This window comes from Diadema antillarum, unplaced genomic scaffold (assembly GCF_040938485.1).
Source record: "Diadema antillarum isolate AM-2024a unplaced genomic scaffold, OU_Dant_1.0 seq00001334_RagTag, whole genome shotgun sequence".
NCBI classification, from domain to species: domain Eukaryota; kingdom Metazoa; phylum Echinodermata; class Echinoidea; order Diadematoida; family Diadematidae; genus Diadema; species Diadema antillarum.
The window spans coordinates 356,923-501,101 of record NW_027272104.1 but is presented as its reverse complement, the minus strand read 5'-3'; the positions used below and the strand labels follow the sequence as shown (position 1 = coordinate 501,101).

At 36.5% G+C, this 144,179-nt stretch overlaps 3 protein-coding genes and 2 long non-coding RNA genes across 5 annotated transcripts; all 5 read left to right on the top strand.

Annotated features, from left to right (window-relative positions):
• The first annotated feature begins 4,394 nt into the window (after window positions 1-4,394).
• On the top strand, window positions 4,395-12,185 carry LOC139708422 (techylectin-5B-like). Its single transcript, XM_071620373.1, has 4 exons — window positions 4,395-4,467; window positions 8,436-8,567; window positions 10,710-10,875; window positions 11,885-12,185. The coding sequence occupies exons 1-4, from the start codon at window positions 4,395-4,397 to the stop codon at window positions 12,183-12,185; spliced, it is 672 nt and encodes a 223-aa protein (XP_071476474.1).
• Window positions 12,186-17,349: 5,164 nt separating this feature from the next.
• Window positions 17,350-29,954, top strand: LOC139708431 (lysosomal aspartic protease-like). The gene is made up of 9 exons (XM_071620382.1): window positions 17,350-17,575; window positions 18,853-18,991; window positions 21,463-21,586; window positions 22,496-22,614; window positions 22,962-23,161; window positions 25,873-25,995; window positions 27,042-27,180; window positions 28,004-28,102; window positions 29,136-29,954. The coding sequence occupies exons 1-9, from the start codon at window positions 17,517-17,519 to the stop codon at window positions 29,295-29,297; spliced, it is 1,164 nt and encodes a 387-aa protein (XP_071476483.1). The 5' UTR covers window positions 17,350-17,516; the 3' UTR covers window positions 29,298-29,954.
• Window positions 29,955-54,851: 24,897 nt separating this feature from the next.
• Window positions 54,852-57,989, top strand: LOC139708407 (uncharacterized). The gene is made up of 3 exons (XR_011709354.1): window positions 54,852-55,280; window positions 56,001-56,324; window positions 57,798-57,989. It is a non-coding gene; the product is annotated as an uncharacterized lncRNA (long non-coding RNA).
• Window positions 57,990-59,132: 1,143 nt separating this feature from the next.
• On the top strand, window positions 59,133-95,607 carry LOC139708421 (uncharacterized). Its single transcript, XM_071620372.1, has 10 exons — window positions 59,133-59,329; window positions 60,104-60,325; window positions 61,106-61,168; window positions 61,499-61,561; window positions 64,313-64,358; window positions 65,378-65,409; window positions 67,998-68,060; window positions 68,454-68,565; window positions 69,219-69,435; window positions 94,759-95,607. The coding sequence occupies exons 1-10, from the start codon at window positions 59,203-59,205 to the stop codon at window positions 95,605-95,607; spliced, it is 1,794 nt and encodes a 597-aa protein (XP_071476473.1). The 5' UTR covers window positions 59,133-59,202.
• A 7,222-nt stretch (window positions 95,608-102,829) lies between these two features.
• On the top strand, window positions 102,830-111,082 carry LOC139708406 (uncharacterized). Its single transcript, XR_011709353.1, has 3 exons — window positions 102,830-103,028; window positions 110,337-110,414; window positions 110,848-111,082. It is a non-coding gene; the product is annotated as an uncharacterized lncRNA (long non-coding RNA).
• The last annotated feature ends 33,097 nt before the right edge of the window (window positions 111,083-144,179 follow it).

Sequence of the window (144,179 nt, the reverse complement as noted above, 5' to 3'; positions counted from 1 at the left end):
ATGACTATCGATCGTCTTTTTTTTTGTATCCACTGCACGTAACTCTCATAATTATACAATTCGTGAATTTTTATTCTCTATTGATTTCTGTATAGTGATGCATATCCTCATTAAAATTTGTCAAACTTGTTATGGGTTGTTTATAATCTTCGTCCAAGAGTGATTGTGCAAGCTCTTTACAAGAAACGTTATGCATCTTTACTTTGTTCTTGCGAGAATCACCGTACGATGGGTTTGTCATTTTGTGCAAAGCGGAAGGTTTACGACGGTATGCTATATATGCATTCATTTCGTTTCGTTTTATTTCATTTCCAACACATGGTGGTTACAACATTTGAATACACATATACTAATGATACAACAATGTAATGAAAAACAAACTATGAAAAATGAAAAAAAATTGTAATTTCATGACAAATACAAAAAAAAGTGGTTGAAAATGGAGGGGACTGCTAAAAAGTAGAGCCTGTAGTCTGCAGTCCCCTCATAAAAATCAGTAGTTACAAAACTGATAAAACGAGGGAAATAAAGTAAGGCAGAGACTAAGCACGCACATACAAACACACAAACACGAGACAGCTCTCTTGTAAAGAGGGAAAGAAGTATAAGGATGGAATGGATGACAGGAAAAGACTACCCTCACAGTGGACAGAGATTATCATACAAGAAATTCTTCTGATTATCATCTCCCGTCCGTACGTACCTCTATGCTCAAAAATTGTATAGAGGTCCTTTGGAATGGAATGATTTACCATATAAAATAAGAACTATCTCTTCACTAAATCAATTCAAGAAGAGATATAAGTTGTATTCATTAGAGTTACATATAACTTGCAATGATCTTGCCACGTATAAAGCGATGTGTCACCTCATAATGTATGTGTGTATGTGTGTATTTGTGTGTGTGTGTGTGTGTGTGTGTTTATTAACAACTGATGGGGTAACACCCTGCCGGAGATGGCAACCTTTTCCATCTCTCATATCTTCGTATGCTATTATCAGGACACCCTATACAATTTATTGGTCTATAGGTGGCGCTGTTCATCCTGTCGGTCTCGTGGGCCTTCTTTGCTTAGTGTCGGTCTCGTGAACCTCTTTTGCGTAATGTCGGTCTCGTGAGCCTTGTATGCGTAGCGTCGGTCTCGTGGACCTTTTAAGTGTAGTGTCGGTCTCGTGGGCTTTGTTTGCTTACTGTCGGTCTCATGAGCCTTTTGTGCGTAGTGTCGGTCTCGTGAGCCGTATAACTCCTGGGCTCATTTTACTTGATGTCGAACTCGTGGGCGTTATTTACTCAGTGTCGAACTCGTGGGCTGTATAACTGGTGAGCTGTATGATTTGTGAGCTGTATGACTCGTGGGCTGTATGACTTGTGAGCTGTATAACTTGTGGGCTGTATGACTCGTGGGTGTCGGTCTCGTGACGTGCACCCGGGATGACGAACCATGAAAGCAATGCTACTTCCATGATCTAGCACAACGGCTTTACCAAGTAAACCATTGTCCACACACTGTGTCTTCACGTACAACAGTGCGCGGTGCACAGTATGTTAACAATGATAGTAACTTCATGGATTAAAGATCCCAACAATAGGGCCGAAAAGGACTAATAGAGTGGTAAATTCTTACACACTCTCGTTAGAACGCCTTTTAAATGCAACCGTACGTGGGAACCACGGATGAATTCCAATCGAGCCATCACCATACAGCAATGTAGACACTGCACAGCGAGTGGCGTCTGTCAATCTCTTTTATTACGTTTACCCACCTCTTTATGCCTCCACGCTCCACCATAATAATGTCCACGTTGTCTTCGATAAAAAGAGTACAGTCAACTGAATATTATAATGTTAAAAGTTTCGTTAAATCGGAAGACCTAACAAAGAATTAAAAACACAATGCATCGAGCCCTTAAGCCTATTAAAAGTAAAATGAGAGATGTCATCTTCAATATATACCTTCATTGCAGCAAAAGCTTCCAGAATACATTCCACAATGTAGACTTTACATCGAGAATCAGAGTTACCTATCACAGAGCTACCTGTACATCGAACTCAAGTTTCAGATTCTTCCATCCTCCAAGAAAGCTAATCCTCAACAACTCGAAGCAAAAGATCCTAAAGAGAAAAGTTCATTCCCCTACGGTTAATCCCCACTATATATGTACAGAGCTGATTACATTCAGGGTAACCATTCAATTCCAAACAATGCAATCCCTATAGGCTGTGCACAACATGATAACTTTTGTGGCCGGCCACATTATACAAAAGAGCTGTAGATCAGATCCCTCTTAACGCATGCAAGAGCTATTCAATTCCTCTGGGAACACGAATTTATTGCCTATCCTGAGAAATCCAAGAAATAGTACAAACCCAGAGTCACCGCAATCACTGATACACGCAATAAAGGTACTATCTCATTTTCTCATTTTCTGTATAGGAAGCTTACCCACTCAAAAAACCAGTGTACAGACAGACAACTTTAAAACCTGCTGTTCTCTTCTGTACAATATTGTGACTTTTACTTACCGTATGATGGGTGCATTGGTGTATAGCGTTAGAACTATATATAGAGCAATTTGAAATGAACAGCAAATCCTAACTTTATTATAGAAAAAGTTTATAATTGTATGCAAGGTTTGATCAAACCAAAACAGGATCCGACAAAAATAGGAGCTCACCCGAGTGTTATTATGATACAGTACATGTACTAGTATTTGCAATGTTTTTGAAAATGGTTGACGAAAAACGAATTAGAATGTCAATTGAGCGTAAATTGAAGTTAGGATTTGCATGTTGTGTGCTTCTGGGGACGAATTTGAATAACAAATTTTTGAAATTGAATTTTTAAAAGTGCAAAAATGGACAGGAAAACCTATATTACTCTTAGTAGTACGCTGTAAAAACATCGGTGTTAGATTTAACACCACGGGTGTTAAATCTAACACCGATCAAACTTCAATAAAGGACCACACCTACAGGTGTTAAAAATGCACTGTGATGGTGTTGAAAAGTGTTCACCTGACACTTCGTGGTGTTAATTTGACACTGTACCTGGTGTTATTTTGACACTGTACTGGTGTTAATTCAAAAATGACACCACATGGTGTTGATTTGATATTTGTTGGTGTTAATATCAATGGTTTAACACCCGTCCAGCTTCAATAAGAGACCACACCAGCTAGTGTTACTTTGGTGTAAATTTATTTTCACATTTTTTTCAAAAATCTAGTATTTTAATGTAAAATTCTTGATCGTCTTGTTTAAATTAAAAATCAACAAGAAGTGCAGTTACTAAGAAACTCTTCAAAAAACAGTTTAAAATTTGGAAATGACACCCGGAGGTGTTAATTTAACACCATAAATGAGCACCGAAAATTTAACACCAGCTCGGTGTTCACTATTTAACACCGGACTTTTTGCAGTGTAGTATGTAGTACATGTATTACTATTATTGTTATATCTATTATCATTATTATTATTATTATTATTATTATTATTATTATTATTATTATTATTATCATCATCATCATCATCATCATCATCATTATCATTATGGTTATTGTTATCATATTGCCCTGTGAATGGAAATACGACGCTATTTGATTCATTTGAGAACAGCTTATTCTGTGTTTGTATATAGGCTTTGCATCTGATGTTTGATTTTCCATTAATCTCCATCCTCTGATCAATTTGTCACTATGATACTTGCTTGTATGATCCCCTTCTAAAATATAATGTACCGCCCTATTTATTGATTACTTTGTCACTATAATGTTTATTTGTATGATCCTTCAGGGGCGTCACCAGCTTTTTTTCAAGGGGGGTGCGTTTTGACACTAAATGTAACGAGATTTTTTGGACAGACATTTGGAATTCAGGAAGCTCTCAATCCCCAGCCCAGACTTTAAGGGTTTTTTTTTGGGAAACCAAGCGTGGAAAGGGCGCCGGTGTAGCTAGGATTTCATCATCTTTTTTTATTATTATCATTATTATTTTTCTTTTCTTTTTTTAAATTTTTTTTTAATTTTATTTATTTATTTATTTTTATCTATATATATATATATATATATTTTTTTTTTTTTTTTTTTTTTTTTGGGGGGGGGGGGGGGCTGTTAGTATGCGAGGGAGCAAAGCGACCGAGCCCGATCGAACGGAGCGAGCAAGGAAGGGGGGGGGGGGGGAGGGTGTTGTCCCCACTCCCACGGTGAGAACCTTTTGCATTTCGATGTTGTAAAAGGTGCAATTTGATGCATGTTTTTACTTGTTTTATCGACTTGAAACAGTCGCACTTGTTTAAGGTAGCAGTATATTTTGATGTCGATTATCATTGAACATTTTGCCTATAAAATAGTATCATCCAAATAAACTTCCTGTTGTAATATTTACACTGAATATCATGAACGCGACCAAGCAAGAGCGAGCAGAGGGAGCAAGGGGGAGGGTGTGGGAGTGGGTGTCCCCCTCCCACGGTGAAGTTTTTGTATATTAGTGTTGTAAATGGTGCAATTTGATGCATGTTTTTGCTTGTTTTATCGACTTGAAACAGTCCCACTTGTTTAAGGTAGCAGTATATTTTGATGTAGATCTAGATTATTATTGAACAATTTGCATATAAAAAAGTATCATCCAAATAAACTTTCTGTTTTGATATTTTGATGTCATGAACGCGACCAGGCAAGAGAGAGCGGAGGGAGCGAGGGGGGAGGGTGCGGGAGGGGGTTGTTCCCCTTGCCACGGTGAGAACTTTTTTTTCATTTTGATGTTGTGAATGGTGCAATTTGATGCAGGTTTTTGCGTGTTTTATCGACTTGAAACAGTCCCACTTGTTTAAGGTAGCAGTATATTTTGATGTAGATTATTGTTGAACAATTTGCCTATAAAATAGTATCATCCAAATGAACTTCCTGTTTTAAAATTTACACTGAATATTATGAACGCGACGAAACAAGAGCGAGCGGAGTGAGCGAGGGGGAGGGTGTGTCCCCCTCCCACGGTGAGAACTTTTTGCATTTTGATTTTGTAAATGGTGCAATTTGATGCAGATTTTTGCGTGTTTTATCGACTTGAAACAGTCGCACTAAGGTAGCAGTACATTTTGATGTAAATCATTATCAAACGATTTGCCTATAAAAATTCAATGGTGCAATTTAAATAAACTTCTTGCATTAATTCTTACAGTGAATATTATGAATGCTGTCTGCTAAGCAATCAAACAGAAAAAAGCATGCGCACGAGGGTCAACATAAGGGGCATTTCACCTCCCAAACGAAGATGATTTTGTATTTTCAGACCTGAAATTCAGCGATCTGTTGCAAACTTTTGGTGCAATACAAATGTACTGGAATTTTTTTTGCAGCCCCCTCCAAAAAATAATAATCTAAACAAATGTTCGGTTTTTTTTTCCCGGTGAAATGTTAATGGCTCTTATTCCGATTGTGCATCATCTCTGTGTATGTACAAAGAATAGTGAGGTATAGAGCTTAGGGGGAGGATGTGGGGGGGGGGGGGGTATCCCCCTCCCGCTCGACGGAGCTTTTGAGTTTTTAGAATTGAAATAAAGCGATCTGAAGCACACTTTTTGTGGAAAATCCGGAAATTGTCATTCCCCATAGTGTACTAAGTCCATAGAAGGGACAAGGCAATGGGAGGGTGGTAAGAAGATACCTCTCCCATATTCGATTATATTTTTCCGCCTTCCAAATCCCCGGTTAAAATCTTTGGAGGGGGGGGGGGGGGGCGACTGCCCCATCGCCCCTCCCCCTCCCCATTGGCTACGCCATTGGGTAGGGGTTGATTGTTGATTGAAAGGAGATAATATCCCCTCCCCCACGACGGAACTTTGGCATTTTTTTCTTATTAAGTAAAGTGACAGATTTGGTGCACACTTTCGATGAAAATTTGTAAATCTGTCAATCTATAGTTGTATTTTAAGTCCATTGAAAATAGATCGAACGGGGGAAGGTGTTGGAAGAGGTATCCCCCTCCCACATGAGAGATCTGAGACTTTGCTTTTTCAGGATTGAAATTCAGTAACCTGCCGTCTTGTGCACACTTTGGGTGAAATAATGGGACAAATTTCTAACAAAAAAGTAAGAAAATCTTTTAATCTCGGGGTGGGCAGATATGGTGCACTTACCCCTCGAACATTTTATGGAGGCAACTTTTTTTCTGTCAAAAAGCAAGAAAATCTTCTCATCTCACTAATCATCAATTATGGGGGTGGGGGGGGGGCAGAATTATCATATGCTTGCCCTTCCAATGTTTTTATGGGGGTAAACTTTTTTTGTCGGGCAAAAAAAAAGCAAGAAAATCTTCTTGGGGGGGGGGGGTGGGCAAAATCATATACTTTTTTTCGTACTTGGGCTCGCATTCTCAATATGGATTGGTCAGAAGTATAACGTGCTGGTACACAGACCCTACACGCACATGCAAACGTGTACGTGATCCGTACGGTGCGGATGTACAGTACGGTCGATAAATAGTAAACACTGTAGAATACTCGTAGATTTGTATAAAATCAGTGCCGACAGGTAGGATGAGAATTGTTTTTGCCCACGATTTTGTTGTCTCTGGTGCAAAAAAAGTAAAAAAAAAAAAAAAAAGAAGAATAACTATTTAGCGTCTGGCGTTGAGGTCGCTCGCAGACTGAAGTGGGGATTTTTTTTCTTTTTTTCTTTGTCTGAAGGGGGGTGCGTCCGCACCCAACGCCCCCCCCCCCCCCCCTGGTGACGCCCATGTCCCTATTTTTTATTACTTATTCTAAATTCTTTACTTTCACATACACTGTGCATATGTTATTGTTCATGTTGCGATGGAGAAAAATAAAATGAACTGAACTGAACTGACACGAATTCCGATGTACAGACTTTCACGCGTGGTTCTGGTAAATAGTTTACAGTCACCTTCTTGTCTCTCAGTATCATGCAATATACAATTCTCTTTTATTCCGCTAAAGAAAAGAAAAGTGAAAAACTATAATCCACCGGGCATATAATAGAACTAAGCTATTTCCGAGGGAGCACGCCAGCAATTATGCATACACAATAAATGTCATGTACAACGACATGGACACACTCTTATACACACATCCAGGAGAGAGAGAGAAAGAGAGGGAGAGAGACAGAAAGAGAGAGGGAGAGAGAGAGGGGGGGGGGGGACGGGGGCAGATAGATAGATACATGTAGATAGATAGAGGGAGGAAGAGACAACAACGGCACCAAAATACACATTATACACACGTGCCAAAACTCGTTAGTGTAACAGCATCTGATTCATGTAAAGACCAGTTTTGATGTTTGCCGAGTATGAGTATTGGTCGGGGAGCTCGAAAAGCGTGAGTTCACCGAATACGTTGACGGTAAATCGTATGCCATAACTCTTCTGACTTGACTGCGATTTGTTGAACACTTTCCTGTCACTAAAGTGTGCTACAGACGTGGATTTCATCGTTGAAATGGATCAGATCCCTCTGTACGCTGTAACAATGGTGAGTTGTTGTTTTTTTCAACAATATACGATAGACTGTCATTGTGCGTCACAGAGACTAACATTTACGCTACTATGATATAACCGTTCTTTTTGGTTTCGTCACCTCTAACTTTTTTAAAGGATAAACTGTTTGAGCTCTCTTTAATATCGGTTTCTATTTTATGTACAGGTTCGTTGCTGGGTTGCACTCATTGTTCTCAATGCGATGACCGTGACGGGAGGCACGCTACACACCTGTTCGTCAAATATCGTTTATACATTTTGACAATTAAGATTAGGCCTATAAAACACGCCGTTTTACAAAGATTTTTCGCTTTCCTTGGACTAAAGAATATAAATTTTCTCACGACAATTAAAGGAACAGTCATTTGCATTGTGCTACTATTAAGTGTTCCTAACTTCGCATTACAGACACGAATTGGAGTAATGCAGAAGACGCATAATTTGTCATAAATTTCTTAAAGTAAATTTTTTAAAGTTATTTTTTAAAGTTATTATATGGCATTGTGTCAGATGATAGAGACTGTCAAATGCGAGATTTTGGAGCAGCAAAGGCAGAGGCCTGCAAGTCGATGCTTTTGGGAAGTTACAAATGTTGTTAAAGTAATGTGTTATCTTGAAAGCTTGGGATCAATTTAAAACAAAGATCAATACAAAATAAAGGGAATGGTTTGATAGAAATAATAAATAATGTGACGAGAAACTTAAATAATTAATAATAATAAAAGATGCTGCAGTGTAGAAAGTTAAGCATTTTCTGATGAAGGTATCCAAACTTGTGTACCCATAAGATAATTCTTAACATGAGAACTCTGATAAGAGAAAACATGAGCACTTTCGGACTTGAAATTACCTATACATCTACCTAATAACCATTTGTACCATTTAATTCCCGGGCGCAATGGTGGTGTTTTCCATATTTTTTTTAAATCCTCGTCGACAATCTCAGTCAACAGCCAATGTCGCACAATCCCACAAGGAAATGCCAAGCTGCCGACATTTCAAAGACGGATACCAACGCATTTGCAAAAGGCTCTGGGCAACGTGGCGCCGCAGCTGGAAAGCGCCATTTGTGTGCCGGGTGAGTATATACCCATTGCATATAGCACTCAATAGAATCATGGCGAGTTCTTCACTATTGCTTCAAAAATGATATTGCTCGTCATAAAAAACCTATAAACAAACAAATAAACAAAATATGATGACGGTGCATTCAAACAATATTAAATCAAATGAATAATTATTCTATCACGCGTAATTGATATGACATTTACGTCTCCTCGATGTAGACAAAAAAAAAAAAAATTAGAGTTAAGAAATGAAAGCCCTTTACCCGACAACATCGACGGAAATGTAGGCCCATACAATTTTACTTTCAAAACTTACCCACTGCCAAATATTATTATGACGTTATAGTATGAAATAATTATGTACATGCAAATCGTTATATTTTTGAACATTATCATGTACTAAAGTGTGACGCATTAACTTTTTCTGCTTTAGGAAAACTTGATTAGTAATTAGGCTGAATTCAAAGCTTTAATTCCACATACAGAATATTATGCTATACGAGCACCTGTAATTGTTAACGGATTGATGTAATAATCTTCACACCCATGCACCCCACACAAAGGAAATCAAATTGAGTAGAATATGCCCGAATATATACAATTATTTGTAGCAGGACACCAAATGAATTATAATGTACATGTACAAACAATGCCACTTTTTGTGTGATTTTTCTCAGTCGCCCAAACATGTGCAGATTATGCAGACATGGGTGATATGGCTAGCGGAGTTTTTCCAATCGACCCTCCGGGCGATGGACCCTTTTTTGTCTACTGTGACATGGAAACCGACGGGGGAGGATGGACATTGTTTCAGGTAGAGCGAAATGGGGCATTGTAATAATTCTCACTTTCATTAGCCTGTCTCGAGAAAAATTTCCGTTGTTGTGTACGTGGTTGATGTGCAATTACAATATATTTCTATAACGCTCTTTCTCTCAACTTTATAATGCTGTTTCACACCGCTTTACATCATACCATCATCTAATTGTTGCATTGAAGCAACAGCCATTTAGTTTGTATTATACAATGTTTGCATATGCACGTGTGTGCATACAGGGGTTTCAATCTCACTGAAGTAATTCATTATTCTTAATAAGATTCAAGAAAAGACTTATGAAAATCTAACTGTAAAGGTTAAGCATCACATAAAATATTTGCTCTGTACATGCGCTATATCAATCACGAGGGAATTCATATCTTTGTTTTGGTATTTAGTTAATATGCATGATATAGCTCATAAAAGATAGATGAACGTCGGCTTAATGTATGGAATGTTGGAAGCTTTCTTGGGGCTTCTAAAATTTCTCTCGAATTTTCTCTTTCAAAGCACACATAATCATGATGGAATACGGTGCTGAAAGAAAAACCTTAAATGTTTAAGTAGCAGCGAAAAAACCAAAACAAACGTTCTTGTGATATCAGTTCATTACCACCCAATTAAATCCAACAAAAATCAAACTTCACTGAAAGAGCAAGCATCCTCTCGAAAAAGAGTGTTGTAAAATGGATACTGTAACCTTGATTGTCAAATTAAGTCCTTTAATAAGTAATGCAATACTCTAGATATCTCCAAGGGTACGCCAATACCTAAAGCCTTTGTGCATATATGATTTACATACCTTGTATGTCTCGGTATGATTGAGGAAAAATTGATCAATGAAAGCGTAAAAGAGAGATAAAGAGAACGAAGAACTGCCCTAATTTTGGATATGTTCAAATTTGATATGACTTCAACTGTGTTGTTTCGTTACCATTGTTCCAGAGCGCGGACAACGTTGTGGAGTATTTTCGTGTTTATGTCATCATTTCCAGGTCAGAATTGGGAGGAATAAACAAAGTCAATTGGAGGTGACTTGGAAATAGATGTAGATGCATAAAATAGCTTTTGTTCGAGAGAAGTGATTTGTAGATTTATTCAGCAATAAAGACTATAATTTGGCGACACGACCGTCCCTTTATGTAAAAGTGAGACCGTCATTTCAAGGCAAACTCTTAGTTTTGTCGAATGAAACTGTGTTCCAGATTTGATAATTAATCATTTGTCCATTGTGACCGTGAAGAGTCCGCTTAAAAAAAGACAAAGGCAAATCGGTATGATTTATCTTGACAGCGGCGCTTCAGTGCTGCATTGTCATTCAATGCTTCTTGGACAGACTACGTAAGAGGATTTGGTGACGTGGCGGGAGACCATTGGCTGGGGCTGGAGAAGCTTTATCGTCTGGCCAAGCAGTCCGTCCGTCTCCGCGTGGATATGAAACGATTAGATGATGAGTCCCTCTACGCAGAATATGATTTCGTGCTGTCAGATGCGTCCGAATTGTGAGTTAATTGGATTAAGATTTGTTTACTGTAGTAATGACAGGGATCGAATTGGAATCGAGGCTAGTTTCAGCGATCTTGATGGAAAAAAGGCATTTCTACTCAAATTGTTTGCTCGAAGTTCATCATATTTACAAAAGCAAGAATCCAAATTTGATCCCACAGTTGTCTTTTTCAAAAGATTAACAAAAATTATAACATGTTTTTCTTTGCACAATATTGCATAGCTTTCGCTGGAGATCCAGTCGTGTAAATGTATTATTTTTGTCATCCTTCTTTTTTGTTTTGCTGAATTGTTGTTTTTCAGCTCTGAAAGACTGTAGTCAGTACTTTGATTCCTTCGTAAACTCCTTGTAGGTTTGAGGTATAAGCATACAAAAATCCCCATATACCACCCAAACGACTTTGATGTCAAGTCTTATGGATTGTTATTGAGCAATTTGAGCCGCAATGTTGATTGACTATAGAATTACGATCGAATGTCGAAGAAAGAAAAATATCTAAATATCGAATGTCTGAAGTTCGGGGGAAAAAAATGCTGCTTCATTGTCGGTGTAAGCATACGAAACTGTAGAATTTGTATTGTGCGAGCAATGATATTGAATAAACAATAGTGATTTGATTCCATTCAATCGACACGGTTTTTCTTCGAGCAGACAGCATTAGCAATAGTTATTAACAACACTGATATATCATTCTAAATAATAAACAATAAATAAATGATAATAATGAAATGGATTTTCGTTAATATTGTGACTGTTGCCATCAATACCAAAATTGTATTTCACTAATTCTTCTTGTTCTAACCACACTTGTCACGATAATTCTACAGTTACGCCTTTTTCAAACATGCCTTATCTTACCTTTGAAGTTATTGTATTGTCAGAATAATTATGAAATGAAAGCCCGACTTAAAAACAGCATTAAAAGCAAACATAACCACCATCTTATTATTCACGTTAAGCACCATTTCCTATGATACCCATCGTATTGTTTTATTTCTCCACAGGTATCGCTTGCGACTGGCTAACTACCGAGGGAACGCGACTGACTCGTTGAAAACTCAGAATAAAATGTTTTTCACCACTTACGACTCGGATAACGACAAATTTAAAAACGGAAACTGCGCCATCGCCCGATACGGTGGATGGTGGTACAAAAGATGCAGCACAGCCAACCTCAACGGACGACATTGGACGGAATCCCCCGATGATCAGTCTGGGATGCGATGGAACAATGATAGTATTAAGACTACGGACAAACGAGTCCAAGTCAAAGACAGCGTTATGATGATCCGTCCACTCAAATAAGCAATGGCAAAGTGTATACAGTTGACGAGAGCGAAACTGGACAGCATAATGTCAGGTATAGTGTAAAGAAATACGTATTAAAGTAATGAAAAGCTAACATAGTGATGACTGAATGGTCAAAATGTTATGGTTAAAACAGGTTACAAGCGTGTAAATTAAATCTGGTCGACTGGACTTACTTGTTAAAGCAGGTTAATAACACAAAATTTTTAGGGCTTTGGGGACAAACCAAGAATTATCCTGGAAAACTCCCATTAATTTTATAAGTATAAAATCTTGTCCTGAAATATCGGAATTTTTAATAAGTTTAAACATTTCTTTCCTGTTTATATTTTGCAGAATACATATTTTATTTAATATCTCCACACTTTAATTATGGAATTTTGGTGTGGGGAACTGCAAATCACTCATTATTAGAGTCCCTTCAACAGCGTGCAATAAGAATCATAAACCACGCCGAATATTTTGCTCATACCAACTTTATAAAAAAAATCAAAACAGAATTCTGAAAATTCCAGACCTATTTTATTTAAATCTCGGAATTTTCATGTATAAACTAGCAACTAGTTAATTACCATCTGTTTTTATCCACATGTTCAAAAAGGAATCGCTCTATCCACTGTTATCCCACTCGCCAGAGTGACGCCTGTCACCTTCCCCGTACTCGTACTATTTTTGCAAAGAAAACAATTATATTTACTGGACCAAGATATTGGAATGACCTCCCTCATGATATTACTTCTTCCTTATCTTTATTCACCTTCAAACGAAAATTAAAACAGCTATTACTTAGTGGATACATACTACAAAGTTTTTAGCATTTTTTTATACTCCCAGTGTTTTGTCCTTGCCCGCAACACCAAGTTATTTAATGGTACCGATACATCTTTTAATATATATCATTCTTTTTCAAACACCGCGAGATTATACAGTCTGGTTTGTGCGATATCTATGTGGTTCATTAGTTTATTCTTTTTTTTTATTGGTATAATTTCAATTGGTCAAGACAAACATATCCGTTCTCCGTATAATTAAATGCCTACTACGAATTCGGGAACCTATCATTTTAAAAGCGTTAAAGCTTTTATGTAGGCCCCATCATATTTCTGATACTTACTTGTGACATCTTGATATGATATGACCATATACATTTGTGTTAAGTATGTTATTTTTTTCTTCTTCAATCAAAAGACATGATTGTATATATTTTGTATTCTTGTTCTATTGTCAATAATTTTGTAATCTCGTCATTGAGAAAGTAGAAATATGAAATAAATTTGAACTGAAATTTGAACTGAACATAAATTAGACGCAACCATTGCAAATTAGATGTATACGGTGATAATGTTATTGGCGCAGAACTATACTATTAACCTATAACACGCTATACAAAGTAGCTGGTATTTCAAAGCTTGCCGTGTGCCATTTTTCTGTTGTGAAACAATACTCCACATACAGCAGTAATGAATTTTACGGGACCCATATCAAATAAATTGCTTATCATGTTTGTAACAGATTGTTGAAATTATAATGGAAGGTGATTTGACTCGGTTGTTCGTCTGCCTCCAGATCCAATAATGACTCGGGTTCGAATCCCGAGTCCATGCGTGTGTAATCATGATGTCTCTTAATTTCTGGTCGGTAGGTAAAGCACTCTATCTTGGGATAGGACATAAGATAGAGTTCCCGTAATTTACAAGAAGCTCCATGGTTTTAAAGAGTCACAACTAGCGCACGCAAAAAATCCCGCTTCATTTATTAATCGGAAAAAAAAAAATAGCTATACCCCGGTAAAGTGGTCCTTCCTCACATCCAACTGGACTCCACGGATGATCAGCTATAGAGGAACTGTCCAGCCATCTTCTCAGATGGAAAACGAAACAAGCAAACGAACAAACACACAAACAATAACGAGCTAACAGGAGAGTTGTTGTGAGATGATGATGATGTAGGCCTAACACCTTAACTAAATTACACATTTCGTAGATGCTATTTGACACCAAAGTCAAACGCTTTGAAACTATAAGACTCTTCGTTTTTCTTACTGTATATAATATAGAACCAGCTTTGATATCATTGTTCTCTCCAAACTCTCAGAACTCTATAGGTTACGAACGGTCTGAGAAAACGAAAATAGGAGAACGCTTTTTCAGCTCTTACAATGTTAACTGATTTTACTATAATTAGTTGGTGAGTCGAAAGTGGTGTAGAATCTTTTCATCCGATGACAGCTTCACTGTATGGTATAATTCAATTCAATAAAGTAAGGAAAATCATATTCTTGATGAAAAGACTAATTTGATCGTGTAAGTCCTGACAATAACGTCATTAATATTATGAAAAATGTCATTGAAATAGTGTAGCTCATGCTTTCACTTTACCATGCCCACAACAATAAAAGTGGAGCCACTCCGTGCACTGACAAAAACTGGCAAAGGTTTGTAATTAGCTATACCACTTGTCATTTTTGCTTCCATTCATTCTTGTGCAGACACCATGTCTAATAAGAAGCGTCTTTCAACAGATAATCGTTATAATAGGCCTGTGCAGTAATTTAGTGAAGCTTAAGTGCCGAGTCCAAAAGAAGATGCTAAAATTCCTCGCATTTTCGACATTTTCGGGTCCAAAAAAGCAAGTTAAGGAGCGAATATGAGAACTTGCCTTCTCGCCTTCTCGGACCCGTGATGTCAAGAGGAATAGATCTCACAACACACCTTCTCACCTCCTCGTACCTGAGACGTCGAGATATACAGTGCGTATCAATAACAACAACAAAAAAAAAAGAAAAGAAAAGAAGAAAGAAAAAACGGTCATCCAAATTTGAAGGGCTATTATTTTAATTGTCAGTTATGGAGAGGGCAATGTTAGTTGTGACGAATGGGGACTCTTCCTCTTTCCATTGTTATGTAATTATGTTGACAAATGTCATGCATGACTGAGCACATAAACTTTAAAGACAACAATGACATTTTGCACATTTTCCAAGTTTGCGTTTTATTGTGAAGGAACAATGCATGTCTCACTGCATGGATGAGATTTGTCAATGAAAGTGGTCAAATTATCAGGCCAGTCTGCACGACTGCAGATTCGTGTTAAGGGTTCTCTTCTAACGTTTAATGGCTCATCCCCTTCAACATTGGTTCTTCCTATAAAGGCGAAACTATTAAACGTTTTATATACTTTCTTCATATTCAAGACATGGTTTGTCACTGGAACCTATGTGTTGAATATTGTTTATAAAGTTTTTTATATTGTATTTAAAAAATTCCCCCCAAAACCCTTTATCAGACGAACGAAAGACAAATTGAAAATTTGTACCACTTTGGGTCATGTTCCCTTTTACTTTTGATAATGAAAATAAATAAACAAACTATTGAATTGAATGGAATTAAATTGAATTGACTTGAATTGAACTGAATTGAATTGAATTGAATTGAATATGAACAGCCGGAAAAATGGGCTGTGTGGGTTGGCCTCAGTGGGAGCGACCAAGTTATCGTACAAAAGGCTATAGTACAGGTTATGGACAATAAATGCTAGGAGAAACCCTAAAGACAAACCCGAAACACAAACCTGCATTCTCGTACAGGCTGGCCTATTTTGCCACTTTCAGTGACAATGGCAATGATCACTGCTAGGCCCATATCCCGTTGAGCAGGCCTGAACTTTGTTGGTCGTTTGCCTCTGGAACATTTCGTCCTTTGTTATTCCTTTAAAATGATGTGAACCAATGTTGCCATTCACTCTATGAAATGACCAAGAAACCAAAACAAACAAACAAACAAACAAACAAACAAACAAACAAACAAACAAACAAACAAACAAAACAAAACACTAATCCCATCAGTTTTTGAAAGTTTGTGCATTTAAATGAACATCATTATAGAATAGCCGTGTGTGCTTAATGTGTATGGGCGGATCCGTATACTGTTCTTTTATACATCTAGATCGCAGTGCGGATGAGAATGTACACATTCCCACAGTGTTGCTGATTTTCTCCTGACAGTATTGCTGGTTTATTTGTGATGAGCTGTTTCAATGCTTGGTGAAAAACAAAATAGGTTGAATTACCTCATGGCGAGATCGCCTTTGGCTTCTACGAAATGCCGCCCCATTCTCAAGTAAAATCTTACGAAGAGAATGATGACGTTGATGATGATGATGATGATGATGATGACGATGATAATGATAATGATAATACATAATGATAATAATGATAATAATGATAATAAAAGTGTCAGTAAAAATGATAATAACAAAAATAATAGTAATGAAAATATACAAATTGATGTCTCCTTGAGGTCTAGTGTTTCCTTAATAGCATCAATTATGACCATGACAGGGAAGAATCCAGGAATTTCGAAAGGGGGGGGGGGAGCGGGGGAAGGGGGAGGGCGCCAAAATATTTCTGTTCCACTTCCGGGTTTCATCGGCTGACAACCACCCCCTCCCTCCCCCCCCCCCCCCCCCCCCAAAAAAAACAAAAACCAACAACAACAACAACAACGAAGGAACAGCGCGCAATTTTTCTACTTCCGGGATTCATCGGCTGACAAGAAATTTTCTGCTGCCACTACAATCGGCTGACAAAGATGGTTTCTTATTTTTTTTTTTTAAAAAAAAAGAAAATTAAAGGGGCGCCGGCGCCTCCCCTTTCCGGAACTCCTGATCAGCCCCTGGAGACGATTCTATTCTTCTTAGTTTTTCAAAGGAACTTCATGGTTTGTCTCTCTTTTTGGAGATCCCATGTTAGTTTCCTTCTCTCATCCTCAACTTCCGCTTTTGCTATAACTTCGCAGTGTGATGAGAATGCATTTATGATTCTTATAGAGAAAATAAATCCTAAAAAGACACTTAGTGCATCGAAGATCATGCGTTGGGAAAGCGTTTATTGGTATGACAATTTGAAAGGGCCTGTCTAAAGTCAGGGGCTGTAAACTTGTGGTACCGCTTCCGCTGTTGATCAGCAGCTCAGTTCGTCGTACAAAAGTCACGTGACCTAAACCATTCGCGAATCGATTGTCACTGTTCAACCTATTTCTAGCTGTATTGCGTGAATATCAGAATGATCGATAGTGAACGATGAAATCACATGACGATGATCATGTGAAGCATGCAGCTCGTAACGCCAACGCAAGCGCTGAATGAAGAAAAGCGCTGGAAGCGAACAACAAAGCTCAGACACCACAATCACACGCCGGGTCGTCGGGACAGAGCGGTAGACCTCGCTGTTTTACGTTTGGTCTCGCATTAGTCGCAGCAGTAGGCGTAGCCAGGCCTAAATTTCCTTCTTCCGATTTCCATTTTGATTCTGAAACGCATCGTTTCAAAATGAAGTCCATTGTGGCTGTCCTGATGCTTATTGTGGCTGTCAATGCGGGAACACTCAGGTAACTTTCCCTTATTATTTCCCCCCTCATGTAAGCTTGTCCTTAAAGCTTAGTTCCATCATCGTTAGCAGTTTGCAGTAAATTACATAGGCCCTATCATATCACTAACAAACGTTACACTACAGACTACAGTTCGTGAGTTCACTCAGGTCTCAGCTGACAGTTGTTCACAATTGATCAATTAATTATCAAGCCAGCTGCAAAATAAGAATAGTACAAGATTTTAAATAGTCGATTGGTAGCATGTATTGTTAGCATGTTAACTTGCTAGGCCTATTTGTCCAATTGTATTTTTCTTTCTAACGTTTTATTCTAATATAATAATTTCTAAACAATAAACACTGGCAACACCTGTTGTTACTATAGTACTATAGACATAGTACTAACTAGTTAGTACTTTGTCAGTTTGTGTATGATGAAGTAGACAGAAATATCCGTGATCCGTCTGTCCGGAGGAGTCTTTTATTTATTTATTTTGTTGACGTTGTCGCTCTCCTTGGGGATCCGTGAAGCCAGACGCAGTCTCCGCGGAACATTTTTCTGATGATCAGATACAGACTAATCTTTCGGTCAAATGATAAGGTTGTGCGAAAGATCGGTCTGTATCTGGTCGTCGGGGAAATGCTCCGCGGAAACTGCGTCTGGCTTCACGGATCCCCTCCTGATACAACGGAGGAGAGCGATAACGTTAAAAAAATAAATTAAATACTCATCCGGACAGACGGATCTTTCTGTCTAATGATAAAGGTGCAAGGTGCTGACCGTGGATGATCATCCATGTGACCATACTTGTGTACAAATGTAGACCATAGATCAGGGGCGGATCCAGGAGTTCTGTAAGGGGGAGGTCGACGCAACTAATATTTCTGGTGCCGCATCCAGGGTTTCATTTCATTTTTTTTTCCTTATCATTTCTTTTGTATTTTAAGGAAACATAAAGGGGGGGGGGATGCGCCAATTGTGCCCTCATCTGGATCCGCCACTGCAGATACAAAAACATGTACACTGTAGAGGTGCTGCCGTACTAAAGATCGGTCGCAATCTTGACACAGTTTACGCATTTATATGCAATTTTGTTCTTTCACAAGCACACACAAAAATACACTACCGGTAATTATTTTCACATGCATGTACTTCCAATTCATGTACAGGTACAACTCGCCATTATAGAGTATAGCCACGACAAGAAATGTGTATCTTACCCATTAATGCAGTATGATACATTCATATACCATGCCATGTCTAACATTACCTGGTTTGTCACTTTCACATGCCAGGATTCCTCTCTACAAGATGGACACCATACGTCATCGAATGGTCTACTCAAAGATTCCTATACTTGGGCTGTCTCCGATGACCCATAAGTACAATGCAGGCAACACTCCCGTTCCTGTCAATATGACAGATTATCTTGATGTGAGTTCCAGTTCCAGTCTTCCTGACAAAAAATAATTATGATGGGTACCGTACATGAAATATGTAAAGAGACTTAAATTATAATCACATAATGCTTTGTGTCCTTTTTGGGTCATAATGATTGACAGCTGTTTAAAACCCTATAGAACCATCCAAATATCAAAGAATCAGTTGCAAAGTTTGTTTTGTTTGTGTGTGTGTGTTTGTGTGTTTTTCTGTTTTCTATCAGGAGAAAATGGTTGGATACTGTACATAGCACATGAAATTCAGGTGCACTAGCTTGCCTTCCATGGTGTCCAGGTGGACAGGAGGCAGGACCATTTCAAAGGTTTTAACCTGCTCTTTATGATAAGTGTATGAAGCGGGATCTTTTACATACATACTGTACATGAGTTGTGACTTTCACACACACAGGACCTCCATTATACATAAAAAAATGCAATCGACAATATCAGAAGACTTCCACTGAAAATGATATCATGGGTTTATTATGGATTCTAGTAACTCTGTCAGTTGTTTTGACATTGTAATTTGTATTTTCATTTGCAGACATAATTCTGAGTACCTACATTTAGATTGTAGGTCTTGTCGTTCCTTATTCCTGACAAGCATTTAAATCTCTGTTGGCACTGTTAGTTATACAGGTTTGTAGAATGTTTTTATGGCATATTGACATTCAAAGTGAAAGGAGCAAAATGTTCAGTTCATTACCATAAACATGCATGCATTGTGCTGTACCAAGCATGAATATAAAATGAAAATGTTACTCCCAGATACACACGTATGGCTGTGATATATATTCCCCCCCCCAAAAAAAAAAAACAACAACAAAAAAACAAACCAGCAAAAACAAACAAAAACAAACAAAAAAATCAGAAAGGCAGCTATCATAGGCCATCTTGTATAAAGTTTTAACAAGCACTGAAGCACTTGTCCTCATAATTGTATCAGCTGGTTAAGGCCAGTTAGGTTTATTTACTCCTGAAATCTGGTCATGGTAACCCAAACATGCCTTTGTCTAAAGCACAGGTCTGCAACTCTGTAGAACCACTTGAAGAGTACATACATGTAGAAACCTCTGTCACGGCCATATGATGGATTAACATTGTTTGTAGGTTCTAGGGCAATTACCCCCTGGACAATTACTCCAGACCTTTTCCCTGACCCTAACCCTAATCCTAATCCTGAATCTAATGATAACCTTAACCCAAACTCTAACCCTAAACCTAACCCTAATCTTTACTCTAACTTTATTATATTTCATGTATGCTGTACATGAAATTTGAAAAAAAAAAGTATTTTTCAGCTGCAGTGTAATACAAATAAAAGCATGTTCACATTCCAAGGATCACAGTTAACTTGTTTTGTGTGTTTTTTTTCGTTATTTTTGGTGGTTTTATGACAAGTTTTATATTCATATAGCTGAAATAGGAGATTTTTGTCATTTCTGTAACATGAATTTTATGAAATTGTTAGGGCATGACATCGTCAACTTGCTGATTTGAATATTCATAGGGACTGGCCAATAATTTTTTTTCCAAAAAAATGTGAGATTTCAAAATGTCATATCTTTCTTTGAATATTTCTTATCCATTTTTTGTATCTTTGTGTAGGATATATGCGGGAATACAGGTACTGTGGTCCAATTGAATTGATTTTTATCCGCTGCTCACTAGGGCACATTAAACAATCACAAAGAGCACCCATCAGCCATGTGTCAGTGAATATATGTGTACATTGAAGCATACGCTAACTGGTAGCATTCGACTTCAGTTGAGATTCTTTGGCGTCACAATGTTTGCTTACAGTTCTACTGTACATACAATATGTACATTAGAACAGTATACAGTTTAGCTTGATCAGTGATAAAGCTGTGTCACACAATTTGCTGCAGGGATTCTCGAATATTACGTGTATATGCGAACTGGGCCAACCTTCCCACTCCAAGGTATCCCCATTCCAGCGGGTCCAGTGTTGAGGTATAATTTAAGCATATCAAAGCTTGTTTTAAAGGGGATGGCTAGTAACTGATCATTGGGAATTAGTGGGAATGCTAGGGGATTCTTGTGGGATTCATTTAAGAGAACGTTATATATCTATTGTTGTGTGAAAATTATTTGCTTCAGAATGGTCTCATATTCAAGTAATGTGCAGTTTAATGTTAATGATTGCCCCATCACTGTACAGGCATGTTAACCTGGAAACATTAAACTGCACATTACTTGAATATGAGACCATTCTGAAGCAAATAATTTTCACACAACAATAGATATACGTGTATAATGTACTCTTAAATGAATCCCACAATGATTAGAACAATCATCCCCCAGCATTCCCACTGATTCACACTGATCAGTTACTACATTTTTGTAGCCATCCCCTTTAAAAGTAATCCATGTCTATCTTCCCACATGAGCCTGCCTAAATGTCACATGATTCATTGTTCTCATTGTCACATGATCCCTTGTCAGGCCCAGTACTATGGACCCATCTCACTTGGCACACCGGAGCAGACCTTTAAAGTTGTGTTTGACACCGGAAGTTCAGATCTCTGGGTCCCAGCCTCCAATTGCTCCCTGTTAGACATCGCCTGTCGTAAGTTATCCTCATGTTATGAATAGACTAGTGTTTTGACACTTGATGAGTGTTTAGCACTACTGTTTTACCAGAGGGCCTTGCCATCATTTTCTACTTGTTATTAATTCATACAGTGTACAAACTTTCAACTAAAATGAGAATATTGCATGTATACCCTCATATGGTAATTTTATTATTAATTGATTATACAATAAAAATGAAAATAGTAAGTATGATATCCCTGTAGGGATAAGTACCGTAAACAGTTTTCATGGCAGCCTCAGGGCTAGAACCACTCCTGAAGATGTACTCTTCGACACTGGGAATGCAGTGCTATCCTAAAAGAGCATGGTGTCCTTATTAAGGCCACGGGGAAAGCTAATGGGGCAAATTAAAGCATGTTCCAGTTAGGATTTTTATGTCATAGTAGAACAGATACATACAGTGTACTAGTACACTATATGGGGTGTTTTTATAGGTAAAGAGGTAATAATTTGCAATTTAAAGTATACACGGGAGGTAGTTGGTTATACATGTAATTCCTTTTGTGACATACCGTCATCAAGGGGCACCATACAAATGTACAACGTAGTATGAAGATGGAGTGAAGGTGGAGTTTTTTCTTGAAGTTTAGGTGCACATCAAGGCCCCCGCCTCCCCCTTCGTGCTTAAGTTCGTTCTTAATGTCAGTTTTGTTTTACCAAATTTGATTTGGTTCTCTGTGTCCCTTGTTCAAGATTGGAAAAATCATCTAAAGAATCAAAAACACTATGGAATCTATACATTCTGTTCCATACATGTACATGATTGCCCTTCATTGTGGGGAGAGTTGTCTATACCTTTTGTAGAAGTAATCTGGATATTTTGCGATGTGTTTTATGATACAGTCTTTCTTCTTTCCATTCCGTTGTATCATTGTCTCTACAGAAGTACATAATAAATATTACAGATCCAAATCATCCACTTACGTGGCCAATGGCACCGAATGGTCCATCGAGTATGGTTCAGGCTCATGTTCAGGGATCGTGAGTCAAGACACAGCCACGGTGAGCAGATGATCTATACCTGGTTTAAAACAAGGAACACATGTGATTATTGTGGTCATTACTATTAATGCTGGTGTTGAAGCCATGTCAAATTAAAAATCAGCGTACAGTACCTGAACATACAAGATGTGGGGAAACATTGAAAAAATCTGTACATGCCAGAACAAATCCAGGAGGTAGATTCATAATGGGTGCCTCAGAAATAAAACTTACTTTTGTGATGTCTCAGAATGCTAAGAAACCTTTGAAGAATTTTGATAATTGATTTTGTTGGTGTTGTAAGTGTGAAGAGTGTTTGATTTGTATATTGTTTCATCTTTTACTACCATTGCCAATGCTCACTGTAGTTGGGTGGATTGGCTGCCAAGAATCAGCGGTTCGGAGAGGCAACTTCGGAACCGGGGCTTACTTTTGTGGCTGCCAAGTTCGATGGCATCATGGGACTCGGCTACCCAACCATCACCAGGATCAGCAATGTGCCGGTCTTTGACAATATCATGAAGCAGGGACTTGTAGCAGAACCTGTCTTCTCTGTGTACCTAGCAAAGTAAGTCATGTGTTCTAAGTTTATTTTGACCTCATCATCATCGTCATCATCCTCATCATCATCATCATACCAGTTTTATAAGGCACTCTACAATTTGCAGATATATATCTGTAAACAAAAACCCCCAATTTGAGTGTTTTGAAGTACTGTAGTTGCAAACTGTGAGTAAGGGTTAAAAACAACCAATGTAGAAATGAAGGGTTTGTTTGCAAAAACCGATAAGTCCATTTTTGAAGATTTTGAAGTACAGGCTCTGTCAAAAAGTACAAAATAATACCTTTTAAATGATATATTAGTCACTACATATAAAGGTAGATTTTTGAAGTTATGGTCAAAAGAAGCAACAATTTTCTTATTATTCTCTTTATTTTTCTTGACCTTTAATCGCAAATATCTCCATTTGGCAAATATGGACTTATCGGTTTTTGCAAACAAACTCTTCAAATGTTCATCGGTACATTCAATGTTGAGTATTGTTTCTAACATAAACAATCTACAGTAATACAGTTATGGTATTTAACCCTAACTAGGCCGGGCTATTTAGGTAGTTGACAGAGCCGGGGGGGCCTCCCAGGCCCCCCCTCCAGATCTCGGCCGTCGACCGCGCGATCGCGACGAAAATTGGCACACACATTGCCTATGATGTAATCTAAAATACCTTGAAGTCAATTTCTCAAAAAATTATCATCTATGCTAAATTATGCTAATTTATGCATAATGATGCATGAAATCAGACTATGTGGTATAAATCCCAAAGTGAAGCTCAGAACAGGCACGTTTTTTGTGTAAATATTCTTTTTAGTGTCCTTAGCAAATGTAATAAAAAAAATTGTGATGTCAGAAAAAATTCTTCAGTATTTTTTTTTTTTTTGAATTTCTTATGTATTTCTTTGTTTTTTCGACTTTATGTATTTCATTGTTTTTTCGAAGAAATTTGTCCGCGACATCGCTCCGAGCAAGAAAATATGTTATTCATTGATTTTAATCAATAAAACACCCAAATAATCACGCTTTTCTGAAATTTGCCTGAAAGCACAGTTTGCATTGAAATTGTACACAAATTCACGTTTTTGAGCAATTTTTGGTCTGACATGCATGTATATAGTATATTTATGTGTAACTTCGGAGCCGCGCGCCCAGGCGTCGCAAATTTGGTGTCAAAAGATGCGCGAGACTCGAAAGAAAAAAGTCATGAAACGTCGCGGTGATAGCTTTTTGCAATTGCGATACATCGCGCGGAACGTCGAGGGGGGGGGGCCCCGGCCTAGATAGGGTTAAGAAAAATAGTGATATCTCCTCATATTGTAGGCTTTATTGCAAAATGTTTATGTGGTACGTAGGATGTTTTGCGATACAAGTGACATGCATATTCACATCAAATGTGATAACTCAAACAATTTTTTAATCACTTGAGATGAGGTTTGAGCTTGTAACTTTTTGTGAGATATTAAAGAAACTACTGATGAAACATAAAAGAGCAAACTATTCTAAGAGTACTTCAAAGTTCATTTAATAAAAAGCAGTATTGAAATGATGAAATATCAAGAAAAAAAGTAAAACAGAGTGATCCTAATGAAAGGTGAGTCCCACCTTTTATTAGGATTCTTTTGTTTTGAATATCTAAACCATTTCAAAACCGAATTTAGTCAAATATTAGAACTTTGGATCTCTCGTAGAATTACATGTTCGTTCATATTTTGTAACAAGGTTTCTCATTATCTCATTAAAAAGTTGGAAACCTGATACCCCAGCTCAACCAAAACTTTACCATCCCTAACCTTTGGGAGTTGTCAGGATGAAATCATTGTGAATATCAAATTGCAGAGCTTTCTGTTGACAATAGGAAATGAAGAAATGAAGGCATGTGCCACATTTGACATTCCATTTAGTAGGCTGTTTTCATTTTGCTCTTTGTCTCCTTTGTAATCAAATGAAAGCCTGTGAATAATTTAGGACAATCACATCATAATACATGTACATAACAAGGTTTCTCATTATCTCATAAGAAAGTTGGAAACCTGATACCCCATCTCAACCAAAACTTTACAATCCCTAACCTTTGGAAGTTGTCAGGATCAGATCGTTGTGAATAGCAAAGAGCTTTCTGTTATGACAATAAGAAATGGAAGATATAATGTATGTACCATATTAGACACCTTTGTGAGACATTCCATTTAGTATGCTGTTTTTTATTTTACTCTTTATATCCCTTATGATCAACTGAAAGCCTTTGAATAGTTTATGACAACCACTAGAAAACTGTTGCAAATCCCATTATTTCTATAACAGAGTAGCTGCAGGGATTTCAGAATTCAAAGTTAAAACATCAAAGACCATGTGATAGCATGTAATTATTATAAAGTTGTGGTATAACTAGCCAGGATGTAGAATTTTAAATCAAATGAAGCAGATTAGGCACAGGTATTTTAAGAGGAATTGTGATGTTGCATTGCTGTTATATATTTTCTGTTATGTTTTTGTTTTTTTCCTTTGGACTTTGAAAATTATAATAAATAAAGGAATGCCTTCTGTATATTGACGTGAAAATGTACATTCAAATGATTTTCCGTTAGTGGGGATGCTGGTAGAGCTATCAGAGAATTTAAAAAACTTGACATTGATAAAGGGTTAGACATGAGGCACCACATCAAATGCGACAGGTCACTGCTTGTGCTGTCAAATAACATGTGACTCTTCCCTGTGGAATGTAGGAATGCATCAGAAGTGCCTGGAGGTGAGATTGTATTTGGTGGGGCTGACCAAAAGCGTTACACAGGGGACTTCACCTATGTGAATGTCACACGGCAGGGGTACTGGCAGATTGAAATGGAGAGGTAAGATGTTTTTGAAGAGTCCCTTTAGTGAGGCTGTATTTGTCATCGTCACATATAATGTGATCATGTGTTACCCAAGCCTTCATGTTGCATTTACATAACACTCAACTGTGCAAAAGCCAAAGTCAAATGAGCTGACCATCTCTATGAATGGAATTTGATTGCCATGCTAAAATATTAAACCTTCATGTTACATCTTGGAAGATTTGATATTCCACAAATCAAAGCTTTGTCTTTATTTTCAGTGGATTAGATTTATGTGGACTTCTTTGGGATTACTTTTACAATATACTGCACTGTGTGTTTATCTGCAACTTATCATTGGCCTCAGTCATTGTTTGTTTTTTTAAAACCCATCATATTATAATCATTTATGTTTTGCTACTTAATCACAGTGGAAGTGACCTCTTCAGCAAAGAGTTATTTATCATAAAAACAGCAGAATAGTGAAGAGGGTGAATGGAACTTTGATCTTGGATAGTGGATGTGATTCAAATACAAGTACATTTGGGATGTCATTATGCATCTAAATTAACATCATGTAGTTTGGAATATTGTTTACTTTGTTATGTGACTATGATGTCATCATTATGTACATGACCCACTTCAAAGTAAATAGCAGATCGAAAACACCTTTGCAGTCTTGTGTTTATGTATCAGACTCACTGTTTGTTGCAATATTTGTAAGACTGTAGTGTCTTTGGTGTCAGTTGAAAACCTCCTCACATGGAAAGACAATAGGGAAAGAATAAAGAAAAAGCATCCTATCAGGATGTTGACTGTAGTCCTCTGTCATTCTTGCATGTTCAGTCATCCGCCCATATCATTCAAGGCTCAGCCAACCTGGCCATGGTTGAATACAAAGGGACCAGACAGAATCCTTTAACTTACATGAATTTCAAATTACATGGCATGATTAACAAATGTTTACATCCATCTGAGTAGAATTTTTCTTTGACTAGGCCAATTTTTCAACTTGGGCAAGGTCAGCTAAGACGAGGATTATTTAATCTAGCTTGTACCGCTGTCTGTGTCTTACCTTATAGTCTTGCCGTTGGCTCAACCTCATACTGCACCAAGTGTGTTGCCATCGCCGATACTGGGACGTCTCTCCTTGCCGGACCCTCTGCCACAATCAAGCAACTGGTGGAGCAGATTGGTGGAGCGCCATTTACATCTGGAGAGGTACAATCAGATAATCTCTTCTTTATCAATCTCCTTTGCTCATTGAGGAGTAGTCATATCTGCACCAAATTAGTACACATGTCTCTGTATAGAAATGTTCGGTTTTGACCCGTTGAGGACAAGTCCCGAGTATACTTTGGCAGGTGTGTATGGGAAATGTGTGTTGTAGCAAAATTAGTCCGTCCGCAACAGGGTAAAATACTCTAACTTGTGTTAGCCTTAATGGAAGGGGGGAGGGGTTCGAAAATAAGAATAAGAGATGATTCAATGAGTTATGCAGTGAGTCAGGTGCATTGCTATGTCAGTGCATGCATCAACTATCAACCGTCGCTGGGGCAACAAGACCTCGTATCTGAAATTTTTGTGAAAATGACTTTTCTGGATTAATGGTTAGATAATCAATTTAGTGATGTCCTGTCCAAATCCTAGCTGTCTTACCCTCAAAATAAAGCCACCACGGCATGTCAAAGGAAAGACTCTCCTATTTGATGCAGTGCTTTAGCTGCCATATTTTTGTGCTCTTTTGAACATTTGACATTTTGTAGATATGAGGTCTTGTCGACCCAGCAACATAATGTCAGGCATACTTACATAAATGTAAGCCCTCAGTTATGGCTGAAATAGGCACTAACATAAAGAAGGCACCAAAACCAAGCAGGTATATATACATGTATATAGGTTAAATGCTAACAAAATGGATTAGTTGTGGATTTTGTTTTGCAGGTTTGGTGAGAGGGATACAGCTCTCAATGATTTGGACTGCTTGAAGTTGTCATGCCTGGATATTTCTATCACTTATTTTTGGATTTTCTAATCTTTTCAGTACCTGATTGACTGCAACAAGATTGACACTGTTCCAGATGTCACAATCACACTGAATAAACAGAAATTTGTTCTGACTGGTCGAGACTATATCCTGGAGGTAAGTCAAAAGTAATTGTTTGGGTTTTTTATCATAATCTAGCACAAACTGGATAATGGATACTCTTGGCCCATGGAAAAAGTGATCCTTAGAATCGTCAATTTGTTGTTGCTGGTCAGAGTGTCCTGTCTTTTATTCATAGATTTGCTGTCGTTGTTGGAATGGATGTGACCCATATCTTCATAATTAGAGTCTTTACACAATGAAAGAGTATTTCATGTTGCCCTGCGCAGTATGTTGAATTTATTTTGGCAGCACATTTTTGTGCATCAGAGTAACTAGAATTATACCTTTGCAGCAGTTAGAATGGAATGCTGCCTGCATGGTTATAGGTGCAGACATGTTCTTTGGAAAGCCAAGAATGCTGCTAGTTTGAGGCCCTGTCACTTTGAGTAAATTTTTAGTCCTGACACAGAAACAGGTAGTCAGTGTGTGTCACTTTTATGTGCTGTCCAAAACAGCAACATCAATCATATTTTTACTATCAGTGCTCAAACTGGGTAAAACTATATCCATCAGGCACATTGTGGCAGATATGAAGAAGCCTGATCCAAACAGTATGTAAGTATAATGTGTTTATGCCTGAAGTCACCCCCAAATACAATAGATCAGACTATTTGTAATCTTCTGAGCAATGAATTATACCTTAACTGTATGCAAATTCTGTTGTAGTGAGGGTCAGATGTTTCCACACGAAGCTCCATGTGGAACAGGATATCAAAAAAACTGGGTCAAAGGTGCTTCTTCCTCTGTTGTTTCGGATTTATATGATTTATTGCACATATGGAATTGAGGAAGGAAGAAATGCTAAAAAATCCGGTTGGACTGGCCTCAGATAAGAAACTTCCTGATAGGCCTTTTGTAATTAATATAGGTACATGTTCCCATGTGTATGTGTAAATGGCAACTATGTGAATGTTTGTGAAAGTAAACTGAAACTGAAAGTGATCTGTAGACTATTCATGTGTTGACAGCGTGAAATTTATGCAGCAGTCTCTTAAACCTGTCCCCTCTGTCTCTGGTTTGTGTGTAGGTCCAGCAGTCATCAGTCACAATGTGCATTGTGGGATTCATCGGCCTGGATGTCCCACCCCCAGCTGGTCCCCTCTGGATCTTGGGAGACCCTTTCCTCCGCACCTACTACACCAAGTTTGACCGTGGCAACAACCGACTTGGATTCGCCACCGCCGTCTAGATGACTCTCCTTTCTGTTTCTCCTCACCATGCTTTCAAAATGAAGAGATCCATTGTCCTTGTATTTTATGTTATCTTTTTCACTCTTATTTGAAATTCAGGGAATGTTATTTCAAACAAAATTTGTCTCTTTCCTTCCCCCTCCCCCATGAGATCACTGTGTCTTTATCAAGATAGTGGTTTCTCCCTTTTAGTTGAAATGAGTTGAAAAGAATCTTGCAGCAGTCTGAACTCAATACTTAGGATTTATTTCAGAGCATTCTGTCTCTGTGAGCCTCTTCTATTTGTTTTTGTTTAATTCCAAACATTGCAGAAAGAGCAAGAGTAGCACTTCAGCACATTTGTTCCATGAAGTGTGATGCTGACTGGATCAGTGATTTAAAGTGCTTCAATGTTTGAGACGAGAGCGACAGAGGTTTCTGGGAGGTGTATTTTATGTTAAAACAAGTTGAATCTGTCCTCTGCCTTGCCCAAATATTGCATATGGGGTCCATTAAGGTGTGAGTGATTTATATTCTCTCACTTGCTCTTAATTCTTTCCTGTGTTCATAATTGCAGAGCTACAGTGTAGTTCACACTGGCAATATGAGAAAGATTACCCTCATTACTGGCACTCTAGTAGTAGTGTTAGGATGCAACTTAACCAGGAAATGCTCTTCTACAATTGTATAAGCACTTGGACAGATCACACACCGGAATTCTTACTGCACAGCATGCTTGTATTTGCACAATCTAGAATTGATCCTACACACAAACTTTCAGACATCAAGCATGTTGCATGTCTGAAGACCAAGAAATAAGAGGTCTATATTCATATGAGTGTGAGTGGGTGTATCTGTAAAGTGATATAGGACTTCCTTATAGAGTGAAGCTCTACTCACGGTATCAACTGCAGTCTAAATTACCTCAGAAACAATAGATGATTTATGTTACACATGCACTCCCACTTTGTTACAATGGGGAAGGTTTTTGTTTTGTTTTGTTTTGTTTTGTTTTTAAACTGATGATGTTATTTTCATCTATGTTTTTTATTCTTCATCTTCTTGAAACGGTATGTTCCATAGGCAGAGAGTCAAGAGAGACTTTCTCAGGGAATAAGTTTCCTGGTATTGCATAGCAATTTGCTATGCATTTTGTTATGACTGTTATACAAAATGTCATTTGCATAGCAGTTTTATTACATAGACTTGTACACCATTTTGCTGAAAATGTATGTTCATCAACAAAAATTGCTATTCAATTTCGAGAAGGAAAATTATTCCCTGCTTTCTTCTGTTGATAAGTTTATTGGGTTAGCTTCTTTCCATTTCTTAAGAAACAATACATGTATAACATAATAATGGACAAAACAGCTAACCGTGGAATGATCAGCCTCTGTTATCTCTAATCAGCTTCATTAAAGTGTAGCACAGGGCTGTCATGTTCTACAATATAAAGATTAAGGCGTGTTCTTTCTTATCAGTTTTGTCAGGGAATACTTTGTAATGCTATATTTTCAGTGTGGAAATAGTAAAGTGCAAATAGTTACAGGTACTTCATTTGTTTATATAATGTATGTGAATTCATAGTGTTACTTGTTTACCCGACAGAATGCATAATGAAAAGAATTTTTGCTGTGATAGATGAAAGAAAAAATATATATCATGATAAAATTTTTAGTCTGACAGCAATGTGCCATGGGAGAGTTTAGTAGTAGAAGAAAATATATGTTTGTTTAGTATCATTTTTTTGCACATCAACCATCAGAGCGCTCAATTATGCCATTATTTTGAAAAAGAAAAATGTTTGATTGATTTGTCATGTAGTTGTATGCCTTTAACTGAATTGTTTTTATCATTTTGATTTTGCTTGATGATTCAATTTTGTTGCTGGCACAAGTTAAACAAAAATGTCATTTCGATGTAAAGATGAAGTACAGTTCCAGAAATAGAAAGTTGCTCATGGTTAACTTTTCAGAACCAATCTAAGTGGGTGAGATATGCATGTACAACACAAAATACACATATTTGCATATTTGGAAAAGACAAAAATAAACCATTCTAAGTCAATCATAATCATGCATTATAACACAGAGTAGCTGTAAATTTAATGCATGTAGTCATACATGACTTGAGGTTATACAGTGTTACACACGTAGGTGAAATCATAGTTTATCACGTGATAGAGAGATGTATGTGTACATGTGTATGTACGACATTGTATCTCTTTCAAATGAAAAGATACAGCCTCAGCATTAAAATTGTTATGATTGACTAGGTTAGAGAATAGTGATATTTTTCAGTGATTGTAGAGAAAGAAGTATCTGTAAAAGAATTTGAATACTTCAGCAGTTGAGAGGTTGTAATTTTGTGCAAAGTGACAATTTTAAGACTCCTGTACATGGATGCAATTGTTGGTGTGAATAATTGTGAATGCATGCAGTCATTTTTCATACATATATTTTCTCACAGTCATAGATGTTGCAATAAAGTGTTAACTCACATACAGCATACAGAAAGTCGGCTCCATTTGCCTATTTGTCTGGTTGTGTTTTAAAGCAGTGTACTCTTCACTCAGTTAGGCAAGCTTTTTGTATGGCAATACAATTAAGTACAGTATATCCCTAAGTAGGTTGTGTTAGGAGAGAGAAGTGGGAAAGGGGGGGGGGGGGGAGAGAAGGGAGAGAAAAGAAAGGAAAAGTAAAATAAAACTGCTCACTTCCTGTCACGTACATTGTACATAAAAACCACAGAACTCTCTCTACACAAATGCCTCGAAGTCATGATACAAACGTACCATGATATCGATGGCCACTGTTTCTATACAAACTAACCCCAACCTCGATAAACTCATTCAGGCGGTCTGCTTGTATTATACTGACAAATACAGTCTGACCATTCATTTCCCCCTTTCTCCTGGTAGACGTTTGCGTTTTCTTATACAGTACATGTACATTTAGTATGCTGCATAGGTGACAAGTCATATTGTCTCTCGATGTTCCCAGAACTTACAAAATCTAGAGTTGACTTTATATGGTACGTTTAAAGGACATATGCAGTGTAGATACATGTTAACTTGTGTTTTTTCGGGATTATTATGTGGCGAAACGAATAGGCCTATTCAATTATATTTTCCATATACAGCTGTATTTCATAATACAGTAATTCTTCAACTACACATTGCATTTTTCCTCGGATTACTTGTATATGCCCCCTAGAAAAACGAAGAAGAAGAAGAAAAAAAAGCATACATACATACAACAAAACATTCCAAACCAAAATTCTGCCTGTGGCCTCGTCTGTCCATCATTGCCGAAATATTAATATGATTATTAACAAAAGACATAAGAATGTCCGACTATGTACCTTTCTCTAGATTGAACATGACTTCCATGTTACCCACATGACTAACGAAAGGCATTTCAGGGAAACATGCGATAGGTAGGCCCTATACCGATACATTCATAAAATATTTCCGTTATGGACTTTTCTAAAAGCACTCGTGTCTACGGCACAACTCATTCGATTAGTCGATTAATTTTGAAAATGAACAACATTTCGTTAAATTACGACAGGATAAATTGTGCCATTTTCCTATTCGCTTAGTCCCAGACCCTTCGAGGGGCTGCTCGAATTTCTGATACCTGACTCGATTGACATCAAGGTGCACAACTTGTGATGATTAAACTGAAAATTTTCGCGGTGGTTTTATTTCGCGAATTTCGGGTATTGCATTCAATCGCGAAAATATTGACAAAAATGAAAACACCTCATTCACGCTCTGTCCCAGGCCAGCACACTAGCGTTTCAAACGAAGTGATTTTGACTTGACGGTTCATCACTCAGAAGTTTCGTTGTTCCATTGAAGGTGCGTTAATCCGAAAACGAAATATGGTTGTTTGTTATTCCTATGGTTCATTATTCCGGAAACGAATAGAACAGGTTCGTCAGTGCGAAAATGATACAAGCTTCTTAAATCCAGGAAGGTGTGACTCTCAGCTTCCTGTTTAATCTGAAAATGAAACAGGATTCCTTCTTCCGGAGGTCCCGGTTTATAGTCTGAGAGTAACGGGGATTTCCCTCCCTTTCACACGAGACCTGGAACTTCTGATTTTTTTTTTTTTTTTTTTTTTTGGGGGGGGGATTTGAAATAGAGCGATATGGTGCACATATTTGTGTGTGTGTGTGTGTGTGTGTGTGTGTGTGTGGAGTATTTGGATGTTTTTCAGTCCGCAAAGTGTAAGTTTTGAACGTGGGCTGATCGGAGAGAGAGAGAGAGCGAGAGAGGGGGGGGGGCAGGGTTAGAGGCAGTAGCCCTGCATACTCGAGGAATCTTTTGCATTTCTAGCATTGAGATTCGACAATCTGGTGTACACTTTTCAATTTCAAGTTTCAATCAAAAAGAGTAAGAAAAATACACATTCAGGGAAAGTGTGACTTGTTAAATAATGGTATGTGTCACCTCCTGCATATTATCATGTTTCGCGTGTTGCGTCACTGTGTACTATATTGGAGGTAAACGGGACAGAGAAAGAGGGTATCAATATCCCCCATTCACTTTTTGACAGAATATTTGGAAAATTTTCCGCCCCAAGTGTCTATGGCCAATGTGATGGAGGTGAATTGATTGGGGGAGGGTGTGCACACACACACACACACACACACACACACACACACACACACTTCCTCAAAAGGTAACTTTTTTGGGGGGTGGGGGGGTGGGGGGGGGGGGGTGGGGAGGGGGATTGGGGGATTTGGTGGACCCGAGCTACCGGGCCGTCGCTGATGTGGAGCCCTGCATTACACACACACACACACACACACACACACACACACACACACACACACACACACACACACACACACACACACACACACACACAGAATGAGAGAGAGAGAGGGATGTCCAGGATTCGTGATATAGGAAATTCTTTCACAAGCGGCTATAAACGTATTATCGTAATCTTTTGACACTAATTGACACATTCTGTCATTATTATCGCTACTACAATCAAAGGCCCTGTCACACCTTTCCAGCAAGCCTTGCGTGCGACTTGCGAAGAACAATTTTTACTACCCGGAGGTCCCCGCAGATGACCCGCACATGACATTACCTGGCACGTATCTCACCCGTAGTTATCCGGAGTTGCGCACGCAAGTCCAATTCACCCGCAACCAAGTTTACGGCCCTGTCACACCTTTCCGTGCAAGCTACGCGGGCTTATTGCGAGTGGGAATTTTCCAGCACGCAGGACAATTTTTGCAGGCGGACAAGGATTTGGGCGAGTTTCGCATGCGTTTTACGGAACATCCGTGTGACGCAGGTCACACGGAATACACGCAAGTAGAACGTAAGTAGCACGGGTCCAGCACACACACACACACACACCACACACACACATACACAAAGCACCATAATACATAATCACAGAAATGAACTTGACAAACTCGGAACTCGAAAACAGACAACCGCAACTCTAATATACTTTATGTCGACAGTACTGTTCGGCAAAGATGACACCATACAAGAAGCTGTAATTAGGCCTCAATAAAATAGTCTATTTACAATTCATTTGGCGTAAGTGTCAAGGCTAGACCCAAGATGAATCAAAGGCATGCAAGTTTTTAATCACACTGAAATTAAACTTTAAGTTGTGTAGTCCAAGGGTACACACATCACCCTGTTCACGACTGTCCGTCTTGCTCTCTGCTGACTTGGATTTCGCTGTGAAAATAATTATGAAACAAGCCTTAGATATAAATCAAAATCGATCTTTCAATGATGCAAATGGAGCTTTCTACGATATTCTAAATTCCCGCATGGAATGTGTTAAATACAGTAAATTACTTTGATTCTGTGTTCGAAATCGAAAACGCTTGGTAATGATATCATCTTACCCACTTGATAAAAAAAAATGGTTGTAAGATTTCAACAATAGATTAGAAACATGTCTTTCATTTACAATAATGTACGAAAGGCAAACTTCTGGATTAAGTTTCAATTGGTGGTAAGATTTCGACAATAGATAAGAAACATATCTTTCATTTACGATAATGTACGAAAGGCCAACGTCTGAATTAAGTTTCATTTGGTTGTGAGATTGTGACAACAGATAAGAATCATATCTTTCATTTACAATAATGTACGAAAGGCCAACGTCTGAATTAAGTTTCATTTTGTCCGAAAGTCATTATCGATCACAAAAAGAGTCATTTGATTCCTACGAAGATAAGTTATAAACAGGCTCAAGTGGTTTATGAAGCACTCATTCTCCGTTTCTGAAAAAAAAATGAAATGATAATGATAAGAGGTCTCAATAAAGTTTCAATATGACAAAAGAATATTATTGTACCCTTCACGCTCACGCAGGGAGTTGGCATAATGGTTACGCATCCTCATCACGCGCAGTAAGACCCTTTTCGTCCACGACATGCTGGACCAGAACGAATTCATCAACAATAATGATTGGTTGATGGTCATTTCTCTACAGCTCATAAAGCAGCACTAACCTTTAATAATTGATAAGTATCGCAGACCTCTCTTCTGCCTTTACAGGAATTCATATTTGTTTGCAGTTAGCAGGGATATTCTGCATCGAACTTGAAGAATACCAGTGCTTTGGTTTCATATCCTAATTTTTTTCTTTTTTTACTTACCTCAACGCTACACTGTACTACACTATCTTTTGCGTGAGGAGCATGCTGTGTATCAGACTTGAATTTTGTCTTCAGTTTCTGCAGCAAGACAACGATTAGTTGTCTGTACATTGACTTTCAGAGGGATCAAGGAAAGAATGGCTTCTTTTGTATGGATGTTTGCCGGTCTTCTTTTTTACAGTCCGCTCCCTACTTCGTCAACGCCTGAAACAGACACGATGTGTATGTTTTTATTTCTTTCCATATGTACTTTATTACGTAGTTATTCTTTTCTAAGAATGTCTGTATTTGCATTTCAAGTATGTCCCTATTGGACAGCTTTTAACACTTTCAGGCTTCCAATATTGTGATTGATATCCACTGCTCGCCTAACAGATCAGTTTAGCGGTACATAAACTATATTCACATTGAGAGCTATTGTCTTAGACTAAAGAGTTCTTTTCTGAATTATCATCTCGAATAAAAATAAGGAAAAACAACTTATCAACTAAAATACATCGAAAAATAAGCAAGATGACAGCAACATTATTCTCCCTCTTCGAAAATGGTTAGACTTAGTTGAGCTCTATGAATTTTGCAGGTAACACTCTGCTAAGGTTTGTTACAACTACACTAAAACCACATATTTGCGAAAAGTCTTTATCCTCTTCTTCTAACACTCTGTGCTTACAGATCTAATGCATCCTGAACAAAATACTAGTCTTCGAAAATTTCCAAATCTATTAAGGCAAGAGTTAAAACTTAACCTTCCCGATTTCTCTTTGTCTCGTAGATTTCCTGCTGAACTGTTCCGGGGATCCACTAGAACGTAACATATCATGCGATAAAAACTGCGTCGAAAACGGTCATAGTTGGGTTGTAGAGGCACCACGCGGACGACGAACACTTCTAGAAATTGAGTCTTTTGATAATCAAGTGATGGAGTTTCACATTCTGGATGTAATATCTCACAAAATGTATGGCAATCTGATCAGGAGTCATGAAGCGTCTCTTTCCGTACTATCGCTGACTCATAAGACGAAACTACATGTATTAGGCTATACATACCCAGTGATGTTCAAGCTCAAGGTGAAGTGTTTCAGAGGTAAGTAGGCCTACTCATGGCTTTATCATTAGCAATCTTGTAGGCGCACTACAGGTGGCTATTTCGTTATGCTCTGATGTATTTTATTTGTTTCTCTTGCTCTTTTTGCACTCTTTTCTTTTACGTCCCCTACCTTCCTTTCATAGTTTTCGTTTAGGTTGTTTGTTTAAGAAGAACAACATTTTCATCTATGCAGGGACCTATACATTACAAGCTTTGCTTTTTAGTAGGTACCCCACATTTCATGTTTGTAAAATTGTCTTCTCTTGTACTCTTTGTAATTACGACGCTATGTCCAGTCTTATGTTCAATCGATTGTATCATGTTATGTATGTTTGAGATGTGGAACAATAAAATAAAATAAAGTAAAAATCAAATTATAAATGAAAAGTAAAACAAGTAAAAAAAAGGATTTCCTTTATTGAATTTATTGGGTTTTCACTTTATTAGACAAAATGCACATATTATTTGTGTACACAGCCCACAAAATACACACACGGGCACATTTATCAACAATATATGCTGATGATAATTAAAATATGGCCTAATCATTTATCAATATTTTAAGCATTCCATCAGTACTATATCCGTCAGGAAACTTGAATATGCATACAAAATGTAATGTCATACTGTATAGCATCCTTTCATATCTCACCAATTATTCAGAAAGATCCTCAACTTATCATAGGTCAAAATATATTGGACACCATGAACCTGATGTATGGACATAGTCTGATGATCTTAGACGCAGTCATTCTCTTCAATGTTTTTTATCAATCATCCTACAACAAAAAAGAAATCTATCACACCGATTCACTCTCGTTTCACAAATAATGTTTTGTCTATCGTACAATTCTTCATTATTAGAATAAAGATTCTTAGGTAAGTTCAGTTTTTCATTTTTACGTAAAGGTCCAACTGTGCTACACACTGCTCCAAACTTTCTTTTTTTTTTTACTGCTCCTTACATTCAGGTATCCCCTTCTTTGTCTGTTAAATTCGTGTCTGTCTTGTTACATTTCCTTTGTGTTGTCCTCTGCAAAATAATTTTAAGAATACTCGAGGATCAAGTTGTTTTGTTTTGTGTGTGTGGGTGTGTGTGTGTGAGAGAGTCAGGAAAATGGTAGTATAGTCGATGATACACACAAACAGATGAAACACAATGTGGACTATGGTAAAACGGTTTTATGTTATGTGCTTTCAAATTCGTTTTAAGCATCCAAATTAATAGTCGGAAGTTCAAATTTGGATGTAAGCATGCATTCAATTTAGCGTTTGGGCATGAATTTTCAAATTTGTGCATTTAGATTAGTGAGATGGGCTGGGCAATCACTTGCATTTTCAATTTCGCTTTTGAGCAACTGATTTTCACTGCTGAGCATTCAATTTTGTATATGCCAACACATATATACATTATTAGCGAGAGTGATTTTGTCAATTTAATCACTGAATATGACATTAACTTCCTTTCATTGATCTAATCATCATGACCAGCCTCTTCTTAACCCAACATCTTTCTTTTGCTCAACATTCACATTTGACTTCTACATAAATCCTTCTTTTCATCATGTTTTATCATTGTTTTATTTTATCTTGATTTCAATATCATCATACTATCATCATCACATTGAGTTTATATCCTCATTTGATATCTTTATTTTCATTATGAACATCATATTGTTTTGGTGATGATGATTTTCATTTGACATATCTATTTTCATTATGTGTGATTATTGTATACCACATAAGATGTTCTTAACATTCATTTTAAAATACATCACAAGTAATGAACTTTTTTTTTTTAATGGACACCTTACAGAATTAATTTGAAAGCTCCTATTTTGAACTTGTTTGCCTGTTATGTGAATTTGAATATTCGGAATGACTTGGCTACAAGTTGAGATGAAGTTGAATAACCATTGCCGAAAACATATGTTCATTCAATGAAGTCAAATCTGCAAATGCGAAATCGGTTGCTGCATTAGTTAATTTTAACGGCCAAAAGCGATTTCGAATGACGATATTTCGATTCATGAGCATATTTGACCAAAACGAATGCATGAATGGCAAAAAAAAAAAGAAAAAAGGGGAAAAAAAGAAAATGAAACTGGCAGGAAAAACGTATAATATAATTAACATTATTTAAGCTGACATTGTTGTGTATGAATTAAACTTGCATTGTATGAAATTAAATGTAAAAATACTGAGGAAAGCATTGTAATGGTTTGTATTCATAAAAATAGGTATCTGAAGAGAGAGAATTTATATCATGTACCTTGACAATTTTCAAATACTTGGATAGATAAGATGCGTTTGTGAGAGATTGGTATGGCGATTTTCCCAAGTAACAATCGAATCAATATACTGTACACCAAATTCAAGGCTTTGCATAAAATTATGGTAATAAGAGAATGCTCTGACCAAAAAAAAAAAAAAAAAAAACCCAACACTTTCATTTGAACCATTCACGTGACTTACTTTAGCTATTGAATAAGATCATGAAGACACATTGTTTACGTCATTGGTGTCATGATATTTGCCTCTCTATTGTGATACCAAGAACGTTAGTTTATTCTTTTTCATCTAAAGGAAGATTATCAACACTGACTTTTTTATGGCAAATTCACATTCCTACGAGTAGTTCAGATCATGCATAACACAAGCTATAGTGAAGTTTATACCTAATTCATTACATTTAAACGATTATGAAACATTCTTCCATTCTGATTTTAGAACATTTATTGATCACTTTAAATTTTTTATATTAGAAATGTTAAATTGAGCATCTCCAAAATCTTATTTCAAGAAGCTAGAACCCTCCTTTGGTCCACATTGCGATTTGTCGGATACAGAAGATTGGTTAAATTTCATTTAGACGGGAAGATTTTAATGGCATCGCTCAGAAACAATTCTTTCTTTCAATGTCTGTGTGTTTATTTATTTTGTCAGTTTTTATGGTTGGAATGGATTCGATTGTGTGTGTCGTATCGACGAGTACAATCTGCAGAACAATTATCATCGATTTCTTACTTGTATTATAATATTTCAATCCAATTTTCAGGGCAATTATCCCCGAGGGCAGTGTCACCCCCGGATGAATACTGGTTAGTGGTGCGGTTAGAATAAAAATTAGGCTGAGGGTTAGGTTCAGGTTTAGAATTTGGGTTAGGATTAGGATTAGGATTAGGGTCAGAGGAAGGGTCCGGGGTAATTGCCCTAGACGATGGTTCGATTTTGTGTGTCGTATCGAAGAGCACAATTTGCAGAACATTGTATTTATTTCTTATTTGTATTATGATATTTCAATCCAAACCATCTGCTTGACTAAATTCATTTTCAAGGTTCATCATCTGTCAAGCTGACTGGCGGACCTTCTCCCTCACAAGGTTTTGTGTATATACTCGAACGAGACGGATATGTCTGCTCTGATGGATTCACCGCCAAAGCTGCTGATTTGATATGCGCAGAACTTGGCTTCCCAGCGCCAGAAGAGTATTTGATTCAGACTCTGCCAAATTCAGCAACAAGGATCAAAAGTCAGCGGCTTTCATGTGCTCCTGGTAATTTATTGATTGATGGATTGCTTTTGAATCTATTTCCTCTCTCTCGTTCTCGTGACGTGCACCCGTTATATGAACATACCCCTTAAACCATGTAAACTGAGAACTTGAGAAAAATGCAAGAAAATGTTGTCGGAGATGAATTTCATTAAATGGCCTATGCTCCAATGTGACACCTATGAAGAAAGACACTGGAAGTTATTTATTAAAAGGTATTATTTCAAAAATCCTGACTTTTCAAGCAGGAGGTAAAGGATTGATTAATTTGTGCAGATTTATGCTTTATATATCTAGGAATTTATAGATTCATCTTTCCATGACAAACAGGACATATGTATTTTCCCCCTTTTCGTTTATTTTTTTTAATTTATTGCTGTTGTTAATACTTGTTGTTAGTTGTTGTTATAGTTATTGTTGTGATTGTTATATAATGGAACCTCATTATAAGGAATTCCATGGAACCATGGAAGTCACCTTGGCCCCGTTTTATAAAAGATGTTAGGATGACAACTCTTGCTGGAATGGCAACTTTCCACAGCAAACAGCCAATCAGGAAGCTGTATTCTTGTCGTTAACATGACAATAGTCATTCCAGCAAAGAGTTGTCATCAAATAAACTCTTTACGAAATAGGGCCCTTGTGTCAGTTGTCCTGTGGTGCCTATAAATGGAAAAGCAAGTGAAAAGAAATTATTTGAATCAGCAGGGTCATCTCGGTCTCAACACGTTTTTCCTTTTTCTGAACACTTAATAACAATGTTTCATTGTAGTAGTTTGATATTGAAACATGCTATACTGTTTATAAATTTCGAGATTGTTACCATGTTCTTGTGCCTTTATAACAAGGTTTTGAACAAAAGTAACTGATTAATACAATGATCATTACGATTTTGTGTCTTTTTTGACGTACAAAAATAATCGAAACATGTATTGTATAATAAGTCCTATCATGGATTATTACTTTGCAACAATAAATACGTAGTCATAAGAACCAAAGTAGGGACGTTCTACGATTCTATCTATATTCCTTGCAGACAAGCCATATATTTAGATGCTTGTTAAAAATGATTAGGTAGCATGATCTTATAAATTGATATTACCCCTTGATAAATCCACAGATTCTCAACGTTTCATGGATTGTGCACTGACAACAACCGAGTGTTTCCAGAATTCGCATGTCTTACTCAAATGTCGCGGTAAGGATGTGTATACACTATGCTAACTTATGACATAATATAGTCCTACCATTTGAAAATATACGACGGCATTGCACAAATTTTCTCATGTCGTTTAGGCAATTAACACAGCACAATTGTAGCAAAACTGTTTGCTCAGCATACCGATTGTGCATTGTCAGCAACATTTCTTTTTTTGAGAAATCAATTTAACTGTTTTACGATCATGAGAATGTCTAAAGATGAAGTGCTGTATGATATAGATACATATATAAACATGATTATGGCAAATAGATAAGATCAGTTTGCTTCCTTCCTTTTTAAGATTATATTTCATTTTCACGTATAATATCACAATTACTTTCATGACAGTTTGATGACGGGCACCGTTGTTCTGCTTATAAGATTATTAAATACAAAGGAATGCTTTGTAGATATTTTCTTTGGATAACGAGAATATTTTCATAAGAAACCATCCTATTTCCGCGTAGAACCTGGCTTTCTTGGATGCTACCTCGGCAATAAACAGACATTTCAGGCGTTCTCTAATCGCGGATTTGACGTTCGTTCGTATAAAGAGTGCTCGTCTACCTGTAGCAAACAACGCATCGAAAACGGAACTGCTGTTGTCCACCAAGGAAAATGCGTGTGTTTTCGACCTGCAGATTACACCTCCTTCGTCACCAACTGCGGAACCTGTTCTGAAGATTGGGAATGTCCGAGCGAGACAGACCTTGAACAACTAAAGAATTTCCATTTTTCCTTTAAACGTGAGTACTATATACTGCCAGTGATAACATACAAGGCATGGTTTTTTTTTAAGTCTCATCTTTCTGGTTACCTGTAATATCTTAATTCTAATTATCAATCTACAATGTTTAATCATGTCAATAGGCTGCTAGATAATTGTCCACGAAAAACATATCATAATAGATATCATCGTTGGTAGTGTATATAGATGTCGTTACCATTGTGATGCGATGAGACTCCTATCTGCCTATGTTTCCGTAAATGCTGTCATGTTTAGAAATCTTCAATTACATGTATTCACTATTATTGTCGTAGTTTAATATCATTTTATCCTTTACATCATTCCTGAAGTTAATGAACATTAATAAACTTATTCGACATGAACAGGCGAAAGAGGGAAAAAACAGAAAAAATATACCCTTTCCAAATATGCGATACGTTTACCTGAAAGAAAAAAATGATTTCATGAGATTAGCAGACATTTTTCACCCATGCAATAATTCACAACAATGAATCGCTTATAAACATATGTATATGGGTTTTTTTTTTTGGGGGGGGGGGGGGGTTTGTATGTTTTTTTTACTTGAATTCATATGTTCTTATGATGGTCACCGAGAATTCTTTATGGCTATCTGTGTCTTATAGCTTCATTAGGGGCTTGTGATCCTCCTCACCATGTATCTAATGGTTACTGGAACTTAAGTATCATGACGTTTGGATCCATGATAACTCTCACCTGTAAAGAAGGCTACGTCATCAACGGGAGCGCAACTCTTCAATGTATTGGAAGACCCGGATGGTCAACTTACTTCCCTGTTTGGAGTGATTCAGTACCATCTTGCCTGGCTTTCCAATCAACAACAACAATCGGTCAGTCAAAATTGATTCATTTATCAGTATTTATGATAAAGCGTGGTACATGTACCATGTTGTCATGATCTCAACACCATGGTCAATCTGCTGTATAGGGTATCACAAGTGTGTAACTGGCTGACCTTATTTTATGCACACTTCAAGAATTTGTCACGTGAATGAAATTCAATACAATGAATATGATATCTCATATTACAAGGAAGAAAGGGGTACACCTGTCTCCTTTAAGTGCCAGATAGACCACACTAGCAAAGAATTCAAGTATCTTAAAGACGCAGCGTTCAAGTACAGCATTCATAATTCATCAATTAGGAAATAATTAATTTTCTATGATTATGTGATCGTGCATCATAAAACGAACATTTTGTGTGAGGACTGAAAATAGGTGAAATGCTTCAACCTAGCCAATCTTGACTTCTCATATTTTCAGAAAGAGCAAGTCTTCTTCTATACATTATGTTAAAGTCTGGGATCATAAAACGAACGGGAAAGTGTTTTTATCAGTCTATCTCGAACACTTTTGTGTCTTTGGAGTTCCCTTTTCATTTCTTAGAAACCCTGTACACACTCTTCACTTTCAACTCTAATAACTTTAGAAAAGATGGCGCTACTGCTTTGAAAGTTAGTATTAATCATTTACAGAATGTGTTAATGAAGCATGCTAAATTTCAGCTTAATTTGATAATCAGTTCATTGTTGTGGCTCCGTTGGTTAACATCCTTTTTTTTTTCATCCATCGCACTGCTAGCACGGCTTTGCCAAGATTTAAAAGCGCTTGAATAGACCCTCTGCTTCAGAGCAACTTTTCTCAGTACACACTTTTCCTGAGTGTGTGCTTTCTTTCCAATATCTAGATACGTTAGGACAGTCCATTTGAATTGAGTTATACATCATTCAAAAGCTTAGAGTCTACTTTTTCAGAATCTACCCTTAATTAAAATCCATGTCAGACGACTTTTTGTTGGTTTTGTGATGCAGGGTCATATAAGTTGGGTACGTACATTCTTTGTACTTCTCTTCTTTAAAAGGCGAGTGGACAATAGTGGGGACTGATCATTCTTTTTCACGCAGATTGTACTTTCCTTCTCAGGCCCATGAGTGCAAATGATAATTGTCCATTCACATAGACCGAAATGCACCTTTACGTCATAACGTTTCCATGTGCGTATGGATATGTTTATGTGCATGTTCCTGTACAGACAAAATCCACACAACGTCTACACAAAACACAACACTTTTTTTTTTTAGGAAGTTCATTGTATTCGCGCAGTGGTATACTGTGTATAATTGTAAAACACTTCGAAATAAAGAAGTTCAGCTTGTTGTGTACGTGTGCGATTGTACGTATTGTATGTATATTCGGAAAAATCATGTCCATAATGTGCCAATATTGATGGATTTGCAAATGCTTGAAAAGGACAGAACAGTATGGACATCGCTGCCCCGCCACGCTTTAGAAATCATCTTTCTTCACAGTTAATTTTATGTGATGTCCTTTTTTCATATACAGGCAATGGACAGGCCGTTCTAGAATTCACGACATCAAGTATTTCAAGTACAAAAACTTTTATCTGTGAGTTGCAGCTCACTTTCAGTCTTTTCTTACTTTCTTTCTCTCTCTCTCTCTCTCTCTCTCTCTCTCTCTCTCATTGTGTCTATTTTACTCGATTCCTCACTCTGCTAGTAACTGATATAGAAATGGCAAATTATAAACAATATTAACAAGGGTCAGTTAAAATTGAAAGGGTTTTTTATCACTTCTTTGGTTTGCTCATGTGTGTACTGTTGTGAAGAGAGTGTATATAGTTAGAGATGTTTCCTTCGCTGTCTCTCTCCCAATGTCTCCGTTCAGATCGTATGGTCGATCTGCAATGTATTATAGACTTCAATTTTTATGCCTCCGCCACGAAGTGGTGCCGGAGGCATTATGTTTTCGGGTTGTCCGTCCGTCCGTCCTTCCGTCCGTCCGTCCGTCCGTAATGAATTTTGTGGACAGGGTAACTACCAAAACCTTTTGAGGTATCCTAATGAAACTTGGCATGTATGTGTATTAGGGGGTGAAGTTGTGCCTATCAACTTTTGGGTGCACATGCTCAAGGTCAAAGGTCAAAAGGTCAAGGTCAAATGCTTAAAATTTCACTATTTCCCCCATATCTATGCAATGCCTGAAGATATTTTCTTGAAACTTAGTGTATACATGTATTACCCAATTAAGATTCTCTGGTGAAAGTTTGAGGTCATGAGGTCAAAAGGTCAAAGGTCAAAAGGTCAAGTAAAATGTTAAAATTCCACTTTTTTCTCTGTATTTTGGAAATTGTTCAAGGTATCTTCATGGAACATAGTATATATGCATGTACTGACTGACAGTGGTTATCTAGGGAATTTAGGGTTCATGGGTCAAAGGTCAGGGGGTCAAAGGTCGAGGGCAATACTTCAAAATTTTACTATTTTCCTTATATTTATGCAATGCCAGCAGGATTATTTTTTTTTAACTTGATGTATGCATGTATAACCCAATAGAGATTCTCTGGGATTGTTTTTTTTTGCCAAGAAGGTCAAAGGTCAAAAGGTCAAAGATCAATTGAAATTCTTTCTCCATATCTCGGAAGTGGCTCAAGACTATCTTGAAACTTAGTACATATTTATGTATGTTCTAACTGACAGTGATTCTCTTATAAATCAAAGGCCAGATGAAAATGATAACAATTTACTGTTCAATACAGAAATTGCACTTTTTCTCCATACCTTGAAAATTACTCAGTGCATAAACTTATGAAAGGGTCAAAGTCAATTTAAAGTTCTTAAATCCCCAAATACATGCTCTCCTATTCATCCAATTAAACATAGGTCAAGGATGGTAAACATTCAATACATTTGTGACAAACATGTCATTTTAATATTTTGCCAATTTTGTGAAAATGTAATCACACATTGTCCACATGTACTATAGACCTATTAGGAGAATCGTGCATTATGGCGGAGGCATACCAGTCGCCATAGCGACATTTCTAGTTTCAATTTCAATATTAATTACAATTAAATGTCAATGGACGAAATGAAAAAGTAGGAACCTGCCATCTGCCTGCATGGCATTCAGACATGTAACCTATATACTGCTTACTGGACAGCGGATACCAACTGAGCTGACTATTGCTGAATTAAAACCAAATGCCTCGTCTCTTATCTTTTTGGAATCACACATTTTCAGAGAGTAGCTATGTAATCGTTGAGAAGTACTCCAAGCACGCCAAAAAAAAAAAGGGACAACCATAATGAATTAATGACAAGATTAAGACATATTTTCACTTGTAGCCAAATGTATACGAAAATTTACCTCGTGACTTCTTTCTAGAGAAACCATTGTTCTAACAGTACTGAAATTCTTTTACATTCTGAAGTTCTTGAGAAGAAAGTCATCATTTTCAGCCTGGGAGCGTTGCTGTGTGTCGTTCTTGCCCTCCTTGTCATGTCCATGGCTTGGTACAAAAAACAGAAAAGGTGAGACAGTCAAGATAGCCTTAAATATGAGTCGTATGTAGTCGGCATTAAAGTCATGAAATAGTATCTAAATTATCCTTTTAATGAGTTTTTAGAGAGTGTCTGTGAAAAATACGATATCACTGAAAAACTTGCAGTCTTCATGGATTCAAAACTTCCTCGAGCGGAATCGCAAAAACCGAGAAGTCCATTTTTGAAGATTTTGAAGTACGGTCTCTGTCATAAAGTACAAAATAATACCTTTTAAATGATATATTGGTCACTACATATCAAGGTACATTTTTGAAGTTATGGTCAAAAGAAGCAAAAAATTTCTTATTATTCTCTTTATTTTTCTTGACCTTTAATCGCAAATATCTCCATTTGGCAAATATGGACTTATCGGTTTTTGCAAACAAACTCTTCATATATATATATGTGTGTATATAATATATATATATATATATATATATATATGTATATATATATATATATAGAGAGAGAGAGATATTAAACATATATATATATATATAACGATAAATCACTGTATATTATGTATGCACATGGCGAAGGTATAACAACTAATCTGACTATTGAACTAAAAACTTAATGCTTCTTATCTTCTTTGTTATTTTAAACTTTATAGGTCAAGATAACACATTTTCCAATAATGGTAGATATGTATGTGAATGAGTGATACTTATGTGCTATATATATATATATATATATATATATAGAGAGAGAGAGAGAGAGAGGGGGGGAGAGATTTGTTTTCTCATACTGATTTTATGATAATCAAATAAAACAGTGGACCAGAATTTACAGGAACTATAGTTAATATTCTGAGAAGTAAGATATGAAAACAAAAGTATCTATCGGAATGTTTGCGTATCGCCAAAACACGCACCAGAAATGTGAACATTTTCCATCCTTCCTGCAATGTGCACGTTGTAACATAAAATCCTTTTCTTTTTCCTTCTTACCTAATCATTGAAGCCGTAGGCATCAAGTGGATTCAAATCAGTGGAAGTCAAATGCCCATCTAAACGAAGGGGATCCTACTGACACTTCATCCCAAATGTCGGTCACAACACACCATGCCGCTCCGTCGCACTCAACCAGTTCCGGCGCTTGTTCAGTGTATCACACTTTGTCTAAACATCTGGACGACAAAATCGGAGACGCACATCACAATCACGGGAACTCAGCGGAGGTAGTCAACAATACTCCTAATCATCTAGATTGCAATTTGTGACTTAAGAGCTTAGCGTATGCAAGTCAGCAGTTCCTAGCACTGTGGCGTGTCATGACTTTCGTTGCAAATTGTGAATCAAATAACTGACAAAGATACATTACTGCACTTAAAACATTTACAGCTACATAGTGTTTTTATAAATGTATATTGTATACCTCGTAAAGAGAAAAAGTAATGTAATATTGAAATCACCATGTCATGGCAATAGTTATCTTTGTGGAATCTAATTCGATTTTACATTTCAAAATTGCTTCTTTAGACAAGATGTAAACTAAAGATTATAAACACAATATGTATTGATTTTCTTGACGAGCATAAAGGTGTAAATTGAAGATTTAAAAAAAATGTGAATATCAAATAATGTGAAGGTTGGTGGCTCAAATTGTGAAAACGGATCACTAAAAAATGAATTGAGAGTGCTTTGAAGTGCTTACTCAGCCCACGGCACGAAATTGAATGCACAAATTTGGAAGTTCATGCCCAAACACGAATATGAATGCATGCTTACATCCGAATTTGAACGTTTGACCATTCATTCATGTGCCTATAAAAACGAATTTGAAAGCACTAAATGTGAAATCGTTTAACCGAAGTTTATTCACTGCTTCAAGCATACAAATATTAATGCATATACAGTGAAAGTGGATGAAAATTTAACGAAATTGGCCTAAAAACCTAAATCTAAGAATTTTCTTTAAGGCATACAGTCATAAAGATTGTAGTCACTCTATGGTGGGAGATGATGGGGATATAAATAATACAGCGTGACTTATTTTCATTGTTCAAACGATAGGTGTGTCTATAAATATATGCTTTGTCATCAAGCAACAACAATCCAAACGATTGATCAATGTTTCTATTTTGATTTCTCCTTCATTTCTTCTTGCCAGGACCACACTGTTCGAGCTGGAATGAAGACCGATACAGACATTCCAAGTTCAGCGAACTCTGTGTCAAGCTCTCTCCGTATTAATAACGTCTTACACCAAGATCAGCTAAAAGATGTCAAAGACATTACCCAGTTCCAGAGCACGTCAACCAGTGTCAAGAAAAAGCTCTTCTTAGATATTTCACGTAGAGGGAAGAAGAAGATGAAGAAAAACGCCTTGTCTGTTCAATTTATGAATATTGTTCCAATGGAAAGAGAAATTAATGACGGGTTCCTACTTTCTAATGTCAGTAAGTCTTGTTCTACGGCAGAGACTTTTAACATTGAAAATGCTTCATTCTGTGGTGGCGCAACCAACAGAGAGCTATCAGTTCATTCCAGAGCTGTCGTGGCTTATGGATGTGCTAGATCCGGGAACCGCAAATCGTTAGTTTACGAAGAAACCTCCTCGCCTTCCGACCAATCTGCGCCTATCCAACAACCGCATTATCGCCCAAATTACGCGAATGTTGCTAGAAATGAAACGCGCCTCCCTTTTGCAATGAGACTGAACGATCCTCTGTTTTCTGTATCTACCACCTCACGCAAACAAAAAGTAGAGCCTCACCTAGATGAAAATGGCCATTTCGCTCTTGAAACAAGTAGGCCTACAGGTAACATCGTCGGTGACCGGGGTATGAACAGAGATACAGTGCCCTCTACCGCAACATTTGTGTATGAAAACGTGAATTTTCTTGAAACAAATCATCCTAGGTCACATAATCCCCAATGCCAGTGTAATTCACCAATATACGAGAACATTCCTTTAACCTACACATATAGAGGTGTTTCATCTCTTCATGAGGTATAGTGTGAATCATAAGGATATAGGGAAGTTATTTCACAGACGTACTACAAAGCTTCATGTAAAAACTTTGTCTAGTAGTCGCTGTATATTTTCCAAGTGCACCAATTGGTTTTTATTATTATCATTATCATTGCTATTATTATTATTATTATTATTATTATTATTATTATTATTATTATCATTATCATTATTATTATAATTATTACTTATTTATCTATTCATCTTTTCATGTGGCTTTCAACATAAAATACAAACAGAAAATCATATTATTCAAATTCATGAAATTCTTCCGTCGAGGTGTTTTCCTTGCAACTGATTGACAATTGTCAATCAGTATAGCAAAGAAAATTATATAACATGATATAAAGAATATGTTGATTCTATAGGTGCATACCGCTGGTTACCAGGGGAGAAAAGGGCAAACTTAATCACCTAGGCTCGAGGCTTTCCTCCCCGACCAGTACATGCACCCAGAGTCAGCTATATCAATGTAAAACAGTTATAAAAGACGTCAAATAATACAATACACTGTAATACACGAAAGAAATATGCATTTCAAATACAAATAAATACATATGAAACTAGAACTATCCCTAAATGTGATTGATACCCCCATAAACCTGAGGGTCTTAGCTCATTCCACAAAAACTTGTAATCTAACATATTCTTTATCGAAAAAAACATGCTACCATGGCAACTCATTGTTCAACATTGATTAAAGATGTTTTCATGATAGTCATACTGCCCAACGATGGACAGGGGATATAAACTGACATACAGCACAAGTGAGAAATCAGTGAAGATTCTCGACTATATTTTGTCGCCATTATGTATGTGTCTTCAAACTCAATTGCCCGAATTCACGAAGGTGGTACAAATGAAACCATGGTTTAAACCATGGACAAAAACCATGGAGCGCCAAGTGTCGCATGGAATATTTCGTTACGAAATCGGTCATTTCGTCCATGAAATGATTATTTTGTAACGACAAACAATTCGTTTCCACATGACATGTATTGAAGGAGAGTTATGAAAGACCAAAAACATTTGCACATCTGGACAACTTTTCACGTGTTTAAGATGTGTTGTAATATCAACAGCAGAAAAGTAGAATTTTCGTCAAAATCATTTGATTTTCACACTGTCTTGATTTTGTTCAGATCTCCTAATTCAAATACGATGGGGCGATAAAAGTTATTCTAAGCCCAACTGCTGCTCTCCGACTAATTTAGATATAGAATAATTTAGAAATGATTTCGTATCTTTTAAGGCATTGGTTACCATTGGGAGCAGTGACTTCATATTTTTTTTTAGTTATTACATTATTTTGATGCATATGTGTTGGTCAGTTGTATCAGAAAACATCCTACCATATATCAATTTCACAATAAAACCTAAAATATAAGGATATATCACTATTTTTCTCAGTAAACCATAACTGTAGACGGTTTATATAGAAACAATTTCATCATAACTATGGTTCAAATTTTGTATTTAAAAATACTTAGCATTGATTATACTTACTTCCATATAGGTTGTCTCTATCCCTAACTCACATTTTAGAACTAATTTGAAGCATTAAAGCCGAGTTTTTGTTTTATCTGCAAATGGTAAATAATGTATCTAATAGTCAGAAATGTAAAGTCATGATTCCTATTTTGACAGTCAATATCATGATGATGTCAGACAGCTTTCACAATGGCATGATCTGCACCAAAAAATAGTGCGATTTTCAGTTTACTTTTGAACCAATAAAAGATAACAGTGTTTCGTGGAAGCCAACTGCATATTTGTAACTTATGTCAGAACATCTTTTTGTACATGAATGATATTTCTATAAAATGAACGTGTGCACGTGTAATATATAAGAAACAATATCGCACATTCTCGTTCAGTTATTCCTTCGGAGAGAGGTTACCGTTATATATTCAACAGGCCGTATACTGATAAAATAAAACTTTGATATTGTGCTTGACGACATCAGCGGCACGCTTTTGAATGTCTTTCTAGTTTGATATACTGAATTATGAGTTGTTTTTTCATCTATAATTATCAATATAATAGTTTTGCAAGTCTTATCAAGAACGTACCGTTTATTGTTGTTGTTGTTCGACACTCTCACATTGACTCTACTTTCAAGATGAAGTAGAGACGTGCAGCTTTTTATAACTTATGCCCCGATGTGCGTGAATGTCACTTTTAAATTTGCCAAAAATATGTCTATAATTGTGCTTTTATATATCTACTCGAGTCGAAAATAGAAATTAATGGGTTTTTTTTTTGTCACAGGCTAGCCTACGCTTCGCAATAAAGCCTGTTTGACTGACAACAGCAGTGAAAAAATAACTAATCTGTTCCGAGATTTTTTCCACCCGAGATTATTCTCGAACAATCAAATAGAAACAAAAACTATATTCGCAATATAGGGGTTGTCTACACAGCACAATGAAGATTTTTGTGAACTCTATCAGGAAAAATACATAGCTGTACAGAGGTCATTAACCAACAGTAATTCCATTTTATTATATCGTCACATCAACTCGAATCGAAACAAAGACGAATTTCTCTAGAAGGTTGCACACACGTCGCGATGAAGCTTTTGATGGCGTTTTATTTTTTTAGCACATACGTCAGGGAAAGATATAGTTGTACCAAAGTCTCTATTGCCCTAAAGTATTCTGCACAACCGTTTGTAGCAAGCTTCTTCTCTGAGACATACTGACAATAATGGGAAATTGTATGAGTTTATTGAAATGGAAGATGAAATAGAATTAGAAATAAACTTAGACTGAGAATAGAGGAAAAGTAGTATGGATTGACTGATTCGATTTAGCAAGAGGTCGTGAGAGGTAAATGTCAGAAAGTGTGATGAAGGTTTGGTGAGTTTCTGGACGAAGGATGTAACTAAAATTCATACAGCAAAACATTAAGTCATATATTACCCACAATGATATTCATCTCAATAAGCCAAAAATTTCATTGGCTCACAATTCATTGTTCTTTTCATGAATAATTAATCCCATAAAAACACAGTGGCAATAGTGTACTACTGAATTCAAAGCAACGACTTCAGAAATACATAATTATATTGATTCATGATTATTTTAAGCATATCAACGTTAATTATCAATTATTCTACATGTGAGTAAAGTCAGAAGAATTCATTTATGAATCCACCACACTGCACTCGCAAATTTTCCCCTTCAAGTTTTAGAAATATTTGCTGTCATATTTTGGTCCTGGAGTCGAAAGTGATGTCATACGATCACTCAACGAGACGTTGAGTAGGTACATTCATGATCACCAAGCATCATACCATTAAGCCTGTGAAATCTCTCTTTAGTCTTTGCTTTAAACACTGAAGAAACTACGCTCACTTCAAAATGTTATATAAATCTGGCTCAGATGATATTAAATAACTTCAATGAACAACTGTAGAACGAACAAGACTTCACTTTCAAGTGACCCTTCGTGTCAACGTTGAGGAATTGGGAAATGAAAATGTCGAGCTAGCTGGCAGACACTCCATCTGTCAAAAGGGAGAGCTTGTAATGAACAAATATAAAAAGGAATGTGATGAAGGGAAGTGCATATTAGTGTGTGCGTGTGTGTGTGTGTGTGTGTGTGTGTGTGTGTGCGTGTGTGTATGTGCGTATGGTGTTCAGTTGATTGTCACACATGCTCTGACTGCTATGCTCTAAAGGTTCTAAATGCTCTAGATCATTTAACAGTGTACAAAAATGTTCCTCTTTCACCCTGTTACAAAGAATCCATACTGCATTAAGTAACTCTTGACTATTTTGCTGCATTTTGCTCCAAGGTTCCTGGAAAAACTATGTGGAAAATAAGGAAAGCCACATGCAGATAGGTATCATTCCTTGTAATGACCCTGCGCGTCTTCCTTTTCTGATGTCTAGTGTTCCTTCTGCAAGCCATGGAAATACAATCATATTAATCAGAATCCATTGTTTCATTACTGAATTTAATACATTTTCTAAGAGGTCTGAATCAACCGTGCACATAGAAGGATATGCCATCAGCTCCCTATAGACAAAGAGATAAAGACCATAGTGAATGGATGACGTGTTAGAAACAGAAAGTGTTTGATAGTGATATCAGTTTTTTCTACTCTTACTAGATTCTCACGAGACGCTCGTATGATGAGTTTATCTAAAATCTCTTGTTAGTTTACGGCATGAATATCAAAAAACTTAGGTTTGCGTGCTGTATTGTGTGCGTGTGTGTATTTCTTCCTGGGGGGGGGGGGGTAGGGGGTGGGGAAAAAGGAAAATTTTAATACAGTATAGTACTTTCTATTTCTTTCGGTTCACATAACTTGTATTCATGCATGCACATGTAAGCATGTATGTATGTATGTATGCATGGATGTGAATACATATGTAACTATACACACATAAAATTTAACAGAACTTTACATTATTTTTCCGGTTTTGTTTCTGGTGTTTTTTTTTTCAGTGACAAAGGGTAGTGGAATTCAGAGTGTGTGTGTGTTTTTGTTTGTTTGTTTTTTTTTTGGGGGGGGGGAGGAGGGGGATCTTCTTTGAGAACTGTTGGTAAGAATGTCCTTAAACCACCGTAGTGATTATCAATGGTTACAAAGCTCTAAACTTAACGAACACGGATGTGAAACATACAAATATTCTTATATTTGTAAAGAAAATATCCATTGAATACCATCTTGAAGTGGTTTCTGATTATCTCGTCAATCCTTTTCTTGAACACTCGGAACAATAATGAGGCATTATGACTAAACTTTCACTTCGAATCAAGCACTCATATTCAGGGAGTGGTTGAGTAGATGCGCTGTCTCGCACACGCGCACATCTCGTTAGTGATAATAATATATGCGTTATATAAGCACTGTGTTTTTATCATTATTATTATTATTTTCTCACACCACTTCAACAGACGCAGAATCATCAGCCGTTTTAGTTTTTTCACCGTTATTTTTCACCAACACCTTAACGGGTTTTATACTTGAATGTCTATAGCATGCTAATGCAGTCTTAGTATAGCGTACCCTGTAAATGGATAAAACGTAACGCGTAATAGTAATGTAACGTTGACTTGAAATTTATCTAAATGTCAAATATTGTGCAGACTTAGATATTTTGCATCAAAACCTGAATTGCAACGAGATCCACAGCCAATAGTCATTGGTTATTAATATTTTGCGGCTGAGAGAAGGACCCTTACCTCGCATGGTTGTTTACTGATTCCAACTTGACAGCTTTGCAGGGTTTCACTGCATCGGACAGGAATTTGTCTTTAGTTTTCTACAGTGAAATAGCGATTCGTGGGCTACAACATTAATTTTGGGCGATCGCAGAAACCATGGCTTCCTTTGTGTGGTTGCTGGCTTGTGTCATCTTTGGCAGTTCGTTCGTCACTTCCTGGACGCCAGGAAAAAGCACGATAAGTAGGTATTTTTTCTTGTTATTTCCATGATTGTTATTATATTTCAATCTTTTTCCTCTCCAAAACATGTGCACGTTTATACAACAGTTGTACGTCATACCAAGAAGTTACTAGGCGAGCTCGCATAGAACCTGCTTGGTCATACCCGGAGTCTTCACACTCAAAAGTCTTCATTTCTCCCTAAGCATCAAGCCCACTGCTCGGCTCGCGTGTCAGTGAAGCGGTGTACTCAACGTTTTCTTGAAGCACTGAGAAGTGATAATACAGTTTTATTCTTGGCAAGTAATGGTGCAAAGAAAAAACAACCACAACTGTATATAATGAAACGAAAGCAAGAAAGAATAGAAATTGTATTCTTTCTTTTGGAATGAGCGTACCATCCCTAGCTTAAAGTATGACTTTCCGACAGACCTTAATGACATGGATCATTCGTCGTCTTCAATTCAATTCAATTCAATTCAATTTATGTATTTTCATTCTTCTTTTTTCCAACAGAACATAACACAAGATAAATCAGGTATTACATCATAAACAAAAACATTTGACTTTGCAATAAATAAATGATATCGATAAACATACAGATCGTAAGAGCGTGTTCATCGTCGTGTTCATCTTACCTGTCACCTATATTGCCTACAGATGTGTTAACTTTTGAGCAAAGTATAATAGAAATAGAGATTTTCGACTTTATAATTTACCTTCCTGACGTCTCTATCTCCAGCAGGTTTCCATCTGAACTGCTCCGGGGATCCAATAGACCGAATAATATCGTGCGATTGGAACTGCATCGAAGGCAACCATGTGTGGGTTATACAGGCACCAATTGGACGACGAGTGCTTTTAGAACTTGAACTTATCAATCGCGGAAAAATGGGATTTCGTATTAAGGATGTCTTATCTCATACAACGTCTAAAATCTTGCTGACTGGGAATCGTATTTCGACTTCTCCCATCTTATCATTGTCCCATCAAATGGAGCTATGGATGTGGTATAGTGAATATTTCTACCCAGTAATGTTCAACTTAAAGCTGAAGTGTTACAAGGGTAAGTTATTGTTACTTTATCGTGGTTGTAAATACAAATCGGTGTTGGAATACAGTAGTCTTAATACAACGTCACAGACACACTTGCACATTTTATTCTAGCATGATTGATATCCATCATGAAATAGTAATATGTGCTGTATATGTATACCTTGGTCATCACCACTTAAGAAAGGTAAATGCAAGGTTTTCACAACGCATATAATTGTAAAAGAATATTCGAAGAAAAAACATCTTGCTCTGAAGTAACAAGTATTTGATAGAGAAAATCTATTCATGATCAACACAGTTTTCTACCTGTAAAGCAAAAGTCGTAAACCTGAGGGACTGAATTTAATTACATTTAGAATAATACATCTACCCTGACAACATTATGTTATGAGAAACTCTGTGTATGTGTACTGAGGTAGACAGACAAATTAAATAAATAAGAACAGATATCGACTATAAAGTACCATGTTCTGTCAGGGCAGATATCACATGGCAAATAATTGACCTTCAGCCCTGGTACGGACTTGGGACTCTCACTTGTGGAGAAAAGGACATAATAGATGCTATCTTAATAATACAAAAGGGCATGAGGCTCGTATGCCTGATTGAAATGCAAATTACGTTTTATTACATGGTTTTGTAAAAGAATGCACTGTTCGTGAAAAAAAAAACTGCAGACAGGACGAAATGCTGACAGAAGCGAATGTAAAGATTGAGGAGTCTATTGGTATTGACAATGATTTGCGGACGTGAAAAAACAAACAAACAATACAAACATACTTAAAAACGTATATAAAAAATTATGATAACAGATGGAAGGATAGTAATGATAACAACGATCCACATTACAGATTTATATTTTGGCACAACTTTGGTACATAAACCCGAGCGAAGAAATCGTGGGAATTGTCCATTATAGTGTTTATTTGCTCTTAACTCAACCGAAGAATCCAATTACCTACGGAAGTTGGTGACAGTAATATCTTCTGTAGTTGAGCTATAACGACTTTATCATACACTACAGGATTACGAAGTCGATATGTAAACACATAACCAAACTGTTTGACAATAGTGATGACAATAAATGTGACAATCAATCTCTCAAGAAATATAGCACTGATAAGTTATATTCACAATAATGAGCATTGTCTGACATCTTAGATAAAGAAAACCCCGAAGAACGTAATTTTGAGAATAACTATACAGTTAATGATATTAGATTTTTCCAGAAATTTTTTTATCCCATAATTCCATATCTTGATAACGCTCAATCTTTACTTTCTAAAATTTAAGGTTGAATTGATCACAATAATCATTATAGAGCTCACTGAGGGTATATGAAGTTCTATGTGTTAGTGACTCTAGAAAAGTCATCAGTTGATTAAACATAGAATATCACTGAACATGAAACATAATATCTACAACTCATTTGCAACATCATCAATAAACCAAAGCCTGAAATTAGATCTCATTTATTTTCAAGAATCACCATCTGTGGGACTGGTAGGTGGACCCTCTCCCTTGGAAGGTTTGGTGCTCCTCGAACCAGACAGCTATGTCTGCTATGATGGATTCAACGGCAAAGCTGCCAAACTGATCTGCGGAGAGCTTGGCTACCCAGCGGCAGAAGGATATTCGAATCAGACTTTGCCCAGTACAGCAACACGTAACAAGACTCAGAGGCTGCAATGCACTTGGTGTAATTACTGTAGGACTATTGTACATGTATGCATTCTAGAATAAGAGATGTGTTCTAATTCACTTCTATCAGTATCTATGGCATAGTGTAATAATCAAGAAATTACAAAAAAAAAAACATGATGAAAAAGCCTTTCGTGGAAGCCTAGGAAAGCAATCTTGCCAACTTTGTGCAATCGTCCCATTCCCACTCTCAGAGGCAAAATGCTTCTAATGAGTAATTCATAAGGCCACGTCCCGCGTGTACAGGTGAGAAATCACACTCATGAATGCAAAAGTGTTGTTTCTAAAAGTAAGAATCTTGACTAAGTTATGCGAATAGCTATGTACGGTTAGCTGTATTTAGCGAATGATAATACTCATGATCATTATTACGATAACCGTGATAATAAACATGAGATGTTATGTTAGACATCTCACGTCATTAATGTCGGAATACATCGGTTAGCTCTTTTGCCGGATACTCAATTTTATCTTTGTTAAGAGTGTAAACCATCTTATCCAAGTATGTAAGGAACTGGCATGAACAGAAATGAAAGCCTTTAACCAGCATACAGCAGTGTTAGGTGACATGACACATGAATCGAATTTTCCAAAGGGTTTCATAATTGCAATGTTAAAACATTTGTTTAAGAGAAACAGAAGACGTTTGCTTAACTGTTATCAATATGCACTTTAATTCGTTATCAGAGAGGAGGTGATTGTACTTTTGAACAATATTTCTAAATGGTTTTCGTAATATCACTCGATAGATTCTCTAAATTTACAAAATGTATATTATCTTCATGCAATTGAGTCTGTGGCATGATTTAGCAGGTGTGCATAAATTCGCTGCAAACGATATATTGCTTAAGTGGAGATAATACCGCAGGCTACAAGATTTCCTTATATATTGCTTGTGAAATCTATAGACTTAATTCTTATCGATCCATTATATAATAATATACCAAAAAAGTGCAGCTTAGGGTTGGTCTCATACTACTTTCACAATGAACTCCGTGACAGTTGGATGAGCAAGTTACCCCCATCGCATGATATTCTGTTTCCACGTAGTACCTGGATATCTTATATGCTACTATGGTGACGAACAGACATTTCAGGCTCTACCTAGTCCTGACTTTGAAGTTAATTCCTACGAAGAGTGTGCATCTACGTGTAGAAGACACCCAGTTCGCAATTCCATTGCTGTCATGCATGAGAGAGAATGTACATGTCTTCGACAAATGGGTTATTACAACTTCGTCTCTACCTGTTCAACCTGTTCTCATAATTGGAAATGTGGAAACGAGAGAGGAAATTTCTACCATTTCTTTAACCGTGAGTAAAAGAACAAGATATTCATATTCACAATGAGTAAAAGGTAATGATATTGCTTCTATGAACTCCTGGTCTTGTAACCCTATATACGATTGTCATTAATTGTTTATTGTATATAATGACGTGCATAATTCATTATTTATGCCAATATTTCTTTAAATTCTGTATTGAATATGAAATGCAGTAATAAGACCAGCAAAGACTGAACTGAACTCTCTCCCTCTCAGTCTGATTATAAGTATTTATTTTATGGCATTCACTACCGCCATACGATATGTTTGATTCTGCTGATAATCGCTATATACAACAATAGGTCCTAGATATGACAGCGACCATCAATACCATAACAAGGGTTTATCGCATAGCATCATATGTACTTTTTTTTTTTATAGTACAATCTTAATTTATACAGTCCTTATCATAACGTGATCCCCACAATTTACAACCCTCACTCTTTGCAGCAGCTCTCTCTCATGCATTCTTAAATTTTTGCTCAGAAATTGGGAGACCGTAAAATGATATTTTCAAACATTTCGAACATGCCATACAATGTTATTAAAGAGCACATAAACACAATTATCTTAGATATTTTGCTATTTATTTATGGATACAAAAAAAAAATAACAATTTTAGACACTTAGCTAAATTGCAACAGTCGCACAAATGAATTTTATACAGATGTCCAATTGTTAGTGTTTTTAATCATTTTTATTTATCATTGTTGTAGGTATTCTAGATAGTTTACGAGAAATCATTGCTTTTTTGCTTTGATAGTTTCGGCTGCGGAATGTGGTCATCCTATTCATGTACCTGATGGTGATTGGAACTCTAACATCACGAGGTTCGGGTCCATAATAACTCTCACCTGTCGAGAGGGTTACGTCATCAATGGCAGCGCGACACTTCAGTGTGTTGGGAGACCCGGATGGTCGACTTACTTCCCGGTTTGGAATGATTCAGTGCCGTCTTGTCAGGCAGTCGGAGAAGCAACAATCAGTGTGTTCATATCCAGTAATATATTTGAGTACATTTTGTGGAGCAGGCCTAATCATAATCTAATACAAAAAATCTGCTCTAGTCAACAGCTAGAAGAGCTTGGGTTTAATTTCAATTTATTGATTTAAAAAAAAGAAGAAAATAATGGTTATTTAACATAAAAAAGACAGAATTTTAAAATTACAAGGCGGGTAATCGACGTGCAAAGTTTCGTAGGGATGGAGCTCTCGGGAGGAAGGGAGGGGGAGTGGAATCAGCCCCCCCCCCCCCCCCCCATGCAACATTGCCAAAAATACCAGCCTGATAAGGGTGAAGTCTAAACTATTTAATGTTTTGTGGAGCCTACTATACGAAGACCCTGAATCTTCTCAAAATGTGTAATCACTACTAGACCACACGGCAGACCAACAGTTTAGTGCAAGTAAACGTGCGAAAGAATAATTTTCAAGCTCACCTCCAACTATGCTCCATAGATTTACCCATCCATAAACAGAAATGTGAATACTTTATCGTACAGTCGGTCGAGTAATACAGGATCATATCAGTCCTTTGTAAAGTTCGCACAACCTGCACACTTTACAGTTTCCTTTAGAAAACTACCGAGAGTATACTCATAGAGGAGACTTTACTACCTTTTCCTTTTCTGTACTCTATCATGAAATATATCAAAAGTTCAGTTTGTATAATAATGAACTCTCATATATTTTTCTAATATAAATGTATGTTCCAAATGTAATCTGTGTGGAAAATATATCAAATGAATATGAATACCCATTGCAGGCAGTGATTGGCAAGAAGGAAACATCCGAACACAACTGATCCAAAACACAGACAACATTTCTGGTGAGTGTGATTACAAAGTGCATTGCGAGTGTGTCGTATGCGTACGTATGTTTTGGAAACGCTGGAAAAGAGCACAACTGAATCCGTCTTGTCGTTTGCTTCACTGCTTTTAATATCAAACTGACACGCTTTCTAGAATTATCGTTCCGCATGGAGATAAAACTCGACAACACTTTTTGATGAGTTGTAAGCAAAGGTGGATTTGTGTTTTCTTTATATTAACTAGTATCGAGATTTTGGGTGCAATGAGACTCTTAATTCTGTGAGGTAGTAATCTGTCACTGGTTAGTATTCTACCAACTGTTTTTGTTGTCTTCTTTTCGTTAACAGATGACAGACAGACCACTCCAAAATTAACAACTTCAGCAATGTCAAGAGCTACGTCTTCTTTAAGTAAGTTATGTAAATACCTCAATATGGTATGGTATGGTATGGTATTTATTTCCGTATAAAAATAAAAAACGGGTGGATTGCCCATATTCAGCGTTGCCAACATGGCAACGCTGTTCTTCCATGGGGTCCACATACAATGAGTACAATATTTATGGACACGTACAAAACGAATTATACAGACATGCAGGTGGAAACACATACAGTAAAATGAGGGAGAGAAAAAAGAACAACCGATAACAGAAAAATCTTAAAGGCAATTAGATATAACAATGACCAAATCAGAATATGTTTAGATATAAAATGGAGTGTTTGAAAATAAAATCCTCAAACATATCTATGCAGTGAAAGAAAAACAGATTGTGGTAAAATAATTACTTTGATAAATTTAGATAAAAATACGTAGTAACGAAACAAAAAGTAACTGGAGACTTATGTGAAATGCTTAGATGAATCTATGACAATTTAAGAAAAGTAAAATTCGTGGCAAGTGATATGTCAATTACGGAAAACTAAAGGTGAGGTATATAATGATTGTATCGAAATCAAAGAATAACAATTCAATGGATAAAAACAAATACAATTTGTAAAAAGTTTTAAGAAATATCTTAAAATATGGAATAAGTTGGAAAGCTGATTCAAAATTTCAGATGTCATGAGTTGTTAGAAAAACGAAAATAATAAGATATTATTAACTGATACGGATTGCATACAATGTATATACTTATTTACATGAGGTTAAAATCATAAGTAAATGACAAAAATTCCAAAGCAAATCCAAAGAATAGATAAAACAATTGAAAATTAATACTGGGCATGCAATAGTAGAAGATTTTATATTAGAAGGTAAGGCGTTGTACGCCTTCGCACCTCGATATTTAAAAGACTTCTTTAGGGATTCTGTTCTTGGTTTCGGTAAAAGCAGTTTTTCACCTTGTCGGGAAGAGTAGTGTTGGGGAGCAAAATCGAATTCACTACGTAAATACGAGGGAGTGAGTCCGTGCATAACCTTGTACATGAATATAACAGTATGATGTTGTCTTCTCTTTTCGAGGAATTTCCAGCCCAGTGCATTATGCATTTCGGCGGTAGATACAGATGTTTCTGGCTTTACTCTGAGTATAATACGGGCCGCTCTATTTTGCAATTTTTGAAATTTGTCAACATATTTATTATAGGCTGAGCCATAAATTATGTCACCATAATCAAAATATGGTAAAATAAGGGCTTATACTGAGTTCACCACCGACTCATTCAACGAACGTCTTAATGATCCAAGAAATCCTTCCATTTTATCAGCTTTCTGAAGTAAAGTTTCAATGTGGTGATTCAAACTCAAAGTTTCATCACAAATCAAACCTAAGTACTTAAATTTCCGTACTTGTTTTAGTGGGGATTCATTTAAGACTACATTTAAAACATTTTGTTTAGCTAGCATGTGTTTGCTCCCAATCAGCATGCACTCTGTTTTCTTACAATTGACAGTTAATTTGTTTCTGCTCATCCAGTTGTTTACATTCTCAAGATCAGAATTAAGAGCAGCCTCAATTTTTTTGGTCGATGAGTGTGAAAAACAAGTACAGTGTCATCAGCGTACAACTGGACCTGGCATGATTTAACACAGTCTACTAAATCATTTATATAGATGATAAAGAACAAAGGCCCTAGTAGTGAGCCTTACGGGACTCCGCAAGTAATACTCGATTCGGTAGAAAGTTCCGAATTGACAAGTGTCCTACAGACTCTACCCGCTAAATAGCTTTCCATCCATAGCAATGTTTTACCGCTAATCCCAATGTTTCTAAACTTTTCAAGAAGAATATCCCAATCTACGGTATCAAAGGCTTTTTTTAAAATCGACAAACACCGCCCCTGTGTATTCTTTCCTATCAATTGCGTGGAACCAATCATCCGTTACCTTAATCAGGGTTGTAATTGTTGAGTGTTTTGCACGAAACCCGGACTGTGCTGGTGAGAGGATATTATGTTTATGTAAGTATGAAACTATTTGTCGCTGGACGATGCGTTCTAAGACTTTTGATACACACGGGAGGAGAGAGATGGGCCTGAAATTTGATGGAGTGTCTTTATCACCACTTTTATGTACCGGAATGATTTTAGCAATCTTCCATTGCTTAGGAAATTGGCTAATTATTAAAGAGAAATTCATCAAGTAAGTAATGCTAGGAGCTATGTCATGAGCACATAATTTCAAAACAAAAACCGAGATATCATCTAGTCCCACAGACTTCGTGTTCCTTAAGTTTCGTACAATACCAATAACGTCATTTTCATTAACAGGGGTAAATTCAAAAGGTTCATCTATTGTCTTAGTGATTTCTTGAAAAAACGGAGTATTGGGCAATTTATTTGCAAGATTGCTTCCGACCTTAGCAAAGAAATTATTAGATTTGTCTGCGGTTTTTGAAACATTTACAGAATTTATTGTAGAGTCACCCTTTTTGTTAGGTACGATTGATTTTAAGGTTTTCCAGGTATTTTTTGAGTCATTGCAGTGTGCCAATTTATCAGAGTAGTATTTTTTCTTTGCCTTTGCGATCTCTGCTGTTACTTTGTTACGCAATTTTCTATATTCACACATAAGTTTATCATCATTTAATTGGCAAGCTTTCTTTTTCACTTTGTCACGTTTTTTTTCATGAGTTTATAGATATCAGATTTCATCCAGGGCGAATCCCTATCCCTAATCCTCTTAGTACGCATCGGCATGTGTTTATTTATTACTTTTGACAGAAGGCTCTGCCATGCATCAACGGCTTGATCGATTGTATTGCACTCAGTAAGTTTTGACCAATCCTGTTCACGAACATCGTCCCTAAACTTGTCTGGATCAAGATTTTTGCAATTTCTAAAGGAAATAAGTCTGGAAGTTGAAGTTACTCCACAATTCCAAAATAAATAGCTTATAGAATGATCATTCATACCGTTGTGAGCTACACCAAATTTCTTTACCTTATACGGGCAGTTAGTAATCATGTGATCGATTAAAGTTGCTGAGACGGGAGTGATTCTAGTTGGTGTGGTTTCGTTTATTTGCACCAAACCGAACATATTAATTTCTTGATATCGTTTACTCACAGCTGATAGAGGTTTTGACAGAATATCACAATTCGTGTCACCGACTAGCACTATGTCGAGACTAAGACCGTCTAGGTAATTTATGAAATTTTCATATTGTTTCAATACGTCAGCATTCGAAGAAGGTGGTCTGTACCAAGTTGAAAAAATCACTGGCTTTGAATTTTTCAGATGAATTTTGACCGAGACGATTTCTAATTGACTTATTACATCGTGATTTAGCTCTTCAAAATGGAGTGACTTGTGAATGTAGATCGCTACACCGCCTCCATGCCGATTTCTGTCTTTCCTTAAAAGGGAAAAAATTATTAATTTTAATTTCGGCATCATATATAGAATTGTCAACTTTGGTCTCATTTAATGCTAGCACATGAATATTATTGCATTTCACCAATGACCTAATCTCATCAATATGTTTAAGAATGCTATTCACATTTAGTTGGGCAATTTTGAGACCACACCCATTAAATTCCTTGTAGTTTGAATTATTAGAATTTGATTTACCATGACTGAACTGATTCCTAGACTTAGAAGATGGTTTTTCGACATCTCCTTGGTAAGTATGAAACGGCATTTGTCGAAAAATACATATATTACATTGCCAGTCGATAAACCTTTCCGACGGATCATCATAGCTCTTACCTAACGCACCTGCACATATAATATGAAGCCACCGTTTGCAGTTGGTATATCTTAATCCTTTCTGGTTGTTCTTGACAGGTTTCTTACAGGAAGCCCATGGATATTTGCAAGTATATGACCTAGTTTCCATTCAGATATACAATAGTTATCAGATAAGTGAATAAAAAAAATGATATATAACCATTCACACATAAGAACATTTAAAACATGCATCAATACATAGAAGTAATGCAAAAAACAATAAGATTCATAGGAAGGGCGAGAAAAAAAAATGTAGTTATGGGTTACTGAGATCAGTTCCAAAACCTAACACGAACTGTTTAAATTCCAAAGTAAAGAAAGTCCTGCCGTATCAACTATAAATTCTGCTGAGTTAATCAAAAGAGCAATTACCCAGTTTTGGGGGTTTTGATCAATTTGGGAATTGCGGCCCCGAGTTCGAATAATCAGTTAATAAGTTCGCGGTATTATGGGGCAGGAGAAAAAATGACGGCGAGTTACAGATTAGTCTCGTTGAGTAAACAATCAAGCCCCAAGCAAAGGTTTCGAAACGCCTCTTGGTATCCGCGAGAGACGACTGGGTGACCAATTACAAGTGAGATTGCGCGAGAGATGGCTGAGCAACCAATTACAGGCGAGATAACACATGACAAAACCGCGGGATCCTTGTTCCATGCAAAAGCAGGCAAAAGCAGACTCATCATCCAGTCACCAGCGAATTCAGAAGTGATGAAGCGCGAGATCCTCGTACAACGCAATGCTCGTGGTCTTGGCTGAAGATGGCGCTGATCAAAATAAATAGGGTTCACTTGCGCAATGGCTGGTAACCATGACTCCGTGACGCGAGCTATAGGTGTACGCTTCAGAGCGGATATCGAATCCAAGACGATATGTGGGACAGTGAGGGATCCACAGGAGAAGACAAGCCAGCGTTTACAACACAATAGTGGAGAGCAAGTAGAATACGCTGGTTAATCACTTATTTGGCGACAAAAGGCGATAATAATAGAGAGATTCACGCTCAGCTCAAGTTGTGTAGGACCATCTTCTTCCTGAATACAAGTGATAACAAGTCACCCCTTCCAGCACAAGGAGAAGTTCAATTAAGCGAGCTCAGTTTGTTAAGAGAGGGGCAAGACTGTGCTAATTCGGGCTATGAGTACAATGGAAGAATTTAGTCCCGAGTGAACACGAAGAGAATAGATTCACTTTACGTACTGTTTAACTTGTGCATTTCACTTTCCCTTGTGATTGAGATACGCTTTTTCGACTGTTTATGTATGCAAAGGATGCGGCCATCTCATGCTTCCAAGACATCCCTGAAATTGTTCTTTACTTTGCGGAATAACTCGGATCTCAACCTCGTTAGGCTTTCGTGAATGTAGATTGCCCCGTCCTGCGAGGTCCTCAAGTGTTTACGTTTCTTGTAGATCTGGTCCCTTGTATGATAATTCGTGAATTTGACAATCACTCCCCTGCTTTTCGTTTCTTTACTGGGACCCATTCTGTGACTTCGGTCAATATCCCTTTCGCTGAGTTTGATGCTAAGTTTTTTGTCACACAGAGAGGTTATGGTTTCATTGGTATTTTCGTTCTCTCTTTCCTCCACACCATGAAATACTAAACAGTTTCTGCGCGAGTATTGCTCGGCTTCATCTTGTTGGTCGAGTAGGGTTTGAATTTTGGTCTCCAGAGAAGTAATGAGATTGTCTCGAGATTGTAGCTCGAACTGTATGTATTCACGTATGTTTTCAGTCACCTTTTTGGTGATGATGGGGGTGATTTCTTCAATAAGAGTCCTTTGAAGCGCACTCACCAGTTTGTTGGCAATCTCGTCACTCTCAAGGGCTCTGTTGAGTTCAGTACGTACGGCGTTCGTTAATTCCTCGGTTTGGAGCTTGCTGCGCGTGTTCGGTGTCGGAGCCATGACAGTGATTCGATCCTTTGCAATTTCCAAAAAAATACTGGCTCAATACGTTCAATACGTTCAATTATGGCGAATATTATTTCCATACTAGCTCTCCCTATTCATGCTATTGTTTTCTCACTATAATTACGATTAATAAACAGAAAAAAATATGGGAATTGGGAACATTAGCATTTGAAAAAAAGGTCACACGTAAAATGAAGGCATACTAATGCGCTGTCGTAACATTCATTCCCATTTTAAACTTGAAAGCGGCGTTCAACTGTTACAAATGCATTAATCGAAATATTATTAAACGGACGATCAGTGTGTATAAATGTACACATAATTTTCAATATCTATAGCTAGATATGTATGTTACAAATTTAATTTGTGTGGTAAACGTAAGAAATAAATGAATGAGCACGAATGTCTGTTACAGGTAATGAGTGGCAGAAAGAAACCATTAGCACAGCATCGATACAAACTACAGACAACATTTCTAGTGAGGAAAAGTGCAAGTTGCGTGTATCGCATGTGTGCTTGTCTTTTGGAAATGCTGAAAGAAGAACACATCTATGTCCGTTTCGTCATTTGCTTCCATATCAACAACCTGACATGCTTTCTGGAATTATCTTGACAACACTCTTTTCGAAGAGATAGCAGCAAAGGTGGTTCTATGTTTTCTTCTGTATGAATGGGTATGGAGATTTTGGGCATAAACAGAAGGTAGTATACTGTCACTGGCTTATATACAACCAACCGTCTTTGTTGTCTTCTTTTCGTTAACAGATGACAGACAGATCACTCCAGATTTAACACCTTCAGCAAAGTCAAGAGCTACGTGTCGCATAGGTAAGATGTGTATGTAAGTACATCATCCCATGCAGTGCAATACGTCTGTATAGTGCAGCCTGCATTATTTTGATATTAGCCTTTCCTATTGCCTCCCCCCCCCCTTCACGGGTAGAATCTAAAGACGGAACATTGCAAAATTCATTGGTGTGGTGATTTTGCTTTCTTTTTTTTTCTTCTCTTGTTTTTTTTCGTTGACGAGCCAAATACATGTGGTAACAGAACAAAATAAAAAACGATAAAGAAACAAGTTTAATAACATTAGATTTATTACAAAAAATCGTATATCTAAAAAATTCTGCTTATTTTTTTCTATTCGAAGCGATTCTATTCTTACATTCGTCATTAGATAACAAGGTGTTTAACCTAAGAATTTTAGCAATTGTATTTCAGTGTCTACTTCGACACAGGAGACTAAAGTTATCTACAGCCTGGGAGGCCTTCTGTGTGTTGTTCTCGCGATGCTTGTCTTTACTTGGGTGGCAAGATGCAGGAAAATGAAAAAGTATGTCTTCTGAGTTTAGAATGTCTTAACTGCTTCTCTATACTAAACTTTATCCCTTCCTTAACGAAAATGTGTACAAGCTTGCATTTACAAGGTGCCTGGTTTCCTTCCCGTTTTTGAATAGTGTAGAACAGATTTGCAGGAGGAATGTATCAATGGAAACCTTTATAGACTCTATAGAGTACAGTGGACTCCCGTTTTAACGAAATCCGCCGGACCGGCATTCTCTTATATACGTTATATAGAAATTTCGTTATAAGCGAACAAATAAACAATTACCCCCCCCCCCCCCAAAAAAAAAAAAAAAAAAAACACAAAAAAACAAAACAATAAAAAACAATAAAAAAAAAATGTTGTGTTGCGCCCGAATTTTTATTTCGTTGAAACCAGAATTTCGTTATAACGGGAGTACACTGTAAAACAAAAAACTGAAACCGTAAGCGTAGTTTTACTTTATGTAGCTGTTATGATGACATATCTTGCACACACGCGCGCACACATAGACACAAAGAGTTACTTCGTAATATACGATGCATCTATCTTTAATAATCTTTTGCCTTTCACATAAACACAATAGTTGAATGAATAAACGAAGAATCCAGACAAATTACAGAATGAGTTAATATATCTCAACTGTTTTCACCAAAATGTAGGCACCCACCAGATTCAAACAAGTTGAATGTCCACCAAAATGAGGGACCCTTACAGATGCATCCTATTGACATGTCGCCACCAACGTCAGGCACAACAGCTCATGCTGTTTTATTACACACAACCAGTGCCGACTCTTCCTCAGTGAATCAACCTTTGTCTGAACATCCGGGCCACCTAATCGGAAACGCACATCGCATCTACCAGAACTCAACGGAGGTATAATAGTCAAAAAATCATCCTCTTAATCGCTGTTTATGACTTTTGACAACAATATTTTGCTATGTGATTTGACACCGTATAAGCTTCAATGGCAATAGAAAAAAAAAAAACTTTTTCTTTCCTGCGGAGAGATGAGACATACAATGCGCGTATACATATACGGTGTGTATATGTATGTATACATATATACGTGTATCTACAATATTCATAATCTACCTGCCAGTGTCTGGACCCCTACAAATTATAAAAAAAAGCAGTTTGTGTTTGTGTGTGTGAGTGTTTCCAATGGAGGTGTCCCAATTTTTCAGAAGTACACAATATAGATTGAATAGCCAAACCATTTTGAAGATTTGAATCAGAGTATCCAGCAACTAAACAACAGTAACTGTTCATAGCATAACATAACAAACGGTAAAACGCACGTTTGTGCTGAATACGTTATATCTAGCTCCTTTAAAAAAGAAAATCTTGATTTTTTTTTTTCAGCAATGAATTGTAACTGCATACGTGCTTCTGCCTTACAGAGATCCTCAGGCAAAATATTTTTTGCTTATTGATATCTATATAATATTAATTGGCCTTGACGGAGATACCAGACAATATTGCCCAAAATGAAAGAATATTGCATTATCTCATATCTTCGTGTCAATATGTATTTTAAAGGGACTGTAGAGTACTGGTTGAGGTGAGGATTCATGTTTTTAACATTCCTAAGTGAGAAACCTCTTATGAAATATGAAAGAGCATCTAATTTTAAGAAGGATTCAACGTTTATTTGATGAAAATTGGTTTTCAAATGGCTGACATATTCAAAAAAATGATAATGATAAAAGGATACAGGCCACGCCTTTTGTTAGGATCTCTTTGTTTCACTTTGTTTTTGGAAATCTCAGCCATTTCAAAACCTATTTTCATCAAATAAACTTTGGATACCCCTTAGAATTGCAAGCTCTTTGACATCTCATAGAGTAGTTTCTGAATATCTCGCAAAATGTTAAAAGCTAAATCCTCACCTCGACCAGAAACTGAAGTTTCATCATAATATCTTGAATATGTAATTTCTTTGTAAACTTTCGGTCATTATGTTGAAATGCACACTTTATACCGTACGCTTCGCCGCCTGTCTATTAAATTCTCGCAGATATTGAATATACCGAAATAAACAATATTAGAGAGTTTCTGTGAAATTTGAAAATAAAAAAACCAAGAAAACATGAGAAATATGAATTGGAAAGTACGTCGATCGTGTGCAGTCTTGGCGTAGTACGTAATGCATCGATTTCACGGAGAACGGTGTATTTGTACAGTTTGTGATTAAATCCCGCACAGACAAAATGTGTTTTTCTCATTGACTCCTGTAGGAGATAAGTTTCGTTCAAGTTTACCCGTTTTTGACAAATTCTTAAATAATCTTATTCCCGTGTTTCTGTGATTGATCATAGGGCCCCATATACCCAACATAGACCCCTATTTTCTTTAACAACATTATTTTCAACTTCAGCTTTTTTAAGTTGGGGGGGGGGTTGGGAGGTAACGTACTGATTTTATCAATTTTTGTTGCATGTATCACTTTCTGCTTGTAATAATTATCCCTGTTTAATGTTATCCGAAAGTTACTTTTCTATGCATATAACATCGCTGTTCATATGGTTTCCCTGGACCCCTCGGTAGAACAACAATGTCCTGTAGGCACAGCTGAGAACAATTCAACTGTATTCCACTTGACACTATTTGGCTATCGTTTGTGTATTCCAATGTTGATTTTATGCGAAAAATAGATACAATACAATCAAATACAACACAATACAGTACAATTCTTTACAACAATATTACGATTATAATCGATTTTGATAATCTCTAATCAGCTACTTACGAACAATTCCAAACAGGACTTGGAAAGCATGTCTCCGTTCCAAGCCAACTTGTCTGATGGAATGCTTATCTTGATTTCATTCTTATTCTCATGATCACTATTTGTGGTTATCTATACTATTAGATCGGGGGCCCAGAGGATTTATTCAGCTGAAAAGGGTCACACTTTTTGATGGTCTCATCATATAAGGATATGGCCAAGGGTCAATAAAATGAATTGCTGGCAAGTCACATCCTGTACCGTAAGCCTATAGGGGCCACAAAAAGGGGCCCCTAAAAATGGATTTATTCAGCCGAAGGGGGTCAAAAGTTGGTGGATATTGTTCCTTTGGGTGTACTTATCATGAAAACAGCAATGTCAGCTATTTTATCCTGTACGGGGCCCCAGACAGTAGCCCCAAAGGGGCCCGACCCATATTGTGTTATTCAGCTGAAAAGGGTCAAGGTTTTTCTTTTGCAATGGAAGTAGTACCCATCAGAGATAACCAAAACACCAATGCCAGCTATTTTATCCTGTACGGGGCCCCAGACAGCAGCCCCAAAGTGCCCCACCCCCTATTGGCCCTATAAACACACACACACACACACACACACACACACACACATTGATTGTATTCAGCTGAAAAGGGTCACGGCTAATTTCTTTTGCAATGGAAGTAGTACCCATCAGAGATATCCAAAACACCTATGCCATCCAGTTATTTTGTCCTGTACGTGGCCCTAGACAGCAGCCCCAAAGTGTCCCCCCCCCCCCCCCCATTGTAGCTGTTTGGTTTGGTTTGGTTTGTTTTTTGCCCCCTGAGTAGCCTAATTTTGAAAGGAGTCGTGGCTAACTTCTTTTGCGATGGAAAAAGTACAAACAAGGTACCCAAAACACCAAAGCCAGTTATGATCATGATAATCATACGGCTAATTTCTTTTGCAATAGACGTAGTACGCAAAAGTGATAACCACAGCACCAAAGCGAGTTGTACTATGCTGCACGGGGCCCCAAACAGTATGGCCCCAATGTGCCCCACCCATAAGCTTTTTTTTTTTTCAGCTGAAAGGGGTCATGGCTACTTTCTTTGTTTGCAAAGGAAGGAGTACTCAACAAAGATACCAAAAGCACAAATGCCAGTTATTTTGTCCTTTACGGAGACCACAGTAGCCCAGAAATGCCATCTCATATGATTTTGTTCAGCTGAAAAGGGTCAGGACTATTTCTTTTTTGGCAATTGAATTGGTACAGCTGACATACACCAAACGTCAAGGCCAGCTATTCTGTCCTGTACAATGCCCTACACAGCAGCCCACGATTAAGTGCCCCCATGGGCCATGCCACATGACTTTTTTTTAATTAACTGGAAAGAGTCATTCTAATTCAGTTCAATTCAATTCAATTTTTATTTTCCACTCATGGGGTGGAACACCCTCGTCAGCCAAAGGCTGGTTTTCAGAGGGGTCCACACATATAGATTAAGAATACAAACATTATACGTACAGTATGACAAGGATATACATCACATAATATGCAAAGAGCAAGAAACAAGGTATATGCACCATGATAGCTTGTTTCAGACACAAAAGTAGAAAAGGAAAGAAAAACATTATCTACCAGGCCTTAGATTACAACATAAAGAAAACGGAGAAAAAAATAAAAATAAGGGCATGTGACACTGAATTTCAAATACAGAAGAGAATCGGTATTGCTGAGATATTTTGACTGTGAATTGATGAGTGAAAAAAAGAATGGCTTAAACTCCATCCGGTCAAGCATCCTATATTTATACTTATTTTATATATTTATGTAATTGTTTTTTGAATGTATCAATGGAAACATCAGAAGAAACATGTCGAACTACATCATTCCATAAAGAAGCACCTTTATATACAAAACGTCTTTTACCATAATCTATTTTAGGGCGTGTAACGTTCAATTGCATGTCACCCGACCTTGTGGCATAATGTGATTGACGTACTCTAAAAAGTTGATTCAAATACGGTGGGGCAGTATGATGAACACATCGATACATAACTTGAGCTAAATGCTTTGATCTGCGAATTTGCAATCGATCTAATTTCAATGAAGAATACAATAATCTACTTCGGAATAACTGGTTCACCTTCAACACTGCCCTCAAGGATCGGTTTTGTAGAGATTGCAACTTATCTAAATTTGTTTTGTTGGTGTTTCCCCACACCACAGAACAATAATCAAAATGAGCTTGGATGACAGATTTGTAAAATAATTCAGCTGTTTTCTGAGTAATGAAATATTGTATTCTTTTTAATAGATACAGATTCTTCACTACTTTTGATTTCAGATATTCAATATGTCTATTCCATGATAAATTCTCATCAATATAAACTCCCAAATATTTACAAACATTCACTTTCTTAATAGGTGTGTCATTTATATACACAGAGGAATCACCACTTATATTGTTCCATTTCTTCAATCTTTGTTTACTACCAATTAACATATTTTCACACTTTGCAACATTTAAAACCAACTTGTTAACGTTCAACCACTTTGAAATAATCTTCAAATCATAATTCATCATTTCATATATTACGTTTGGGTCCTTATTTGAATAAAACAAACACGTGTCATCTGCATATAAAGACAGTTTACACTTTTGTACTTTGATAGGGAGGTCATTTGTATATAATAGAAATAATAGCGGCCCGAGGAGCGAGCCTTGGGGTACACCACAGGTTACATTTCTCACAGAGGATGAAATGCCATTTATACATGTAAATTGTTTTCTTTGACAGCACAAATAATTTTCGAACCACTTTACTTCTTTATCATCAAAACCATACAATTTCAATTTATGCAATAATATTGCGTGATCCACAGTGGCCGTTTCATTCCGTGCGGTCCATTGATGGATGCGGGCGCTTTGTTCGGGTTCCCAATTCGATGCGAACGGTCTATGTCACTTGCTGTCATGGTAACCCCCAGCCGCTTGTTGACAATGTCGCAGACAATGTCATCTGTGGATTCCTTTGCACTTTCGGCGATCCCGAAGAACTGGAGGCAGTTTCTTCTCAAGTATTGCTCGAGCTCATCCGAGGAGTGACGAAGATTGCCGAGTTCGCTCTGCTGCCTGTCAACAATACTCCTGAGACTCTTGATCTCCTGCGCCAAAGTTGTGTTCTCGCGTTCCAAATCCATGAGCTTGCTTTGCTGCTCATCCAGGCGATCGTGCAATTTGGAGAATTCCTTTTGGACTGAATCCTCAATTGTTGCTTGAATAGAACGAAGCATATCCTTGTTCTCTGCTTTAAAGCGCGCGAACATCTCCTCAATCAGCCTTTGTGTTGATTCTTGTGTTGATTCGTCAGTCGCCATTTTGGAAATAGAGTTCCCGAATGTAATTGATGTAAACACAGAACTTTGATAAGCAGTACAGGATACAGTTACACTTCAGTGTTAATTGAAATTGAATTGTCAAATTTCTATTGGTCACGCACCAAATAGTGAAACAACTGCTGAATGTGTAATTTTATTCAGGAAACTTGTCTTCGGGGTCGGCATTATCCAAAAGGAGCATCAGTTTCCAAAGTGACCAGGTACTTGGGGTACAGCAAAGTTGCAAATAAAGTATGTGCGTATAGCATATATCCGGTATGAGGTTGCAAATTATGACAGTCTCAGTCTCAATAGATGAAGTTCACAACAGAGATGCCCATAAACACCAAAGTCGGCCATTTTATTCTGTACATGCTGAATACGGGGCCCCTGCAAGTAGACAAGAAGTACCCCCATATGACTTTAAAGAGAATCATGGCTAGTTTCTTTTTCAATGGAAGTTGTAGACAAGAGTGATACCCTACACACTGAAGCCAGTATTTTTAGGTTCTATAAAAAACGGGGCCAAAGACAGTTGCCCAAAGGTGCTCAACCCATATATGGTGTATTCACTAGTATTCATCTTTAAGAGTAATGGTTAATTTTATTACAATGGAAATAGTACTCAACAGGGATACCCGGAACACCAAAGCCAGTTATTCAATCTTACATAGTACCACTGAATATCCCCCTCCTTCTGTTTTTAATTATCTATAATAATGATAATAGTAGTAGTAATGATAATGATGATGATAATAATGATGATAATAATAATAATCATCATCATCATCATCATCATCATTATCATGGCTAATTTGTTTTGCAATGGAAGTAGTACACAACAGCTGAGATACACGAAACAACAAAGCCAATTATTTTATCTTGTCATGGGCCCTGTTGCATAAAATCCTTACCGCTGGACTTACCGCTCATTTCGAGCGGTAAGTCTTCAAATTAGCGGTAAATTTTATAATCCTTGTTGATGATTGGCTGTGATGCCTAATTTTTACGGTAGTTACCATTGAAATTCAATGGTAAGTTTTATGCAACGGGCCACTGGTCTCGAGACATTAGCCCAGAAGTGTCCCAAATGGTTTTCAGCAAAATGTCATGACTATTTTCTTGTGAGATGGAAGTGGCACACAACTGAGATATGCAGAACACGAAAGCCAGTTTTTCTTCCAACATTTGGCCACAGACAGCAGCCCAAAATTGCCCTACTGGAGTTGTAAAAAGAGTCATGGCCAATTTCTTTTGCAATAAGCCAGTTCGGAGATAGCTCATGTGCACATGGGTACAAACAAATGACCTTTCATTTTCTCAGTTGGTTAGGCACTTCACTCAATTCAAAGCGACATAATGCAGCAGCTTGCCCAACATAGCAATTTATGGAACTCGTATTCTAACAAAGAATGAACCTGTGAATATGAAGTGACCAGAATGGTTCGTCAATCAACACTTTGGGAAGCATCTATTTCATTGTGGTGTTTTGAATACATAAACAACCTTTATTTTGTCTGTTAACAATGCCAAATACCAGGCTTGCTGTCAGGTGGATGTACTGGCAGGCACCATTTATAAGGACCATGAATAATCATAGCATATTATACAGATGCTTATCTCAGTGAAATTAAAAACCAACCTGTCTCTCGGTACAAATGACCTTTTTCTGCTCATGCTCAAACTGGAACCCCGGACTGGCTTATTGAAGTAGAACACAACGGAGATACTCAAAACACCAAAGCCAGTCATTTCATCCTGTACGGGGTCCCAATCAGTAGCCAAGAAGTGTCCCCTATGATTTCTAAAATGGAGTCATGATGAATTTCTTGATTTCCTGGACTACATTCATCAGAAAAATTTTGTAGATTGAATTACTTTCATGCTCACGATGTTTCTTTCCTATGTTCTTTCCAGGGCATAAGAACTCCACTTCCCTATTTATACCTTCAAGGTTATTGAGATGATAACAATCTAGTCCAATTCAGACCTGTCAGTTATCATCAGTTTTGCTTCTCGATATTTTTGATCTCTTCTGGCAAACATTTTCCAGCGTATCGTTACGTTCGATTTTAGAGCGGCGAGAGCGGAAGACGTGCGTAATTGAGTCTGGGAAAGCGTAGGAACAGCGTGGCTAAAGCGGCCAACAGCGTTATCAAAGCAGGAATGAAGCGTCGTAGGAACAGGCCTTGATTTTATACGAGAGTAGAGAACTTAGTGAGAGCGTCGTTAAAGGAAGGTCGTGCTTTGATCAAGAAAGCGGCGCAGCAGCGGGACCACGTCTGTTAAGGTCTTAAAGTGTAACCCGGTCTTAAAGTGTAACTCGGTGCCTAGGCTTCTGAAAATGTGTCTCGCATATAGAGCGCCACCTGTGATTTTGGATAAGTTTATAGGCCAGTTCTTTCTGTCGTCTGCTCACACACCATCCGTGGTTTTGAGTACGTTATCAGCCAGTTCTTTCCGTCTTCCGCTCGCTTGCTATAAGAATTGCACTTTGAAAGTTTCGAAAATTAATTGCAGAGTATTGTTATTGTGGTGTTTGTTCCTGTTTACATCGTGATTTGAGTGTCAGTGTCAACCACGTCCAGGCAGAAAATCAGATGATGAGGGCGAAGCCAAAGGCTCGGCGAATGGCAAGAAGATGGACAGTCATTTGCGTGTCGAGGCAGTGGTGATGCTGGCATTCCAGCTGCAGTATTTCAAATCCAACCTACTCGGCGTTAGCATTCCAGACTCAGTTTTTGTACTTGTTGTAGTAGTGTGTAATGATATAAAAAGCAATGGATTGTACATAGGACTATAATCATATCGATGATTGTTCAACTTGAGTTGTTTTCAGTTGCCAAATAACCTCTGTGACTCGGAAGTCATTCTGACTGGGACTGTAACAAGTCTCCCAATCTTGCCATTTCTGATGTATACATGCATGTATATGTTAATTACGCAGCTATTCCACTGCCAGTTTGACCTATTCAGCATTCTGGTATTCCAAGCTGTAGTATTGTATTTGTTGTAGTAGTGTGTGACTGTATCTAGATAAACTAATAATCTGTACATATTCTATGATCGTCAAAATTTACAATATAAGTTGCATTCAGTTGCCAAAGTATCCTCTATGAAAATTTTTCTATTTAAACATTTGTTAAATATCTACTTTGGAGAGTCATTGTACCTGAGAGTGTGACAAGGTTTCAATCTTGCCATTTCTATAATCATTTATTTCACGATTTCACGGGTATTTCAGCTTTTTATCAGCAAGTATTTGTTTTTCCATATAATTCCTTTTTTTATTTGATGCATTAGTGTGTAAAAATATTGTATGTAAATGTTCACTGTTACCATTAGACACAAGCAAATTCGGAATTTGTAATAGGTTGGGTTTTTGCTCTTTTTGTTCTCAGTGTCTTAATAAATATTCGCTAAAGATATTTTCTCAGCTTTTGAGTAATCATAATGGAATCTTACACATTAGAGCCTTTGAGGGCAGATTTAGAAACATATAATATGAATTGCATCGTCGAAAAGGGCATTATCAGTGATGGCATATGACGCTATACTGTCGATGTGTAATTCAAAAGAAATTAGTGTGGCAATCCTCCCCTCCCAAACAGTGCTCAGGAGGGGACTGTGAAATGGGCTCCATAACATACGTGTGTGCAATGTTTCCCTTGAACTATCAATTCAATTCAATTCATTTATTTTCATTCTTCTTTTTTCTTTTTCAACAAAAACATAACACAAGATAAATCAGGTTTTACATCATAAACAAAGAACATTTGTCTTAATCAATAAATGGTATCAATAAACATAGGAGCGCATACTGGCAAAAAAAAATAATACAAAGTCATGCTTCAGTTGAAAAAAAAGGAAGAAAGAATAGAGAGGTCCACTAAAAAGCAAAGCTTGTAGATTGTGAACCACTCATAAAACCTATAAATTACTTATTTACAAACACTTGTGACGAATATAATATACGACAGGACGGGACAAAACAGAAGAAACGCAACAACATGACACAACTTGCCAGAATAGATGAAAAGTATGGAAGGAAAGAAAGAAGAAAAGAGAGAATGAGAGAATACCTACACGCTGAATAAGGGAAATGGAACAGAGGATGGTAGAGAATGTGCTTCATAGAGTTGGTGCTGCATGCAGCTGAGCAAGGATTGTAATGGCTACTTCTTTACGTAATAATAAATTCAGTGTTTGGATGATTGGTGGGTGGATGATGAACTCTGAGGTTAACAAAAACTATAGCTGTTAATGGAAAAAAAACATGTCAGGGAGGATTTAATAAAAAAAGTTTCAACTTGCGCTTAAAAGAATACAAAGATGGGGAATTTTTTATTTCACAGCTCAGTGAGTTCCAAAATCTAGGACCAGTGTATATAAATGTATTCTGAGCCAATAAAGTTCTCAGGAGGGGTAAATGAAACTCATTAGATTGTCTAGTGGGATAATCATGAAAAGACTGGTTCCGTGGGAACATTGAATTAAAAATACTGGGAAGTGCATTTACATTGTAATTAAACATAAACTGACCAAGTTGAAAAGAATACAAATCTTTAATTTTCAAAATCTCATGTTTAATAAATAATGGCTCTGTATGGGAACGTGGCGGGACGCCACAAATAATACGAATAACCTTTTTTTGTAACAAAAGTAATTTATCTAGTAAGTTTTGATGGGCACTACCCCACGCTAGGAGTCCGTAATTAAGATAAGGTAAAATTAGAGAAAAATACAACGTCAACAAAGAGGACAATGGAATATAAAACTTGAGTCTATTAATAATACCAATATTGCGTGAAATTATTGTACTAATGTTAGTAATATGCGGCCTCCACGAAAGTTTATCATCCACTGTGATACCAAGGAATTTTATATGAGGAACTCGTTCTAACAAAGTGTTATCAAGAACAATACCTGTGTCTAAATCTTCTAAAGAATTACTAAAAAACATGTACTTAGTTTTCTGAAGATTAAGAGATAATTTATTAGCTCTTATCCACTGAGTTACTTTTTTCAATTCAGAATTAACTATGCGTACAAGAGTATCTGGATTTTGGTGAGAAAAGAAAATATTTGAATCGTCAGCAAAAAGTATAAATGAGAGTATGTCAGATGATCTACAAAAGTCATTAATATAAATGATAAAAAGTAAAGGTCCTAATAAACTACCCTGTGGGACGCCACATTTAATGAATTCTAAACTCGAGCTGTACTCGTTCAGAGATACATATTGTTTTCGGTTTTGTAGGTAACTCCTGAACCACTCCAAGGCCTTCCCGCGTATTCCATAATGAGACAGTTAATAAAGTAATATTTCATGATTAATTGTATCGAAGGCCTTGGAGAAGTCCAGGAAGATACCAATAAGATGAGAATGATTATCAATAGTGTGCGCAGCGTGGTCAATAAACTTTAAAAGAGCATGAATGGTGCTATGTTTCTGACGGAACCCAAATTGAGAATTTGTAAAAACATTATGCAAATTCAAAAAATTAATTGTTCTTGTAAATATCAATTTTTCCAATATTTTAGATAGAGATGAAAGCAAAGAAATAGGTCTATAATTACATATATCAGAATCATCTCCTTTTTTGAATAAAGGGAAAACCTTAGCTATTTTCATAAAATCAGGAAAAACACCACTTGATAAGGATTTATTGAAAATATATGAAAGTGGGTCTGCAATTGAAGATATAATCCCCTTTAAAATAAAATTACTGATATCGTCATGACCGGCACTTCGCTTGTTATTCATTGCGGTAACAATATCTATTATTTCATATTTTGTTGTTGGAACAAAAAAAATAGAACTGGAATTGGATTGACCTAAAAATTCAGAAAAATGTATATTTGACTGCGGTATTTTTTCTGCCAAATTCTCTCCAATCATTGAAAAATAAGAGTTAAAAATATTGACTATATCATTAGGATCTTCAAAAACTTTATTATCATGTCTTATTTTTATAATTTCTGATTTCTTTTTTGATATATTCATAGCCTGCTTCAACACCTTCCATGTATTTTTCATATCATGTTTATATTTTTCTAACTGAATCATATAATATTTTCTCTTTTCCAATCGTATAATCTTCGTTAAAATATTTTTATACGAAGTGTATTTATATTTTAACTTCTCAGTTTTTTTCATTTTGAATTTATAATATAACCTATTTTTCCTATTTATTGAACGAAGAAGAGATTTTGTAATCCATGGTAATTTGGGGGACGTTTTATAATTAACTGACTTTTCTTTTAATCTGGGAATATATTCATCTAAATGTCTATTAACTATCCCTGAAAAATTCTCAAACGATACATTTATATCATCATTATCATAAACACTAGACCAATCAACCCTGTCTAGGTTAGCACCAAGACTAGCCAAATTTTCTGGTGTAGCTCTACGTCTGGATGAAAAAGAATGAAACTTATCAACACAATGTTTAAGGTCAAAACATGCTATAATGGGGAAATGATCAGTAATATCAGATAAAATTATGGAAGAATTTAAAATCTGCACGGAATTAGTAAAAATATTATCAAGGAGGGTGGCGGAATGATTTGTAACACGAGTTGGCTTCGAAATTAATGGCAAAAAAGAAGCTGACAAAAACATTTCAAGAAATTCTTGAGATGTATTATCATCATTCTTAACCAAATCAATGTTAAAATCACCCATTATGAAAATATTTTTATTAATAAAATGGGGTTTTTTTAATAAGTTTGATATACAATCCAGAAAATCTTTAGGACTTGAACTTGGGGGTCTATAAACAATACCAATCATAATATTTTTACTTTGCGGAATGATTATTTCCACAAACAGGGACTCTAAAGTATCATTCATAATATTGAATTCATCACAAACACCATATTCAAATTTTTGAGATAAATATAACGCAACTCCACCACCCGTCCTGTTCCCTCTGTTATTGACAATAAAATCATAACCATTTAATGCATACGGCAAATTATCATCAGATGATAACCATGTTTCAGATAAGCCTATCACTGAAATTTGATGTTTATTTTGGTTATCTAATAATATCTGTAATTCATCAAAATGTTTATTAATACTCCTTATATTCAGATGTAACATAGAAAAAGTGCATTGTGAAAAACTCTTTGTAAAATCTTTGAATTGATCAACAGTGACATACTTAGAAGGAGTTGGAGTTAAGTCATGTTCAAAATCAAAAGCATTATATAAATCTTTTGAAGATGCGTTAACATTGTTGGCAATAAAATTATCAAAAAAAGCAGACGAATGTAACTGAGTACGACTTAATTCCGAAGGGAAGCTTCTAAACAAATCAAAGAGTTCATCATCATCAAGGGAATCAAATGCTGCATTGAGTCGATTAGCCATAAGGAGAGTCATAAAGTATATGAAGGCATGTCAACTGACGAGTTTGTAAAGGAATGAAATATAATGGCACAAGGGAAGCACTAACAGCCCCGGGTTCACGGATAGTACAGCGAGTAGGCAAATTCACATGGAGATAGATTTCTGGCAACATAAACAAAAACATAAAATACATAAACAGCATAGGAAAAGAACATAAATTACATAAACAACATAGGTAGAAAGCGTACACACAATCAGTCAAAGTCTGTAGGAGAACTTTGACTGGACCAGTACAAAGCATGTAAACGGACATAGAAATAGCTCCCGAATTTGAACAGATTTGCTGTTTGTAGGAAATAGTTATGAATGTTGTCTAAAAAAATTATTGATTTGTAGGATGAAAAAAAAAAATCTGTAAATTCATTCTGTATATCTCACCCTCGCTCCCGATTCCACCCCCTCCCGGTGTTCAACGCACTGATTGCATGTGTACAAAAACTACAGTTTAATTTGTAATGATTGACAAGATGGGAAAAATAATGGAATTAAACGCACTCGCGTGTAAAAGGAGCAAAAAATAATCAAACAAACAGAGTGTTTTGATGAGGAGGGTGAAGAAGGCGAAGGTGGGACAGACAAGTATTTCATAGGCATGTGTTGAAAAAATCAGCAAGAAAAATGCTAAGGCTGTTTAAGCACACATACAATTCAGTTTTTACTGGGTGGTTGAATTTTCGTGCAACCAAGGCAGGCTAACGACCGTCAAGTTACACCCGGCATTGACTTACAGAATAAGAGAGAAAACAAATGCGTCATGTTACATGACAGGCAGAAAAATGAGGGGAAAAAAAATGTGAAAACAGTTCACGTGCACTGTTACAAAACAAGGAGGAGTATAATATACACAGGGATATACACGGGGGTATACAGGACTGGTCGGATCAGAATGTAGATTGAAATTGTAGCTAATCTGAAGGACTGGTAAGTAGCTGAGGTGACTGCCCTCGATTGGACATTGGACATTGTGAAAAAGAATACCACTGAAAACATTATGAGTATAACGACAAGTTGAATTCAAATTGGGATACACATGTACCTATATATCATTAAATGTGTCTTATATTATGTGAATACTAATACGTGAGTGGAACAGGTTCACGTTAATTTGCTGACATTACGCTTGTCGGACAACACTGCTGAAATGAGTAAACATGAACGTGCTATAATGATGATAATGATAACCCTCGCAGGGGTGACGGGGTAACAGCTGTATGCGAACTGAATGCCAGACTTACAAATGGTGATAAGAAACAACAACAACAGATCATTCCATAGTCTCAGGAAAAGCGTTATTCGTACATTATTGGATGCATAAATAAATAAACCGGTCTATTGTTCGGAAAAAGATGTACTGTATGTCCCACCTCCGCTTCCGATTCAACTATCAAAGTAGATTATTGCGCGCTTTACAACGTACATAATATTATTGTCACTCTGAGGTGACCAACCTTATTTATGTATGATGCACGTCATGTCAAGATACATTTTAATACTGTATTGCTCGGAAAGGATTTGGTATACTGTGCAGTGTGTATAAGCGACTGTCAGCAGAATCACGTTATATTTTCATAGCTTACCAACTCATTTATATCAGAACTTTTATATTTGCTATGGTTTTAGAATAGAAAAAGTACATTTATTTTGCATGCCTATATTTCGACATTTCATAAATAAAGAAATATTATAATTTTCTTCCCTACTTACAAGATTCCATCATTATATGAAGTGCGCTTATTTCTTAAGAGGCGTTATAGATGAAGAGGTGGATGACAGATGAGGAGATGACGGATTAAATAGCACTGAAAGGGGGGGGGGGGTGGGTGGAATGACAGGTATGTGTGCAAACCATCATACTGGCAACCTAAATTTAAAGGGAAGATAAACCCCAAGAGCAATGTGGATTGAGTGAAAGCAGCAACATTAGTAGAACACATCAGTGAAAGTTTGAGGAAAATCAGACAATCGATGCAAAAGTTATGAATTTTTAAAGTTTTGATGTTGGAACCGCTGGATGAGGAGACTACTAGAGGATATGACGTATGAGTGGACAACAACACCAAGAAAATATAAAGAAAATTCAACAAAAATTCACTTTTCTAGAATTATGAAAGAGCAATGGACCAACCGCTTTCAGAAAGCAGGGGGAATAATTGCTACCCTTAACATATGTCAATATCAAGTTGATGGAATTTGTAATTTTCATGAAAAATTGATTTTTGCAGAATTTTCTTTATATTTTCTTGGTGTTGTTGTCCACTCATACGTCATATCCTCTAGTAGTCTCCTCATCCAGCGGTTCCAACACCAAAACTTTAAAAATTCATAACTTTTGCATCGATTGTCCGATTTTCCTCAAACTTTCACTGATGTGTTCTACTAATGTTGCTGCTTTCACTCAATCCACATTGTTCTTTGGGTTTACCTTCCCTTTAAGAAGTGAAAATTGCCATCTTTTCACAATTTGGTTTGGTAGCTGATCTATGTATAACTTGAGTGTCTCGTGTCAGTGTGTTGTTAACGCGTGATGTGCGAGTGTCTTGTATGACTTTAAGCAGCAATATGATACTTGTAGATGTTAAAACCTCTACAATAGTATTTGATATACCAAACAACTTTTCCTTATCATAGTGACTTGCAAAATGTTTGTACACTTAATAATCACAATAGGGATGATCATTTCTGTATGCAGGATATTTTGTAGGGTGTTTTCGAGAACAATCATGTGCAATGAACCGCACATTACGTGGAGCAGATACCAATATGTATAGGCCTATACACGTCAGGTCCTATGTGAGCAGTTCTTTTCGTATCATTTATTGTTGTTTCTGTTTGGTACAACGTATCAACAAACACCTTCGAAAACATACTTCTTTGTTCACCATTAATCATGGCTAACTTTGCAAATGAGAAATAAGGAAATCATCAAGAAAGAAAGCAGAGATAAAATAAAAAGAAAAGTGAAAGCATGGGGAATGAAGTTTGCATTTCCAAATAAAATTGAGGATTTTACCATACAAGCAGTAGATACCTCACCGATCAGAAAAAAAAAGAAAGACAATAAAAATGATGAAATCACTATCCTTCGCTGCATCAGTGGCCACCATCTGGGGTTTCAAGGTGAAAAACCACAGAGGACCTCCCTCATCTTGGGATGTAAAACAGTCAGGAATGTGCTATAGGCAAAATTGAGCAAATAAAAGTCCACAAAAAGAGTTACAAGCCAGCAAAACTGTTACATTGTTTATGTAACAATACAGTGTTAGGTGTTGAATTACTCTGGGGATGCTACCTGCCATGTAAAGTAAAAATCTTTTCAAGAAGATGTAAAAAATGTGAACATCCGACATAGCAAATAAAAAGAAATAATTCATACATTCACCTTCTAATATAGCATTGCATCAGCTCTGTTACTTCTGGTTCTGGAGAAGATTTGGGTGTATTTTGTTCAAACAGTCCCGTATGTTGAGGTCTTTGGATTTGGTGCCCCTTCAAACATTACCCAGGGATGCTATCTCCCAAATTTAAGTTTAGTTGAGATGTATATGTCATAATTATATTTTTCAAGAAGATGCTGGAAATGTGAAAATTCCACCTCCCCCTACCATGGACACGCCTGGATACCGCCATAATCTAACATGAAGCTTCAAACTTAACTATACTATTTGCCTAGCTCTATCATTTGGTTCTTATTATTGAAGAAGGTATACAAAAAAATCCATAATTTCTTATGTAATTATTTGCACATTAATTTTGGTAATGCAATATATTTTGATAATAAAATTATTGTGCACATTCATTCTTTTCTTTCCTTTAAATCATATACATAGTAATCTGATATTTTCTGAGATTTCGCTGAACGCTGAAAATGATTTTGATTCATAACAGCAAAATATGTTGAAGAAAAATTAATAAATCTTACAAACAAAATAAGAAATACATTATGAAAAAAAAATCGTAATTGTTCTATTTATCGTTGATTTTGCTCTTTTTTTCTTCATTTTGTTCTTTTTCTTTTAATGTATCAAACCTATAGCTCATGTCTGCAGCCCCCTTTCTATTATATTCTGAAGTACAGGCATCTTGTCCTTATATTGTCCGTGCTCGTATGTCTCGAGATGTGGTGTACTGCGTTATTGTAGTAATTATTTTCATTCCTTAGTTCTTTGTGCAAAAAAAGAAGAAGTTTGTTTCCTTTCTTTTCCTCTCTCCAGTTGCCCTCTAATCTATTTCTTTAGAAAGGTTATACTCTGAGGAGTACATGTCAAGCTATTGCTTTCTAGTGAACTCCTACGTTCTTCAGTACGTGTTATTAATCTGTAATAGTTTGACATGAATTTTGTTATTTCGTTGGTGACAAGGTAAGGTCCTTTGCCTTTAAGTAGTTTGTATTCTTTAAAGATTTCATTTATATCATGTTGAAGAACAAGTGAATTGAATTGAATTGAATTGAAATGAACGTTCTTGATGATGACAAATGTATTATTTATCATGATATACCGCTAGTTTGCAGGCACACACCCTTGTTGGTCGTAAATGAGTCTGCACCACGTACAGGACCACTGGCACTGAGCCTCTCTCCCATGGGAGATTGGCACAACGAAATGTGTGCTCGACCGCTGCATACGCATCGCTCTGACACATTTTCAGAAGCCTAGGCATCGAGTTACACTTTAAGACCGAGTTACACTTTAAGACCGTAACACACGTCGGTGTCTAGTTTAGACCACTTCCCGTTCTTGTGCCGCTGTTACTACGGTCAGAAAAACCTGGAATTGTTACGCTCATCCCACGGTATTTACACTGTCACTGCGCTCTCCCCGTTTGAGCTACGATTCAAAATAGGTCAATCTTGATGGGGAGATGGGGAAGAAATTTTGAACAAGTTCAAAATTTCTTCCCGATCTATAAAATTGCCAGATCCAACCCCATCACCCAAACGCTGCTGCTACGATGCTCCCGGTCCCCGTACACTTTTGCCGCTCTCTCCCGATCTGACAGATTGAATAGATCGGGATGCAGATCTTGATAGTGGAACGGGAGCTTAATAGCCAAATAAAACCACATGTGGGAACATTTTAGGAACACTCCGTGAGGCCCCGTACAGCTATAACTAGTTTCGGTGTTTTCGATACCTCGTTGAGTACTACTTCCATTGCAAAAGAAATTATAGCCATGATTCTTTTCACCTAGAATAAAATGATACGGGAGCACTTTCCAGCTATTGGCTGGGGGCCCCTTAAAGAATAAAAATAACTGGATGGGTTTGTGTTTTAGGTATCTCAGCTGTTATTTCCACTGCCGAGAAAATTAGGCATACATGACTTTTTTTTACCTAAAAACGCTTAACTCATATGGGGTGAGAATACCTTGGGGCTATGCCTGTCAAGGGCCCTGCATAATATAGGTTTTCCGGGCCAATTTCGCACCTCTTTTAATCCAATTCTTTACTGCTGCATTAAATCTAGCAAAATTTAGCCTAGATGACATGGTAGTTCAATGTCATGATCTCTTCATTCAAATTCATTTTGAAACATTCACATTACCTGTAACCTTATTCTAAATAACACTTTTTCAACTGAAATTCATAAGACAAGCACCATTTCACTATCCGTTCATTCATAAATTCATAATGATATAGTCACGTGATCACGTATATGCTGCGCTCGTTCATTCAAATTGATTTCTGGGCATCTAATTTAACATGTTCTGCAGTCAATTAAACAGATATGTTCAAGCTTTACCTCTTTCCTTATTTTCTTCCATTGTAGTTATTGTTTTGTAAGCATCATAACATTTCATGTTTTCTTATTCGTTTAAGAGACTTTGACAACAGTCTTTTTTTAATGTGCTTATCGAGTCCGAAGAAGCAAGAAGCCACAAATTATCTGGCCGTTACGAGCGCTTTATTACGAGCGGTCGGCCAGTTCTAGGAAGTCAAGGTTATGATCCTGAAATGGTTTTTTTATAATTCTTTCTATGTCTGCAGTACTGGTACTTGTATAGGCCTATATAGTATGAAAGAGAAAGGGCGTTCAGAACAACCAAATCGGGTTAAACTAGGCATTGCTAGGTAAAAAATATGATACTTTTACTGCTTTATAACATTATATGGATGAAACAAAAAGACACATAGAAAGACACGTTAAAATGTTCTCACCTTTAAAAAAAAAAGAAATAGCATGATGTAAATTTGAATGAACACGTCTTGAATTTAAGCGCCTTTCGCGAAACTGAATGACTGAAATACCCTTTTTGGCAAGTCAAGGCGAATTTGAATTAACGTAGGGTACCAGCCAATTTGAATACCCATTTTACGAATTCGAAAGCCACATGTGCAAATTTCATTGATCGAAATGCTGAATTGAACGCACAAGTTACAATTTTGAAAGACAGACTGTCCGATAACGAGAGTTGTTCTAAAAATTGAATGAACCTTCTATCAAATGAACCCACAAAATAGCGAAATTGGCTGGGAAAACCTAACTGGCTTTGTTGTTTTGGGTATCCATGATGTATACTATGGCCTACTTCGATTGTAAAAGAAAAACAACTATGACTCTTTTTAGCTAAATGATGTCATAATATGTGGGGGAGGGGCACTTTATGGCTACTGTACCGGGCCCAGTACAGGATGAAATGACTGGTTTTCGTAATGTGGTCATCTCGGTTGTCCACCACACAGAAGTATGCTTCCATTGCAGATTTCTTTGGTTTTTTGCTACTGTAGCCTATAGGACCCCGTATACAGGATAAGATGACCTGCTTTTGGTGTTTGTGATATCTCTGCTCAGTAGGCCCTGATATTTCCATTACAAAAGAATTTGTAAGACCATTTTCAGCTGATTCACAGCACATGTATATGGATGGGACACTGTGGAGCTACTGTCTGGGGCCCCGTACAGGATAGAATAACTGGCTTTGGTGTGTTGGATATCTCTGATATGTACTTCTTCCAGTGCAAAAGAAATTACCCGTGACACTTTTCAGCTGAATGAAACTAATGTGTGTGCGTGTGTGTGTGTGTGTGTGTGTAGGGAGGAGGGGGCACTTTGGGGCTACTGTCGGGGGCCCCGTACAGGATAAAATAACTAGCTATGGTGTTTTGGATATCTCTGGTGGGTACTTCTTCCATTGCAAAAGAAATCAGCCGTGACCCTTTTCAGCTGAATGAAACCAATGTGTGTGTGTGTGGGGGGGGGGGGGGGGGGGGGGAGGGGGGGGGGGGAGGAGGGCACTTTGGGGCTACTGTCTGGGGCCCCGTACAGGATAAAATAACTGGCATTGGTGTTTTGGATATCTCTGATGGGTACTACTTCCATTGCAAAAGAAATTAGTCGTGACCCTTTTCGGCCGAATAAAATCAATGTGTGTGTGTGTGTGTGTGTGTGTGTAGGGCCTATAGGGGGTGGGGCACTTTGGGGCTACTGTCTAAGGCCCCGTACAGGATAAAATAGCTGGCATTGGTGTTTTGGATATCTCTGATGGGTACTACTTCCATTGCAAAAGAAATTAGCCGTGACCCTTTTCAGCTGAATAACACCATATGGGTGGGGCCCTTAGGGGTTACTGTCTGGGGCCCCGTACAGGATAAAATAGCTGGCATTGCTGTTTTCATGATAAGTACACCCAAAGGAACAATATCCATCAACTTTTGTCCGTGACCCCCTTCGGCTGAATAAATCCATTTTTCGGGGCTCCTTTTTGTGGGCCCTATAGGCTTACGGTACATGATGTGACTTGCCAGCAATTCATTCTATTGACCCTTGGCCACATCCTTATATGATGAGACCATCAAAAAGTGTGACCCTTTTCAGCGGTCTATATTGATGGTAAATGACATTATCTACACCATTATTTAGACATAATTTCTTTGTGTCAAATTTTGATTTTATCATGACAAAATTTGTTTTATGATGCTCTTCACATTGAACATGTTGAATAAATTTCATATTATATTACATCCGTGTATATTATATTATATTATATATCTGATTTACTCAACAATGTGGCTTTATCATTACTTCAATAAATATCATTATAAGACTTAGCAGCACAGTTGCAGTCTTTACCAATTAAAGCTATTTATGTTTGATAAACAGTGTTCAAGTATACTTACTTAGCACATTGGACAGATATCCTTCAATGATTTAGCGGCATAGCAACAAAATGTTTACAGACAAACAGTCACATGCAGGACAAAAAAAAATGTATAAAAAATTACAGAATCGAACTGGTATAGATTATTTTCGTTTCCTTTTCCTTCACTGTCCAGCTGACGTAGTAATTTTTGTGAAAGCGGTTGTTACACAGACTATAAAAATCGATTATGATTGTTCTATCCCTCTTCTAAATGATTGGTAATCCATTATACTGTGCGCCGACACAGCCAGCGATCGACGTACTTTTGAGTCGGCATTATTTACTTTTCCTTCGTAATTGCAATTGAAATTCCATGAAACCGTATAAGGTTTGATACACCTTAACATTCTTATAGCTACAAGAGGTTTCTATTGATAAATAACATCAGGGAAAGGTAGGTATGCTTGGTGTGCATTTCTACATGATTACCAAGTTTTCTTCATAAAAAAAGTTGCAGAGACCAATGAATGAAATCAAATCAAATCAAAAGCATAGAGCATAAATTTACAACGCAACTACAATTAACGCATCACATACACTCAAGATGAATGCACACGCACGCACGCTCAGCGCACATGCACACACAGACACCTGCACTTGCACTCAAACCTCTTCCCACGACCCTTCAGTTTCTACTCATACCCCCACATCGACAATGATCCCTCATGGTATGATCTTTGATGATCAAAGTTTGAATGACTCCGAAAGTGGTTATCGCACAACTGCCGAGTTTAATGCACTGATAAAACAAAATAAATTTCAGTCATTTTTTGATTTTAGTCTTCTTCACATCAATGCCAGAAGTTTAAATAAGAATTTTGACTCTATAGAATCATTTCTTTCCTCTTCACAAAATTTTCAATTTAGTATAATTGGCATGTCAGAAACTTGGCTTAATACAAATTCACCACCAATATTTAATTTAGAGCATTATCGAATGTATCGTTCTGATCGTTACTTAGGTAAGGGAGGTGGGGTTGCTTTCTACATTTAAAACAACATTGATGTAAAAGTCGGGCATGACTTACATATCGAGGGTACGGAAGATATTTTTGTTGAAATTTTGAACAGTAAAGCAAAAAATATAATAATAGGTAATATATATAGGTCCCCAAGAAATAACATTGATTGTTTTTTAGAAAGTTTTGATCAAATTTTAAGTATTATTTCTCAGGAAAAGAAAGGCATTTTTGTAATGGGATATTTTAATATTGATCTTTTAAATAATTCTGATAATCATATAATGCAGTTGTTGAGTTTATTGGCAACTTATTTATTTCAACCACATATCAGCAACCCAACAAGAATTTCTAGTACATCAAAAACTCTTATTGATAACATATTTTCAAATGTATAAAACCCAGAATTCACAAATGGTATATTTTATCATGATATATCCCATCATTTACCTGTTTTTACCATCAACAATAGTTTTTTGCAAACAAAACAATATTTTGATAATAAAAAATCTCAAATGTATTATAAGGAAACATAAAGTAACGTTAATTCTTTGATATTTGATTTAGCGCAGGAAGAATGGGGCGATGTATTTCATGAAAGCAATGCTGATACTGCTTATGAAAGATTTATCAGCAGATTATTGTATTATTATCAGAAAAATATTCCTTTGGTTAAACGGAAATCCTTTAAAGAAGAATAGACAACCCTGGATTACCAAAGGTATTATGCGGTCTATATCAACCCGTAATAAGTTATATAAGCAAGCAATAAAGAATCAAAGTAATAATTCATTTATGAAATACCGGAATTATAGAAATCAGTTAACATCAGTAATAAGATTGTCCCGAAAATTGTATTATTCAACTAGTATAGAAAAAAATAAGGATAATCTTTTTTCATTGTGGAAAACTGTCAATGCTCTTATGGGAAAGACGGTAAAAGAAACTACCAACTCTATCATCATTGACAATGAGGAAATTACTCATTTTACCACAATTTCCAACTCAATTAATGATTATTTTATAGATATTGGTCCTAGTTTAGCATCTAATATGACTTCATGTAGGACCCTAATACACATTTTGCTGATTATTTACCCAATCCTTGTGAAAATTCATTATTTCTCACGCCTACCAATAATCATGAAATAATCAATGTTGTCCAGAATCTGAAAACAACTAAATCGAGTGAGCATGATAGTCTTAGTGTTCATTTATTGAAACAAATAATTTTTTACATTGCAAGCCCCCTAACTCACGTATTTAATATGTCTCTTTCAACAGGCATTTTTCGAAACTCATTCAAACTTGCAAAAGTTATCACTATTCATAAAAAAGATGACTTTAAATTAATGAGCAATTATAGACCAATTTCATTATTATCAAGTGTATCCAAAGTTCTTGAAAAAATTGTGTATAAAAGGTTACATCAGAGTTTACAAACCAATAATTCATTGATTCCCAATCAATTTGGATTTATCAAGGGTCAATAAAATGAATTGCTGGCAAGTCACATCATGTACCGTAAGCCTAGGGTCCACAAAAAGGGGCCCCGAAAATGGATTTATTCAGCCGAAGGGGGTCACGGACAAAAGTTGGTGGATATTGTTCCTTTGGGTGTACTTATCATGAAAACAGCAATGCCAGAAGTGGATATTCTACTGATTATACAATCGCTCACATGTGTGATAAAATAATTGAAGCTTTTGCTGCTAAGAAGCATTTTATAGGTATATACATGGATTTGTCGAAAGCATTCGACACCATCGACCATGAAGTATTGATACATAAACTTAATACGTATGGAGTACGAGGTTACGCTCTGCTCTGGTTTATGAATTATTCGCAAAACCGTCAACAGTATATTAGTTTTCAGTCTTATGAATCACAGAAACTTGATATTTAATGTGGGGTACCTCAAGGCTCCATTTTAGGGCCTCTGTTGTTTAACATCTATATAAATGATATTATAAGTTCTTCTCCATCTTTGAATTTTATACCTTTTGCTTATGATACATCCATAATTACATTAGATTATGATATAGGGACCCTTGTTAATCGTTTGAACACTGAATTATTGAATATATTGAATTGGTTTAAGTCAAACAAGTTATCTTTGAATGTTAACAAGACAAATTTTGTTCATTTTAGAAAACCCTACTCACAGGATCTTAATGTCAACATATCAATTGATGGGTTTTCTCTTTGCGAGAAACAGGTTATTAGATTTTTAGGCATTACAATCGATTCTCATTTGACATGGAACGAACATATATCCTGTCTACAAAGGACCCTATCAAGAAATATTGGCGTACTCTGGAAGTTGAAAGATCTTTTATCAGAACAATCCCTGATTATTTTATATATTCTTTAATTTTGCCTCATATATTGTATTCAAATATTGTATGGGAAAATTGTAGTATTACTAATTCGAATTCATTGTATTTACTCCAAAAGTGTGCTATTCGCATTATTACTAATTCCACATATTTATCTCAAACAGATCTTTTATTTCATAATTTGCATACTTTGAAGCTTCAGGACATCCTCATTTTACAAACAGGTATATATTTATGTACAGGTCTGCAACAAATCAACTTCCCTCTTTATTTCACAATATTTTTCACTTAAATTCGAATATACACACATATCCAACTCGCCGTTCGACAGACTTTCACCTTGTAAATCCCAAAACTGTTTTAGCTCAGAAATCAATTATACATTACGGTGTCGATGTCTGGAATAACCTACCTGATCAATTAAAGCAGTGTACTTCATTTGTTTTCCTTTAAAGCTCATTTAAAAAAGTATTTATTATTGAAATATGTTTCCAGTTAGTAGTCTTTGATCAATGTATTTTTTCTTTTTTTTTCTTAAGTCTCAGTCAGCCCTGATCCATGCAAAGTGTTTTTTTAAAATTTTTTTTTCATTCCCTCCCGTTCCTTTCTTTGATAATGATATTGCATACATTCAGTAAAACGTATACCTTACCCCCAAAATAGGCATGCTGCAGCCTTTATTCTCTCTTGCACTGTCACCTGCGCACACGACGCACTGTCACTCGCACACACCTACACTTTTATTGTCTACTATACCATGCAGTAGTCAATGGTGCTGCGTGCTGGGTTTTTTCTTGTTTTAAAGCGCCAAGTCACCATTTTTCTTTTCTGTTTTTTTTTCTCTAGCAAAATGTGTTTCGTGTATTAAGATTGAGAGTTTTATGAGTACACATATAATTGGTGCTGTATTTATATTGGTATCACATATTCAGATAGGGCCTCACCCACGTCAAGCTCTGCTTATGATGACGGTCCCCTGTATTGATTTCTCCTTTGTTAATAGATACAGTATGCCTTAATATGTTATTTTGATTCATATGTCACTTCAGACTGAATGTTGTTACGCAAATAATTTTTTTTTTTAGTATTGATTTGTATGTATCTGTATCTTTTTGTTTTCATTTGCAATTGTATTCGGAGGAAGAAAATGCAGAAATAAACCAAACAAACAAACAAACAAACAAACGCAATTATCATCATCATTGTCATCGCCGCACTTTCTTTTATTTCCCTTTCTTTCCATCTCGGCAGCACTACACTCTTGAAACAAAAATAAACACCGACATAGATGTTTCAGGTCAAACAGACTCCATTTTGCAGCCTTTCCGTAACGTGTTCCACCAAGATCATCTTGAAGATGACAGAGGCGATGACCAGCTTCAAAGCACGGCAGACATTATTCAGAAAGAGCACTACATGGATATGTCAGGTACTGTGAAGGAGAAATTAAAGAGAAACGCCACCATTATTCAATCTCGAGAAATTTCTGCAACCGCAGAAGCCACTGATGAAGACGGGTACCTTCTATCTAATGTCAGTCCGCGCAAAGTTACTGGCAACAAATCTAACACTGGCTGTTCTACAGTGAATACTAGTGACAGTGGTAGGGTTCCATTCTGTGTTAACGCAACCAACAGTGCATCATCAATCCATTCCAGTTGCAGAGCTCTAGATGGCTGTGCTAGACCAGGGAACATCCAATCGCCAATGTACGAAGAAATCCCCTCACACTCCGACCAATCTACGCCTAGCCAAGAACCACGATATTGCCCAAAGAATTCGATTGTCAATGGAAATGAAGCGTATCTCCCTTTTTCGATGGGTTTGAACGATCCTCTATATTCTGTATCTATCTATTCGAGTAAACAAAATGTAGAGCCATCAGCTGATGTCGATGAAAATGGCTATCTCGTTCTTGAAACAGCTGATACAGGTGAAATCGTAGGTGACCAATCATGTGTTAGCAAGGACACAGCACCCACTTCCGGAACATCTTTGTATGAAAATGAAGTTTTTCTCGAAACAGATCATCATAGGTCATTTTATAATCCCAAAGACCGATGCAATTCTACAGTGTACGAGAGCATTCCTGTTACCTAGATCTCTACAAATGACTTAACTCTTTATCATGTAAGTATAGTGTGAAATATAAGGTTGCTATAATGGTAGGGAATTTATTTCACTGATATCACATAAGTCCATCTACAATCACTTGTCGAATAGTTGCTGTGTTTTATTTCCCTATTGGGCAACTTAGTTTTCATGATAACTATATAATTATGCATAGTATATCAGCTGCCCAGCAAAGGAAAGGACGTATAGATTGAAATTCAAACCATTTACCAGTCTTAACGATATTTTTGTTGCCATTATTGATGTGTCATTAAACTTAATTGGTTTAAAGACTTTTTCTTAAGATTATCGACCAACCCAAGTCGGGTTCATGAGATTGTGATCAGACACACTTCGGTGAGTGGCCGGAATACTCCCATTCCACAGATAGTATTATATGATGCTTTATATACAGTATATACATCATATATATATATATATATATATATATATATATATATATATATATAATATAGATATATAACATATATATATATATATATAATATATATATATATATATATATATATATATATATATACATATATGAAGAGTTTGTTCGCAAAAACCGATAGGTCCATTTTTGAAGATTTTGAAGTGCGGTCTCTGTCATAAAGTACAAAATAATACCTTTTTAATGATATATAGGTCACGACATATAAAGGTACATTTTTTAAGTTATGGTCAAAAGAAGCAAAAGTTTCTTATTATTCTCTTTATTTTTCTTGACCTTTAACAGTTTTTAATCGCAAGTATCTCCATTTGCCAAATATGGACTTATTTTGCGAACAAACTCTTCATATATATATATATATATATATATACTGTATATAATGTATGTGAGAAGTGTGTTTTCAGTTGCTAAACCCCTGGGCCGTCGCATCTTAGTAGTGTGTAGGTGAGAATAAAGAAGAGGCGGTAGGCATTATTATTTTGTTGTTGTTGTATATAATATCCATGTTATGTATTATTTTGTCCGAATTGTCCTCAGTCTTGATAAAGGGCAGGGCCTGAAAGCTCGAAAAGTAAAATCAAATTGTGAGGATCCAAAAGCTATGTCTACCGCCTCTTCTTTATTCTCACATACTGTATAATGTATATAATTGATGTTTATATATTATATATATCATGTATATAAATACGTGTATACATATATAGTTCTGCGGCTGATCGCGAACTCCCACTGCATATCACTCTCTGATCCATTGTTTTATCTTTTGAAAATATAAAAATCAACGATATTCACACTTTCTAACAGCAACTTTTTTCATTTGCATAGATATACCTTTAGTCAGCTCGGTTCAGTGTCTAATAAATTCTCAATTCCTAACTTGTATTGCATGTGTTGTATGTGAATTGAGGCCATTATCCTCCTTAAATAATTGCTTATGTTATATACGTGACAAAGTCTCTTGCGTTTCTATTACACCAATAGATTTCTTTAATCTACCTTTTTGAACAGCATGTACGTGAAATTTTTCTTTATTTCATGCGAGAAAAACCAACTGCCCGTTTGATTTTTGTATTAAAGAAAAGCAGTGTTATACATTAAAGTCAATGATTAGCGTGTTTACATATGTATTTTCAGTGTTAAAATGACACGCAATGACTCTGTTCAATTGGCTTTCTTCTATCCTTGTGTGAAAGAGCAATGTAGAAATCAAATCAAATCAATTTCAAGCATGGGATGAAGTGATAACAGAATTGATTTCTTTCCCATTTAATCATCTGCTGGTACATACAAAACAGAGGGCACTCAATTCAATGCGGAAAGGTACATGTAAGCCGAAGCCACATACATTAACAGTAATAAACTATTCAGGATTTAAGAGAATGAGCATAGAGGTGCATAGAGAGTAGCAGATATTATACTGTACAGTGAACATTGCGTAGAGTTAAAGTAACTACCCTGGTAAGAAGCAGCGATAAGAAAAAAAAAGACAGTGGTGGGCACAAAAGTCTAAGAAAGTGAAAATTAGTAAATTACCTTCAAACATTATTGAGTTTCCACAGTATATGGATTGAAGAAGAGCCATTTAAAATGACCGAAAACATTTGTTTATCTTTACTCTTAGGATGGGGAGTACAAAATAATGAACAGCAGGGAAATATAATTTTCATCAAAATCATTTGATTTTCACACTGTCATGAGTTTGTTCAGATTATCGTAATTTACATACGATGATGATCGTAATAAAGTCTGGGTCCCACACTTATTAGAATTGCTCTGTTTTGGATATCTCAACCATTTCCAAACCAATTTTCATCAATTAAACGTTGAATTCCTCATGGAATTACATGCTCTTTCATATTTCATTAGAGTTTTTTTCATTATTTCATCAAAAAATGTTAGAAACCTGAAATTAGGTCTCAACCAAAACTATACGATCCCTTTAATATGCCATGGACATCTTTCTGTACGTGAGTAACATTTCTTTAAAATGAACGTGTGCACGTTTAATTCATATCGCACATTTTCGTTCAGTTTTTCCTTCGGAGAGAGAAGGTTATGTTTTTCGCCTCGACAGGTAGCATACTGGTGAAATAAAACTTTAATATTGTGCTTGACTATATCAGCGCCATGCTTTCGAATGTCTCTTTAGAATGATGTACTGAATTGTGAGATGTTGTTTTTCATCTATAAACACTATATCATGATTTTACCCGTCTTAACAAAAACGCGCCGTTTATTGTTGTTCTTCTTCGACACTTTCCCATTGTCTCTCCTTTCAAGATGAAGCAGAAACGCGCAGCTTTTTTTTTATAACTTATGGTCCGATGTGCTGAATGTCACTTTTATCTTTGCCAGGAAAAATGTCTACTATTGGTCTTTTATTGATCTACTCGAGTCGAAAATGAAATTATATTTTCACTGGCTTGCCAGCACTTAAGGTTTTTTTTGACTGACTGCAGCTGTGAAAAATAATTAATCTACTCAGAGGCCTTTTTTAACCCGAGATTATTCATGAATAGAAACAAAAACTTTATTCGCAATATGAGATTGTCTACACCGGCACAATGAAGCTTTCTATGAACTCTATCACGAAAACACAGCCATATCGAGGTCCTTAAATATTGTCACCCTGGATTCTTCCTCACGTCCAATTTTATCTTGATATCAAATCAAATCAACTCGAACCGAAACAAAAACAAAATTCTCAAGAATGTTGTACACACGGTGCGGTGAAGCTTTTGATGGCGTACATCGAGGAAAGACAAAGTAAAAAAAAATGTCTCTGTTTATACCCGAAAGTATATGAATTCTGCACAACATTTTATAGCAAGCTACATCTCTGAGTACATACTGGTACTAATAACAAATTATATAACATCAGAGTTTATTGAAAGGTAAGATTAGATAGAACAGGAAAAATACTTGGACTTAGAATAGAAGGAAAAGAGTAGGGCCTATATGGATAGACTGATTCGCGACGTCGTAAGAGGCAAATGACAGAGAGTGCGATGAAAGTTCGTTGAGTGTCTGGCGAAGGATAGAACTAAAATTCTGTTGAATTGAATTTGAATTGAATTGAAAAGGTTTTTTACTGAAAAACATTTACTGCAGGTCGCAGGCTGAATTGCAGAAATTTTATATAATGAACAAGAATACATTTAAGGGATAATATAGTTTCTATTGAGATGGGGCTTCAGATTTCCAACGCTTTTTGATGATAATGAAAACCTCTGATGAAACATGAAAGAGCATATAATTTTCAGAGGAATTTAAAGTTTATTTCATGAAAATTGGTTTTGAAATGGCTGAGATATGCAAGACAGAGCAATCTTAATAAAAGATGGGTTCCTCCCTTTATAGGGATCGTTTTGTCTAACTTTGCTTTTGGACATCTCAGCCATTTTACGACCTATTTTCATGAAATAAACTGTGAATTCCTTTTATATTTTGTATGTTCTTACAATAACAATTTCTAATACTGCTATATGCACTACATGTATCATAAATACTCATAATTACTTAAAACTGCCCCTAAAATTCATTTTCTTTCTCATCTTAATATTGTATCAGTGCGCTCGCGTGTGAGTGTGGTGTTCAGTTGATCGTTACACTTGGCCTAACTGCATAATAAGTAGATCATTTGGCTTACAGTGTGCGAAAATGTTCTTCTTACATCATTTTACAAGGACTCCATATAGATACTGGTAACTCTTGACTATTTTACCGTGTTTTTTGCTTCAAGGTTTCTAGTAAAACTTGGTTCAAAATGAGGAAAGCCGCAGTTCTTAGGTATCACCCCTTGTATTGGGCCTGCTCATCTTCCTTTTCTGATGTCTAGTGTTCCTTCTGCAAGCCATGGACATGTAATAATACTAATCATGATAATCATAATCAGTTGTTTTATTACTGAATTTTATAGATTTTCTAAGGGGTCTGGATTCCCAAGAATCTCCGCAGATACAATCAGCTTCCTGTAGACAAAGAGATAAGTGACTGGATTCAGTGTTAGACACGGAAAGTGTTTGATATTCAAATCAGCTTTTTCAGCTGTATAAGCCTACTAGATTCTCACGAAACGCTCGGATGATGTTTTTATCCAAAATCTCTTGTTAATTTATGACATGCATATCAGAAAGCTAAGGGCAGCTTGTGTTGTGTTGTGTTGTGTTTTCATGGGGGAGGGCAATGGGGGAAGGAAAACACTGATACAGTAATATTTCCAAGTGTCTATTCACATAATGGGTATCTATGTATGCACATGTAAGTATGTATGCATTCCTGCATGGATGTGAATACATATATTTTTACACACTCGTAATTAGACAGAACTAAACATAAGTTTCCAGGTATTGTTTTCTTTTCTTTTCTTTCCTTTAGTGATCAAGGGTAGTCGACGTACGTGCCATTCGAAACCTCTTCGAGTATGCTGCTGGCAAAAATGTCTTTAAACTACCCTGGTGGTAATAAATGCTTACAAGACTCTCTAAAGATGACAGATGACGAAATCTATCGTTTATCTATAGCCTATGTCAAAAGAAAAATCGCATCCTTCTTAACGAACACGGATGTGAAACATACAAATATTCTTATATTTGTAAAGAAAACTATCCATTGAATACCATCTTCAGGTAGTGGTTTCTGATTATCTCATCATTCCTTTTTCTTGAACTCTCGGAACGATAATGAGGCATTATCATTAAACTCTCACTCCGAATCATGCACTCCCACGCAGGAAGTGGTTGAGTAGATGCGCTGTCTCACACACGAGCACGTCTCAGTACTCTTCTCACACCACTTGAACGGACACAGAATCATCGACCGTTTATTTTTGTTTTCATTATTATCTACCAACACATGCTAATACAATATTTCTGTACATTGTTCACTTGAAATATATATGTTTTAAACGTCAAATCTTGGACAGACTGAGATATTTTGCACCAAACCAGAATCTCAACGAGTTTCACAGCCAATGATCATTGGTAATTGATATTTTGCGGCAGAGAGAAGAACTCTTACCTCGCATGGCTGCCTGCTGGTTATATCTTGAAAAACCCATATCATTTCCTCAACTCTACCATTAATGTCACATCTGCTTGAGCTTTACAGGGTTTCACTTCATCGGGTAGGAATTGGTGTTGATTTCTACAGTGGAATAGCAATTCTTGGGCTACAATATTGATTTTTATAGGGATCGCAGAAACAATGGCTTCCTTTGTGTGGTTGCTGGCTTGTGTCATCTTGGGCAGTCCGTTCGTCACTTCCTCGACGCCAGGAAAAAACAGGATGAGTAGGTATTTTCTGCTGTAATTTCCATGATTGTTACTACATTTCATCTTTTTTTTTTCTCTCCCAAAATGTCTACGTTTATACAACAGTAGTACGCCATACCAAGGAGGTAACTAAAGGCGAGTTCACTTAGTACCTCGTTAGTCATACTCGGCGTCTCTACACTCAAGTCTCCATTTCCCTCCAAACATTCAGCCCACTGCTTGGCTCGTGGGTCAGTGGAGGGGTATACTCAACGTTTTCTTGAAGCACTGAGAAGTGATAAAATTACAGTTTTATTCTTGGCGATCAATGGTACAAAGAAAAAAAAAACGCTTTATAAAACAGAACAAAAGCAAGAAAGTATAAAAATTGTATTCTTTCTCTTAGAATGAGCATTGCCATAGTTACCTAGCTTAAAAGCATGACTTTACTATAGACCTTAATGACATGAATCATTCTTCGTCCTGTTCACCTTACCTATATTGATTAGAGGTGTGCTAACTTTTGGGCAAAGTATAATTATGCAGATTTTTGACTTTATACTGTACCTTCTTGACGTCTCTATCTCCAGCAGGTTTCCATCTGAACTGCTCCAGGGATCCAATAGACCGAATGATATCGTGTGATGAGAACTGCATCGAAGGCGATCATGGTTGGGCTATACAGGCACCCTTTGGGCGGCGAGTGCTTTTAGAACTTGAAGCTATCGATAACCAAAGAATGAGATTTCGTATCATGGATGTTTTATCTAATAAAACGTCTCAGATCAGACTGAACGCGAATCATCATAGTTCTTCCATTCTATCATTGTCCAATCAAGTGAAGATATGGATTTGGCATAACATACCTAAAGCATATATATACCCAGTATTGTTCAACTTGAAACTGAAGTGTTACGAGGGTAAGTGATTTTTAACATGTTTGATATACATTAAAGCAAAGTTTGGGTGTTTTGTTTCTATTGTTGCTGTTGTTGTTGTTGTTGTTGTTGTGTTTGTCTGTAGTTGAGTGATAACGGATTTATTACATACTCCAACATTACGAAGTCGACATGTGAATACAAAGCCAAACTGTATAACAATAGTCAGGAAAGTAATGACAAAAAAAAACCAGTGAAAATGCTAAATGAGTATTGTGTGAATTATTATATTAAAAAAAAATTGAAACCTGATGTAAAACATACCTGCAGTTAATCTGGTTAGAATTTTAAGGAAAATTTTTAGATCCCATAATTTTATATCTCAGTAACGCTCAATTTTTACTTTCTAATATTAAAGATTGCATTGATCACTATTCAAAGAGTTCATTTGGTATGGAGTTTTATATTTGAATGAGACTTTAACGTCATCAGTTGATTAAACATGATTATAATATCATTGATGTAACAACAAAAAAAAAAAACTCTAACTTATTTCTCTCATCATCAATGAACCATAACCCATATAATGAGATCTCATATATTTTCAAGAATCACCATCTGTCAGACTAGTTGGTAGACAGTCTCCGTTGGAAGGCTTGGTCCTCCTCGAACAAGACAGGTATGTCTGTTATGATGGATTCAACGACAAAGCTGCCGAGCTGATCTGCGGAGAACTTGGCTTCCCAGCGGCAGGAGGATATTCTAATCAGACTTTGCCCAGTACAGCAACACGTGACAAGACTCAGATGCTAACATGCGCTCGGGGTAATTGCTTATTGTGCACGTACTTTCTAGAATATAATATGTGTTTTGTTCACTTCTATGGCATAGTATACAAATCCAAGAAATTACATATATATAATTATATATATATATATATATATATATATATATATATATATATATATATATATATATACATATATTTAGGAAGTCTTCGATGGAAACCTAGGAAATGCAGTTTTGCCAATTTTGTGCAGTCATGCCATTCCCACTCTCAGAGGCATTATATGCTTCTATTGAATGTTCATGAAAGACACGTCTCGCGTGAATGGGTGGGAAATCATGCTCGTGAATGCGCCTCACTGCACTTTTACGAAGTAAAGGATCTTGCTCACGTTAGGCAAATTGTTGCTATATGTATCGCTAGCTGTAGGCCTATTTAGCAAATGATAATACTCATGATAATGATTACGATAACCCTGATAATGATCATTGAATATCGCCACGATTCATTTTTAGCGTAATGTAACCCTACTGCACTTTACTTTTACAAAAGTATTCAAAACATGATGACGTGATTACGTGACTGAAAGTCACCAGCCCTCGAAGACGGTATCCTAAAAATGTGTTGGATATCTCAATATGTTGGATATCTCAATGGTGTTTTTTGTGCTATGTGTTTTCTTAAGATAAAGTATACACGGGGCAGCACTCATAAATGATTTTAAAAATCAGAAAATGGTGAATTATGAATTACTAGGCGTACATGACAATCAAAAGTGAATGTCATTCAATCTTATCAAGCTTCTGTGTGGACGGTCATGTTAGACATCTTATGTCATTAATGGAGGCCTCCATCGGTCAGCCCTTTTGCGTGATACTCAATTCTATCTTTGTAAAAAAGTGTAAAGGCCCCCTCACACCTGAGCGAATTGCCTGAAATATGACTTGCGATGGCTTGCGAAAGGCATTTTTGGAAAAATCGTTTTCATTGGTAATTGATAGCAAGTCATATTTACCCTTCGCGTTTGGGTTCGTACACCTTCTGAACTAACAGTTGCGATTATTCAAATTCGCACGGGATTTTTGAACATGTTTAAAATTTCCCGACGAATTGAAAAATCGTCTGTCATTTGCATCTCTTATTTACTCTGCGGTAATCGTTCGTTTGTCTTTCGTGTGCTATTGTCACGCATAGTCCCTCATCGCGCTTTTGCCACGGTGGACCGATCTCGAAAGAACCGTAAACGAAGCAACACGATGACTAAATATGACTTGCGCATAGAAACGAAGATACTATGACAAAGGTATTTTCGCTAGCCATCTTCTATGCGAAGGGAAAACTGTGGAAGAAGTTCACTCCACATGATTTTAAAAAATAAAACACATGCGGTTACCATGGCAACGTATTGTCCGATACAAATACAAAGTACATTTTGCAAAACTACACTTAAAGAGCACCATACACGCCAAATTTCACCTTCATTGATTAAATGGTTCAATTTGATACAAAAATGAGTGGTTACCATGGCAACACATTTTTCTTATATTAACACATTGGTGTCTTGCATAACTACACCTCCCGATCATCATACATACTAAATTTGACCTTAATAGCTTGAATGATGTGGAAGTTATTCAATCCACAAGGTTTTGGTAAAATTGTGGTTACCATGGCAACGCTTTGTCCGACAAACACAAAAATTATGTGCTCCACATCTATGCCTCAATGCCATAATGCCTACCAAATTTGATTTCAGTTGCTTCAAAACTGTGGAAGTTGTTCACTCCACAAGATTTCGAAGAAAACATGCAGTTACCATGGCAACGCTTTGTCAAGTACAAACACAAAGAGTGTCTTGCATAACTACACCTATAGATCATCATAGATACCAATTTTGAAATTGATTGCTTAAATACTATGGAAGTTATTCAATCCACAAGGTTTTGGTAAAATTATGGTACCATGCCAACGCATTGTCCGACAAACACACATACAAAAAAACATGTCTTGCACATCTATACCTCAATATCATCATTTACCCTAAGTTTCATCTAAATTGCTTCAAAACTGTAGGAGGAGATCGCGACGCAAGATTTTGCAACAGACCGACCGACCGCCCGCCCGACCAACATCACGGTGATTCCTATATATAGTACCCCCTACACACTACGTGTGGCGGGGGTATAAAAAAAAAAAAAAAAAAAAAAAAAAAAACTCGCCCGGACCGGGGGGGGGGGGGGGGGGGGGAGGGAGAATAGGGGAGGGGGGTAGAAAACCAAATCAAACAAGATAAAAATAAAACATGATGATGACGCGGACAAAATGACAATGTTTATTGTGTTCACACAAGAATTCCATGTTTTGTAAGCTGATATACAAAAATTTATATAAAAAAGAAGAAGATAAGAACAAAACGTGATGATGACGCGGACAAAATGACAATGTCTATTGTGTTCACAGTCCAGGCTAGGCTCCATAGAAAGGCCACCCAACCTTGTTTTTCGATATATACAATGTTTCTTGATGGTTTCTTGTCAATTCGAGGGTGCTGATTCCAAATCTGATTGATGCCACTCGTGTAACCTTGCGCATTTTCGGCAAAATGCAAAAATCCGAAATGGACGCCAAATATGCTATTTTGGTCATGATAATCCCAGTTATGTCAATTCTATGACCGATTATTCCATCAAACTTTTTTAATTTTTGTTCCTTGAGTACTTCTATTTACACATGCAAGAAAATTTTCATTTGAAGTAGGTACATTTAGTATTTGAAGCTTATTTTCAATTCAAAATGGCCGCCATTCCTATACTCATGTACTATATGAATGGCAAAAAATATGCATAGAAATAGAAGACGAATTTGCTGCATTTCCAGTCACATACCTACCGTAACGCTTTTATCAAGTTTTGCATGTGCAATGCAACAATCAAATAAATTAATAAACAAACAGAAAATTCGTTGTTTGTAACCTTATTTATGTTCTTCTCAATACAAAAATTCAAAATGGATGCCACTCATATACCCCTGTACAATATGAACGACAAAATCAACATCAACATGGAAATAAACGAATTTTCTCCTTTTTTCCTGTCATGCAGCTACACTGTTTATCGATTTGGGTGCTGATTAGAAATCAGAAGGTTGTTACTAACAAAAAGCTGTTTTATTTTTGATGCAAACATCCAAATTTGCTACCTCAAACTGGATTTTTCCCTAGGAATTGGAAAAAAAACACCAAAACTTGAATTGACGCCAACATCAAGATCGTTTATCAGGAATTATTTGGTATGAACATTTGATACTTATTTGCCTTGAGATGTTCAACATCATAATATCTACTCTGATTTACTGAAGCTAAATCTTAGGTGATGACACAAATGAAATTTCCAAATAACTGACTCGTTATACATTATCTTATATTATAGAAACTTTTCAATCCCCTCTTCCGAGAAAGAACATGAGGCAGGGGAAAGTGGAGAAAAAAGGACCACCTCACTTCCTTCCGTCAAATCTCTGAAACAAAAAAAAAAAAATGCCTAAAAGTTTTTTCATGTTAACCCAGAATATGATTTGCATGAGAATACAAATGACAAATGACCTTTGTCTTATCTGTACAACGTAGATCAGAGTTACCACTGGTTCTGTGATGGCGTGATTTTTCACTCATTTGCTCAAGGCTGGTTAAAATGTAACAGCATGGACTTGCGTACTTGCTACTGTAAAATTGACACATTTTTGTGTCTGCAAATGAGTACATTGCTCACACCTTTCCTTCATTGATGAATTGTGGAATTATGGAATATTTACCAATGTTAGTACAATGCAGGTGATTAATGATGAATATAATGGGATGGGTCCATTTTAGTCAAGGGGCTTGTTTTACACCTGTTTTCCCCCACCTCTGCTACTGCCCAGCCCTCGCGATCGCGACCCCTGCGATCCTGCAATTGCCTTACAAGGTACTTAGGAGTCACTGGGTGATCTTGCCATAGAGAGAAGGTGAAGACATGGGGACTTGCTTGAGCTCTCCTTTACAGAATATCCAAAGCCCAACCTATACCAGCAACCATCCACAGAGCTGTCTGACAATAGGCATGCTGACATTGTTGCCTAAATGCAGCCATGGTAGGTGAAAGGCTTCACTGGTAGATGGATTTTACCACCAGTTTTCTCGGAGTGAATGTGTTTGCGTATGATGTCAAGAGAGCCTCTGAGCTCTCTAAAGTACTGCCTCATTCTGAAAGCAGTCCTATGGCAACTTCACACTGCTTGTCTTTAATTTTCAGCACTTGCAGTTTCAGGATTTCGCAGACCAGCTGAGTTAGGACTCTGAATGATGGTTTCCTCCAGGGTGGCTACAAACTAACTCTACTCCTTTTTAACATGGTGACATGAAAATCACTTCATGTAGGAAGTTTGCTCGTGCAGATGATCTTACCCTTATGTCTCATAGAAGGTCCTTGGATGACATCAGCCGAGTACTGACCCATCTCAAGACAATAGAGGAGTAATTCACCTTCTGGAGACTTTGCCCTAACCTTTACAAGATTACCATTAGTCCCATGCCTTCCATCTTAGCAACCATCTTGCCAACGCTATGTTCAAGGTATCCTTCTGAGGCAAGCCTTCCAAGCATAGGCTATTAAAGGAAGTCCACCCTCCTTCACTGGCACTCGATCACTCTCCCTCCTTACGCTGGAAGGAAAGGATAGCAAGTGTCACCAGTGCCGTCTACGCATACCCTGACCTTCCAATCATGATAACCTTGGGGCATTTTATGAACCATTTTGTCTGACAAATTTGTCTGTCAAATTTGCTCTCAGCCAATCAGATGCAAGAATTTTATTAGCTTATAACAGTTTTTCCACAAAAAAAAGCAAAAACAAAAACAAATATCTGAAAAAACGCTTCATGAAATGCTCCCCTGAACAACCTGTCATCAATGCATCTGAAATCCCACAAGCCAATCTAAATTTCCCTCCCATCACTGAAAGCTTTGACCCCAAAAGTGGATGGTGCAGATGCTGGTCTGATGCCATCGGATACCACCCAAGTTACCTCTCTAGCCTGGCAACAAAGCCAGACGGCCTCAACGGGTGTTCATCCCATTTGTATAGCAAATAATCACCTTCTGACCCCTGAGGAAGTGCTGAACATCATTAGATGTGGTTGCAATTAAGGCAATTGGAGGACTGCTATGCATCTTAAGCCTGAAAATCCTGCAAATGTTTGGCTGATGCCGCCTGCTGCCAAATATCCAATTAAAGAGATCTTTGCAGACAATAAAAATGACAGTTTTAGTTTTAAGACAAGAATGAATGGCCTCATGATGTCAAAGTGTATATAATCAACACTTTGGAAGTGTGAGAGAACTGAAAGAGGTACCTCACATTGCTCCTTGGTTTTAAATACTTTGTACGGTATTGCGTTTGGACAGTTTCGTTCATGCCGTCACTAGTTTTTGTTGTTGTTTTAATTCAAGAAGAAAATCAAGTTTGCTCGATAATATCAAGGCGGTACTCTTAAAATTAATAATATCACATCAAAGTGATAAGGACTCAGGACCCCCCCCCCCACTCCTTATCTTTTCTGTACCCTATTAATTAATGGTTTCAGTGGAATGCATATTAGAAAGCTTTGCTTTCTAGCTTCCCCTCCATTTTCAACATTATTTGATAAATACCACGCATCTAGGCTTCTTGTAGTATTACATTTTTGTATTCAAGCTGGGTGTAGAATATGATGGTACATTGATTTTTTACGTGATGTGTAGTGCACTTTTATTCTTTGATGAAACAAAATAAAAGATATGAAATTGTGTTAAACATCGTAAGGGTTATGAATATTAATGCTCAAAACTCCATTCATAATTCCTATAATTCATATGATCAGCACTAAGTCTTGATAAACAATGTAGCTGCATGTCAGAAAAAGAACAGCAAACAGTTTCTATTTCCACATATATTGTTGCCATTCATATTGTGCAGGTGAATAAGAGTGGCAACCATTTTGAATTTTTGCACTTAGAAGAATAAAAATACATGTAGGCCCTCTATATTGTAAGTGGCACCCATTATTTTTGTGTTGCACACGCAACACTTTATAAAAGCGTAGGTGCGGGACTGGAAATACAGTAAGTTTGTTCTATAATTATTCCATGCATATTTTTTGCCATTCATATTGTACATGAGCATAGGAATGGCGGCCATTTTGAATTGAAAATGAGCTTTAAATACTAAATGAACCTATATGAAATGACAATTCTCTTGCAAATGCGGATGGAGTAACTCTAGGAAAGGAAATGTACAAAGTTTGGTGGAATAATTGGTCATAGAATGTACATTATTGTGATAATCACAGCGAAATTAGCATATTTGGCGGCCATTTTTGATTTTTGCATTTTGCCGAAAATGCTCAAGGTTACGTGAGTGGCATCAATCGGATTTGTAATCAGCACCCTCGAATTGACAAGAAACCATCAAAATTTATATAAAAAAACAAGGTTAGGTGCCTTCTAGCCTGGACTAACACATGTCATTTTATATTTAGCAAGCAAAATTTTATATGAAGCAGCGGCTGCAATTTTTTTTTTTTCGTTCTGAAGCGATCGCCGATTGGATCAAAAGAGGACGCCAACGGTTTCGAACATACGGGGGGGGGGGGGGGCGCAAAAAACCAAATCAAACAAGATGAAAACGTAATGATGACGCGGAAATATACAAATTTCGGCTCACTCGCTCGTACTAATTTAGAGTATTTTTTCAAGTCCTCAGTTTGTTGGTATAAATCGTTATCTATAGGACCGTCACTATATCTTGATTAGAATTGTAAGATTTAATAAGCAAAAAAATGACAAGAATTCCATGTTTTGTAAGCTGAAATACAAAAAATTTCGGCTCGCTCGCTGCGCTCGCTCGCCAAAATTGATCTAAATTTATTACATTTAAATCACCCTCAAAAGGCCCCTTTTAAGTGCTTTAAAAAGCATGTCATGTGGACTTTTTTTAAGTCCCTACCGGGAAGGGGTTGGGGTTGAACACTTTTTCAGAAATTAGGGGCGCAATTTTCGCGCTTGCCCCGGGCGCCGTTTTCCCTAGATACGCCACTGGGCAGGAACCAAAAGTGAGAGCCTTTACCCAGCATACAGCAGTGTTAGGTCACATGACACATGAATCGTATTTGCCATAGGGTTTCAAGTAATATCATAAAAATATATTTGTTTGAGATAAACAGAAAACATTTGCTTAACTATATTATCAATATACATATTTATTTGTTATCAGAGAAGAGATGATCGGACTTTTGAACAACTTGTAAATTATTTTCGTGATATCATTCCATAGATTCTCTACGTGTAATGGATTGTTCACTGACTACCATTACGTGTTCCTCGGATAGGATTGCCAGACTCAAGTGTCGAGGTGAGGTTGTGCCAATAAAGTATAAAAGTGCCTGGCTTTCTCCTGTCCACTTGTTATAGTAACAATACGCAACAAACAGCAGGAGTGTTACCACAGTATGCCAACCCTTCATTTCGTGTGCAATATTGTCTGCTTCATGCCGAATGCATTGAGCTTTATTCTCTTCATGCAAATATATATCGTATGATTGTGTCTGTGGCATGCTTCAGCATGCGTGCATATGATAAATTCGCCGTAAACGAAATATTGCTTGCAAGGAAATAACACGGCAGGCTGTAAGAGTTCCTTATGTTCCTTGTGAAATCTGTAGGCTTTATTTTCATCGATCCATTATGAGAGCTAGTAATTGGGTCGGTCTCATACTGCTTCCAAAATGAGCTGCTTGAAGGTTTGATAAGCACGTTGCCACCATGATTATTCTGTTTCCACGTAGAACCTGGATATCTCGGATGCTACTATGGTGACAGTCAGATATCTCAGGCTCCATTGAATCCTCAATTTGAAGTTCATTCCTACGAAGAGTGTACGTCTACCTGTAGAAGACACCCAGTTCGCAATTCCATTGCTGTCATGAATGAGAGAAATTGCACATGTCTTCAACAAACGGATTATTACAACTTCGTCTCTTCCTGTTCAACCTGTTCTCATTATTGGGAGTGTCTAAACGAGAGAGGAAACTTCTACTATTACTTTAACCGTGAGTAAAATAACTAGAAATTCGTTGACAATGAGTGAAAAGTAATTATATTGCTTATATCAGTTCTTTTCCGACGATTTTTATTGTTTTACATAATTTGTATACTGGAGCATTTAATTCATTATTTATACCAGAACATTGTTAAATGTTATAATTCTGTGCTGAAGACAATATTGCTTAATGCATGAATAAGAATGAACTAACTCTCTCATTTTCTTTATTATCACTGTCACCAGAATACGGTACGTTAAAATTATGTTGATCGCTTAACATACCGTGATACCGTGATCTCCACAATCCTCAATACTGACGTTCGTCAACTAACTGTTATTGAAGGAGTAATCATTTCCATGATAACTTTTGTTGCTCAACAACTATGAAAGAGTAAAATGACATTTTCCATGAAAAGTTTTAAGACACCTCGTCAAGGAGACATTTTTTTTTTATCAAGTGATGAAATAGCTTAGACATTTCATTGAAAAGCAGCAGCACAACAGTAGCACAAATTAATGAATTGGTTACAGATACACAAGTATATATTATTTCTTTAAAGCCAAAACATAGCTCTCAGATACCATGCAGAACTGCCGATTTAGGTTCTGAATTGTGCATATATATATATATATATATATATATATGTAATGCCCAAGAAATGTGTTGATAACGCTGTAATAACACAATTTTAATAAGAAAATGACGAAAATGCGAAATATCAGGGAAAAAGCTTCGCCAGAACTGTTACAATCTCAGAGCTTACTTGGCTGCGGTTGCTCCATGATTTTACATTTGATTACATCGTTTTTAATTATCGGGCCACAGCAGTATCCATCGCAAGCGAGTATGCGTGCAATTCAATGCACCTGCGTGGACACGATTCGATTATCCCGTACTAGCAGCGTTCTGCATACCTACTACTGAAGGGGGAGGACGCTTCAGGAGCAAAAGTCGGTATACCGACTTTCATTATTTCACAAATTTGAGTTCCAAAATACTACAAACGATAACTCATTATCCTAGCAAAATGGTTTCAGCAACACATGTTTCTTGACACAGCTTTCCGATAAATTACAAGCGAATTGGAATTGGTGGAAAATAAATTTTGAGCCCTTAAAATTAAGAACTACGTTTAAAAAGGTTTATTGCTTCTCTTTATTATTGCTGTAGATTTCGATATTGGTTACTAGGAATCATTGCTTATTTCCCTTGATTGATAGTTTCTGCTGCAGTATGTGATCAACCTGACCATGTATCTAATGGTGATTGGAACTCCAACATCACGAGATTCGGGTCCATGATAACTCTCACCTGTAAAGAAGGCTACGTCATCGACGGAGGCGCGACACTTCAGTGTGTTGGAAGACCCGGATGGTCGACTTACTTCCCTGTCTGGAATGATTCAGTACCATCTTGCCAACCAGTCGAACAAACAACGATTGGTCTGTCATATTATACTCATGTAGTAGAGCGATATCGTGATCTGAAACTGCGCAGTATCTTCTCTAGTGACAGATTTCAAAGAATTAGCTTTTCGTTGTTTTCCTTAAAACCTAAAGAAAGGATCAAGTGGCGAACTAGTTGACAGATGATTTTGTTGTTGTTGTAGTTGTTTTTTCGATTACGACATCTCACGCTTATGACTATAAGACGAGAAATTTGCGGGTTACAAATGAAACCATTGAGGTAAAACAGACCATGACAAGGATTGATGAATTGTCTTAAGATGTGGTATCCCTCTGGCTTTAACCCTAATCCCACCGGGTTTTTTGAGGGACTTGAAACTCCCGGGGGGGGGGGGGGGCTTTTTGTCCCCCTTCAGATCTCGGTCGTGGATCGCGCGATCCTCGCGAAAATTTCAACTATAGGTAGAAGCCAATGTAGTCTACAAGTAGTGTTAGATTTTTCAAATTTAAATTCATGTATTTTATATTAATTAAGTTATGCTAATCTATGCACAAAAAAAAAATTGCCTATAAATAAAAAATAAAGCTCCAAGACTTCTAACTTTTGGTGAACATATTCTTTTCAATATCCTCAACAATAATATTGAAGCAAAAATTCGTCTTCACAATTATTTCTCATGTATTTTATTGTTTATTGAATTTCTTATGTACTTCCTTTTTTTTACTTTTTTGTTGTTTTTTTTTCGTCAGAATTTGTCGCAGAAACTTTTTAAAGCATAATCAGGCAAAAATAAATCATTATTAGCCATTGAAAGTAAAGATATTTATTTTTATATGAATTAATTGCAAAGACACAATTTACATTCAATTTGGATTTGTACACAAAATCATGTTTTTGAGCAATTTTTGGGTCGACGATTTTTTTTTTCAAAGGGGCATGGCTTCAAATCGGTATGCCCGGGAGCAACAAATCTGGTCTCAAAAGTTGCGCGATACTTGAAAAAAAAAGTCATGAAATATCGAGGAGAGAGAATAACCACGCGAAACGTCGAGGGGGTGGGAATGCACCCCCCCCCCCCCCCCGTGGGAATAGGGTTAATACGCGAAGGACTAATGTAGATTCAGGGCTTTAAGGCGAAATGTGGGGAAGAACAGATAGTCTTTAAACACATCTCTAGCTGTACTGAGGTTTATCCATCGTATTATTATCTAACCAAAATTATCTAACCAAAATCTAATTAGAAATGACGAATAGCCATTACAATAAGAATAGACAGTCTTTTATAAAGTTCAAACAAACTTGCAAGCTTTACAGATTCTTTTCCCAAACTACCAAAGTGTACAGGAGATTATTTTCTTTCTTTTCTGTGCTAATAAAATTAAATGAATTTCCCTTACAGGTAGTGAATGGCAAGATGAACAAATGAGAACAGCATTCACACATTATACAGACGACACTTCTAGCGAGTATTGCAAAGTACAAGCTGTGTGCCTCATAAAAGTATAACATTATGTGTTTGTGTGTGTTTGTCCTTGAAATGCTAGAAACGAGCACATCTAAATCCTACATATCGCTTACTTGAACTGACACACCATCAATAATCATTTCTCCATATTAAACAGCATCTTCCGAAAGGACGGCAGTATCCTGACGATCTGTATTTTCTCATGCCTGTACTGGTAAGAAGATGTTAGGCATAAAGGGTATTTATATCTAAAACTGTAGTTATCTGTCACTGATTCTTATACTAGGCCTATCGATTCCTTGTCTTCTCTTTGAAAATAGGTGACCAGCAGACCACTCTAGCGTTGACGGCATCAGCAAATTCAAGTGAGTAGTCCACTGCATTTCGTCTTGTTCGTGGGCTATTATAAGATATTCATGTGTCATGTGTCATGTGTACATACTATCCACAAAGGTCAACCGACAAAGACGATCGTATGTCATAGTACAGTATATGTGAAAAAAGAATATCTTTTCAAACTCATTTCTTGGCTTATTCTTTATGTAAGGCTACCAACATATTTATAACAGCCATAACCCATAACAATTTTATATAAAAACACGCATTTATTTATGCCAATGAATCAGTAAGAACAGATCAGTCTTTTTTTATGAAGTTTAAGTAAACTGGCAATACTAACACTTTCCTTATAAAAACCTGCAAATATTAGAGGAAATCGTGTGTATATTTTACTTTTTTTTTATTTACACACATTTTTTTTTACTGTGCGTGTATGTAGAAATACTCTCTACAGGCACTAAGCAGCAAGATGAAAGCACGAGAACAGAATCTACTCAAATGAAAGACGACAGTAGTGAGTATCGAACAGTGCAAGCTGTGTGGGTCGTACAAGTGAATGTGGGATTGTGTGTGTGCATTATGTGATTGTGTGTTGACTTGTGTGTGTGTGTGTGTGTGTGTGTGAGTGTGTGTGGTGTAAAGGAAATTGTATTGTTTTTTGGTTTGTTGCTGTTGTTCTTTTGACATAATAGAGATTCCATTTTCTGTTTTTCTTTTTTAGTGCTTATCTAATATGGCTATAATTGCACATGTACTTTTTTTTAGTTAAAAAGAAATGGACCAGATAATTCATCCTATTTTTTTCCTGCTTGAGAATTGAATGATTATTCTTGTTTTCAAGGAATATGTTTCATACATGCATGAACATTCATGACAAATGTTATGTATGTGATATTTTTTTTTTGAAATTGTTATATTTTCAAAGGAAATGGAATTGATAAAAAGATCACTGAAAACCAAAAAAAAAAGTATAGAAAAGTGGTATATTACATGGTTAGGAAGGGTGGTGAGGTTAGTTAGGGGGGTGTGCTTTATTTAGATATAATATACTTCTTTTTTTCTGCGGTCATTGCTGTACTATTGTCATTTTACAATGTATTTGTTATATTGAAACATGAAAATTTATAATTATTTCAGTTATCTTTAAAAGAATTATTCCCCTATGTTGTACAATAATACACCATTTATGTATTTTGTAGTTTCATTGGGAAGTGAATAAATATTATTTGGGAAAAAAGTGTGTACTGATATATACTGGATAAGAGTACATCTGATTACGACTTTAGTTTTGTTTTTGCCTCACCGTTAGGAAACTGGCACGCTTTCTAGAATCCTTTTTCTGTACAGGATAGTACTTTTAGAAAAGGCGGCAGTGTATGAGAATTTTGTATTGTCTCAGGGGGCCTCTACACAGTGCAGCAAACTATCACTGGCTACTATATACTGCCACTGTCAGTTTTGCCTTCTTTTTGTAAACAGGCGATCAACAGACCACTCTAGAGGTAACAACTTCAGCGAATATAAACTCTTCGAGTGAGTATTTTCATTATTGTTTAGTGTATTATTTCAATCATGATTACCCCTTCCTATTGTCGTGACGCAATACAATCCACAAAGATCAACGCAGGCAAAGATGATTGTATGTCAAATGTGCAGAAATGACTTCCATCTCTTCTCTCTTTGCTCTATGATAAAGGACACGTTGCCCATCTATCAAAAAGCCGATGAATCATTCTATTTAGGAAAAATCAGTCTGTTGTTAAAGGCGTGCACGTATAAAAATGTATGACTGCTTTTTACAGGCACAGAGAGGCAAAATGGAAACACGAGAACAACAGCTACGCAAACTACAGAGAACACTTCTGGTGAGTATTACAAAGTGCAAGTTGAGTGCCTCGTACATGTGCGCGAGTGCTTTTGTGTCGAGTGTGAGTGTGTGTTGGAAATGGTAGAAAAGAACACGTCTGATTCCAACATCTTGTTTGCTTCCCCGTTATAATTGTGGCCGAAGTGTTACAATCAGTTGCAAAGTCTTTTCGTATTGAACGACAACACTTTTCGAAAAGAAAACAGTATAGGTGCATCTGTATTTTTGGTGCCTGAATCGAAATGAACATGTTAGGTATGAAGATACAAAAATGTAACGTAGTTATCTGTCACTGTTTGTATACTACAAAATTAATGTCCTTGTCTTCTTTTCCTAAATAGACGACAAACAGACCGCTCTAGATTCGACAAGTTCAGCGAATTCACGCTCTCCCAGTGAGTATAGTCGAATATGTTTAGTGGAGGAATTATTCTAACATCATAACCCCCTTCCTATTGTAATGTGTACAGTCCAATCCACGAAGATCACCAAACAGAGATTATTATGTCAAATATGCAGAAAAAATGTTCAAGCTCTACTCTTTGCTTTAAAAGTTAGCTCTGTAGCTCACCTGAGCAAAAGCTCAAGAGAGCTCTTGCGATCATTCATCTTCTGGCGTCGGTCGTGGGTCATGAGTCGTATTTCGGAACGTTTTCATCTTCTTCTTGAAAACCCATGACCGATTTTCCTCATAAGGGGTTAGGATTCCACTCTGTTCAAATGGGTACCATCCCCATCCCACCCCGGGGGGGGGGGGGGGCAGCAAGTTGATTGATGACTGTAGTTTTAGTTTGTTCACTACAGATTCATAGGGATGTGCTGGGAGGGAGTTAGAGTTGGTGCCCATTTTTCACATTTTCCTCTTCTTGAAAACGACTGTCAAGATTTTCACTAACTTGGCATGTGTTATCTCTAGAGTGAGGAATATATATATAATTAACAAATGAGCACAATTTCCCCACTTGGCAGGTCCCCAAGAGCGCAATGCCCCGTTGAATAGGAGAAGACAAAGCCCCCAAAATAAGGAATCTCGGCATGAATGTTCTTATATAGAAGTGATATTACACGCTACATTTGTGCCATGAGTGAGTTGGTGACCACGGTTAAAGAACCCTCATGACAATTCAGGGGATGAGCATGAAGGGCCCTGGCAGGTACTTTTGCCAGTGTAGACATGGACACCACGACCCATAGAGGCCCTCAAAGCTGTTCACACCTCTAATTTGATAACATTGTCTCAGGAAATAGTATGCAGTTCAGCGTGGAAGGTAAACTTGTGATACTCGGGTGAGCGAGAGACCCCCGGCTCTCTTGTATTGGGGTTACCCTTCAAAATCATCACAACTATAATTTAACTTAGCCTTTCGCAAAAGGCGATGGGTCATTGGTAAGGACAAATCAGGTTTGTTTGGGTTTTTTTTCGGGGGGGGGGGGTAGCAGGCCCGTAGCCAGGATTTTTCAAGGGGCGTGCGATCACTAAAAAAACGGACCTTCGGTACCAATACCAATGATGACACACACACACACACACACACACACACACACACACAATTATATATATATATATATATATATATATATATATATATATTCTTTGGACGACCGAACTACAACAGTTGATATTCTTTGGACGACCGAACTACAAAAGTTGTATAAGAATTTGCGCGCGAAGCGCGCCGCAAATTGTGAATTTTGACTGTTTTAATGACGTTTTAAAGTCTCGAGGAAATTTGTATTTTTGTCTGTTGCATACAATCGCGTTACGGTATTTCATCTAGGAAATAGTAAAAACTCATTTTGCCAGGAAGTTGGAAAGTTTAATTGTGTTCGAGACTCTGCGCGCGTAGCGCGCCGCAAAGTTGAGAATAGTGATTTTCCTGGTGTTGTTTTAACTTTTATTTTTTCTATTGTATACCCGCGTTAGCAGGCCTGAAGCCAGGATTTTTAAAGGAAGGGGGGATTGCGTTAATTAACAAAACGGTCCTTTGATACTGTCCCGGGAGGGGTAGCGACAATTAAAAGGTGGACACCATGCTCATACATGGACTTTCAAAATGGCCCCTAAACGAGTAATGATCATATGATTTTTTCGGGCCTTAAAAACAAGTATTCCTTAAATGTTTCCTGCACCCTAAAGAAGTACTTCATCATGATTGAACAATATACCATTTTCCCAAATTTCGGCCTTTTTGATACCCTTTGATTATATACGCTCGTACATCACACTTTCCATCTAATCCGTGAGAAAAAATGACCCCTATTAACGCTTTTTCTTTAGCGAGTATGGTCACGGTGTCCACCTTTCAGTTGGAGTTTTCCATCCCATTGGATGCTGTTTGGAAGATGAAACATTCACTTTACTATACAGTATATCAGCCGTTGGTATGCGAGTTTGTCAAAAACGAAAATAAATAAGAAAATTTAAAACAAAATGAATTGTAAATGTGAACCATTTATATTTTGCCTCCTTGTGGTAGGATATTTCCAGCATTTCCGAACTTTCAAATAATCATTTTAGATTTAATAATATTAAAGGTAGTAGATCCGATTCGCAAACATCTCCAATATGTCATATTAACCATCATGCTAAGAAGGTTTTCTTTGTGAAATTTGGAGGTCAGTGAAATTCAAAAATTAAACATCCGTTAGCCATTGGAAGAAGTTGAGTGCAAATTCAGACCTCAGGCTTAGTGCTCAGATGTTTTCCAATTTGATTTGATCTGTCTTACTGTGCACACTAAGATACATACTGGAATGGTTATTTCTTATTTATTAAATTATAGTAGCATATTTGGTTACTAGCTGTCTCTAGGCATTTTCGAATTTGGGCTGCAAAGAGATCCACTACCTTTAAGTTAGAAGAGAGATAAGTAAATAATGATAAAATAAACAAACAAAAAAGAATGAGTTTCTTTTGTAATACTATCTGACAAACTTTTTACTTTACCATTTTACTTCATAGCTCAGCACTTTCCATTCTCTCTCATACCCTCTTACCCATTACATTTAAATGAAATACAACTAAAATGAGTTTGCGTGCCTGCATAATACTCTTTGGAAATTATAAGTGAAAATGTTCTTAGGTTTTGGCTCACTTTAAAATGAGAACCAATAGAACTGTCACAACATGAGAAAATGTATAAGTAATAATCGACACTACATTTCCGAATTTGGCCTGCAAAGAAATCCGCTACCTGTAAGTTAGAAAAGAGATTAGTAAATAATGATAAAATAAACAACAAAAAAGAATGAGTTTCTACCGCCGTATCCAGAACAGAGCCTGAAACGGTGCAGGCTCAAGAAATCGTTTGTACTATAATACGTCTTGAAGTACTGTGTGATACTGTTGACTCAGACTTCTACAAAGCTGTAAGTGAGAATTGTAATCCAATCCGACTCATTACCTGAGATATTTATGAAAATATATCAATAAAGAATGTAAATTAAATAACGATGCGTCACAATGCAGTCTAACGCTCTCACAATGCTATCATACATAGGGTTTTTCACTGACTGTTTTTACTCCGGAGCTCTTGCAATATTCAGGCTTTTGTAATACTATCTGACAAACTTTTTACTTTACCATTTTACTTAATAGCTCAGCACTTTCCATTCTCTCTCATACCCTCTTACCCATTACATTTAAATGAAATACAACTAAAATGAGTTTGCGTGCCTGCATAATACTCTTTGGAAATTATAAGTGAGAAAAATACAGCGTACGATCTTTGCAACCACCAGCATGCATGCAGAGCTAGCACAACGCACTCGCTCGCTCGCTCGCGCAGAGCCAAATTCACTGTGCGCGCGTGGGTGGCCGGTCCTAGGCCTTCGTCATTTGCATTTGAAAATGTTCTCCCATGGGAGAACATTACCAGAATGTTCGCCCATGGGCGAACATAACGAATGTACCTCCATCACGTGACTCTGTTTAGCCAATCACTAACCGGTATTTGACTAACCCATTTAATATAATAATCTATCCCCAGGCATTATCATGCCAACATGTACTTATATATACATGTACTATATCTTTGTGAGACGTAGATATAAAATGTCTGAGGTTTTCGATTATAGTAATTTCGAGGAAATTTCTTTAATTTTTATCATATATGTAAACTTGAGGCTATTAGATTTTCATCCACTTACCTCTGTTCCTGTGAAAAAAATGCAAGTGTCAACCTCAATGTCATCCACGAATCGCACGTACTCGGGCGGCCAGTGGAAAAAAAAAACACCGGTCACACGCGCCAAGGGCCATGGCATGCAGTGCCAATATAATAATAGCTCGCACACTTGTGTTTGTGTGCATGGGGACGATCCGATGGTTCATACAACAAAAGGGTTTCGTACAATTTTTAACATTGTTAAACGTACTCTTCCACATTTACGTAGCATATAATGTGTCTTTATATTTATTTGGATTGTTATCTTGAGAATTGCTAAAAACCGTTATTATGAAAAAGTGGACCTTTCAGAATTTGGGGGGGGGGGGGGTGCGTACGCACCCGACGCACCCCCCCCCCCCCTGGCTACGGGCCTGGGTAGTTCAAACATACTTGCAAACTTAACAGTTTGCTTTCCAAACCTACAAAATGCAGAGAGATTGTATTTTCTACTTCTTCTTCAATACTGTGTACGTTTGTATGGATATTTTTTTTTTTTGCAGGCAATGACCGGCAAGATGAAAACTTGAAAACAGCATCTACACAAATTACAGACAGCACTTCTAGTGAGTACAGTTGTATTACAAAGTGCACGCTGAGTGCGTTGTAATAGACAAAGAGTGCGATTACGTTCGTGTGTGCCTGTGTTTAATGTCATGAAAGTGTGGGTGTGTATTAACGAAAGTGTGTTTGTGTATGTATGTGTGTGTGTGTATGTATGTTGTGTGTGCGTCAGCCGGAAAAGCAGGAGAAGAGAACGACTTGTCGTTTGTCGTTCGACTGGTTCGTTTACTATCAATGCCGTACTCCTCTTCTTTTCGTAAACAGATGACACACAGACTATTCTAACATCGACAATATCAGCGATGTCAATCACTACGTCTCCTTCAAGTGAGTATAGTCCAATGCATTTAGTGGCTTATTTTGATAATGATCGCTCCTTCTTATTGCCATGTAGACAATACAATCCACGAAGATCAACAGGCAGAGAATAATATAGGCCCTATGCCAACTGCGTGAAAACAGACATTTAGTACTCTTCAAAATCTGTAAGATGCAAAAGATTTATATTGCACTGTAAAGAAGGCATGTACAATGGAACACATCATCAGCACTAAAAGAAACGAGTACAGTATTCTGGCCAATTTGAATCAATCCTTTCAGACGAAAATTGTGTAATGCTTTCATGGCAGTAGTTCACAGCACAGCAGAAATGAAAGATCATACGATGATATTAAAATCAGCCACCTTATCTGTTTGGTGGTCATAACAAATCATTACATGATGATGGTAGACTAAACGAAATTTGTTCAAATCTTGTCATATTTTGTGGTTGTAGTTGTTTGTGAATTCCTCCATTTATGTAGATGAAGTCGTACCTTTGCCAAACTTTTTTTTTCCCATTTTTTATTTTTTATTTATTTCTTTATCTATCTGTCTATTTATTCATTTATCTATTTATCTATCTATCTATCTGTTTATTTTAGTGCCTAACCTGTCACATGAGACGACAGTAATCATAATGTACAGCCTTGGGATCTCCTTTTGTGTCGCTCTCGTCCTGCTTGTACTGCTAGCCGTGATTCGGTGCAAGAATCATCAAAAGGCGTAAGTCTTTAAACCCACACACGTACTCACACACACACACACACATACATACATACACACACACACACACTCAAACAGGGCAATGGAAGGATTATAAGATTTCTTTGAACTGCGATTTTTTTCATATAAATAAGTGTGATTTGTGAGCATAATATTGGATGTTACTTGTGGTCGTGTGTGCATGTGCGTGTGTGTGTGTGTGTGTGTGTGTGCAAAAAAAAAAACTGTATACCGTGTCTTTAATGTGTGCAGAAAAAAAGGTTTTTAGCTCATCTCAAAATCCATATACATGTACACAAACGGAAATGGCAAATTAAAAAAGAAAGAAATGCATACAGCTTGAATTTTTGTCTTGGATGATTGTTTTTTTGCTACTCATATGTAAATCTCGTTCAGTTCTTCTGTAGTTTTACATTTAGGTTTTACTACAATAATTTTGAAATGTATGTTTCACTGTCAAGTTGCAATAATGCAGTGTTATATAATGTAATAGCAGCCGCTGATAGGAATGTCTTTCCTCTCCCTTTGAACAGGCGCAGGCAGTCAGAAACTTTGCACCAGGCGAACGATCGCTCTAATGACGAACAAATACACATGCATCATGTTGGAAATTCAAGCCAGAATCAGAGCGCGGCGGATAATGTTGATTCACTCAAAGCCATTAGTACTAAAGATGGTGGTGTAGGTCACTCTTTCCGTTACAATCAGGACAACAGATTCAGAGACGCCACATCTCATCAGGAAGACCCATATCACATCTATCAAGACGCAGCGGAGGTAGAGAAGGTGCGTTCTCAGACCGCAGAGGTGGAGCAAATCTCCTCTTGTACGCTACCCATATTGAGCAGCGTCAAGTCCCCTGTCAGCACTTCGTTAACTTGTACACCTAGTTCTTCTGAAAAGTATGGCCTACAGGAAACATCACTGAATCAATCAATGGGTTGCTCTGAGGACGACGAATACCAAGATGTTGACATTTGGAGAAAAAATAGGATAACTAATTGTGCAGCATTATTAAGACCTCCTTCTGGAGCTCGCTTGTTTGATGACAGTTGTTACAATTCGCTGGACTTCGGCATCCGGTCTGAAGGTGTTTGCGCTCGAAGACTGAAAGCCAGCCCCTGCAACACGCACATTTATGAAGCCGAAGTTGTCGATGAGTCTGAGTTCAACAGGACAATAGTAAATGAGTATGCAGAATCAAGCGACTCTAAAGAGCATGCTCAGATTATCCATGGCGGCCAGGAGTACAATCACATCAATCGTTATCAACCAGCCTCCGGTTCCACTTCAAAGAGAAAAGTTTGCTCTGATAGAGAAAACACAACGTCCTGTGATACCAGTAAGGGTTTCTTACCAGCCGAACCTCTTGAAGACATTCTTTACTATCAACTGGAATCCGAAGAACGTAATAAAGTTGATACTAGCAATGAGCTGCAATACTCTGACGCGTTCGACTCAGAATACAATAAACTTGAACCTCAAAAGGATGCCAACGATATCTCCCTTCCAATAATGAGAAAACGACTTCAATGCCCACCATGGAACTGACAACTCAGTTTGCTTTACCTCAAAACCTAAAACGTGTGAGGAATTATACGCAAAGGTGGACAAAACAGTGGGAGTGTCGTCCACTCCACCGGCACCACCTTGTGAGGAACTGTATGCAAAGGTGGACAAAACAAGAGGAGTGTCGTTCGCTGCTCCACCACCTAGTGAGGAATGGTATGCAGAGGTGGACAAAACAAAACGGCCTGGCAATTGTGACTCAACACCCCAAGAGGAACTGTACATGAATGTTGATGAGACATGAATCCTTACTTGAAGGATGGCAATGTATTATGCTCTACTCATAATGTTGTGTATGGTTGTACATAACCCCAGGATTTTTAAATTTGATTTCATTTGTTTTCATTATTTTTTTTTTCATTTCTTACGTTAAGACGAGTTAAGCACCGAATAAAACTGAATGCTTAAACATGAGGTAATAAAACATAACAAAATTAATGGACAAAGTGGTCAATGACTCTAAATGGGATTAGAAATACAACCAGAGTCGTGCACTCTCACTCACATTTCCGCCAGCTATCACAAATGTTAAAACGTATACATTTACTGAATTAAGAATTGCACTAGGTGGCATTCTTTAATCCATTCTCATATGGTTTGTATTGTCTCCGAAACGAAATCTCCAAAACTGAAACCACAAGCGGAGTACGTCTTTGTGTCAAATATAAAACAAAACAAAACACATAATTCCATGTCTTCCTTTCGTTGTACTATGGCCATTACCTCTTTCTATCTCCTTGTAAGCCTTTACAAATATGTGTTTATAGTATGTATTTGTATATATGCGCGTGTATGTTTCTTTGTGATAGATATAGATAATGTTTTAAATTTTCTCCAAATATGCTTGTACCACTGTGTACTATAATGTGCAGTACATTTATTTCCCATTGGCACCTCATGAAGTTTCCACCCATCCCCGTTTGTTGGAAAGTGTCCTATGGAAGTAGCTATCATATTTGCCTTGTAGAGATGTGTCTTCTCTGCGTATACGGTCACATTTCTCGAGTGGGAAAATGATATGTTACTAATTACAGTAAATTTTAAGACCTAATTGAAGATTTATGCAAATTACACATAAAACTTTTTCGATGTAGAGAAAATGTTTAATCTGAGTAAGCATACGAAGAAGGGTCTTGAGTTGATAATTCTATTTGTTTCTGTTGTGTTCTATTATATTCTACGCCAGTATGCTCCTCTTACTGCGCACACACTCTTAGAGTGATACAAACAAAGCAACCGTAGTGTTTGTTAAGATTATTGGACGTTCACTTGAGACTAAATCGTTACGTGTTAATGAATAATGTAATATTGTGGTATAATTTATGGACACAGTTCCATACCTTACTGGCTTATTTGATTGTATTTCCTAGTTTTGTTTGGGTATTAGTAATCATTTGTTGATAGAGGATTGGCGGTAAACAGTTTAGATTAATCATGTTAATATTCAATTCAATTCAGTTCAATCGAATTAATTTCAATTCAATTTATTCATCATCATGTCAAGAGTACAATAAAAATACACACAAAATTATGTAAGTTTATATATTAAATTCACTAGAAAAAAGAGTTTAACTTTATATTCAAATAATCTAAATGATTTTATTTCAATTTTCATAATAGAGAACCCAAGGATAAGCAGTGTTTACAGCAAGACTATATAAATTATAATTATAGAATATATTGAGGTAATATGCACGTAAAAGAGAAAGAAAATCAAGACACATGTAGATTTCAGTCTGCAAATAATGTGATGGGAAAATATATACATAAACATATTTTAACATACACCTGGGAAATCTGGGAAAGTAAAGAAGAAAGAAAATAGTTTGAGTAAGAAAAGGGGAAAATATTCTAGAAAAGTCATAGTCAAGAGCCCGAAATGTGGGACTCGAATCAGACTAAAGTAAACCAATTATGAAAAAGAAAAAAATATTCATCACATTCATATTAGTACAGAGTGACAATGATAACGTGAAAATTTCGTGAATAGTGATAAAGTGGAAAGATGTTTTATGTTCATTGGATGAGTCAATGGGAACTTTTTAATTAGTGCGACATAATCATGAATGAGTGCCATGTGCTTGCTAAATCATTACCATGATTTTGATTTAGTTTTTTTTTGTGGTAAATTGAATATAAAAATGGTTACATTCAAACTACACTGACTCATACGAACAGACATAATGAAAAGTGTACAAAGCACAGCCAATTCAAGGTGTTATGTAAAAGTTGGCTCTGATGATATTCAGTGACTTCAATAAACAATCGTTGCACAAGCACTGCTTCACTTTCAATCAACCCTTCGTGTCAATGTGTCCTTTGAGATACACAACAACGCAATGAAAACGTGAAGAGAGCGCTGATAATGAACTTACAAAAAAAAAGAAGTGTGATGAAGAGAGGTGCATACTCGTACGTGCCTGTGTGTTTGTGTGTGTGTGCGCGCGAGCGCGTGTGTCTGTGTGTGTGTGTGTGTCTGTGCGTGTGTTTTAGTTGACCGCCACAATTGCAACAACAAATAGACCATTTTATAATTCCAAAATCTTCTACTGTACCGTAATTCTATAATACAAGTATACGTACTATTCTTTACTCTGCTGTATGCTCTCATGATGCCTGATGGGTGAAAAATAAAGAAATTCAAAGTTCACGTATCATTTCCTTTACTAGACATGTGTGTCTTCTTTCTGATGTCTGCTGTTCCATCCGCAATCTATGAGAATGTAATCATACTATTTGAATAGAATACTTTGTTTCATGACTGAATTTAAACCGTGGTGTGAAAGGTTTGGATCCCCATAGATTCTTTTTTGTCCGTGGATACCAGTAACTCCCGGTTGATAAAGAGTTAAAGACCATGAAGTAAATGAATACCATGTTAGAAACTGAAAGTGTTTGATATTGATATCAGCTTTTCCTGCTGTTACCAGATTCTCACGTGATGCTCAAATAACAATATTGTCGAAGATCTATATCGTTAATTAATGACATGCAAGAAAGAAAACTAAGAGCTACGTGTCGTGTTTTCGTTGGAGGGGGGGGGGGCGCAAAAGCATAACATAGATATACAGTTTTATCAGTACTTTCCATTTTGACTGTATATAATGTGTGAATGTATGCGTATTTTATATTTGATTCTCTTTAAAGGTATTGTTTAGTTTCGGCTGGGGGGTTGAGGTTTTAAAATTTTTTGATGATGATTTTTAGAGACCATGACAAACCTCTAATGAAATATGAAAAATCATATATAAGTCTATGAGGAATTTAGAGTTTAATTGATGAAAATTGGTTTTAAAATGGCTAAGATATCCAAAACAAAACAATCCTAACAAACGGTGGGACCCACCATTAATTAGGATTGCTTTGTTTTACTTTGTTTTTGGATATCTCAGCCATTTGAAAACTGATTTTCATCAGATAAACTTTGGATTTCTCTTAGAATGGAGACTTCTTAATATTTCATAAAGGGTTTCTGAATAACTTGAAAGAAGTTGAAAGCTGAATTCTCACCTCAACCAATACTATAGGGCTATCGGCCCTTTAATTCAATTCAATTCAATTCAGTTCATTTATTTTCATTCTTCTTTTTCCAACAAAACATAACACAAGAAAAATCAGGAATTACATCATAAACACAAACATTTGCCTTTGCAATAGATAAATGATACCGATAAACATAAGAGCGCATACTGGCAAAAAAAAATCATACAAAGTCATGCTTCAGTTTAAAAAAAAAGAAAATAGAGGTGCATTTAAAAGCAAAGTTTGTTTATTGTGAACCACTCATAAAACTTATGAATAACTTATTTACAAACACTTTTCACAAATATGATATACGACAGGACGAGACAAATCAGGAGACACAAACAACATGTTCAAGTTTAAGTTCAAGTTGATTTAGTTCACTTCCAACAAATAAATAATAAGAAATACAAAGAAATGCTCATACAAAGAAACGCTCAAATACACAGACGTCATGAAATCAGTACCACAATGCGATGAACAGAATAACATTGTAAAAGAGATACAGGTAAATTAACAGAGATACAAATAACAGTTACGTCACTGAGGTAAATGCATAAACAATATTGCTGGAAATGGAGGGGACTGCTAAAAAGCAGAGCTTGTAGAATGCAGTCCCCTCGTAGAGAAAAAAATATATAATTGCAAAACAACAACAACAACAAAATTCCCTAAGTGGTAGCAAAAAAAAAAAAAGACAGACAGAGTAATACACACATACATGCACACATACGGACGCACATTAACAAACACATGGCGGCTCTCTTGTAAGGAAAGAATTGATGAGAGGATAGAAAGATATAGTAGTGAAGAAGGTAGTAAGTCCGAGGTGGACAAGGGGGGGGGGGGGGGAGGAGGGGAGAGGAGAGGGAAATGGTGGGTCACAACCAGGGCACTGGGGACACAGAAGCACGGGCTCGCTGATGAAGAAAGAGTAGTGAGAATAACGAAGCAACACAACTTTGAAAATCAAGAGTAAAAAACAAGAATGAATTATTATGCTGCGTACGAAGTTTTTAAATGATTCTTTAACTTTAAAGAAAATGTATAAAAACTTAAAGCTTCTTTTATATTATTATTCAGAGAATTCCAGAATTTTGGTCCAGAAAAGGAGAATAAAGATTTTGCAAAAACCGTCCTAGTCAAAGGCAAATGACATTCATGGGATTGACGGGTTGGATATGCACGAACAGTTTCATTCTTTAAAAACATGGAATCAAACACAAGGGGGAGGGAATGTTTGGTGAGTTTATACATGAATTGTCCTAATTGCAAACGATAAAGGTCATAAATTTTCAAAATATTATTTTCGTGGAATATATTATTAGTATGACTTCTCCACGATTCGTGACATATGATACGAAGAGCTTTTTTCTGTAATAATAATATTCTTTCTGTATAAGTAGAAAAAGTGTTTCCCCATGCGAGTATCCAATAATTTAAGTGAGGCAGTATCAAGGTAAAATATAACATAAAAAGTACATTTTTGGGAAGATAAAATTTAACTTTGTTTATAACACCTATATTCCTTGAAATAACACGACATACAGAATCAATATGCGAACCCCAGGAAAGTTTATTGTCTAGGATCAAACCTACAGACATGACACGACTTGGCAGAATAGATGACAATACAATCAGGGAGGTGGCTTCCTTTTTTTTATGACAAGGGATAGTGGTATGGATTCCGTGTTCGAAACCGAGAACTTTTGGCGTAAATATCATTAACTACCCTGGTGATAATTATACGTTTACAAGAATCTCCGATGACAACAGACGCTGAAATCTATCATTCATTTATGGCAAAGCGAATACTACGTTATTGATATCATCCAGATAACGATCGACCAGGATATGAAAGAAGAAAGCAGACTCTAAATCATATTAATTCAAATACAGTTTGAGAACTCAATAGTATCCTGAAGTGGTTTCTGACTTTTCCCATCTATTCTGTTCTTTGAAAGCCTGGGGAAATAATGAGAAGTGACGTTTACTGTTTGACGCACGCATGCACACGCAGGGAATGGTCAAGAAGATGCGCAGTCACGAGACTTTTCTTCTAAACATTGAACGGAAGAATCATCACGGGTATTTTCTGATCATTATTTTTAAACAGCGCATTAAGGAGCTTATACTGATCTCTTATCGCATGGTAATACAGACTTACCGTACACATCTTCATGGAATCAGACTAAGCACGCAGTACTGCAGCCTTCATCGAAAATTGATTTATACGTCTAATCTTGAGCAGACACATTTTGTAGTAAACGTGAATCTATTTCTACAGCTTGTGACTGATGGCTATTAATATTTTGATGGTGAGAAAAAGTTAGCCAGGCTTGGCTGTTTGCTGCATGGTTCCATCTTGTCTCACCCGGTCTGTCATTTCCTCAACGCTACTATACAAGTGTCAAACGTAGACTTGGTCAGTGTTACTCTTCATCGAACAGGAAATGGTCTTTCATTTCTACAGTGATAACGACAATATTGATTTTTAGCCAGCATCGAAGAAATGGCTTCCTTTGTATGGTCGTTGGTTTGTATCATCTTTTACAGTCCGTTCCTCACTTTGTCGACGCAAGGAACAAAGACATGGGGTAGGTATTTTTTTTTCTTTTTGATTTCCATGAATTCAAAATGCATTTCCGATATATACTTATTATTTTCCCGAAATGCTTACATTAATCAGTTTGGTAACAATAGGTCATAGCTGACATCTCAATACTCAGTCTTAATTTTTCCCCAAGCAATCAGGCCAGTGTATGAGTACTTGAAGTGGTAGTATAAAGGGCGAGAAACTTTATTTTCTGTGGGAAAGAGAAGACAAAAAAGCAGACATTGTGCTCTTTCTGTTGAAACAGAGCAGTATCATACCTGGCGTTATTAATATTAACAGACCCTATTGACATAGATAATTCTTAACGATCATCTTCAGTTAACCCAGTGCCTACAGATACGCTATTCGTCTTGAGCAAAGTATATTATGGAAATACTGGTATTTCGTAAGATTTAAAAATTTACTTTCCTGTACTCTCTGTCTCCTCTAGTTATCCATCTGAACTGCTCCGGGGATCCAATAGACGGGAACATATCGTGTGATGAAAACTGTGTCCAAAGCCGTCATAGTTGGCTTATACAGGCAACTTCTGGACGGCGAGTGCTTTTAGAATTTGAGTCAATCAACAACCCAAGAATGGGACTTCATATCATCGATGTTTTATCTACTAAAATGTATCGCAGGCTGATTAAGAATCATACGTTGTCGTCTCCGGTTTTATCACTGTCCCATCAAGTGAATCTTCAGATATGGTATATATGTTTACCCAGTAATGTTCAAGTTGAAGGTCCAATGCTTCAGCGGTAAGTATTACAGTCTTCATCACTATTGTAAATACAAGAAGGTTTTCAATTAACAAACTGAAATGTCCTTCTTCGATTTTGTAACGTTTCCCCAATAGGCAGAATGTTCATTTACGTATACATTGACACAGACACAAAAACACACACAAACACACACACACACACATAATGATAACGGTAAGGATTTCCATGGCACAAACGGTAGCTACATATTAACAATAACTTTTGGATTACTGTCATTTGTGTAAGAACCCAGGAAATCGGGGAAAGTTTCCAGTAGATTGTAATGTTGTCATATAATCTTCATCTGAGTCATGAATGTCTGAAGTTATGTTTGCAATTGACTATTCATTACAACTACTGCAATTGATGTTATACATCTTCAGTCATTGTATAAAACTTTCGAAAATGCAAGTTCTTTTTAATGTTGCACGTGCTACCATTTCTTGTGGATCGTTATTGTTTAACAGCGCTAGCCTTCTACTATAATATTTGCCTATTAGCTGTCTCCCTCTCTAGTAATTAATTTGTAAGATCGCAACTGCTGATCTTCATTTTTGAACAATCAGTAACTACTTTATCTTTTGAATTATTTTTGTACTTGTCCGCCATCGGAAAATTGGTAAAGTTATGCTTCCCGATGTTTACACGGATTATCCGTGATAAGAATAAACGTAATATAATATCAACAAAGTCTAATCTTCTAATGTATTATGCACCCAAAATTGTTTTGTATAATTGCGCTATATCATGATGTGAATAACTACACACTTCGACATGGTGATTTTGTTCACACATAAAAGATAAAACAGTGAAAAAAAGATAGAATAATAACAAGAGAAATGAATGCAATGATGTAAACAATGTAACAATAACAGATATGTTTACAATAATGATTATTGCAACAATCGTTTACGAGGTCTGCTATCTCTGCTGAATTCAACAGTTAAAAGTGACTTTACGACGAAATGCAACGCATCCTAATGATCACAGAAAACATTTCGGGATACCTACATCTACAAGTATTAACATTGTATAGGCATAGTAATGAGCAAAAATATCCACAGGTGTAACATATCCATTTTTTAATGCGCATTTTTCAAGGAAAGGGGGAGAGAAGATGAGACACTTATGAGAGTAACTGTGTGCTGGGATGTCTCCAAAGTACATTTAACTGCGTTCATTTTCTTAGTTAATATTTTGTTAATCTATCTTTTTTTCTCCCTTTTTTTTACTAAACTATCCAAAATCTAAAACCAATTAAGTCTGCTTTAGAACTGAATTTTCAGTCATTGTTAATAACAGTATTTAAAAACTTTACTATCTCTATCAAAAAAGATACAAAGTCAATTGCGTTGAAGAGTAGGCGTATGTTTGTATCATGATATGAAATTTCTAGAATCAAAAGGACATCATTAATGCTATGTTAACTTCAGACATATCAAAAGCGCAGATTGCGATTTTTATCATTTTCCTGTCGAATAATTGGGAACCCATATGGACTCACAAAATGCAACAATATCAATGTGTACTTCTGCTGAAATCAAAACCTTATCGGATACTATTTACAGCATTATTGCTATTATTTTTGGTAAGATATTTCAGAAAAATCTCACGATTCAGATCAAAAGCTTTTTAACGCTCAATTCTTACTTCTAGTGCCCACTTTTGATGCTAAATAATAAAAAAAAACTATGCGTCAGATAAAATAGATATTGATGTGAGCAATATTGTACAATTTTGTTGAGGAAATTTAAAAATGAAAGCATAATTAAGTTTCATTAAATTGACGATTTATTTTTAAGCTAATGTTCAGCTTTTGCTCTGTTTTCAACCCTCTGTACAAAATTTTAACTTGCATAGGGTAAATTGGTGTGTATGGCAGTGTGTGGTTTATGAACCGAGACAATGGCCCTGAACAATTGAATGGTCAGGGTTTGAATGCTTGTTTACATATTCATGAGAAATTTCATTATCACACCTAGTCTTTATTCATCCGTAAGTGTAGTGCATGCGAGCACATGCAAACATGTACTTACTTTTTCATGTGCATACATTTTACCATCTACCATGAATTCAGACTAGCAGTGTCCATTGGTATTCGTGGTTTTCATGTCTATTGTTCAGGATCATTGTAAGCACTCACTCACATACACATCACTGATTCCCGTGGAAAGTTTTAAAAGATTGTACAGAGGGTTCTAATTTGATAAAGATTTGGAACTTAACTTAAAACTTAATCATGGATTTACTGAAACCGATTCATGTTTCATATTCATATCCCCTCAACCTAAATTGTACACTTGTATAGTCAGCTATTACTCATATGAATTACAGTGTTATCTGACACATGTATATAGTTTTGGAACTATTAAGGATCAAAAGTGGGAAATGTTCTTGTAACATCTAATTCTTAGGATTGAATTGATTTAGTAGTTCAAAAATGCACTGTCGGTAGTATCAAGGAGTTCTCTTTAAAAGTGAAAACAAGTTATTATTAATCACTTTTCTATTAAAGGGATAGTATAGTATTGGTTGAGGTGAGGATCTGGCTTTTAATTTTTTGTGAGATACCAAGAAACTACTTTGGAAATACTAGTTGTACAGAGCATACATATCATTCGAAGACGAATTCAAAGTTTATTAAATGAAAATCAGTTTGGAATGGCTGGGACATCAAAAAACAAAGTGAAACAAAGCCATCGTAATACCACCTTTTTCTCGAATTGCTCTGTTTTGGGGTATCTCAGCCATTTCAGCAGCAAATTTCATCAAATAGACATTGAATCCCTCTTGGAATTACAGTCCTCTTCATATGCAATGTGAGTTTTCTCATTATCTCACCAAAATATGTTATAAACCTGAAGTTACGTCTCAACCAAACCTGTACGATCCCTTTAAGACTGTGATGTGGCATAAAACATGTTGATTAGTGATCATTTGTTGATCATTTCTGTCATATTCAATGAACCAAGGCTTTTAATTAGACCTCATTTATTTTCAAGAATCACCATCTGTGAGACTGGTTGGTGGACCCTCTCCCTTGGAAGGCTTGGTGCTCATACAACCAGACAGCTATGTCTGCTATGATGGTTTCAACGACAAAGCTGCCGAACTAATCTGCGGAGAGCTTGGCTTCCCAGCGGCAGGAGGATATTCGCATCAGATTTTGCCCAGTACAGCAACACGTACCAAGACTCAGAGGTTGACATGTTCTCAGGGTAAGTGTTATGGTGTACTGGCAACTTCACTAAACCTGCTCTACCTAGAATTCACGTTAATGGCGTACTAAATAAACATAAATAGTCACAATTTGGTCAAATGAAAGAAAATACTAAAAGGGAAAGAGAGAAAAAATAAACATTCGATGAACAGCTATGAAATATTACTGGCTGTATTCAGAGAATGATGATACAGTACTAGTGAAAATTGTTCTGTAAGATAATGGCACGTCTAAACAATTCATTTGCAGCAACAGTGAATACTCTTCTTAGCTTTATCATTGTTTGTGTTGTGTCTCTTTTTTGATAAAGCGGGATTACTACTTTAGGAATCATTCAAGAACCGAAAAATCTTGGGATTTAGAAACATGGTCTGCCACAAGCAAAATTTAATGTCCTGCGATTGTGCATGATTCTGTACCTGTGGATGGTGTGCTCATTGTCCCCGCGTAAAGGGTGTAAACCATCTTGTTCATGTATATAAGCACCTGTTAGGATCTGGTGTTACTGAGAACCTCCATATTAAAAGACTTCCCATGTACACAGCAGTGTTTGGTGTAGTGGTACATGCACCACGTGTGTCATGCGGTTTTAGTATAGGTTTTCCAGGCCAATTTCGCTTTTGTCAGTGTTTGTAAGTCTTATTCTTTATTGCTGCATTAAATTTAGCAAAATTTAGAGAAACTGATATGTTAAGTATCTCAATTTTATGATCTCTTCATTCAAATTCATTTTGGAGCATTCAAATTACCTTTAACCTCATTCTAATTAACACTTTTTAAATTGAAATTCGTAAAACAAGCACCGTTTCGTTATTCGTTCATTCAATTTAGAATGATATAGTCAAATCATGACGTATATGCTGCGCTCGTTCATTCGAATTCATTTTTTGGCATCCAATTTAACATCTTTTGCAGTCTATTTAGCACACATTTTTTGCTTTGGTTCTTTCTTTCTTTTTTTTTTTCAACATAGTTATTGCTTTGTAAGCGTCATTACAATTCTTATTTTCGTATTCACTTTAGATATTTTGGCAACAGGTTTTTTTTTTCAATGTTTTGAAAAATTGAGTCTCCCAGTCCGAAGATAGTGCATGTGGCCACAATTTATCTGGCATTTGAGCGCTTTTTTCCGAGTGTGTCGGCCAGTTCTAGGAAGTCAAGGTTATGATCATCTATTGTTCCTATATGATCAGTGGTGATTCTGTCTCTGTCTTCTTGAGATATACGTCTGTATTTATCTTGTGCTGACATGATATTAATCTATAGTATTGGTACTTGTAAGCCTATAGTGACATATATGAAAGGAAAGGGGCCTTACAGAACAACAAACTACACTTATAAAGGTTCAAAATATGATACAACACTACTGCTTAACAGTGTGTGGATGAAACAAAAAGCAACAAAGAAATACACATTAAAATGTTCCCACCTCTTCAAGTAAGAATTAACATGACGTTGATTTGAATAAAAATGTTTGGAATTTGACTGCCGATTCGTGAAATTGAATGACTGAAATTACCTTTTCGGAAAGTGATGGCGAATTTGAATGAAGGTAGAGTACCAGCCAATTTGAATGCCCTTTAAACGAATTCGAAAGCCAAATGTGCAAATTTCGTTGATCGAAATGCTAAATTGAATGCACATATTGCAATTTTTAAAGACAGCCTGTGCGATAACGAGAGGTTTTGCTAAATTGAATGAACCTTCTATCAAATAGACTGACAGAAGTGCGCAATTTGCCGGGAAAACGTATATGATCTATAGGAATTAAAAATTTGAGAGAAACAGAGGATGTTGTATATTCAGACAGTAAATTACTATCATGAAATACATTTCAATCAAGAAAGACATAATTATATCTTTATACATGTAAATATAACATGTAAATAATATTCACAATATCAATCCGTAGATTCTAAACGTGTAATGGATTGTTCACTGGCTACCACTGAGTGTCCTTCGGATGAGCTTGCCACTCAAGTGCCAAGGTGAGGTTGTATGTATACATGCATGGTGCGTAGGCATGTATTATGTGAGCGTGTGCAGTAATACATACTGTAATACATGGGTGTGTATGTGTCTGTTTTACTGTCTGTCTGTCTGTCTGTAAAGCCATATAAGAACTATAGGTGCCTGGCTCTCCCGTGTCCCTATGCTAGTGAAATTAAGCAGCGAAGAGCAAGAATGTTATCACAGTAGGCCTATACAACCCAACCCTGCATTTTGTATGCAGCAGCATATATCTGATTAATGACAGATGTATTGAGCCTTGTTCACACATATCTTCATACCAATACATGCTGCCTGGGTATGCTTTACTTTACTTAGGTTCATGTGTAATGATCATCGTTTTATTAAAGGGAAGCATTGTTTGTCTTTATTCTATTCATTAATCATATCAAAATTACCTATCAAGTTACACTGGGCCGTCTGATTGCTGCTTTTAGAAGTAAGTCTAATGTTGAATAACCATCATTATGTTTCATCGTAGTGCCTGGATTTCTCGGATGCTATCAGGGTGACTATCAGGTATTTCAGGCTCATCCTGAATATGAAGTTCATTCTTACGAAGAATGTGCGTCTACCTGTGCAAGACGCCTAATTCGTTATGACACCGCTGCCATGCATCGGAGCATGTGTTCATGCTTTCAACAATTGGATTACAGCAGCTGTTCCTCAACCTGTTCTCACCGTTGGGAGTGTCCAAATGAGGAAGAAAATTTCCGCTACTTTTTTAACAGTAAGAAAAAGCAATAAAAGATTCTGTGACAATATGTTATAGGTATTAAATGATACCTATTGCTTCTCTAACTCTCATTGTAACTGTCAGTATTACCGTCATTTTTATCTCTATTAGGGCGGACGTCCACTTGGGCGCGGACAAGCCCCGGAAGGGTTGCGGAAGCAAATTTTGTCATTTCGGCATCCTGTCCGCGACAGACGCGGAATAACTTTGTGAATCGACTTGTCCGGGGACATTCCTAGGACTGTCCGCGGACTGTCCTCGGACTGACTGCGGACATTCCTAGGAATCTCTCCGGAAGAGCGCGAAATACCTCGGAATATGCTAATCCTAGCCGGGCAGCGCGGAAACATCTAGGATTACACCAGGAATGAACGCGGACAATCAGGATGCCTTCCGGACAACACAAGTTAGGCATGCAGACAAACTGCGGACAATACCAGGAAAATGAAAAGGTATAAATTTGGGGCTGACTTTGACTTTTCCTCATTTGACTGCTAGCCGTCATTGATGCTCCTTGTTGTGCTTCCGCAGTAGCTGCTGATATCATAATGACATGATTGGTCAATATTATTTTATAAATGTGACCACCAAAAGTCGAAGAATAGGATTGTCTGCATGTCGGCTGACGGCTCAATTTTTTTTTTTTTGGTCTCATCTGGGAGAACAATCTTTTCTCTGCCTGCAGTCACATGGATGATATTCGCCATCTTTTTGAACCATGTATATACAAATATATGTATATATATATATATATATATATAATATATATACATAAAAATGTAATTATATATATATATATATATATATATATATATATAAATGTAAATAAGGGAGTCCTCATGTTGGCAAGATAAAAAGATAAGTAACAAAACTGCAACAAAGTTGATGCTGTATTCACCAACGGTTTATTTCTTCACAAGAAATAAACCGTTGGTGAATACAGCATGAACTTTGTTGCAGTTTTGTTATATATATATATATATATATATATAATTCTTTATTCCCTTTTTTTAGACCTGTGCTTTATCCATCGTGAAGTATATACATGTTTTGTCTGATACTTCTGCAGAGCATGCCAAAATGATCCTAATCATTAAATTTGTTTTTATTTCTCTCATTTTTACCCTTGTGCATCTCTAACTCTCTCTTATTTTGATAACTTTTGAACATTTTGCAATGATTCAAGTCCGAGAAGTTTTTTTTTTAATGCATAGAGCTTACTAGCCTATTGTCAATGAAGTATAAAACGGGGAAATATTTTTAACCTACTTTAATTTCCTTTTTTTTGGGGGGGGGGTTCAGCTGGGCTGTCAAATTGGACAATCGAGTTTATTTGCAACTAAAACCAAAAGATAAGATAAAATTATTAGGTAATAACAACTACGAAAATCGTTCAGGTAAAGAATATTTCTGAAATGATTTGTGATGCTTAATGCGTACTTGAATATATACACTCAGCAAAAAAACAAACAAACAAAAGAAAGACAAAAATTTGACTCTTTTTCGAGTTCATAATTCATTGCTTTTTCTCTCATTTCACTTGAATTTTGAATTGACAGAAAATTCTTCATTGGTAACCTCCATCATCTTTAGCTTTCATTGTTATTTTGGGCTTCAAAGATATTACATTGTAATGAGACCACAGGTATATCTTTGTAATTTAATTCATGCTTTTTATTGTGATTAATTTGTCTTTTGTTCTACTATGTTGTATCATTAGAAAGCATTTACGTATGAATAACAACTTGTTCATGTTTGTATAATACATTAACATTTAGCCAAAAATTCTATGCTTTTTTTCTGAGTGTACTTCCATCTACTTTTGTGATTTTTCAGCTGGGCTGTCACATGGGACAACCTAGTTTGTTTGCAAATAAAATACGAAAACAACATAAAGGAAAATGTACCATAGTAAGTAATAGGAACCAGGAAAGTCACTCAGATGAAAAATAATTTCTGAAAAGATCAAATCAACGTAAACTTACTAGGAAGTTAGGGGGCTGGTTTCACTTCTTTCTGGTTGCTTTTGGCACAGTCTCTACTACCTTCTTCTTTGCCTTCTGGGACCGGAAATTCCTTAGATTTACTTGTTCTTCATCACTAGACGAAAGGTGTGCCTGTGATGGGGATATTTGCATGGGGGCCTCGCCTCCCTTCTTGCTTATTTTGCGTTTCATTGGCATGACGCTCGCGAAAAGTGTCGACATTTTCGTGTCTGGATCACAAATTTCCGCATCGGTTCCGGACACTTGCATATATAGATCCGCATCGGCTCCGCGCTGTCCTAAAACATTCCTGGTGTCTTCCGCTTTCATTCGCGAAGCTTCCACACACCGCGGGATTCTTTCCGGAGCGTGTGCGGAAGGAGCGGAAGGGTTCCGGACAAGCGGGACATCCTCAGGACATCGTCAGGACAAGTCGCCGAAGGTGTCAGGAAGTTCATTTCCGCGTCCAAATTTTGGTCTCGATCAAAATTTGGACGCGGAAATTTTTCTCTCTCCCGAAGATGCGGAAACGCCCGGACATGTTTAGGACAGTGAGCGGACACGTTCAGGAACGTGCGGACAGGTTGCCGAAGGAGTGCGGAATACCAAATTTGCATTCCGGGTCTTGTCCGCGTCTTGTCCGCACCCTAGTGGACGCCTTGTCTTAGCAATCTCCGATTATGTTTAATCATGTTGATAACCATTATACTTCCTCATTGTGACAGTAATCACTAACGCAATTCATATTGTCTGTTGCTATAAAAACTTTTTTTTTTCTATTTTGGTTTTTGCAAAAATTGTCGCAGTTTTTACAGTCCCTACCTCTATCTTCCCAATCTTCAGTTCTGACGTAAACTGCAATAATTGCAGCAGCTATCATTTCAATTATTTTATGGTACTCAGGGATTGGTATATAGACAAAATGATAGGCGCAATTTAAACAATATCCAAAGATGTGATATGTTTCAAGAAAATAAAACGATTTACACCTTTCAACCAAATGAAACATTCGAGAAATGAATGCTTTATTGATAAAAAAAATCAATTTTTGTGAATATTATGTATACATACATGTATACATATATGTATATATGTATATATATACATATATATATATATATATATATATATATATACATATATATATATATATATATGCATGATGTGATAATCATGATGATGATGATGATGTGTGTGTGTGTGTGTGTATGTATAACTTTCGAAACACTTTTGCTTTTCTATTTCATGAATAGTTTCGGTTGCGGTTTGTGATCATCCCAGCCATGTGTCTAATGGTGATTGGAGCTCTAATATCACGAGGTTCAGGTCCATGATAACTCTCACCTGTAGAGAAGGTTACGTCATCAATGGGAGCGCGACACTTCAGTGTGTTGGAAGACCCGGATGGTCGACTTACTTCCCTGTCTGGAATGATTCAGTACCTTCATGTCTGGCAGTCGAACAGCAAACAATTGGTTCGTTACAATCCGAAAATGAAATAAGATTCGTTTTTCCAAAGGATCAATGTTAAACAGAAAATAAAAAAGAATTTCGTCATTCGAAAGGTTCCTCCGTGGAATATTTCAAAAGTCATAGAATATAAGTGATTTACGAAATAATATACAACTGAAATACTTAATGCCGGTCGCTGTGCTTATGAATGAAGCATACTATTTTCTACATGTATATAAAGCTCTTTTCCCCAAATTTCACGTTCAGTAGCTCCACTTTCACTTGATCGCAAATTCAGGATTTATCAACGTCTTCCTTTTATTCACGTTTGTATCTTTTTCTTTACAGGCAATGAGTGGGAAGATGATAAGATTAGGATTAGCACAGCGCTCATACATGATACACACAAGATCTATTCTAGTGAGTATTCCAAAATGGGAGCTTAGATTATTGTATTTTTGGAATCAAAACAAAGTATCGCTAGATTGCGTTGTTGGACATTTATATGTTTGTCTATATATATATATATATATATATATATATATATATACATATATATATATATATATATATGTGTGTGTGTGTGTGTGTGTGTGAGAGAGAGAATGTGTATGTGTACGTATGCATGTATGTATGCAAATGTATGTATACATATGTTTTGCTGGAGATGTTGGAAAAGAGTTCATCTGAAGCAAGCTTATTTATTTCACCATCATCATCCTGACACGCTTTCTACAGCATTGTCTTTTCGTACAGGAAATATAATCCGACGACGCTTTAAAAAAACAAACCGAAAAAACAGAAATGGCCGTAAAGGTGGAAATACATTTTTTCGTGTATGAGTACATACAAAAATACGGAATAATATTGTGTATAATGGGGCTCTCAAAAGGGTAGTTATCTGTCGCTGGTTTGTATACTCCCAATGTCATATAGTGATCTTCGTTTCGTAAACAGGCAACAGACAGACCAGTCTAGAATTGACTACATCAGTGACATCAAGCTCTACGTCTCCTTTAAGTGAGTAGTCCGGCTAGCACGTTACGTTCTGTGCATTATTTTCAATTTAGCCCTTCCTTTTTTTCTTTCTTCTTAAAATAGGATTGGTAATAAAAAATAAGAAGCAAGAAAGACAAACATGCAAAAATATGCCAAAACACAAGTACATTTTGCACTTGCAAAATGCACATTAGCACCTATGCAGTTGTTGTCTCTCAAATCTCCGGTAATTTACATCTCTGTATTACGGAATGGCGTCGTCACATGTGAATACCCCCGATATTCCTGCTGACATTATGCCTATGCGCGACAGTAAATATTACACACCCCTTGAATTCAATGATATTGTATCGTATAGTTCAGATAATATTTCACTTCTTCATATAAACTCTAGGAGTTTGAATAAAAATTTTGAATATTTGGAAAATTTTTTGCACTCTTTAAACAATTTTGAATTTTCTGTTATTGGAATAAGTGAAACTTGGTTACATCAAAACTCCCCAGATATCTTTAATTTACCCAATCATAAATTAGTTAGGGCTGATCGTCAAGGAAAAAGGGGTGGCGGTGTTGCGTTTTATATTGCGCAAAATTTACAGTTCAAAATCCGTTCTGAAATCACGTTAAGATATGCAGAAACGTTATTTATTGAAATTGAGAACCCAATCTCTAAAAACGTTATTATAGGTTTAATTTATCGACCTCCTGATCTGAATTGTGAATTATTTTGTGATGAATTGGATTTATATCTCCATAAGATAGGTAATGAAAGCAAACATGTTTTTATTTTTGGTGTTTTCAACATTAACTTTTCCCCTACATTCGATAACAATAATTCCCTTAATTTTATGCATTTAATGTATTCATATGGTTTTATGTCGATTATCAATAAACCCACCAGGATAAATCCACACTCGTCAACTCAGATTGATAATATATTTTCGAATGTGTATAATAATACAATTATGGGGGGTATATTATGTTCTGAAGTTTCTGATCATTTACCAATATTTTCAATTTGTGAATGTAAAGTGGGTCGTAATAAATTACATGATAAAATATGGTACTATAAAGAGTCAAAACGTAATGTGGAATTATTGAAACAGAATTTATGTTTAGAGGAATGGACAGATATTTATAGTATTAACAATGTTAATTTGGTATATAAATGTTTTAATGATAAATTGTTGTATTATTATGAAAATAATATTCCTTTATGCAGAATAAAAAGTAACCGAAATAAACCAAGAAATCCTTGGATTACAAAAGGTGTTTTGAAATCCATAAACACTCGTAATTTTTTGTATAAGTTACATATTCGTAACCCAACTGAATCTAATTTGAATATGTATAAAGTTTATCGAAATAAATTGACAAAATTGATTCGTTTATCCCGCAGATTATATTTTTCTGATACAATGAAAAAGGTTTCTTCGAATATTAATGCAACATGGAAAATTATTAAAGAGGTCCTAGGTAAAAAGCCTGATTCTCCGCCAACGGATGATATCACATTAAACGGTATTAAAATAAATGATCCTAATATGTATGCTAATTCATTTAACTCATTTTTCGTTAATATCGGTCCGGAACTTGCTACTAAAATTAGCAATACTTCTGCTCATTTTACAGATTATCTTTTTGACCAAAATCAAGAGTCTATTTATTTTTACCCAACAAGTCCCAGTGAAATCATTAGTATCACTAAATCTTTAAATAGCTCTAAATCTTGTGGTTCTGATAAAATAAGTATGATGTTATTGAAAGAAATAGTTTATCCACTCGCAGAACCGTTAAGTTATATATTTAATCTTTCTTTATCACAAGGTATTTTCCCTGACCTGCTGAAAATAGCGAAAGTTAATCCTGTACATAAAAAAGATGATCCTCATGAAATTAGCAATTATCGTCCTATTTCTTTATTGCCTAGTATATCCAAAATCTTAGAAAAAATTGTTTATAATAGACTTTTTAAATTTATTAATAAGTATGATTTACTTATTCCCAATCAATATGGTTTCAGAAAAAAATTATTCAACTGATTTAGCACTAATACAAATTTATGACAAAATTACGAGTGCTTTTGCAAACAAAGAACATGTTGCAGGTATATTTTGCGATTTGAGTAAAGCATTCGATACTCTTGATCATTCTATTTTACTCACCAAACTTAGTCATTACGGTATTCGAGGACAAGCACTTTTATGGCTTAAAGATTATCTAACTAATAGAAGACAATATGTTATTTTTAATGGTTGTGAATCTGACCCCCTTTTAATTAAATGTGGTGTTCCTCAAGGCTCAATTCTAGGCCCATTATTATTCCTTCTTTATGTTAATGATATCATAAATACATCCTCTCTTCTCTCTTTTGTTCTATTTGCTGATGATACGAATATATTTTATTCTCATAAAGATCTTAAGATTTTAAATGACACTTTAAATATTGAAATTAGTAAAGTATCAAATTGGTTTAAGTCTAACAAACTTTCTTTGAATATAAAAAAGACTCATTTTATTCATTTCAAACTTCATTCTCATAATGAAGATACGTTGATACATATTAACATTGATGATATCCCATTAGAAAAGAAAATGAATTCAAAATTTTTAGGAGTATATATAGATGAAAGTTTGACTTGGAATGAGCATTTACATTATGTTACAACGTGTATTTCTAGAAATATAGGGATAATTTCCAAGCTGAAGTTCTTTCTTCCTCGTTCAACTTTATTTCTATTATATAATTCCTTAATTCTCCCATATATAAGTTATTGCAATGTTGTATGGGGTACTTGCGGCTCTACCAAAATAAATTCTATATTTAAATTACAAAAGAAAGTTATACGTATTTGTACAGGATCGCATTTTCTGGCTCATACTGATTCTTTATTTCATGAGCTTAAAACATTGAAGGTTTTTGATTTGAATATTATTCAAGTAGCAGTAATTATGTTCAAATATATACATCATCAACTTCCATCATCGTTTGATAACATGTTTAGGTTCAATACTTCTGTCCATTCGTACCCTACTCGTATATGTAGAAATTTCCACCTTTTGAATCCCAAATTATTAGTGACACACAAATCTATAAGACATTCGGGTCCGGATATTTGGAATAATCTCCCGGATAATATAAAGTCTTGTTCAAGTATTTATTCTTTGAAAGCTTCACTTAAACGATATTTGATACAATTATATTCTCCAAACCAATTGAGCTAACAAATATTTATAGTATAGATTGTCATCTTATTGTCAATCTCAATTTTCTTCCTACAACTGCATCTTGCACTCTCACCTGCAACTGCACTGCACTCACCTGATCACCTTCCTCCAAGAGAGTTATGTCGTTGGATAGTCATT

Excerpts from the sequence above, each read along its gene's own strand:
- LOC139708421 (XM_071620372.1), top strand. The coding sequence starts at position 59,203 with ATGCATGAGAGAGAATGTACATGTCTTCGACAAATGGGTTATTACAAC. Across the intron at positions 59,330-60,103 it reads TTTCTACCATTTCTTTAACC|TTTCGGCTGCGGAATGTGGT; the intron begins GTGAGTAAAAGA and ends TTGCTTTGATAG. Across the intron at positions 65,410-67,997 it reads AAGCCCATGGATATTTGCAA|ATGACAGACAGATCACTCCA; the intron begins GTATATGACCTA and ends TTTCGTTAACAG.
- LOC139708422 (XM_071620373.1), top strand. The coding sequence starts at position 4,395 with ATGAACGCGACCAAGCAAGAGCGAGCAGAGGGAGCAAGGGGGAGGGTG. Across the intron at positions 8,568-10,709 it reads AAGCGCCATTTGTGTGCCGG|ACTACGTAAGAGGATTTGGT; the intron begins GTGAGTATATAC and ends CTTCTTGGACAG. Across the intron at positions 10,876-11,884 it reads CTGTCAGATGCGTCCGAATT|GTATCGCTTGCGACTGGCTA; the intron begins GTGAGTTAATTG and ends ATTTCTCCACAG.
- LOC139708431 (XM_071620382.1), top strand. The coding sequence starts at position 17,517 with ATGAAGTCCATTGTGGCTGTCCTGATGCTTATTGTGGCTGTCAATGCG. Across the intron at positions 18,992-21,462 it reads ATATGACAGATTATCTTGAT|GCCCAGTACTATGGACCCAT; the intron begins GTGAGTTCCAGT and ends ATCCCTTGTCAG. Across the intron at positions 21,587-22,495 it reads CCTGTTAGACATCGCCTGTC|AAGTACATAATAAATATTAC; the intron begins GTAAGTTATCCT and ends TTGTCTCTACAG.